Below are 144,179 nucleotides of genomic sequence, written 5' to 3'. Positions count from 1 at the left end.
AGTTCTTGAGCCTCTTCAGGTGTTTTCTTCAGGTGAATAGATCCACCTGCAGAGTGGTCCAATGACATTTTCGAAAATTCAGAGAGACCATAATAGAATATATCTAATATGGTCCATTCTGAAAACATGTCAGATGGACATCTTTTGGTCAGCTGCTTGTATTTCCCAGCTTCATAGAGGGATTCACCATCTTTTTGTTTGAAGGTTTGAACATCCACTCTCAGCTTGCTCAGCTTTTGAGGAGGAAAGAATTTATCCAAAAAGGCAGTAACAAGCTTATCCCATGAGTCCAGGCTATCCTTGGGTTGTGAATCCAACCATACTCTAGCTCTGTCTCTTATAGCAAAAGGGAAAAGCATGAGTCTGTAGACTTCAGGATCAACTCCATTCGTCTTTACAGTCTCACAGATCTGCAAGAACTCAGTTAAAAACTGATAAGGATCTTCAGATGGAAGTCCATAAAACTTGCAGTTTTGTTGCATTAAAGCAACTAGTTGAGGCTTAAGCTCAAAGTTATTGGCTCCAATGGCAGGAATGGAGATGCTTCTTCCATCAAACTTGGACGTTGGCTTTGTGAAGTCACCAAGCATTCTCCTTGCATTATTATTATTATTTTCATCTGCCATTTCTTTCTCTTGTTCGAAAATTTCTAGAAGGTTTCTTCTGGATTGTTGCCAATTTAGCTTCTCTTAATTTCTCTTCAGAGTCCTTTTCTTCATTCAACAAGAGCCTTTATCCCTGTTCTGCTCATATGAAAGAAAACAAGAAAAGAAGAGGAATCCTCTATGTCACAGTATAGAGATTCCTTTATGTTAGTAGAAAAGAAGGGAGTAGAAGAATGAAGAAAGAGGGTTCGGATTTTTGGATGAGGAGAGGTGAAGAGAAGTGTTAGTAATTAAATAATTAAATAGAGGAAGAAAAGAGAAGGGAGAATTCGAAAATAATTTTGAAAAAGAGGTTAGTAATTTTCGAAAATTAGAAATAAAATGTAATTAAAATTAAACATGAAATAATTAATTAATTAAGAAGAACTTTTGAAAAAGAGAGAGATATTTTCGAAAATAGAGAGAAAAAAGTAGTTAGGTGGTTTTGAAAAAGATAAGAAACAAACAAGAAGTTAGTTAGTTGATTGAAAAAGATTTGAAATCAAATTTGAAAAAGATAAAGTTTTTGAAAAATATCAAATAAAAGATAAAAAAGATTTAATTCAAAAATTTTGAAATTATTTACTTCACTAACAAGAAACTACAAGATAAGATTCTAGAACTTAAAGATTGAACCTTTCTTAACAAGAAAGTAACAAACTTCAAATTTTTGAACCAATCACATTAATTATTAGTGAATTTTTCGAAAATTAGATATAAAGGTTAAGAAAAAGATTTTGAAAATATTTTGAAAAAATTTTTGAAATTTTTTCGAAAATTATAAAAAAATAAAAAAGATATGATTTTTGAAAAAGATCTTGAAAAGATAAGATTTTTAAAATTGAAATTTTGACTTGACTTGTAAGAAACAACCAATTTTGAAAATTTTTGACCAAGTCAATCCCAAAATTTCGAAAATTTGGAGGGAAATAAGGAAAAGATATTTTTTGATTTTTTGAATTTTTAATTTATGAGAGAGAAAAACAACAAAAATGCTCTATGCATGAAATTTTTAGATCAAAACAATGAATGCATGCAAGAATGCTATGAATGTCAAGATGAACACCAAGAACACTTTGAAGATCATGATGAACATCAAGAACATAGTTTTGAAAAATTTTTGATGCAAAGAAAATATGCAAGACACCAAACATAGAAATTTTTAATGCATGAAAAATATGAATGCAAAAATGCACATGAAAAACAACAAACAACACAAAACAAGAAATCATCAAGATCAAACAAGAGGACTTATCAAGAACAACTTGAAGATCATGAAGAACACTATGAATGCATAAAATTTTCGAAAAAAATGCAAGAATATTTTAAAAGCATGCAATTGACACCAAACTTAAAAATTGACTCAAGACTCAAACAAGAAACACAAAATATTTTTGATTTTTATGATTTTCTAATTTTTTTGGATTTTTATTAATATTTTTCGAAAATATATTTTAGAAAAACTAAAAAGAAAAGAAAAATTTTGAAAAAGATTTTTGAAAAGAAAATTACCTAATCTGAGCAACAAGATGAACCGTCAGTTGTCCATACTCGAACAATCCCCGGCAACGGCGCCAAAAACTTGGTGGACGAAATTGTGATCAACAATATTGGCTCTTTGGTATGTACACAAAAACTATTGTGTCTCTTCTTCATTATTATGGCACTGGTTGAATTCACAACTCCGTTCAACTAACCAGCAAGTGTACTGGGTCGTCCAAGTAATAAACCTTACGTGAGTAAGGGTCGAATCCACAGAGATTGTTGGTATGAAGCAAGCTATGGTCACCTTATAGATCTCAGTCAAGCGGATTAAAGGATAATTGGATTATTAGTTTAAATTTGATTAATAGAATAAAATAGAAAATAAATAATAAAAAGGATAGAAATACTTATGCAGATTCATTGGTGAGAAATTCAGATAAGTGTATGGAGGTGCTGTATGACTCACGGACGTCTGCCTTCCCACTGCTTCAATTCAATCCTTCTTACTCCTTTCCATGGCAAGCTGTATAGGGGTTCACCATCAGCTGTGGCTACTTTCATTCCTCTCAGGAAAATATCCTATGCGGCTGTCACTCGCACAGCTAATCAATCTGGAGGCATCACCCATGGTTGATGGCTACATCCCATCCTCGCAGTGAAAGCTAATGCTCACGCACTCTGTCACAGTACGGCCAATCACCGGTTGGTTCCCGCTCCTACTGGAATAGAATCCCTTGATTCTTTTGCGTTTGTCACTAACGCCCAGCAGGTTACAAGTTTAAAGCACGTCACAGTCATTCATTACCGGAATCCTACTCGGAATACCACAGACAAGGTGAGACTTTCCGGATTCCCAGGATCCTACTCGGAACACCACAGACAAGGTTGGACTTTCCGGATCCTCATAAATGCCACCATCTATCTAGCTTATACCACGAAGATTCTGTTGGGGAATCTAAGAGATACACATTCAAGCTCGGTTGCATGTAGAACGTAAGTGGTTGTCAATCACGCGCGTTCATAAGTGAGAATGATAATGAGGGTTATCTAACTCATCACATTCATCATGTTCTTGGGTACGAATGAATATCTTGGAATAAGAATAAGAGAGATTTGAATAAAAGAAAATAGAACTTCATTAATCTTTGAGGTACAGCAGAGCTCCACACCCTTAATCTATGGTGTGCAGAAACTCCACCGTTGAAAATACATAAGTGAAAGAGGTTCAGGCATGGCCGAATGGCCAGCCCTCTCCATGATCAAGTGACCGAATGAATAAAGACTTAGAGTGGTCAAAAGATGTCCAATACAATAGATAAATGTCCTATATATACTAGACTAGCTACTACGGTTTACATGAGTAAGTAATTGATGCATAAATCCACTTCCGGGGCCCACTTGGTGTATGATTGGGCTGAGCTTGATGATTAATCCACGAGCTGAGGCTTCTCTTGGAGTTGAACTTTGAGTTATGACGTGTTTTGGGCGTTTAACTCCGGATCATGACGTTTTTCTGGCGTTTAACTCCAGACAGCAGCATGTACTTGGCGTTCAACGCCAAGTTACGTCGTCAATCTTCGAATAAAGTATGGACTATTATATATTGCTGGAAAGCCCTGGATGTCTACTTTCCAACGCCGTTGAGAGCGCGCCAATTGGAGTTTTGTAGCTCCAGAAAATCTATTTCGAGTGCAGGGAGGTCAGATTCCAACAGCATCAGCAGTCCTTTTGTCAGCCTTTTTCAGAGTTTTGCTCAAATCCCTCAATTTCAGTCAGAATTTACCTGAAATCACAGAAAAACACACAAACTCATAGTAAAGTCCAGAAATGTGAATTTAACATAAAAACTAATGAAAACATCCCTAAAAGTAGCTCAAACTTACTAAAAACTATATAAAAACAATGCCAAAAAACGTATAAATTATCCGCTCATCACCTTCCCGTCTTGATCTAAACTTTCTGGGTAATAACCTCAACCTTGAGTTGTAAAGGAGGACTAGTCACCGGGTCTAAATTCTCTTCTCCTAATGTTCTTATCATGGATAGCCTTCATCTTTTCCTTATAAAGCCTAGAATTGTCATAGGCCTCTAATCTCAAACATTTTAACTCCGCCAATTGAAGCTTTCTCTCAATTCCAACCCCACCCAAATTTAGAATGCATTCCTTGATGGCCTAGTATGCCTTGTATTAAATTTCTACCGGCAAGTGGCAAGCTTTACCATACACCAACCGAAAGGGGCTCATGCCAATCGGTGTTTTGTATGCCGTTCGGTATGCCCAAAGTGTGTCGCTAAGCTTGGCACTCCAATCCTTTCTATTAGGCTTCACAATTCTTTCCAATACATGCTTAATTTCCCGGTTAGAAACCTCGGCTTGGCCGTTCGTTTGGGGGTGATAGGCCGTGGCAACTTTATGTATGATGCCGTACTTCTTCATAAGTCCTTCCATTCTTTTGTTGCAAAAGTGTGAACCTTGGTCACTTATGATTTCTCTTGGTGACCCAAAGCGACAAATTATATTGTTCCTCACAAAATCAAGAACTACATTAGCATCATCTGTTCGGGTGGGGATCGCTTCCACCCATTTGGATACATAATCGATGGCTAGTAGAATGTAGAGAAAACCATTAGAATTTGGGAATGGCCCCATGAAGTCGATGCCCCACACATCAAAGATTTCACAAAAAAGCATGTTTTGTTGGGGGATTTCGTCTTTCTTAGAGATATTACCAAATCTAATGCATTGAGAACAAGATTTGCAATAAAGAGAAGAGTCTTTGAGAAGAGTTGGCCACCAAAATCCACAATCAAGGACCTTTATTACCGTCCTTTGAGGTCCACAATGTCCACCTCCCTCGGACGAATGGCAAGTGATGAGCGGATAATTTATACGCTTTTTGGCATTGTTTTTAGTGTGTTTTGAGTATATTTTAGTTAGTTTTTATTACATTTTTATTAGCTTTTAGTTAAAATTCACTTTTCTGGGCTTTACTATGAGTTTGTGTGTTTTTCTGTGATTTCAGGTATTTTCTGGCTGAAATTGAGGGACCTGAGCAAAAATCTGATTTAGAGGCTGAAAAGGACTGCAGATGCTGTTGGATTCTGACCTCCCTGCACTCGAAGTGTATTTTCTGGAGCTACAGAAGCCTAATTGGCGCGCTCTCAACGGCGTTGGAAAGTAGACATCCTGGGCTTTCCAGCAATGTATAATAGTCCATACTTTTCCCGAGATTTGATGGCCCAAACCGGCATTGTAAATCAGCTTCAGAATTCCCGGCGTTTAACGCCGGAACTGGCACAAAAATTGGAGTTAAACGCCCAAACTGGCATAAAAGTTGGCGTTTAACTCCAGAAAAAGTCTCTACACATGAAAGTTTCAATGCTCAGCCCAAGCACACACCAAGTGGACCCCGAAAGTGGATTTTTACGTCATTTACTCATTTCTGTATACCCTAGGTTACTAGTTCACTATTAATAGGACCTTTTGATATTGTATCTGTACCTCATGACACTTTACACATTTCTCATTGTATCTTCTACATCATGATTTTGTATCTTCTACAGCATGAGTCTCTAAACCCCATGGTTGGGGGTGAGGAGCTCTGCTGTGTCTTGATGGATTAATGCAATTACTATTGTTTTTCATTCAATCACGCTTGCTTCTATTCTAAGATATCACTTGTTCCTAAACCTGATGAATGTGATGATCCGTGACACTCATCATCATTCTTACCTACGAACGTGTGCCTGACAACCACTTTCGTTCTACCTTAGATTGAGTAGATATCTCTTAGATTCCTTAATCAGAATCTTCGTGGTATAAGCTAGAATTGATGGCGGCATTCAAGAGAATCCGGAAGGTCTAAACCTTGTCTGTGGTATTCTGAGTAGGATTCAAGGATTGAATGACTGTGACGAGCTTCAAACTCCTGAAGGCTGGGCGTTAGTGACAGACGCAAAGAAATCACTGGATTCTATTCCAACCTGATTGAGAACCAACAGATGATTAGCCGTGTTGTGACAGAGCACGTTGAACATTTTCACTGAGAGGATGGGAGGTAGCCATTGACAACAGTGAAACCCTACATACAGCTTGCCATGGAAGGAGTCTTGCGTGCATGAAGAAGAAGACAGTAGGAAAGCAGAGATTCAGAAGATAGAGCATCTCCAAAACCTCAACCTGTTCTCCATTACTGCAAAACAAGTATTTATTTCATGTTCTTTTACTTTTTACAATCAACCCTGATAATTATTGATATCCTGACTAAGAGTTACAAGATAACCATAGCTTGCTTCAAGCCGACAATCTCTGTGGGATCGACCCTTACTCACGTAAGGTATTACTTGGACGACCCAGTGCACTTGCTGGTTAGTTGTACGGAATTGCAAAAGTGTGATTGCAATTTCGTGCACCAAGTTTTTGGCACCGTTGCCGGGGATTGTTTCGAGTTTGGACAACTGACGGTCTATTTTAGTTTCATATTTTAAGTTTGGTGTCAATTGCATGCTTTTGTTTTCTTTTAATTTTTTGAATTTGCATGTTCTTAGTTCTTTCTTGTTCTTTAAAAATTCTAAGTTTGGTGTCTTCTTTGTGTTTTTCCTTTAAATATTTCGAAAATTTGTGTTTGATTTTTTAAAAATTTTAAGTTTGGTGTCATTTTGTTGTTTTTCTCTTTCCTCATTTAAAAAAATCAAATCTTTTTCAAAATAATTTTCAATCATATATTTTCAATTGCTAATTCCAAAATCTTTTTAATTAATTAATTGATTTAGTTTTCAATTTGCTTTGATCTTATTTTCTTTTAGTTTTTCAAAATTTGATTTTATTTTCCATTTGTTTTATTTTATTATTTTCGGTTAAATAAAAAAATACTTTACTTGTGAATCCATATCATATTCCTTTTCTCCATCATGGACCTAAGTGGAATTGAACAGTCCAAAAGGACTCTAGGGTCATATGCTAACCCCATTACAGCTGCATATGGGAGTAGCATCTGTATACCTCCCATTAAAGCAAGCAGCTTTGAGCTAAATCCTCAACTCATTATCATGGTGCAGCAAAATTGCCAGTATTCCGGTCTTCCACAGGAAGAACCTACTGAGTTTCTGGCACAATTCTTACAAATTGCTGACACAGTACGTGATAAAGAGGTGGATCAGGATGTCTACAGACTATTACTGTTTCCATTTGCTGTAAAAGATCAAGCTAAGAGGTGGTTGAATAACCAACCTACAGCAAGCATAAAGACATGGAAACAATTATCATACAAATTCCTGAATCCCTCCAAAAAGGATGACACAGCTAAGGCTGGACATCCAAGGCTTTAAACAAGAGGATAATGAATCCCTTTATAATGCCTGGAAGAGGTATAGAGGTATGCTAAGAAAATGCCCCTCTGAAATGTTTTCAGAGTGGGTACAGTTAGACATCTTCTACTATGGGCTTACAGAAAAAGCTCAGATGTCTCTAGACCACTCAGCTGGTGGATCTATACAAATGAGGAAGACGATTGAAGAGGCTCAAGAGCTTATAGATACTGTTGCTAGAAATCAACATTTGTACTCTGGTAATGAGTTCTCTACAAAAGAAGAAGTTATGGCAGTAGCCACTGATCCTAATCCTCAAGAACAGATGGTTGAGCTTAATCAGCAATTACACCTGATGACAAAACAGTTAGCAGAATTTAAAGAGATGCTCCAAGAAACTAAAATTGCTAACAAGAACATAGAATCACAGTTGAATCAGGCAAAACAGCAGTTATCTAAACAGATAACAGAAGAATGCCAAGCAGTTCAACTGAGGAGTGGGAAGACATTGAATAACACTGCTCAAAGTAGCAAAAAGCCAATAAAGGAAAAATTGACAGAGGATAACCAAACCACTGTCCAAAATTCTTCTGAGGACAGTAAGAGCCCAGAGAGGAATACTCTTGGCGTCCAAACGCCAGAAAGGGGGGAAAAGCTGGCGTTAAACGCCCATTCCCTACCCAGTTCTGGCGTTCAAACGCCAGAAAAGGGGAAAAAGTTGGCGTTAACGCCCATTCTTCACCCAATCCTGGCGTTCAAACGCCAATGGGGAATCAGACACCTAAGAGTGCTGATAGTAACCCCTCTAAAAAGGCTTCTCCAACCACTTCTGTAAGGAATAAACCTGCAGCAACTAAGGTTGAGGAATATAAAGCCAAGATGCCTTATCCTCAGAAACTCTGCCAAGCGGAACAGGATAAGCAATTTGCCCGCTTTGCAGACTATCTAAGGACTCTTGAAATAAAGATTCCGTTTGCAGAGGCACTTGAGCAAATACCTTCTTATGCTAAGTTCATGAAAGAGATCTTAAGTCATAAGAAGGATTGGAGAGAAACTGAAAAAGTGTTTCTCACTAAAGAATGCAGTGCAGTCATTCTGAAAAGCTTACCAGAAAAGCTTCAAGATCCAGGAAGCTTTATGATACCATGCACATTAGAAGGTGCTTGCACCAAGACAGTCCTGTGCGACCTTGGAGCAAGTATCAATCTAATACCTGCATCCACTATCAGAAAGTTTGGGTTGACTGAAGAAGTCAAACCAACCCGGATATGCCTCCAACTTGCTGATGGCTCCATTAAATATCCATCAGGCATAATTGAGGACATGATTGTCAAGATTGGGCCATTCGCCTTTCCAACTGACTTTGTAGTGCTGGAAATGGAGGAGCACAAGAGTGCAACTCTCATTCTAGGAAGACCTTTCCTAGCAACTGGACGAACTCTCATTGATGTACAAAAAGGGGAAGTAACCCTGAGAGTGAATGAGGATGAGTTCAAGTTGAATGCTGTAAATGCTATGCAGCATCCAGACACACCAAATGACTGCATGGGCGCTGACATTATTGACTCTTTGGTGGAAGAGATCAATATGACTGAAAGTCTAGAATCAGAGCTAGAGGACATCTTCAAGGATGTTCAGCCTGATCAGGAAGAACCAGAGGAAACAAAAGAATTTTTGAAAATTCCTCAGGAGGAGGATAAGCCTCCCAAACCTGAGCTCAAACCACTACCACCATCCCTGAAGTATGCATTTCTGGGAGAGGGTGACACTTTTCCAGTGATTATAAGCTCTGCTTTAAATCCACAGGAAGAGGAAGCACTGATTAAAGTGCTAAGGACACACAAGATAGCTCTTGGGTTGTCCATAAGTGATCTTAAGGGCATTAGCCCAGCAAGATGCATGCACAAGATCCTATTGGAGGATAATGCCAAACCAGTGGTTCAACCACAAAGGCGGCTAAATCCAGCCATGAAGGAGGTGGTGCAGAAAGATGTCACTAAATTACTAGAGGCTGGGATTATTTATCCTATTTCTGATAGCCCCTGGGTGAGCCCTGTCCAAGTTGTCCCCAAGAAGGGAGGCATGACAGTAGTTCATAATGAAAAAAATGAACTGGTTCCTACAAGAACAGTCACAGGGTGGCGTACGTGTATTGACTACAGAAGGCTCAATACAGCCACCAGAAAGGATCATTTTCCTTTACCATTCATAGACCAAATGCTAGAAAGACTAGCTGGTCATGATTATTACTACTTTTTGGATGGCTATTCAGGTTACAACCAAATTGCAGTAGATCCTCAAGACCAAGAGAAAACAGCATTCACTTGCCCTTCTGGCGTGTTTGCCTACTGGAGGATGCCTTTTGGTCTGTGTAATGCTCCTGCAACCTTTCAGAGATGCATGCTATCCATCTTCTCTGATATGATGGAGAAATTCCTAGAAGTCTTCATGGATGACTTCTCAGTATATGGAGACTCATTCAGCTCCTGTCTTAACCACCTAGCACTTGTCCTGAAAAGGTGCCAAGAGACTAACCTGGTTTTAAACTGGGAGAAATGTCACTTTATGGTGACTGAAGGAATTGTCCTTGGGCACAAAATTTCAAGCAAGGGAATAGAGGTGGATAAGACAAAGGTAGAGGTAATTGAAAAATTACCACCACCTGCCAATGTTAAGGCAATCAGAAGCTTTCTGGGGCATGCAGGATTCTACAGAAGGTTTATAAAGGATTTTTCGAAAATTGCAAAACCTCTGAGCAACCTGCTAGCTGCTGACACACCATTTGTGTTTGACACACAGTGTCTGTAGACATTTGAGACCCTGAAAGCCAAGCTGGTCACAGCACCAGTCATCTCTACACCAGACTGGACATTACCATTTGAACTAATGTGTGATGCCAGTGACCATGCCATTGGTGTAGTGTTGGGGCAGAGGCATAACAAGCTTCTGCATGTCATTTATTATGCCAGCCATGTTCTAAATGATGCACAGAAGAATTACACAACCACAGAAAAAGAGTTACTCGCAGTGGTCTATGCCATTGACAAGTTTAGATCCTATCTAGTAGGATCAAAGGTGATTGTGTACACTGACCATGCTGCTCTTAAGTACTTACTCACAAAGCAGGATTCAAAACCCAGGCTCATAAGATGGGTGTTGCTTCTGCAAGAGTTTGATATAGAAATAAGAGACAGAAAAGGGACAGAGAACCAAGTAGCAGATCATCTGTGCCGAATAGAACCAGTAGTTGGGGCGTCCCTCCCTTCTACTGAGATCTCTGAGACTTTCCCAGATGAGCAACTCTTTGCCATTCAGGAAGCTCCATGGTTTGCAGATATTGCAAATTATAAAGCTGTGAGGTTCATAGCCCAGGAGTACAGCAGGGTGCAAAGAAAGAAATTAATTTCAGATGCCAAGTACTACCTATGGGATGAGCCATATCTCTTTAAGAGATGTGCAGACGGAATGATCCGCAGATGTGTACCCAGAGAGGAAGCACAAAGGATCCTGTGGCATTGCCATGGATCACAGTATGGGGGACATTTCGGAAGTGAGCGAACAGCCACTAAGGTCCTCCAATGTGGCTTCTACTGGCCTACTCTCTATAGAGATGCCCGGGAGTTTGTGCGTAACTGTGACAGTTGCCAAAGAGCTGGTAACTTGCCTTATGGATACGCCATGCCTCAACAAGGGATCCTAGAGTTGAATTATTTGATGTATGGGGCATTGACTTTATGGGTCCATTCCCACCATCATACTCAAACACTTACATTCTGGTGGCAGTGGACTATGTATCTAAATGGGTAGAAGCAATTGCTACACCCACTAATGATACTAAGACCGTGCTGAAATTCCTCCAGAAATACATCTTCAGCAGGTTTGGTGTTCCCAGAGTACTAATCAGTGATGGGGGCACTCATTTCTGCAATAAACAGCTGTACTCTGCTATGGTCCAATATGGAATTAGCCACAAAGTGGCAACCCCATATCATCCACAGACAAATGGACAAGCTGAAGTCTCTAACAGAGAGCTAAAAAGAATCCTAGAACGGACTGTAATTGCCCGTAGAAAGGATTGGGCAAAGAGCTTTGATGATGCTCTGTGGGCATACAGAACAGCATTCAAGACTCCAATAGGAACCTCTCCATACCAACTTGTGTATGGCAAGGCCTGTCATCTGCCCGTGGAACTCGAACATAAAGCCTACTGGGCAACTAGATTCCTATACCTGGATGCTAAGTTAGTTGGTGAAAAAAGATTGCTCCAGCTAAATGAGCTAGATGAATTTAGACTCAGTGCCTTTGAAAATGCAAAAATTTATAAGGAAAAGGCAAAGAAATGGTATGACAAGAAGTTGTCATCCAGAGTCTTTGAGCCAGGACAAAAAGTTCTGCTCTTCAACTCTACGCTCAGACTGTTCCTAGGAAAACTTAAATTCCACTGGAGGGTCCGTATGTGATTATAGGAGTATAACCATATGGATATGTTGAGCTTCAGGATACTGATTCTGACAAAAAGTTCATTGTTAATGGACAGAGGGTCAAGCATTATCTTGAAAGCAATTTTGAGCAGGAATGCTCAAAACTGAGGCTTGAATGATTCTCAGTGAAGGTCCAACTAAAGACAATAAAGAAGCGCTTACTGGGAGGCAACCCAGTCATTAGTAGGTTATCTGTTTTGTTTAATCAAAGTTTGATACATATTCTCAAAGGGCAATTATCAAAATTGAAGGAATTCACAGAGTTACAGAAAGATTCAGTGCAAAAAGCAGAGAAAAAGAGCTTGCTGGCGAAAAAATGCCAGTAAGGGGTACTTTGGGCATTAAACGCCAGAATGGGCACCATTCTGGGCGTTTAACGCCAGTAAAGGTGCCATTTTGGGCGTTAAATGCCAGAATCGGCACCATTCTGGGAGTTTAACGCCAGGTGTGCAGCATCCTGGGTGTTTAGCAAAACGCCCAGTGATGAAGGGAATTCTGGCTTTTAACGCCAGCCAGGGTACCTGGCTGGGCGTTAAACGCCCACAATGGCCAACATTTGGGCGTTGTGAGCGTTTAACGCCCAAATGTTGGCCATTGTGGGCGTTTAACGCCAGAAAGGTGGGGGACAGAGATTTTGCTTTCTAATTAAAATTTTTTCAAACTTTCCTGTTTTGATCCATAATTTTCTACATAAACACATTTCAAACTTTCATCATTCACCTTCAAATTTTCAAAAATTAAAATCATTCTTCAAATCTCTCTCAAATCCTTCCCAAATCTTCTTCAAAAACTCAAATATTTCTCAAATTCTTTCCATATCTTCTCAAATGTCCTTCAAAATTTTTGAAATCTCTCCCCCTCCTTATAAAAACATGTTCGACCATCCCTTTCTCCCCACCATTCGAATTTGCTCTCCTCCTCTCTCCCCTCTTTCCTTTTTTTTGCTTGAGGGCAAGCAAACCTCTAAGTTTGGTGTGCTTTTCCGTGATCACTAAGCTAAGAATCATCAAGATCATGGCTCCTAAGGGAAAACAAACCAATTCAAGAGGCAAGAAAGAGAATAATCCAAAGAGTCTTTGGAATCAAGAGAAGTTCTTAACCAAAGAACATGAAGACCATTATCACAAAATAATGGGTCCGAGGTCAGTGATCCCGGAAGTCAAATTCGATCTAAAAGAAGATGAATATCCGGGGATCCAAGAGCAAATTCGAAATAGAGGATGGGAAGTTCTAACCAATCCTGAGATAAAGGTTGGAAGAAATATGGTTCAGGAATTCTACTCAAATCTGTGGCTGACAGATAAGCAGAGAATGACTGGAACCGCTTTTCATACTTACAGAACCGTTGTCAGAGGGAAAGTTATCTACTTCCATCTGGACAAAATAAGAGAGATCTTCAAATTGCCTCAACTGCAAGATGATCCTGAATCCTTTAATAGGAGAATGGTGAGAGCAGATAAGGGGTTGGATCAAGTTCTAGAGGACATATGCCTCCCTGGAACTAAGTGGACAACCAATTCAAAAGGTGTCCCAAACCAACTCAAGAGGGGAGATCTCAAACCAGTTGCAAGAGGCTGGTTGGACTTCATAGGGTATTCCATATTGCCCACTAGCAACCGTTCTGAGGTTACTATCAAGAGAGCAGTGATGATTCATTGTATTATGCTGGGAAGAGAAGTGGAGGTTCATCATCTGATTGCTTGTGAGATCTACACAATTGCAAACAAGAATTCCACTAAAGCCAAACTGGCTTACCCAAGCTTAATCTCTTTGCTATGTAAAGATGCTGGGGTGAGGATGGGAGTAGATGAATTCATCCCAATTGAGCACCCAATCACCAAGAGGTCAATGGAAGGACAAATGCAAGATAACTCTATCAAAAGGAGGGCGCAGGAGTTCCTCCCTGAACTTCCTGAAATTGAATACTGGACTGGTCTAGAAGCATCTGTTGCCAAGCTGCAAGAAGCTATGGAACAAATTAAGGAAGAACAGCAGAATCAAAACTGCATGCTCTGCAAACTGATGAAGGAACAAGAGAAGTAGGGGCGTGAGCTACAGGAGTTGAAGCGCCAAAAGCTCTCCCTTGAAGGGTCAGATACCCCACAAGTTGAGGGAGCATCCACTTCTCAAAATCAAGGTTGTTGAGTCCTAACTCTGTGATAACCTCTATCATTAGGAGTCCATTTAAATTTTTGTTTTCTATTACTATTAGTCTTATCTTATATCTATTTTTGAGTCTTGTTCTTAATTCATGATTAATAAAATTTAAGGTTCATGTCTTAAAGCTATGAATGTCCTATTAGTCCATCACCTCTCTTAAATGAAAAATGCTCTAATAACAAAAGAACAAGAAGTACAGGATTTCGAATTCATCTTTGAAACTAGTTGAATTAGTTTGATGTGGTGACAATACTTTTTGTTTTCTGAATTAATGCTTGAACAGTGCATATGTCTTTTGAATTTGTTGCTTTAAGAATGTTAAAATTGTTGGCTCTTGAAAGAATGATGGAAAAGGAGAAATGTTATTGAGGATCTGAAAAATCATCAAATTGATTCTTGAAACAAGAAAAAGCAGTGAATACAAAAAAAAACGAAAATAATAATAATAATAATAATAAAGTTGTGATCCAAGGCAAAAAGAGTGTGCTTAAGAACCCTGGACACCTCTAATTGGGGACTCTAGCAAAGCTGAGTCACAATCTGAAAAGGTTCACCCAAGTATGTGTTTGTGGCATGAATGTATCTGGTGGTAATACTGGAAAACAGAGTGCTTTGGGCCACAGCTAAGACTCATAAAGTAGCTATGTTCAAGAATCATCATACTTCACTAGGAGAATCAATAACACTATCTGAGTTCTGAGTTCCTATAGATGCCAATCATTCTAAACTTCAAAGGATAAAGTGAGATGCCAAAACTGTTCAGAAGCAAAAAGCTACTAGTCCCGCTCATCTAATTGGAGCTAAGTTTCTTTGATATTTTAGAGTCTATAGTATATTCTCTTCTTTTTATTCTATTTTGATTTTCAGTTGCTTGGGGACAAGCAACAATTTAAGTTTGGTGTTGTGATGAGCGGATAATTTATACGCTTTTTGGCATTGTTTTTAGTGTGTTTTGAGTATATTTTAGTTAGTTTTTATTACATTTTTATTAGTTTTTAGTTAAAATTCACTTTTCTGGGCTTTACTATGAGTTTGTGTGTTTTTCTGTGATTTCAGGTATTTTCTGGCTGAAATTGAGGGACCTGAGCAAAAATCTGATTTAGAGGCTGAAAAGGACTGTAGATGCTGTTGGATTCTGACCTCCCTGCACTCGAAGTGGATTTTCTGGTGCTACAGAAGCCCAATTGGCGCGCTCTCAACGGCGTTGGAAAGTAGACATCCTGGGCTTTCTAGCAATGTATAATAGTCCATACTTTGCCCGAGATTTGATAGCCCAAACCGGCGTTGCAAATAAGCTTCAGAATTCCCGGCGTTTAACGCCGGAATTGGCACAAAAATTGGAGTTAAACGCCCAAACTTTCATAAAAGCTGGCGTTTAACTCCAGAAAAAGTCTCTACACATGAAAGCTTCAATGCTCAACCCAAGCACACATCAAGTGGTCCCCGGAAGTGGATTCTTACGTCATTTACTCATTTCTGTATACCCTAGGTTACTAGTTCACTATTAATAGGACCTTTTGATATTGTATCTGTACCTCATGACACTTTACACGTTTCTCATTGTATCTTCTACAGCATGAGTCTCTAAACCCCATGGTTGGGGGTGAGGAGCTCTGCTGTGTCTTGATGGATTAATGCAATTACTATTGTTTTTCATTCAATCACGCTTGCTTCTATTCTAAGATATCACTTGTTCCTAAACCTGATGAATGTGATGATCCGTGACACTCATCATCATTCTCACCTATGAATGTGTGCCTGACAACCACCTCCGTTCTACCTTAGATTGAGTAGATATCTCTTGGATTCCTTAATCAGAATCTTCGTGGTATAAGCTAGAATTGATGGCGGCATTCAAGAGAATCCGGAAGGTCTAAACCTTGTCTGTGGTATTCTGGGTAGGATTCAAGGATTGAATGACTGTGACAAGCTTCAAACTCCTGAAGGCTGGGTGTTAGTGACAGACGCAAAAGAATCACTGGATTCTATTCCAACCTGATTGAGAACCGACAGATGATTAGCCGTGCTGTGACAAAGCACGTTGAACATTTTCACTAAAAGGATGGGAGGTAGCCATTGACAACGGTGAAACCCTACATACAGCTTGCCATGGAAGGAGTCTTGCGTGCATGAAGAAGAAGACAGTAGAAAAGCAGAGATTCAGAAGATAGAGCATCTCCAGAACCTCAACCTGTTCTCCATTACTGCAAAACAAGTATTTATTTCATGTTCTTTTACTTTTTACAATCAACCCTGATAATTATTGATATCTTGACAAAGAGTTACAAGATAACCATAGCTTGCTTCAAGCCGACAATCTCCGTGGGATCGACCCTTACTCACGTAAGGTATTACTTGGATGACCCAGTGCACTTGCTGGTTAGTTGTGTGGAATTGCAAAAGTGTGATTGTAATTTCGTGCACCAGCAAGCATCCAAGATTGCTTGGAATTCGGTTTGGGGAATGCACCTTCAAACTACTTGGTCCGCTCCACATCTCCAAAGATAGGGATCATCCCATACATAATATTTGGATTTGCTTTTCAGCTTATCCTTTTGATGTTTGGAGAGGTTAGGAGGAAAGATACGTGAAACCAAGTAGTTTGCCATTGGAGCATACCAAGGAATAACTTCCGAGATTGAGTGCAAGCCTTCTAGGGGAAAAGAATCATTGATAGGAGCGGTATCGCCGTTGGTGTGTTCAAGGTGACTTAAGTGATCCGCCACTAAGTTTTGCGAACCACTCCTATCTTTGATTTCCAAGCCAAATTCTTGCAACAATAAGACCCATCTAATCAATCTCGGTTTGGATTCCTTTTTAGCCAACAAGTATTTTAACGCCACATGATCCGAGTACACTACTACCTTAGAACCAAGAAGATAGGCTCGGAATTTATCCAAAGCAAAAACAATAGCCAAGAGTTCCTTTTCGGTAGCAGTGTAATTGGATTGGGCTCCATCTAGTGTTTTTGACGTATAGGCTATGACATATGGATTCTTACCCTCGCGTTGTGCTAACGCGGCTCCTACCGCATAGTTCGAAGCATCACACATTATTTCGAATGGCCGACTCCAATCCGGCCCTCTTACGATAGGAGCATGTGTCAATGCCACTTTAAGCTTGTCGTAAGCTTCCATGCATTCTTTGCTTAGATCAAACTCAATGTCCTTTTGCAATAGTCGAGAGAGAGGCAATGCTATCTTGCTAAAGTCCTTTATGAATCTTTGGTAGAATCCTGCATGTCCAAGGAACGAACGGACTTCCCTCTCGGAGGAGGGGTAAGGCAAGCTAGATATAACATTTATTTTTGTCGGATCTACAGAAATTCCTTCTTTGGAAACAATATGTCCCAAAACAATGCCTTGCCTAACCATGAAATGGCATTTTTCAAAATTTAAGACAAGGTTGGATTTAGTGCATCTTTCCAAAACTTTTTCAAGGTTGTCTAAGCAATGATCAAAAGAATCACCATACACGCTGAAATCATCCATGGAAACTTCCATGTATTGCTCTAGAAAGTCCGCAAATATGCTCATCATGCACTTTTGGAAAGTTGCCGGTGCGTTGCATAAGCCGAATGGCATACGCTCATAGGCGTAAGTTCCAAAGGGGCAAGTAAATGTTGTTTTTTCTTGGTCTTCTAGAGCAATGTGTATTTGGAGGTATCCCGAATAGCCATCTTGAAAACAATAATGAGATTTACCGGCTAGTCGATCAAGCATTTGGTCGATAAACGGTAGTGGGAAGTGGTCTTTTCTAGTGGCCGCATTTAACCTTCGGTAGTCTATGCACACCCTCCAAGAGTTTGCACCCTTGTTGCTATAAGTTCTTCGCTTTCATTCTTGATTGTGATCACCCCGGATTTCTTTGGCATCACTTGGACTGGACTCACCCATTCGCTATCTAGAATGGGATAGATAATGTCCGCTTCTAGTAGCCGGGTGACCTCTTTTTTCACAACCTCTAGAATAGTTGGATTGAGTCACCTTTGAGGTTGTCGAACGGGTCTAGCTCCTTCTTCAAGGAATATTCGGTGCTCGCATACTTGGGGACTTATTCCCACTAGATCCGCCAAACTCCACCCTATGGCCCTTTTGTTCTTCCTCAAGATGCATAGCAACTTTTCTTCTTGTTGAGGATTTAGTTCCTTTGCAATGATCACGGGGAACTTGTGGGCTTCATCAAGATACGAGTACTTTAGGTGGGGTGGTAGTGGCTTCAATTCTACCTTTTGGTTTTGATTGGAAGTTCTATTTCCGCTTTAATGGGAGCATTGCCCGAGAAGTGTGATGATCCGGGCCCATGCATGGTCACTTGCACCGTAAATAGAGTGCAATTTCTAGATTGTATGTGCGACCTCGGTGCATGTGTTAGCATTATGCCCCTCTCCGTCTATCGTGTATTGAGGCTACCACCATTGAAGAGGTCGACGGCAAGATTTGTTTTAGCGGACAAAAGCATAATAACCGTGACGGGTGTTGCAGAAGATGTATTGGTAAATATAAAATGGTTGGTGTTTCCGATTGATTTCTATGTTCTTGAGATGCCATCAAGCGAGTCCGAAAGGGCATCATCTATTCTACTTGGGAGACCATTTTTGAGGACCTCTAGATTCAAGTTAGATGCCTACTCGGGAACCTACTCGTTTAAAATAGATGGGAGAGTTGTGAGTTTTAGCCTAGAAGAAGCAATGAAACATCCACCGAAAAATCATTTTCTATTCCGGTGTGACCCAATTGACAACATTGTTACCGAAGTGCACCTTGCAAAGATAGATGAAAAGCACATGATTGAAGACACAAATGGAATGGCACTAGGATTTGGGGCGTGAGGAGTAGAATTGGATGGTGGGTCCATGCGTGCAAGTAGAGCTTGTAGTATGGATGTAAGACCGGTAAGGCCGGAGGCTAGTATCGTTTGGAGCTCTTTTTGGCCTTGGAGGATAGTCCGGAGTGTATTATCTTGGTTTGGAGGAGTGGAAGTGTATGTGATTTGAGGGGCTTGTGATTGGTTGGGTGGAGGTCGTTGATGTGGTGGTTAATATGTTTGGTAATTTCTTCCTTGATTTTGTTGGGTGTATGATTGGTTTTGGGGGTATGGGGGTCGGTTTTGTGAGTTGTTGTTGTTCCATCTTTGGTTACCTCCATCGTTGTTGTTGTCCCTACTTCCTTGTTGGTTGTTGTCCCTCCAATTTTGATTATAATTGCCACCCCCTTGATTGTAGCTTCCTCCTTGATAGGGGTACCCTTGATTGAAATTACCGCCTTGTTGGTAGTACCCTTGATTTGGGCGGTCATAGAAGTTGTGGGTAGCCGCCAAGGTGTTATCTTCTTGAAGGCTTGGGCACTCATCCGTGTAGTGGGAATAGCAAGAACAAATGCCACACACTTTTTGGGGTATCAATTGTTGACTATATTGTTGAGGGGATGGTGGAGGTTGTTGTTGGTAGGGTTGTTGTTGATAAGGTTGTTGGTGACCGAATTGGAGTTGCTTTAGGATGTTTGTCATTTTGCCCAAAGATTTGGCTAGAGCAGTGGTCTCGCTACTAGTTGATACCTCATTCACAGTTTTTGGGCGGTTGACTCTTCGTCTAGCATGTCGATTGGACTCGGCTAAGTCACTAATGAGTTGCCATGCTTCCTCCGCCGTCTTGTATTTAGACAAAGAACCATTGCTAGAGGAGTCCAAGAGAGTCCTATCTTTTTCTCGTATCCCTTGGCATATGTAGCCGAGCAACACTTGAGTGTCAATCATGTGATTAGGACATGCGTCAAGAAGTTTGCGAAACCGTTCCCAATACTCACATAGGGGTTCCGTTTCGCCTTGCACAATGCATGAGATCTCCTTCCTTAGCTTGTCTATCCTTTCTGGGGGCAAGAATTTTTCCAAAAACCCTCTTCTAAGCAAGTCCCAATCGGAAATAACCTCACTAGGTAGAGTGTAGAACCATTCTTTAGCCTTATCTTCAAGGGAGAAGGGGAAAGCAAACAACCATATAGCAACTTCATCGGATCCTTCCCGTCTAGTTGTTGAGCATATACGATGAAAGTCTTTGAGATGTCGAATAGGGTCTTGTGCGGGAAGTCCATGGAATCTATGTAGGAGGTGAATCAAAGCGGTCTTGAGTTCAAAGTTTGCATTCAAGTTAGGATGAAGCACATGAACAGGTTGAAGAACATAGTCTGGTGCACCCGCTTCCTTGAGAGTAACTCTCCTTGGAGTGGCCATGGTGTTGGTACCTAGATCAAAAGAAGAATTATTAGTAGTATTAACGGAGGGATAGTTAGTTCCTTCTTCAAATGACAGTTCAATATTCACTTCGAGTAAGGTTGGTGAATTGGTAGGAACCTTTTCACCTTCCCCAAAAGTTAACCGCCTCCGAGCTTGTCTAATGTGAAGCAAAGTTCGTTCAATTTCCAGATCAAATGGGACTAAGTTCGGGTTCGGTTGTGAACGCGTCATGCAATGAAGGAGAAGTAAAGCTCATGGTGATAAGTGTGATTGGTCAATCAAACAAAAAAATCAAGAGAAAATGCAACTATGTACATATACACATATTTACACTAAGCAATAACATGGCACACATAAGCAACTCCCCAGCAACGACACTATTTTGATAAACGAGATTTTGTATGTCGATATAGAATTCAATAGTGAATACAATCGTGAGTATAGTCTACTCGACACTCAAACCTTGCATCAAACAATTTTACAATCTACAACCGAGAGTATTAATCTCCCGAGTCGCCCTCCCTTGGAATTGCTAGAGAATGCTTGTTATTGATTAAGAAGCTTTTGCTGTAATTGTTGAAGGTCGGTGCACTAATTCAAACTAACAAAGGTTAGGTGACAAGCAATCAATATTAAAAGACTTGGCCTAGGGTTAGCACTAGAAATCCTATCACTATAGTTTCCTTCAATGATGATGACAATTAAGTCTTGCTCCACTTAGTTAACCTCTAAGTGTAGAGGAGAGTCAAGTGAAAGTGACTAGCTTGAGTCACAAGTCCTAGCTTCACCCTAAGGTAATCTAGCTTTAGTGCATTCCAAGCCAATTAGCAAACCTTAATTCTCAATCAACAATGGACATCCACTATTTAACTTTTCCTAATGGTCCAAACCCTAAGCCAAGTGAGAAATTTTTACTCCATAACTAGTATTGGCATTTTATTAAACATATGATGAGCATTCATAAGAGGCATTAAGAAATTAGAATGAAGAATTGAAATGAAGAGATCTAAATCACACAATTATCTAGAATTGAACAATTACAAGTAATGGATATGAAAGTACCTCAATTCACTAGTTCCAAATCCAAGTAACAAAGGCAAAAGGTAGATCTAAAGTGAGAGGATCAAAGAACACTAATTGAGAATACGAGAAGAGCAGATCTACTAATTGCATCAAAATAAAAGTGTATTACAATGGATCTCACCAAGAGAAATCAAAGGAGAATTGTAGTGGAGAATGTGGAGAATGAAACCTTAGAGAGAGGTTGGAGTCTCTCTCTCTACCCAAAATGTAATCAACTCTAAGAGAATATCTAAGAACATGTAAAATGAGCTAAAAGTCCTTTAACCCTTCAACCCTCTACCTCTTTAAGCTTTTCCTGCCAATGCACTTCCCTAAAATAGGGTCTCTAACTGTCTCCACGCTCTGGTCACGTGCTCTCTTAAAAAATCATGTGTGACCACCGGCGCGTACGTGCATAGCATGCTCGGGTGCCCCTGGGAAAACTGCAATCCACGCGTAGGCGCAATCTGTGCAGACGCGTCCATAAGGCTCATGACTTAGCCGTTACACGCGCCGGCTTGTAGCTTGGCTCCAAGCTTTGGATTTAATGGCGTAAACCTGCGCGGACGCGCTATGTGCGTGGACGCGCCATGTGCGCAGACGCGCCATGTGCGCGCACGCGTCGGTGCTGAAGTTTCCAAAGCTTAATTTCCCATGCTCCTTTCCTTTGTACATGCTTCCATTCTCTTCTCCAAGTCATCCTTGCCCTATAAAATCTTAAACCACTTAACACACGGGTCACGACATCGAATGGCATAGATGAGGATTAGAAATATATCTAATTTAGTGCAAAATAAGCATGTTTTCATCCATGAGGCAAAATTGGGAAAGGAACACAAAGTCATGTATTTTCATATGAAAATTGTGTACAATCATTGATAAAACCCTCGAAATCAATACCGGATAAACCTTAAAAATGGGGTTTATCAGACGCATGGACGACATGCACGCGTGGTACAAAAAACACTGAGTGACGCGAACGTGTGGACGACGCGGCCGCGTGGCGTGCGCGATCTGCAGAATTACAGAAGTCGTTGGCATAGATTCTAGGCCGCATTTCAACCCAGTTTTCGGCCCAGAAACACAGATTAAAGTCAGGAAACATTCAGAGACTCACAACATCAAGTCGTATTAGATCATAATTCACTTTCATAATTTAGATGTAGTTTAGAGAGAGAGGTTCTCTCCTCTCTCTTAGGTTTTAGGATTAGGATTTCTTTTAGTCATTAGGATTGTTTCTTCGTACCAGGTTCAATAATTTATGTTTCTCTTCTATTTTTGTTTACTCTGAAGCTTTTATTTGTATTTGATTTATGTTGCCCAATTGGCTTATGAACTTTTCCATGTTAGAATTGACATCTCCATTCAATATAATTTAAGGTATTCCAGATATTTATGATTTTAATTTAGTTTTCTATATTCTTGGTTCTGGTTGATTAATTGGTAACTCTTGAGTTATCAAACTCATCGTGATTGATAATTATTATTCTTGCTGATTAATTTAGATTCCTATAACTCTAGTCTTTCCTTAAAGAGTTGTTTAGGACTTTAGGTATTAAATTAATTTGTCCACTTAACTGACCTTCATAGTTAGAGGTTGACTTAGTGGGAGTAAAAGTATAATTCTCATCACCATTGATAAGGATAACTAGGATAGGACTTCCAGTTTTCATACCTTGCCAAGAGTTTTATTAGTTATTAATTTATTAATTCCCTGCAATCTATTTCTCTTATTCAAACCTTTTTCAAAACCCAAAAATATTGTTTTCCATAACCAATAATAAATCATACTTCCCTGTAATTCCTTGAGAAGACGACCCGAGGTTTGAATACTTCGGTTATTTATTTTTATTGGGTTTGTTACTTGTGACAACCAAAACATTTGTAAGAAAGGACTTTTGTTGGTTTAGAAGCTATACTTGCAACGGGAATTTATTCTGAATTCTAGACCACGCAAAAGTTCTCTCTTCACCTTCCTTGTCAGTTTCCATGCGATTCTTCTTTTCATCAATGAGCTGTGTTTCTGGAAATATACTTAGAGTGATGCTCTCATCATGCATTCTGAGGGTCAGCTCTCCTTGCTCCACATCTATAATGGCCCTAGCTGTGGCCAAGAATGGTCTTCCAAGTATAATGGAATCACCTTCATCCTCATCTGAGTCTAAGACCACAAAGTCTGTAGGGAATATGAATTTGTCCACCTTAACTAGAAGGTTTTCAATCACACCCCTGGGACAGATCACTGACTTGTCCACTAGTTCTAGAGACATTTATTTTGGCTTCACTTCCTCTATGCACAGCTTTCTCACCAGAGAAGAGGGCGTCAGATTGATGCTAGCCCCTAAGTCATACATTGCCTTATTAATGATCATACTGCTGATGGTACAACGTAGAAGGAAACCTCCAGGATCTTCAAGTTTGGGTGGAAGCCCTTTTTGAATTAATGCCCTGTATTCTTCAGTGAGCAGCACTGCTTCCTTCTCTTGCCAACTCCTCTTTTTGTTGATGAGCTCTTTCAAGAATTTCACATATAGAGGCATCTGCTCTAATACCTCAGCTAGTGGGATATTAATCTCCAATTTCTTAAAGATTTCAAGGAATTTAGGGAAGTGTTGGTCCTTCATCTCCTTGTTGAACCTTTGGGGATATGGCAATGGAGGTATGAAGTTCACTCCCTGCCTGTGATCCTTGGTTGGTTCTTTCATTGCTTCCTTTCCCTTTCTTGAGATTTGTGGTTGGTCTTCCTTTTCTTGAGCCTGCTTGCCTGCTGTCACTTCTTTGCTGACTTCCTCTTTCTCAACTTGCTTCTTGTCATTTTCCTTTAACTTCTTGGTTGCTCCTTCATCTTTCACCAAGATCTTTCCACTCCTCAGCTGTATGGCTTTGCACTCTTCTTTTGGATTAGGAATGGTGTCGCTTGGTAATGAGCTTGATGGTCTCTCAATAGCAATTTGCTTGGAAAGCTGTCCAATTTACCTTTCCATATTTTTCATGGAAGCTTCTTGATTTTTGGTTGTAAGCTCTTGGTTTTTCATCATTTTCTCCATCAAGAGCTCCAAGTTGGTGATCCTCTGAGAGTCTTGTGAGATTGGTTGGTTGTGAGATGTGAGGGTTGATGGTAAGTATTTTGAATAGAGGCTTGGTTATTGGATGAATGATGGTTGGAGGTGGGGTAATTGTTTTGGGGTTTTCTGTAGGAGTTTTGGTTAGTGTTCTGTGACGCATGAAAACTTGTCTCTCAACAAATTTCCCTTCGACAAGTATACCAAATTTGTCGTCAAGTAAAAACTCACAATAGAGTGAGGTCGAATCCCACAGGGATTGATTGGTCAAGCAACTTTAGTTGGAAGAGTATACTAGTTGAGCTAAACAGACTATAGTTTGAGAATTGTAGAAAATTAAATGACGAAAAAGTAAAAAGCAGAAATTAAAGTGCAGAATCTTAAATGGGGATTTGGGGTAATGAGCATGAAAATAAATGACAGAAAATAAAGAGAATGGGTAAGATCAGAAATGGGGAATTCATTGGGTTCAGGAGATGTTGTATTCTCCGGATCAAGTTCATTTTCATCTCTTCCTCAATCAATGCATCTATTGATCTCCTTGGCAATCTTAGGTGATTAGATTCCAATTCCTTGGTAATCCAATCTCTCTAAGCTTGAACAATTGCCCAATTCCTTGATTTAATTGCTCATGGGAAGAGATGAAGTATGGTCACTGATTATACCACATGTATTTCCAAATCAAAGTGTTGGGAGGATTACATGTCACTATATCCGCCCAGACCCCAATTTGGTCCAACATGAGAAAGCATTTCTAGCATGATCTCCTCATCCCTTTTCCAAGGCTCAAAGGAGATCCAATTATGGAGAGTTTCTTTTCCAAGACAACTAACCAATTGAATTAAGATCGAAAACTTTCTAGTAAATCAAAAGAGAAGAAAGAAGAAGAGAATGAAAACTATAATTGATCCATCAAATTACAACAGAGCTCCCTAACCCAATGAAAGGGGTTTAGTTGTTCATAACTCTAGAAATGGAAAATGGCAGAAAATAATACATCCCAGCTAAAAGTGCAGAAAAATAAATATACATAGAGTAGTTCTCCAAAGTGCCCAGCCTTCTCTATAGTTCAAAACTACTCCTATATATACTACTTCTCTTGATCTTCTAGTGAGTTTTTCAAGTCTTGGATGTGGGCTTTGGATCTTGAGTTGAAGCAGTTCAAATCTTTAGTGGGCCCATCTTGCAGAGAAGTATGAATTAGGCATGGGCGTTAGTGAAGTTAACGTTAAGTGACATTGTGGGTTCGAGAACGTTAGTGGCAATAACAATTTTCACTAACGTTCGAACCCCCATATAGCCTATGTTAACTCCAACGTTAGTGGCACTAACGTGACCACTAACGTTGCCTTGTAAATCTTCGCTAGCGTTATTGGGACTCACCTTTCCCAATAACGTTGGCTTATAACCCTTCGCAAACGTTATTGGGACTCACATTTCCCATTAACATTGCCTTATGCCCTTTGTCCCATCGTTAGACTTCACGTTAGTTACACTAACGTGGCTCTTAACGTGGCTATGCCTCACCTTCGAGAGCGTTAGTGACACTTACCTTTGTCACTAACGCTCAAAGTGTCCCTACTCTCTGGTAGGCAAAATTGTGATCATCAACAATGGCTCCAAAGACTTGGTGCTCTCAAACACGAATCACACTTTGTCACAACTCCGCACAACTAACCAGCAAGTGTACTGGGTCGTCCAAGTAATACCTTACGTGAGTAAGGGTCGATCCCACAGAGATTGTTAGTATGAAGCAAGCTATGGTCATCTTGTAAATCCCAATCAGGCGGATTCAACTATATTAAGAGATTATTGGATTTTCGAATAATAATAATAATAAATAAAAAAGAAAATAAAGATAGAGTTACTCATGTAATTCAATGGTGGGGATTTCAGATAGGTTTTGGAGGTGCTGTGTTCCTTCTGAATCTCTGGTTTCTTACTGCTTTTATCCCATTTTTATCACTCCTTTCTATGACAAACTGTATGTAGGGCATCACCGTTGTCAATGGCTGCATCCCATTCTCTCAGTGAAAATGGTCCAAATACTCTGTCAGAGCACGGCTAATCATCTGTCGGTTCTCGATCATGTTGGAATTGAATCCTTTGATTCTTTTGCGTTTGTCATCACGCCCAGCAATCGTGAGTTTGAAGCTCATCACAGTCATTCAATTCCGGAATCCTACTCGGAATACCACAGACAAGGTTAGACTTTCCGGATTCCCATGAATGCTGCCATCAATTCTAGTTTATACAACGAAAATTCTGATTAAGAAATCCAAGAGATATGTGCCCGGTCTAAGGTAGAATGAAAGTAGTTGTCAGTCACGTGTTCATAGGTGAGAATGATGATGAGTGTCACGGATCATCACATTCATCATGTTGAAGTGCAACGAATATCTTAGAATAAGAATAAGTCGAATTGAATAGAAAATAGTAGTACTTGCATTGAAACTTGAAAGGTATAGCAGAGCTCCACACCCTTAATCTATGGTGTGTAGAAATTCCACCGTTGAAAATACATAAGTGATGAAGGTCCAGGCATGGCCGAGAGGCCAGCCCCCAATGTCTAAGATCGCATAAACTGATCAAAGATGTCTGATGTGTGGAAAATGATCCAACACAAAACTCACCGGCAAGTGTACCGGGTCGCATCAAGTAATAATAACTCACATGAGATCGCATAAACTGATCAAAGATGTCTGATGTGTGGAAAATGATCCAACACAAAACTCACCGGCAAGTGTACCGGGTCGCATCAAGTAATAATAACTCACATGAGTGAGGTCGATCCCACAGGGATTGAAGGATTGAGCAATTTTAGTTTAGTGGTTGATTTAGTCAAGCGAATCAAGCTTTGGTTGAGTGATTTGTGTTTAGCAGGAAGTAAATGACAGTAAATGTAAAGGGGAAAGGGATAAATGCAGTAAATTAAAGAACAGGAAAGTAAATGTTGCAGAATCTTAAAGAACAAGAAAGTAAATGGCTGAAACTTAAAGTGCAAGAAATATAAATTGCAGTAACTTAAATGGCAAGAAATGTAAATTGCTTGAATGTAAAAGGGATTTGAGGACTGGGATTGCAAAATCTAAACAAGAGAAAGTAAATTGCAACAATTAATAGAGCAGAAATTGAATTGGAAGCAATGATAATTCAAACAGAAGTTGAAATGAAATGCAGCAAGGTTCACAGAAGAACCAAAAGTAAAATTGGGTCTCAGGTCTCAAGAGATTAGGTAGCAGAGCCTAGATCTCTATTTGCCTTCCTAGATCCAAGTTCACAAAGCAATGAAAGAAATTGAAGAAGAAGCAGTAAAGGAAATTGAAATTGTTGTAATTATGCAGAAAGGAATTAAAAGAGAATTTGAATGGGAATGAGACAGAATTTCCTCAATTTCTCACACCCAAAACTCAAAACAAGGAAATTAAAAATGCTCTAGCAAGAATGAGGAAGAAGAGAGATCAATTCCCCTCTCCAATTCTCTGAAATCTCGTGGAGTCACCAAGAGAAGTTGCAGAATTCAAAACTCAAAGAGAAGTGCCAATAAGTCAAAAGTTAAAAGTGAAAGTAAAGGTTCTAATTACATCAAAACTAATTATACCTTTCTATTCTTGGATTTTTGGATTTGGATGGGCTTTTGAATTGGTGAAGAAATGAATTAAAATGGGATTTAATTTGCATTTTCGGCCCATGAGAAGTTGCTCCCAGGAGGCTGCCCTGCCCTTGTGGAGGGCAGGGCAGGATTGGTGCATGTTGGTGCGGCTTGGTGCGGTTGGTGCGACTTTGGTGTGCAAAACACTGCCCTGCCCGCGCCAAGGGCAGGGCAGGAAAAGTTGGTGCGCCAGAAATGCCTTGGTGCGCTGTTGGTGTTGCCAGAATCAAGAGTTGGTGCGCCAGAATTAAGAATTGGTGCGCCAGATTTGTGTGTGGTGCATAGGATGCTGCCCTGCCCTCGCGGAGGGCAGGGCAGGAAATTTTGGTGCTGCCAGGATCGAGCTTGGTGCGTGCTTGGTGCTGCCAGGAGAGAATTGGTGCGCCAGATTTGTGCATCAGTCCAAATGCTGCCCTGCCCTCGCGGAGGGCAGGGCAGTGTTTCCAAAATGAAGGCCCGTGTTCGAATCTGGGCAGAGACACACGCTACTAAATTTTCCTTGGTTTCTTGGCACGGCACTCAACCTTAGTTCCTTGCTTCTTCCTTGTTCCGTGTTCGATTCTTGTGGCATGCATGGGTGACATTTTCCTTGAATTCCCCTTAGTGAGCCCGATTCTGCCCTTGTGGAGGGCAGGGCAAGGTTTTGTTCTTCTTGGTTCCAAGGCACAAAATTGTGCTCTGCCCTTGGAGTGGGCAGGGCAGAGTGCCTTCTCTTCTTGGTTTTCTTATGTTGCCCTCCTAGAGGGCAGTGTGCCTTGTGGAGGGCAATGTTTGCCTCCCCTTTGCATGCGCACACTTCCTTTCTTTTTGACCACACTTTCCTTTCCTTGGGCTACACTTCTTAGGCCACGCTTTTCCTTTTCTTTTTTTTCTTCACCTATAATAAACCAAACAACCACCAAGTATCACTAAATTCAAGAGGCTTATAAATCAATTAAAATTCAATTAAAATTAGCTTAAACCTCATGGATTAACATTAATTTCATGGTGGTTGCTTGATTTAGAGAAGTTATGCATTTTCACTCCAAATCACTTACTTAGGATGCAAGAAAGTGCATAAATGCTAACAAAACAAGTGAAATTAGCTTGAAAAATGGGTATATGATGACTTGTCATCACAACACCAAACTTAAATCTTGCTTGTCCCCAAGCAAGCATCAAAACTAAGAGTAAATGATGAATAAGAAAAGAACACATATCCTTATTAGGCAGATAGCAGAACTTAATTTCTGGGGTCTTTATGCAGACAATGAAACTCACTTATTGCTGCTGCTGCATAATACACATCTTTCCTCAAAGGCTTGCTACTTGCTGTTAGAAGACTCACTTTTTAATTACTCCCTTGTTAACTTCCTTGGCTTACAATGCTTAACAGCTTATTATTCTTTTGGAGGTTTGGTGTCAAATGTTGCAGTATAGCCTTTGGCTTTATTTTTCTTTCTTTTACTCAACATCTCTCCACCACAGACACTTGGCTCACTAATTCTTCCTAGGATCATTGATGCATCTCTTTGGATAACTAATGTTCTGTATCTAAGTTGCTCTTTATTGTGGATTTTCAATTGGCCATCCCAAATCAGTTGATCTAAGTGACGGGTTTTAAAATACCCCTTAGAATTTACTCATCCAAGCAGATCTTAGTACAAGAACACCACAGGCATACTTATGCAACATTGGATATTTCACTTTTCAATTCAGACCAAACTCCTTTATTAAGCATATGGAAACAAACAATTTTCAAGCTAAGTGATGGATAACAAGCATTATGCAGGTTTAGCATTTTTAACAAACAATTTCACTTGCAGCTAGATAACACTTTAGCAAGACATACAATGGTTTCCAGATTCGCACATTTCACAGCAGCAAGGATTAAGTTTTAGATACAACCTTTGAAGTTGCAGCCCTTTGATTTTTCCTTCTGTTGTGTCTCTTTGAGTAAAATGCATAATGTCTTCAATTGTTGACTCATGTCCTGCATAATCCTCAAAGTTGCTTGCGTCTCAAGCCCTTAATTGTATGGTTAGTATGCATAAACTGAGTGTGGTTCTAAGATTGAATTTTGGTGTAGGGACACCAAACTTAATTGTTTGCCACTGCCTCAGATACAACAAATTAACCATATTGAAACCATGTATCCTCGCTGAAGGTTAATGAAATTAAAGCTAGAAAATAATTCAACAGTTGAATAATGTGTTTGATTGCTTGGAGCTAGAATCATGCAAGAGGTGAGAATGTGTTTTTAAATGATATTTTTGGTGGAACACCAAACTTAGAAGCTTTCATTCTCCCTTAAACTGTTTTTGGTGTGCAACACCAAACTTAGCTCCTTGCAATCCACATTAATTACTCAACATTTTTATTGGAAAAGCTATGAAAGGAAAACTACCTCAGGTTGGGTTGCCTCCCAACAAGCGCTCTTTTATTGTCACTAGCTTGACATCTTCTATTTTTGCTTCAAGGGGGATTTAGGTTCTGGACCTCCTTTTCTTTGTTCCATTGCCCCCCTAGGTACAGTTTTGCTCTATGACCATTTGCTGTAAACCGACTCTTTGTTGCTTCATCTAACAATTCAATACTCCCATAAGGAAAAACCTTAGTCACCAAGTATGGACCAGTCCACTTAGACTTAAGCTTGCCAGGGAATATCTTAAGCCGTGAGTTATACAGGAGTACTTGTTGTCCAGGTTTGAATTCTTTCTTCAAAATCTTCCTGTCATGCCATCTTAGCTTTCTCCTTGTATATCTTGGTATTTTCATAGGCTTCTAGCCTAAATCATCTAGCTCATTCAGCTGCAACAATCTTTTCTCTCCTGCTGCTTTAGAATCCAAATTTAGAAGTTTAGTGGCCCAAAAGGCTTTGTGCTCAAGCTCTACAGGGAGATGACAGATTTGCCATATAACAGTTGAAATGGGGACTTCCCAATAGGAGTTTTAAAAGCTGTTCTGTATGCCCAAAGTGCATCTTCCAACTTCCTAGCCCAATCCTTTCTTGTGCTGCCAACTGTTTTTTCTAGGATCTTCTTCAGTTCCCTGTTTGCTAATTCTGCCTGCCCATTAGTTTGAGGATGATATGGTGTGGCTACCTTATGAATAACTCCATATTGTGGAGAAGTTTCTCCATTTGTCTATTACAAAAATGACCACCACCATCACTGATGAGACCCTTGGGTACTCCATATCTAGTAAAGATGTGCTTCTTTAGGAATTGAAGGACAATTTGTGCATCACAGGTAGTTGTGGCTATGGCTTCCACCCATTTTGAAACATACTCCACTGCTACCAAGATATATCTGAATGAATAAGAGGGGGGAAAGGGTCCCATGAAATCAATGCCCCATAGATCAAACAATTCTACTTCCAAAATGAAGTTCTGTGGCATCTCGTTCCTTCTTGTTAGTCCTCCTGCTCTTTGGCATTCATTACATTGGTGGACAAACTCCCTGGAATCTTTGAAGATGGTTGGCCAATAGAACCCACTTTGTAGTATCTTTGCTGCTGTTCTTTCTGGACCAAAGTGTCCACCATAAGCTGAGCCATGGCAATGCCATAATATATCTCTTATTTCACTTTCAGGAATACATCTCCTGATTATTCCATCAGAGCACCTTCTGAACAGATAGGGTTCATCCCACAAGAACTTCTTTGCTTCATTGATTAGTTTCCTCACTTGTTGCTTAGTGAATTCTTGCGGTATCTTTCTCCCTACTTTGTAGTTTGCTATATCAGCGAACCATGGTGTTTGTTGGATCTGCATAAGATGTTCATCTGGGAAGCTTTCATTCACAGGTAATGAAGCCTTTTGAATTGTTTCTGGTGGCAGCCTTGACAAATGATCAGCAACTAGATTTTCAGTGCCTTTCCTGTCCCTTACCTCAATGTCAAATTCTTGTAAGAGTAGAATCCACCTGATGAGTCTTGGTTTAGCATCCTACTTTGACATCAAATACTTGAGAGCAGCATGATTAGTATAAACCACAATTTTAGATCCTATCAAGTACGATCTAAACTTATCAAATGCATAGACTACAGCTAACAATTCCTTCTCTGTTGTAGTGTAATTTTTTTGAGCTTCATTCAATACTTTACTTGCATAATATATGACATGATGCAAGTTTCCCTTCTTCTGTCCAAGTACAGCACCAATTGCAATTTCACTTGCATCACACATGAGTTCAAATGGTAAGATCCAATCCGGGGGTGTGATAATTGGTGCTGTTGTGAGTTTCTGTTTTAAAGTTTCAAAAGCATGCTGGCAATTTTTATCAAAAACAAAAGGTTGATCAATCATCAAAAGGTTACTCAAAGGTTTGGCTATTTTAGAAAAATCTTTGATAAACCTTCTATAAAATCCTGCATGCCCCAAGAAACTTCTAACAGATTTCACATTAGTTGGTGGAGGGAGTTTTTCTATTATTTCCACTTTTGCCTTGTCAACCTCTATTCCTCTTCTTGAAACTTTATGACCAAGAACAATCCCTTCAGGTACCATGAAATGGCACTTCTCCCAGTTCAAAACTAAATTAGTTTCTTGGCACCGTTTCAAGACAAGAGTTAGATGGTTTAAGCAAGTATTGAAATTATCACCAAAAACAGAGAAGTCATCCATGAAAACCTCTAAAAATTTTTCAACCATATCTGAGAAAATGGAAAGCATACACCTCTGAAAAGTGGCTGGGGCATTGCATAATCCGAATGGTATTCTTCTATAGGCAAAAACTCCAACTGGGCATGTGAATGAAGTCTTTTCTTGGTCTTTTGGATCTACCACTATCTGATTATACCCAGAATAGCCATCCAAGAAACAATAATAAGCATGGCCAGCCAACCTTTCAAGCATTTGATCAATGAAAGGAAGTGGAAAGTGATCTTTGCGTGTGGCATCATTCAACCTTCTATAGTCAATACACATCCTCCACCCTGTCACAGTTCTGGTGGGAATGAGTTCACTCTTCTCATTAATAATGACTGTCATCCCACCTTTCTTTGGTACCACTTGGACTGGGCTTATCCATGAGCTATCGGAAATAGGATATATGATTCCTGTATTCCATAATTTCATTACTTCCTTCTGGACGACTTCCTTCATTGCAGGGTTGAGTCTTCTCTGAGGTTGAATTACTGCTTTGGAATTGTCCTCCAAAAGAATCTTATGCATGCATACTGTAGGGCTGATGCCTTTCAGGTCATCAATGGTCCATCCTAATGCATCCTTGTGAGCTCTGAGAACATCAAGAAGCTCTCCTTCTTCTTTCTTTGTCAAGGACGAATTGATGATCACTGGGAAGCTCTCTGAAGTGCCAAGAAATGCATATTTGAGATGAGAAGGTAATGGCTTCAGTTCTTGCTTTGGCACCTCTTCTTTCTTGCTTGGTTCCACCTCTTTGTCTATGGACACCTCAGCTACATGTTCCTCTATTGTTTCTTGATTATCTCTTTCTTGCTCGTGCTGATCAAGATCTAATATTTCTTCCACCAGGCTCTCTATCATATCCACTCTCACATGATCTTCTTGCTCAGAAGGATGTTGCATTGACTTAAAAACATTTATGATCATTTGCTCATTGTGTACTCTGAAAATCATTTCTCCTTTTTCCACATCTATAATGGCTCTTGCAGTTGCTAGAAATGGTCTTCCCAAGATGATTGAGTTGTTCCCTTCCTCATCAGTGTCTAGAATTACAAAGTCCGCAGGGAAGATAAACTCTCCAACCTTTACTAACAAATTTTCCACAATTCCATTGGGTATTTTGATTGATCTGTCGGCCATGACTAGTGACATCTTGGTGGGTTTGAGATCTTCTATAGCAAGCTTCTTCATCATGGACAGAGACATTAAGTTGATACTAGCTCCAAGATCACAGAGAGCCTTGTCCAAGGATAGTTTGCCTATAGTGCATGCTACTACAAAACTTCCTGGATCCTTAAGTTTTGGTGGGATTCCTTTTTGGAGCACGGCACTACATTCCTCACTAAGCATCACCGTTTCCTTCTCATTCCATCTCTTTTCTTGTTGATGAGCTCCTTCAAGAACTTGGCATACAGAGGCATTTGCTCCAAAGCCTCGGCCAAAGGTATGTTGATTTCCAACTTCTTGAAAGTCTCAAGAAATTTGTGGAAATGCTGATCCTTGGTTTCTTTGTGAAATCTTTGTGGATAAGGCAGTGGTGGTGTTGAGCTCTTCTCCACTTGATGTTTTGGAATTGGTTCTTCCAAGATTTGCTTTCCTTTCTTCAAATTCTGTGGCTTGTTGTCTTCCTCTGTGAATTTTTCTGGAACATTCTCGGTTATCATGTCCTTGTTGATGGCTTCATCATTCTTTGTTGGCTCAATGTCATTATGCTTGGTTGCCCCTTGGTTACCATCTGTTAACACTTTTCCACTTCTTAGTTGTACGACCTTGCATTCTTCCTTTGGGTTGGGAATGGTGTCACTCGGTAGTGAACTTGATGGTTTCTCAACAGAAATCTGTTTGGAGATTTGTCCAATCTGCCTCTCTAAGTTCTTCATGGAAGCTTCTTGGTTCTTTGTTGTTAATTCTTGGTTCTTCATCAGTTTCTCCATGAGCAACTCTAGATTAGTGATCCTCTGTGAGTCTTGCGAGATGGGTTGATTTTGGGGTGTTGATGGATGATGATAGGTGTTCTAGTTAGTTGGGTGGTTATTGGGTGGGTATTGGTTAGAATTGGGGTAGTTGTTTTGTGGTTTTCTGTATGTATTTTGACTAGTGTTTGGCTGGGGGTTGTGGTTTGTGTTTTTCCAATTGTTCTGACTTGTGTTTCTTTGCCATGGTTGTTGGTTTTGAGTATGGTTGTCTCCCCATCTGAGGTTGGGATGGTTCTTCCAAGATGGATTGTAAGTGTCCCCATAAACTTCATTTGCTCCAGGATTTTGGTTGTGCATGTATTAGACTTGCTCTTGCTGTTGCTCTTCTTGAGTTTCTTCATTTTGCACCCAAGTGGTTGGAGGTTGGCTTGTGGTGCTCACTGCTGCCACTTGCAAGCCATCAATCCTTTTGGCCATTTGCTCAAATTGTTGTTGAATTTGCTGCTGCATCATCTTGTTCTGAGCCAGAATAGAATCAACTCCTTCCAACTCCATTACTCCTCTTCTCTGTGATGGTTGGCGTTGTCTTTGATGAGCAAAGAAATATTGGTTGTTGGCCACCATATCAATGAGGTTTTGAGCTTCCTCTGTGGTCTTCATGAATTGTAAAGAGCCTCCAGCTGAATGATCAAGAGCTTCTTGAGCTTTAAGAGTGAGTCCCTCATAGAAGTTCTGCAACTTGTCCCACTCAGTGAACATCTCTGGTGGACATTTCCTCAATAGAGCCTTATATCTTTCCCATGCTTCATATAAGTTCTCAGCCTCCAATTGAGTGAACGTTTGAACCTCAGTCTTCAACCTTATGATTCTTTGAGGGGGATAAAATTTGGCAAGGAACTTGCTCACCAAGTCATCCCAAGTGTTGATGCTTTCCTTTGGGAACGTTTCTAGCCATTGAGTGGCTTTGTCTCTGAGAGAGAATGGAAAGAGCAACAACTTGTAGCTATCAGGAGGCACACCATTGGTTTTAATAGTGTCACAAATCCTCAAGAAGGTGGATAAGTGTTGGTTTGGGTCCTCCAATGGTCCTCCTCCAAAAGAACAGTTGTTTTGAACCAAAGTGATGAGTTGTGGCTTTAATTCAAAATTGTTTACATTGACATTAGGAGGGAGAATGCTGCTTCCACAGTGTCTAGCATTGGCAAATGTGTATGAAGCCAGGACTCTTCTTTGATGTTGATTACTATTGGCTCCTCCTTCTGGTTGATTGGGATCTCCTTCCATTTCTTGGAATTCCTCCTCAGATTCTTCCTCTCCAATAACGTTCTTCCCTCTTTCAGCTCTTCTTATTCTCCGAAGAGTTCTTTGATCAATTTCAGAGAGGATAGGGGAAGATCTTCCTGTACCTGACATACAAACACACAACAATAAACACACAGACCCAGAAAATCAATAAAACTTCAATCTATTGCTAGAATGAGGTTTTAGTTAGTTTAAGCAAAAATTCAAACAGTTAGTGTGTTAGTAGGAATTAGAGTAACAGAAAAGAAAAAATGCTTAATCTAGACCTCCACTTCACTTAATCATTGTCAGTCTATTTCAATCCCCGGCAACGGCGCCAAAAACTTGATGTGTGGAAAACGATCCAACACAAAACTCACCGGCAAGTGTACCGGGTCGCATCAAATAATAATAACTCACATGAGTGAGGTCGATCCCACAGGGATTGAAGGATTGAGCAATTTTAGTTTAGTGGTTGATTTAGTCAAGCGAATCACGCTTTGGTTGAGTGATTTGTGTTTAGCAGGAAGTAAATGACAGTAAATGTAAAGGGGAAAGGGATAAATGCAGTAAATTAAAGAACAGGAAAGTAAATGTTGCAGAATCTTAAAGAACAAGAAAGTAAATGGCTAAAACTTAAAGTGCAAGAAATATAAATTGCAGTAACTTAAATGGCAAGAAATGTAAATTGCTTGAATGTAAAAGGGATTTGAGGACTGGGATTGCAAAATCTAAACAAAGAGAAAGTAAATTGCAACAATTAATAGAGCAGAAATTGAATTGGAAGCAATGATAATTCAAACAGAAGTTAAAATTGAAATGCAGCAAGGTTCACAGAAGAACCAAAAGTAAAATTGGGTCTCAGGTCTCAAGAGACTAGGTAGCAGAGCCTAGATCTCTATTTGCCTTCCTAGATCCAAGTTCACAAAGCAATTGACAAGAAATTGAAGAAGAAGCAGTAAAGGAAATTGAAATTGATTGTAATTATGCAGAAAGGAATTAAAAGAGAATTTGAATGGGAATTGAGACAGAATTTCCTCAATTTCTCACACCCAAAACTCAAAACAAGGAAATTAAAAATGCTCTAGCAAGAATGAGGAAGAAGAGAGATCAATTCCCCTCCCCAATTCTCTGAAATCTCGGTAGAGTCACCAAGAGAAGTTGCAGAATTCAAAACTCAAAGAGAAGTGCCAAATAAGTCAAAAGTTTAAAAGTGAAAGTAAAGGTTCTAATTACATCAAACTAACTCCTATTTATACACTTTCTATTCTTGGATTTTTGGATTTGGATGGGCTTTTGAATTGGTGAAGAAATGAATTAAAATGGGGATTTAATTTGCATTTTCGGCCCATGAGAAGTTGCTCCCAGGAGGCTGCCCTGCCCTTGTGGAGGGCAGGGCAGGATTTGGTGCATGTTGGTGCGGCCTTGGTGCGGTCTGGTGCGACTTTGGTGCGCAAAACACTGCCCTGCCCGCGCCAAGGGCAGGGCAGGAAAAGTTGGTGCGCCAGAAATGCCTTGGTGCGCTGTTGGTGCTGCCAGAATCAAGAGTTGGTGCGCCAGAATTAAGAATTGGTGCGCCAGATTTGTGTGTGGTGCATAGGATGCTGCCCTGCCCTCGCGGAGGGCAGGGCAGGAAATTTTGGTGCTGCCAGGATCGAGCTTGGTGCGTGCTTGGTGCTGCCAGGAGAGAATTGGTGTGCCAGATTTGTGCATCAGGCCAAATGCTGCCCTGCCCTCGCGGAGGGCAGGGCAGTGTTTCCAAAATGAAGGCCCGTGTTCGAATCTGGGCAGAGACACACGCTACTAAATTTTCCTTGGTTTCTTGGCACGGCACTCAACCTTAGTTCCTTGCTTCTTCCTTGTTCCGTGTTCGATTCTTGTGGCATGCATGGGTGACATTTTTCCTTTGAATTTCCCCCTTGGTGAGCCCGATTCTGCCCTTGTGGAGGGCAGGGCAAGGTTTTGTTCTTCTTGGTTCCAAGGCACAAAATTGTGCTCTGCCCTTGGAGTGGGCAGGGCAGAGTTGCCTTCTCTTCTTGGTTTTCTTATGTTGCCCTCCTAGAGGGCAGTGTGCCCTTGTGGAGGGCAATGTTTGCCTCCCCCTTTGCATGCGGCACACTTCCTTTCTCTTTGACCATACTTTCCTTTCCTTGGGCTACACTTCTTAGGCCACACTTTTCCTTTTCTTTTCTTTTCTTCACCTATAATAAAACAAAACAACCACTCCAAGTATCACTAAATTCAAGAGGCTTATAAATCAATTAAAATTCAATTAAAATTAGCTTAAACCTCATGGATTAACATTAATTTCATGGTGGTTGCTTGATTTAGAGAAGTTATGCATTTTCACTCCAAATCACTTACTTAGGATGCAAGAAAGTGCATAAATGCTAACAAAACAAGTGAAATTAGCTTGAAAAATGGGTATATGATGATTTGTCATCAATGTCTAATACAATAGTAAACTATCCTATTTATACTAGACTAGCTACTAGGGTTTACAGAAGTAAGTAATTGATGCATAAATCCACTTTCGGGGCCCACTTGGTGTGTGTTTGGACTGAGCTTGATCTTTACACGAGCTGAGGCTTATCATGGAGTTGAACGCCAAGTTGTAACGTGTTTTTGGCGTTCAACTCTGGTTCGTGACGTGTTTCTGGCGTTTGACTCCAGAATGCAGCATGGAACTGGCGTTGAGCGCCAGTTTACGTCATCAAATCTCGAATAAAGTATGGACTATTATATATTGCTGGAAATATCTGGATGTCTACTTTACAATGCCGTTGAGAGAGCGCTATTTGGAGTTCTGTAGCTCCAGAAAATCCATTTCGAGTGCAAGGAGGTCAGAATCCAACAGCATCAGCAGTCCTTTGTCAGCCTTCTTATAAGAGTTTTGCTCAGGTCCCTCAATTTCAGCCAGAAAATACCTGAAATCACAAAAAACAACAAACTTAAAGTAAAGTCTAGAAATGTGAATTTAGCATAAAAACTAATGAAAACATCCCTAACACTAACTAGATCATACTAAAAACTACCTAAAAACAATGCCAAAAAGTGTAAAAATTATCCGCTAAACCCTAAACCCTAAACCCTTAACTAAGTTAACGTGGCCACTAACGTGGTAGTAATGCCATCTCCCAACATTAGTGACAAAGGTGAGTGTCACTAACGTTGGCTCATCAATCTCAGCTCTACGTTAACTTTCACGTTAGTGGTCTTAACGTGACTACTAACGTGGGCAATGCTAGTTGATCCAACGTTAGTGACAAAGGTGAGTGTCACTAATGTTGGCATTGTTCCTCTCTTGCACGTTAGAGTTCACGTTAAGTAAGTTAAGGTGACTCTTAACGTGGCTCACTGCCAAATCTTGGAACGTTAATGGTGTTCACGTTTACCACTAATGTTGGAGCTTTCTTTTGTCTCCATGTTAACTACCACGTTAACTTAGTTAACGTGGCAATTAATGTGGGCTTATGATGGCTTCACAGGTATTATTGGTGATCACTTTTCTCCTTAACGTTGCAAGCTATTTACCATTCCACGTTAGTGGTCACGTTAACTAGACTAACGTGAGTACTAACGTGGTTCTTCCTTGCTTCCTTTGTCATGAAATCAAGCAAATAAAGTGCATCAAAGCTCTAGCCAAAGTCATAAGATTATGCATCATCAATTTATCATTCAATTCTAGCAAAATCCTCATGAAATCATGTGAAATTCACAATAGTTGATTGAATCAAGGTGTAAGTGTATTTTCATCCAAAACATGCCTTATTCACTAAGAAAATTCATGGAACTACCTTAAAACGGTAAAGAAAAGGTCAGTGAAACTAGCCTAGATGCCCTGGCATCATGATGAGCGGATAATTTATACGCTTTTTGGCATTGTTTTTAGTATGTTTTTAGTATGTTTTAGTTAGTTTTTATTATATTTTTATTAGTTTTTAGTTAAAATTCACTTTTCTGGACTTTACTATGAGTTTGTGTGTTTTTCTATGATTTCAGGTATTTTCTGGCTGAAATTGAGGGACCTGAGCAAAAATCTGATTCAGAGGCTGAAAAGGACTGCAGATGCTGTTGGATTCTGACCTCCCTACACTCTAAGTAGATTTTCTGGAGCTACAGAAACCCAATTGGCGCGCTCTCAACTGCGTTGAAAAGTAGATATCCTGGGCTTTCCAGCAATGTATAATAGTCCACACTTTGTCCGAGATTTGATGGCCCAAACCGGCGTTCCAAATCAGCTCAAAACTGCCCGGCGTTAAACGCCGGAACTGGCACAAGAATGGGAGTTAAACGCCCAAACTGGCACAAAAGCTGGCGTTTAACTCCAAGAAAAGTCTCTACACATGAAAGCTTCAATGCTCAGTCCAAGCACACACCAAGTGGGCTTGAAAGTGGATTTTTATGTCATTTACTCTTTTCTGTAAACCCTAGGCTACTAGTTCTCTACAAATAGGACCTTTTGCTATTGTATTTTCATCTTCGGATCTTTGAATCTTTTGATCACGTTTTGGGGGCTGGCCTCACGGCCATGCCTAGACCTTGTTCTTATGTATCTTCAATGGTGGAGTTTCTACACACCATAAATTAAGGTGTGGAGCTCTGCTGTACCTCGAGTATCAATGCAATTACTATTGTTCTTCTATTCAATTCGGCTTATTCTTGTTCTAAGATATCACTTGTTCCTCAACTCGATGAATGTGATGATCCATGACACTCATCATCATTCTCATCTATGAATGTGTGCCTGACAACCACCTCCGTTCTACCTTAGATTGAGTGGATATCTCTTGGATCCCTTAATCGGAATCTTCGTGGTATAAGCTAGAATTGATGGCGGCATTCAAGAGAATCCGGAAGGTCTAAACCTTGTCTATGGTATTCTGAGTAGGATTCAAGGATTGAATGACTGTGACGAGCTTCAAACTCCTGAAGGCTGGGCGTTAGTGACAGACGCAAAAGAATCAATGGATTCTATTCCAACCTGATTGAGAACCGACAGATGATTAGCCATGCTGTGACAGAGCGCGTTGAACATTTTCACTGAGAGGACGGGACTGTAGCCGCTGACAACGGTGATGCCCAACATATAGCTTGCCATGGAAAGGAGTAAGAAGGATTGGATGAAGACAGTAGGAAAGCAGAGAGACGGAAGGGACAGAGCATCTTCATACGCTTATCTGAAATTCTCACCAATGAATTACATAGGTATATCTATCTTTATTTTATGCTTTATTCATAAATCACCCATAACCATTTGAATCTGCCTGACTGAGATTTACAAGATGACCATAGCTTGCTTCATACCAACAATCTCCGTGGGATCGACCCTTACTCGCGTAAGGTTTATTACTTGGACGACCCAGTGCACTTGCTGGTTAGTTATGGGAAGTTGTGATAAAGAGTTGAGATTGCAATTGAGCGTACCATGTTGATGGCGCCATTGATGATCACAATTTCATGCACCATGTTTTTGGCGCCGTTGCCGGGGATTGTTTGAGTTTGGACAACGGACGGTTCATCTTGTTGCTTAGCTTAGGTATTTTTCTTCAGAGTTCTTAAGAATGAATTCTAGTGTTTCAAGGTGATGTTCTTATCATCACCAAAGCTGATTGATTCTCATTAATTTAGCTCTTGAATGTAATGTCCTGCTGAAGCTTGGCTAGCCATGTCTAATTTCTTTAGACTGAAGCTTTAGACTAACATTGCATGATTCCTGGAATTCTCATTAAGAATTTTGATATCCATATTTTCTTTCAATTTTTGAAAAAAAAATTCCAAAAAAATTATAAAATCTTAAAACCAAAAATATGTTTTGTTTCTTGTTTGAGTCTAGTGTCTAATTTTAAGTTTGGTTTCAACTGCATGTTTCTATTCTTCTTGCATTTTTTTTGAATTCATTCATGTGCCTTAATTGATCTTCAAGTTATTCTTGATGATTTTCTTATTCTGATCTTTAAATTCTCTTGTCCTGAGTGTTTTGTTGTTTCTCATATGCATTCTCATTTTGTTAGTGTCAATAGTATACAAACTTCTAGGTTTGGTGTCTTGCATGCATTGTTTATTTGATCTTAGTTTCATTTTGATTATTCCTCATTATCAAAAATCCAAAAAAAAATTTTAATTTGTGTCTTTTCAAGTCAATAATACAGAGAATTGAAGATTCAGAACATACAACAGAGGAATTACATAGAAAAAGGCTGGGCGTTCAAAACGCCCAGTGAGGAAGGAAAACTGGCATTTAAACGCCAGCCAGGGTACCTGGCTGGGCGTTTAACGGCTAAAAGGGTAGCATTTTGGGTGTTAAACGCCAGAATGTATACCATTCTGGGCGTTTAACGCCAGGATGGCACAAGAGGGAAGATTTTGTTTTTAATTCAAATTTTTTTCAAGTTTTCAAAATTTTTCAAAATCAAATCTTTTTCAAATCATATCTTTTCAATCATATATTTTCAAAATCAATTTCTTTCCATTTTAAAAAATACCTGCTAACAATTAATGATTTGATTCAACATTTCAAGTATGTTGCCTTTTCTGTTGAGAAAGGTTTAATGTTTGAATCATATCTTTTCTTGTTAGCCAAGTCATTAATTTTAAAAATCAACTCTTTTTAAATTGTTTCTCAATCATATCTTTTCAATCACATCTTTTTAAAACCATAACTTTTCAATCATATCTTCTTAATCACATCTTTTTCAAAATAGTTTTCAATCATATCTTTTTGATTTATAATTTCAAAATCTTTTTCAAAAATCACTTTATTTTTTTCCCAATCTTATTTTTCGAAAATCATTCTTCAATTTTTCAAAATGTTTTTAAAATCCTTTTAATTTATTTTCGAAAATTTCTTCCCCTCTTCTCACATCCTTCTATTTATGGACTAACACTCCTCCTCAATCCACAATTCGAACTCCATCTTTCTTGATAAGTTCAAATTCTTCTACCTCTTCCTTCTATTTTTCTTTTCCTCTGACACCTCAAGGAATCTCTATACTGTGACATAGAGGATTCCATATTTTCTTGTTGTCTTCTCTTTCATTTGAGCAGGAGCAAAGACAAAAGCATTCTTGTTGAGGCTGACCCTGAACCTGAAAGGACCTTGAAGCAAAAGCTAAGAGAAGCTAAGGCATAACTCTTTGTAGAGGACCTAACAGAAATCTTCAAACAAGAAGAAGACATGGCAGCCGAAAACAACAACAATGCCAACAATGCAAGGAAGGTGCTGGGTGACTTTACTGCACCTACTCCCGACTTCTATGGGAGAAGCATCTCTATCCCTGCCATTGGAGCAAACAACTTTAAGCTTAAGCCTCAATTGGTTTCTCTAATGCAACAGAATTGCAAGTTCCATGGACTTCCATTGGAAGATCCTCATCAGTTTTTAGCTGAGTTCTTGTAAATCTGTGACACTGTCAAGACTATTGGGGTTGACCCTGAGGTCTACAAACTTATGCTATTCCCTTTTGCTGTAAGAGACAGAGCTAGAATATGGTTGGACTCACAACCTAAAGAAAGCCTGAACTCTTGGGAAAAGCTAGTCAATGCCTTCTTGGGAAAGTTCTTTCCACCTCAAAAATTGAGTAAGCTTAGAGTGGAAGTCCAAACCTTCAGATAGAAGGAAGGTGAATCCCTCTATGAAGCTTGGGAAAGATACAAACAATTGATCAGAAAGTGTCCTTCTGACATGCTTTCTGAATGGAGCAACATAGGTATCTTCTATGATGGTCTGTCTGAACTGTCCAAGATGCCGTTGGATAGCTCAGCTGGAGGATCTCTTCATCTGAAGAAGACGCCTGCAGAAGCTCAAGAACTCATTGAAATGGTTGCAAATAACCAATTCATGTACACTTCTGAAAGGAATCCTGTGAATAATGGGACGAATCAGAAGAAAGGAGTTCTTAAGATTGATACTCTGAATGCCATATTGGCTCAGAACAAAATATTGACTCAGCAAGTCAATATGATCTCTCAAAGTCTGTCTGGAATGCAAGCTGCACCAGGCAGTACTAAGGATGCTTCATCTGAAGAAGAAGCTTATGATCCTGAGAACCCATCAATGGAAGAGGTGAACTACATGGGAGAACCCTATGGAAACACCTATAATCCTTCATGGAGAAATCATCCAAATCTCTCATGGAAGGATCAACAGAGACCTCAACAAGGTTTCAACAACAATAATGGTGGAAGAAACAGGTTTAGCAATGGCAAGCCTTTTCCATCATCTTCTCAGCAACAGACAGAGAATTCTAAGCAGAGCCACTCTGACTTAGCAACCATGGTCTCTGATCTAATCAAAACCACTCAAAGTTTCATGACTAAAACAAGGTCCTCCATTAGGAATTTGGAGGCACAAGTGGGACAGCTGAGCAAGAAAATTACTGAACTCCCTCCTAGTACTCTTCCAAGCAATACATAAGAGAATCCAAAAGGAGAATGCAAGGCCATTAACATGACCCACATGGCCGAACTTAGAGAGGAGGAAGAGGCAGTGATCACCACTGAGGAAGACCTCAATGGATGTCCACTGGCCTCCAATGAGTTCCCTAATGAGGAACCATGGGAATCTGAGGCTCATAATGAGACCATAGAGATTCCATTGGATTTACTTCTGCCATTCATGAGCTCTGATGAGTATTCTTCCTCTGAAGAGGATGAAGATGTCACTGAAGAGCAAGTTGCCAAGTACCTTGGAGCAATCATGAAGCTAAATGACAAGTTATTTGGTAATGAGACTTGGGAGGATGAACCCCATTTGCTCACCAAAGAACTGGATGACTTGACTAGACAGAGATTACCTCAAAAGAGACAGGATCCTGGGAAGTTTTCAACCCCTTGTACCATAGGTACCATGACCTTTAAGAAGGCTCTGTGTGACTTAGGGTCAAGTATAAACCTCATGCCTCTCTCTGTAAGGGAGAAGCTAGGGATCTTTGAGGTACAAGCTGCAAGAATCTCACTAGAGATGGCAGATAATTCAAGAAAACAAGCTTATGTACTTGTAGAGGATATTTTGGTAAAAGTTGAAGACCATTACATCCCTGCTGATTTTATAGTCCTAGAGACTGGGAAGTGCATGGATGAATCCATCATCCTTGGCAGACCCTTCCTAGCCACAGCAAAGGCTGTGATTAATGTTGACAGAGGAGAATTGATCATTCAAGCGAATGAAGAATCCCTTGTGTTTAAGGCTCAAGGATATCCCTCTGTTACCATGGAGAGGAAGCATGAAGAGCTTCTCTCAAAACAGAGCCAAACAGAGCCCCCACAGTCAAACTCTAAGTTTGGTGTTGGGAGGCCACAACCAACTTCTAAGTTTGGTGTTGAACCCTCACATTCAAACTCTAAGTTTGGTGTTGGGAGGTTCTAACATTGCTCTGTGTATCTGTGAGGTTCCATGAGAGCCCATTGTCAAGCTACTGACATTAAATAAGCGCTTGTTGGGAGGCAACCCAATATTATATTTATCTATTTCCCTTTGTTATTTTATGTTTTCTATAGGTTGATGATCATGGGAAGTCACAAAATCAATTGAAAAAGCAAAAATAGAATGAAAAACAGAAAGAAAAATAGCACACCCTGGAGGAAAACCTTGCTGGCGTTTCAATGCCAGTAAGGGCAGCAAATGGGCGTTTAACGCCCAGTCTGGCACCATTCTGGGCGTTTAACGCCAGAAAGGGGCACCAGACTGGCGTTTAACGCCAGGAATAGGCACCAAGCTGGTGTTAAATGCCAGAAATGGGCACCAGCCCGGCGTTTAACGCCAAGATTGGCAGAAAGAGCAATTTTGCTCGCCACTTGGTGCAGGGATGAATTATCCTTCACACATCAGGATCTGTGGACCCCACAGGATCCCCACCTACCCTACCACTCTCTCTCTCTTCTTCACCCATTCACCAATCACCTCAACACCTCTTCCTCAAAAACCCTCACCTATCAAATCCTACCATTCTCTTCACCACTCACATCCATCCTTCATAAAACCCCACATACCTTACCATTCAAATTCAAACCACTTTCCCTCCCAAACCCACCCATACATGACCGAACCCTACCCCTTTCTCCACCCCTATATAAACCCATCTTCACCACCTCATTTTCCCACAACCTAAACACTACTTCTCCCACTTGGCCGAACCACAAAGCCCCCTCCATCTCCTCTATTTCTTCTTCTTATACTCTCTTCTTTCTTCTTTTGCTCGAGGATGAGCAAACCTTCTAAGTTTGGTGTGGTAAAAGCATTGCTTTTTGTTTTTCCATAACCATTTATGGCACCTAAGGCCAGAAAAACCTCTAGAAAGAGGAAAGGGAAGGCAAAAGCTTCCACCTCTGAGTCATGGGAGATGGAGAGATTCATCTCAAGGGTGCATCAAGACCACTTCTATGAAGTTGTGGCCATGAAGAAGGTGATCCCCGAGGTCCCTTTCAAACTCAAAAAGAGTGAATATCCGGAGATCCGACATGAGATTCAAAGAAGAGGTTGGGAAGTTCTTACCAACCCCATTCAACAAGTCGGAATCTTAATGGTTCAAGAGTTCTATGCCAATGCATGGATCACCAAGAACCATGATCAAAGTGTGAACCCGGACCCAAAGAATTGGCTTACAATGGTTTGGGGGAAATGCTTAGATTTTAGTCCAGAAAATGTAAGGTTGGCATTCAACTTGCCCATGATGCAAGGAGATAAACACCCTTACACTAGAAGGGTCAACTTTGATCAAAGGGTGGACCAAGTCCTCAGAGACATTTGTGAAGAGGGCGCTCAATAAAAGAGAGATTCAAGAAGGAAGCCGGTTCAACTGAGAAGGCATGACCTCAAGCCCATGGCTAGGGGATGGTTGGAGTTTATCCAACGCTCAATCATTCCCACTAGCAACTGGACTGAAGTTACTATAGACCGGGCCATCATGATTCATAGCCTCATGATTGGAGAGGAAGTAGAAGTTCATGAGGTTATAGCCCAAGAACTTTATAAGGTGGCAGACAAGTCCTCTACCTTGGCAAGGTTAGCCTTTCCTCATCTCATTTGTCACCTCTGTTATTCAGTTTGAATTAACATAGAGGGAGACATCCTCATTGATGAGGACAAGCCCATCACTAAGAAAAAGATGGAGCAAACAAGAGATCCCACTCATCATGAAATCCCTGAGATACCTCAAGGGATGCACTTTCCTCCATAAAACTATTGGGAGCAAATCAACACCTCCCTAGGAGAATTGAGTTCCAACATGGGACAACTAAGGGTGGAGCACCAAGAACATTCCATCCTCCTCCATGAAATTAGAGAAGATCAAAGAATCATGAGAGAGGAGCAACAAAGGCAAGGAAGATACATTGAGGAGCTCAAGCACTCCATAAGATCTTCAAGAGGAAGAACAAGCCGCCATCACTAAGGTGGACCCGTTCTTTAATTTCCTTGTTCTTTATTTTCCTCTTTTTCGAATTTTCATGCTTATGTTTATCTATGTTTGTGTCTTATGATCATTAGTGTCTTAGTGTCTATGCCTTAAAGTTATGAATGTCCTATGAATCTATCACCTTTCTTAAATGAAAAATGTTCTTAATTGAAAAAGAGAAGAATTGCATGAATTTTGAATCTTATAACAGATTAATTATTTTGATGTGGTGGCAATATTTTGGTTTCTGAATGTATGCTTGAACAGTGCATATGTCTTTTGAATTTGCTGTTCATGAATGATTGGCTCTTGAAAGAATGATGAAAAAGGAGACATGTTATTGAGGATCTGAAAAATCATAAAAATGATTCTTGAAGCAAGAAAAAGCAGTGAATATTCAAAAAAAAAAATAAAAAGAAAAAAAGGGAAAAGAAAGAAATAAAGTTGTGATCTAAGGCAAAAAGAGTGTGCTTAAGACCCCTGGACACCTCTAATTGGGGACTCTAGCAAAGCTGAGTCACAATCTGAAAAGATTCACCCAATTATGTGTCTGTGGCATGTATGTATCCGGTGGTAATACTGAAAGACAGAGTGCTTTGGGCCACGGCCAAGACTCATAAAGTAGCTGTGTTCAAGAATCATCATACTTAACTAGGAGAATCAATAACACTATCTGGATTCTGAGTTCCTATAGAAGCCAATCATTCTGAATTTCAAAGGATAGAGTGAGATGCCAAAACTATTCAGAGGCAAAACGCTAAAAGCTCCGCTCATCTAATTAATACTGATCTTCATAGATGTTTTTGGAATTCATTGCATATTTTCTTCTTTTTATCTTATTTGATTTTCAGTTGCTTGGGGACAAACAATAATTTAAGTTTGGTGTTGTGATGAGCGGATAATTTATACGCTTTTTGGCATTGTTTTTAGTATGTTTTTAGTATGTTTTAGTTAGTTTTTATTATATTTTTATTAGTTTTTAGTTAAAATTCACTTTTTTGGACTTTACTATGAGTTTGTGTGTATTTTCGTGATTACAGGTATTTTCTGGCTGAAATTGAGGGACCTGAGCAAAAATCTGATTCAGAGGCTGAAAAGGACTGCAGATGCTGTTGGATTCTGACCTCCCTGCACTCGAAGTAGATTTTCTGAAGCTACAGATTCCCAATTCGCGCGATCTTAACTGCGGTAGAAAGTAGACATCCTGGACTTTTCGGCAATGTATAATAGTCCATACTTTGTCCGAGATTTAATGGCCCAAACCGGCGTTCCAAATCAGCTCAAAACTGCCCGGCGTTAAACGCCGGAACTGGCACAAGAATGGGAGTTAAACGCCCAAACTGGCCCAAAAGCTGCCGTTTAACTCCAAGAAAAGTCTCTACACATAAAAGCTTCAATGCTTAGCCCAAGCACACACCAAGTGGGCCCAGAAGTGGATTTTTATGTCATTTACTCATTTTTGTAAACCCTAGGCTACTAGTTCTCTACAAATAGGATCTTTTGCTATTGTATTTTCATCTTTAGATCTTTGAATCTTTTGATCACATTTTGGGGGATGGCCTCACGACCATGCCTAGACCTTGTTCTTATGTATCTTCAACGGTGGAGTTTCTACACACCATAGATTAAGGTGTGGAGCTCTGCTGTACCTCGAGTATCAATGCAATTACTATTGTTCTTCTATTCAATTCGGCTTATTCTTGTTCTAAGATATCACTTGTTCCTCAACTCGATGAATGTGGTGATCCGTGACACTCATCATCATTTTCACCTATGAACGTGTGCCTGACAACCACCTCTGTTCTACCTTAGATTGAGTGGATATCTCTTGGATCCCTTAATCGGAATCTTCGTGGTATAAGCTAGAATTGATGGCGGCATTCAAGAGAATCCGGAAGGTCTAAACCTTGTCTGTGGTATTCTGAGTAGGATTCAAGGATTGAATGACTGTGACGAGCTTCAAAATCCTAAAGGTTGGGCGTTAGTGACAGACGCAAAAGAATCAATGGATTCTATTCCAACCTGATTGAGAATCGACAGATGATTAGCCGTGCTGTGACAGAGCGCGTTGAACATTTTCACTGAGAGGACGGGACTGTAGCCACTGACAACGGTGATGCCCAACATACAGCTTGCCATGGAAAGGAGTAAGAAGGATTGGATGAAGACAGTAAGAAAGCAGAGAGACGGTAGGGATAGAGCATCTCCATACGCTTATCTGAAATTCTCACCAATGAATTAAATAAGTATCTCTCTCTTTATTTTATGCTTTATTCATAAATCACCCATAACCATTTGAATCTATCTGACTGAGATTTACAAGATGACCATAGCTTGCTTCATACCAACAATCTCCGTGGGATCGACCCTTACTCGCGTAAGGTTTATTACTTGGACGACCCAATGCACTTGCTGGTTAGTTGTGCAAAGTTGTGATAAAGAGTTGAGATTGCAATTGAGCGTACCATGTTGATGGCGCCATTGATGATCACAATTTCGTGCACCACATCACAACACCAAACTTAAAGCTTGCTTGTCCCTAAGTAAGTACTGAAACATAGGAAGAATGAATGAAAGAGCAAGAAGATAGTATAGAAGTAGAATTCCTGGTTTATGGGGTTTCATGCATAGCAACTTAGGTTTTTTCCTTTACTAGGTTCTAGGCCTTTATCAAATCCTTAGTCACTCTCTTGATTACATCCTTTGAGAATTCTTAATTGTTGATCCTTCCTTCTTGTCTAAGGTTTATTACATACTTCTGCTGGTTAAGTGCTCTGTAAGAGGGCGACTCTTTATGATAAGCTTTCAGTCAACACTCCCGAACCAGTTGGCTCAAGGTGCTAGATGTTAAGACACCCTTACGGACTTACTCTCCCAAGTCTCTTTCCCTCATACATACACACCACAGGCACATGGTTTGTTATTTTTCTTTCTTGAGACCTTGGTGTCCAGCACCTCTTTGGGTTACTAAGTGTTCTGTAGCAAAGGTCACTCTTGATAGTGGACATTCAACTGATAATCCTGGATTAGATAATCCAAGTTACCAAGTGATGAGGCACCCCTAAGAGCTTATTCATCCAAGCATATCCCTTGCACATGAACACTACAGACACATGCCTCAATCTTAAAACCCTTGGTGCCTAGCTTTTCTTATTGTGTTTATTTCTTTTTTACTTTTGTTGCTCTTTCTCTTTTCTTATTGGGATCTTATTATTTAGTTAGTCTCATAAGATGTGTTTCAAGCATAGGATTCAGGATAGATAGTCGCCTTCTTTCCTTGTTTGGTGAACACAACTTAGCTTACTAATTGTTCCGAGGGTTACCTGAAACGTGTAGCTCGGTCGTCTGGCAAGACCCGAAGTGGGGGTTCCGTGACCCGAGCTTGGTGTGCTGAGCGGCTGGGGGTTGTACCTGCAATGACACTCCGATGCTTAAGTTAGCATGGGTCCAAGCAGATATGTGTAAAATATAGAATGTGTGTTATACCTGGGTGCTCCAGTGTATTTATAGTAGTTGGCCGTGATCTTCCCTGGATAAGATTTCTTATCTTATCTTATCTTTTGGGGGTTTTATCCCTATCTTTGTGGAACCGCCTTTCCTAGGCCGTTTCGGCCTTTAGGTTTTTGGGCTTCGTTCCTTTTGATGGGCCTTCTTAGCTTATTTGTCCGAGGTCCGACCTCAGGCGTGGGCCTTGGGTCGAGGTCGGACCTTTCTATGAACTTACCGAGTTTGGGGAGCTCGGTCAGGGTATGAACAGTGCCCCTGCCCGAGTTCGTCCTTCTTGAGAGGTCGAGCTCGGGCATAGTAGTTTTTTCAAAATTCGAAAATGGCCGTTTCAGCATTTATTGCTTTTTACCGTTTCTCCTCGATTTCCGTTCGGGCTCTGTGAAGGCATTTATTTATTTGCCCCTTTCCTCATTTTCTTCGTTTATTCTGTTCCCTTTTCCGTTTTCTGAGTTTTCGCCATCTCTCCTTCGAGCACCGCTCCTTCTTTCTCTTTGTTCTTCTTCTCCGATTTTTTCTGTGCGTTTTTCGGGGGTTTCTTCTGCGCCGCCTGTTTCTCCTTGCTGTCGGAACTCGTCGTTCTCTTTCTTTCCAGGTTCGTTCTCGTCTCTTTTTCTTTTGTGTACGTATGCTTTCTGTTCTTTTGTGTGGCTCTTTGTCTGTTTCTTTTTCTCTATGCCTGGGTTGCCCCGAAAAGAGGCGCCGCCATTGCTTTGTTGTTTGTTCATGGGGGGGCTCTTTTTTGTTCTCTGGTATTTTGCTCCGGGTTTGCTGTATTTCTTCTAAAAGATCTTTGTTTCTTGCTTTTGCTGAATGGGTTTTTGCTGTCTGCCTTTATGTGATTTTTGTTTTGCTGTTTGTACTCTTCTTTGTAGGCAAGATTTTTATGTCTCGAAAGGTTCTTCAAGCAATGTCGACCAAGATTCCGAGTGGTCTTGGTTGGGTAGATCCTGTTCCTCTAAAAGTCCCTTCTGTGGTAGATTCTGAGTATTTAGCTAGGTTTCGTAGGCAATGTAGTATATGTGAAGATAGAGAGTCTGAGAGGGATTATGAGCTAGTAGCCCCGGATTCCGAGGAGAGAGTGTGCTTCCCGCCTTTAGATAGTTCCGAGAAGCTCTTCTTTTACGCTTATGATTGTTTTTTCTCTAAACTGAGCGTCCGACTTCCTTTTACCGACCTGGAGTCCGAGGTGTTGTGGTCTTGTAACCTTGCCCCTACGCAGCTCTATCCAATTCTTGGGCATTTTTAAAGCTGTTCCAACTTTTGTGTCAGTTTTTGGGTGTCTCTCCCTCTATTTCTCTTTTTTCCTATTTGTTTGTGTTGACGAAGCCGGGGTCGGGTGGAGGGAAGGTGTCCTGGGTCTCTTTTAGGGCTAACCAGGGAAGAAAGTTTTGTACCCTGTATGATGAGTCCTTTCACGATTTTAAGAACTTTTATTTCAAGGTCCGGGCTATTGGAGACGTCCGACCTTTCTTTCTAGATGAGAGTGGGGAGCCTTCTTTTCCTCTTTGTTGGCAGGAGAATGTAGTGTCTGTTAAGTATACCTTTGAGAGTCTAGATGAGGTGGAGCAGGCATTTGTGGGTGTGGTGAGCAGTTTATGGGGTCGGGCACCTCACTTGGACACGAAGAAAATGTTGGGAGATCCAAGCCTTCTCCGTTCCGAGTTAGGTAGTTCCCGACCTCTTCCGAAATTCATCTTTTTTTTTTAGTATTTTTGTATTGCCTGTTTTTGGTGGAATTTTTGTTGTTGTAATCCTTTTCTTTATTTCTTTGCAGAGATGTCTTCTCAGGCGGATTCCATGAAATTCCTTCGTCGGACGAAGAAGTCGGTTGCTGCTCGGAATATCGAGGCCGGGCAGGATTCTGCCCGATCTTCTCCACAGAAGGCTACTGTGGGTGTTCAGACTCGGTCGAAGACTATTCCGACTCCTCAGTTCCGAGCTATAAGTCAGGATCCTCCGACCTCTGGGCCTGTTACTTCTTCTCCTCCTCCGTTCTCGGGTCCTCCTCCCAAGAAGCAGAAGACCTCTCAAGGGCTTGCCGGTTTTAATGATAAGGACTTTGATGCTCTTGGTTGGATTGAGCAGCATATCCTCCCTCAGACTTTTATTTCTACTGATGATGTGTCTATGGAGCATCATTTTCAGTATATGGCGCGGAGCTGTGTCCGGATGGCTAGTCTTCATGCCGCTATTGGTTCAAGAAATCTCCTCTTGGGGCGACTAGCTCCCGACTTGAGAAGGCTCAGTCCGAGCTTGATAAGATTAGTCAACTGAAGGCTGCCAGGATTACTGAGCTGGAGGCTTCTTTGGAGAAAGAGAAAGCTAGGGCTACTGCGGCTGTGGCGTCAGCGAAGACATCTGAGGAGATGGCGAAGGCGGCCACAGAGAATTATACTCGGCTATATGCCGAGCTTGTGGAGACGAAGGAGGAGTTGCAATCTGCGCAGGACAAGTTTTATGAGCTGGAAGGTCATGTGGCCAAGGGTATGGATGCTATGTTTGAAAATCTGAAGGCTCAGGTTCGGGTTCTTGCTCCCGACCTAGATCTGAGCTTGTTTAGTACGGATAACGTCGTTGTGGAGGGAAAGATTGTTCCTGCTCCAAACGAGGATGAGGTTCCGGCGTCCGACCCCGAAGTTCCTGTTGAGAACCCGACTTCCTCTTTGGCCGGGGATGGATCTGGTGTGGGGGTTTCAAACCCGGGTGACGTTGCCGTCGATGCAGTCCCGATTTCTATGTTTGCTCCGCAGCCTTCTGTTGATGCGGAGTCTGGAAAGGACCTTGATCCTCTGTAATCTTTGGTGTTTTGCCCGACCTGTGGGCTTTTTTTTTTGTTTTTGGATGGTTACTGTGAACGCTTTTGGACACCTTTTTGCTTATTAGCTACTTTGTAGTAACTTTTTAGCTTTATTTATGCGGTGTTCGCGTTTTGACTTTTTGTTTCCGCTTTTGTGCTTTTTAGTTGTTTTCGGATAACAACTTTTTAGCTAGCGTCTTGAAACTTCCTTTGCTTTCGTTCTTTCGCTTGTACTTTTTAGTTGTTTTCGGATAACAACTTTTTAGCTAGCGTTTTGACTTCTTGTTTTCGCTTTTGTGCTTTTTAGTTGTTTTCGGATAACAACTTTTTAGCTAGCGTTTTGACTTCTTGTTTTCGCTTTTGTGCTTTTTAGTTGTTTTCGGATAACAACTTTTTAGCTAGCATTTTGAAACTTCCTTCGATTTCGTTCTTTCGCTTGTACTTTTTAGTTGTTTTTTGTAAAGCAACTTTTTAGTAAGCGTTTTCGAAATCTTGGTTTTCCGCCGTTTTAAGGCTTCCTTCTCTGGTCCGGGCCTTTCCTCGGACCTCGGACGTTTCGAGTACCTCCTTTGTTGGGTCCGACCTTGTTGCTGGTCGGCCCTTTAAGTTATTTTTGTAATCTCTTTTTATTTGGCTTTTTGAGCCTTTTCAGAGTTACTTTATAACTTCTCACATTAATTTGAACCTCGTCGCTTTATCTTTGCCGACCTTGTGTGGTCTCTTGGCAAATGATTTTTTGCATTTTGCCGAGCATAAATTAATGCGCCTTGGCGGGGTACTTTTTCAGGATTTGTTTCGTCTCGAGGAAGAACAGAAGAAAATAGAAAAATTTGATTAGTATTAAAAAGAAAGAATATTTACAGAGTGTTTACCCTTGACTAGGTCGGGTGCCTTACTTGACCGGGTGTCTCATTAAAAAACCCTTTGTAGGGAAAAAGAGTACACCTCGGGTCAAATCTTTCTAGCTGTAGTACCGTCTTAGATTACAGGCGTGCCAGGCCCTGGGCAGCTCATTGCCTTCTAGGTCGGATATCTTGTAATAGCCAGTTCCTAAGACTTCTGTTACTTTGTAGGGTCCTTTCCAATTTGCAGCTAGCTTTCCTTCTCCTGACTTTTGTGTTCCGATGTCATTTCGGATTAGAATCAGGTCGTGAATGGAGAAGCTTCGCTTTATCACCTTCTGATTGTATCTGAGGGCCGTTCGTCGCTTTAGGGCTTCTTCTCGGATTCGGGCTCTTTCTCGGACCTCGGGGAGGAGGTCGAGTTCGTCCCTTTGTGCCTGTGGGTTGCCTCCTTCGTTGTAGAAGATGATTCTGGGCGACCCTTCATCTATTTCGACAGGAATCATTGCCTCCATCCCGTAAGCTAGTCGGAATGGCGATTCTCCCGTTGTAGAGTGTGGGGTTGTCCGATATGCCCATAGCACCTGGGGGAGCTCCTCGGCCCATGCCCCTTTGGCCTCTTGGAGTCTTCGCTTTAACCCGGCCAAGATGACTTTATTTGCAGCCTCTGCTTGTCCATTGGCTTGTGGGTGCTCGACTGATGTGAATTGCTGTTTGATTTTTAGTTCGGCCACTAAGTTCTGGAAACTTGTGTCCGTGAACTGTGTCCCGTTGTCTGTTATGATGGAGTAGGGGACTCCGAATCTTGTGACAATGTTTTTGTATAGGAATTTGCGGCTTTTCTGAGCCGTAATGGTGGCTAAGGGTTCAGCTTTGATCCACTTTGTGAAGTAGTCGACCCCTACTATGAGGTATCGGACTTGCCCCGGTCCTTGTGGGAATGGGCCGAGTAGGTCAAGTCCCCATTTTGCGAAGGGCCATGGTGCGGTGATGCTGATGAGGTCTTCTGGTGGTGCCTTGTGAAAATTGGCGTGTTTTTGGCAGGGAGGGCATATTTTCACAAATTCCGTTGCGTCTCTTTGCAAGGTCGGCCAGTAGAACCCGGCTCGGACTATTTTCTTGGATAGTGCCCGAGCTCCGAGATGGTTCCCACACATGCCTCCGTGGACTTCTTCAAGGACGCTCTTTGTTTCTGAGGTCGGGACGCACCTAAGGAGGGGGTTTGAGAATCCTCTTCTGTATAACATGTCGTGCATTAGTGTATAATTCTGGGCGTCTTTCGTGAGTCTTTTAGCTTCCTTTCTTTCGGCGGGGAGAGTTCCCGACTTCAGGTAATTGAGTATGGGGGTCATCCATCCTTGCTGTTGGTTGGATATACTCAGCGTTTCTTCCTCTCTTATCACAGAGGGAGATTGTAAGGTCTCTTGGAGGAGACTTCTATGGTTGCCTCCGGGTTTGGTGCTCGCGAGCTTTGAGAGGGCGTCTGCCCGGGCGTTTTGTTCCCGAGGTATGTGCTGGATTTGTATTTCTGAAAAGTGGCGCAATTGTGCCTGTGTTTGGTCCAGGTATTTCTTCATAGTTGGGTCTTTGGCCTGGTAGCTTCCATTTACTTGTGATGTGACGACCTGGGAGTCGCTGAAGATTGTGATTTTCTGGGCTCCGACCTCTTCGGCTAGTTTTAGCCCCGCTAGTAGGGCCTCGTATTCGGCTTGGTTGTTCGAAGCCTGGAACTCGAATTTTAGGGATAGTTCTATCCGCGTTCCTTGGTCGCTTTCGAGTATAACCCCTGCTCCACTTCCTGTTTTGTTTGAGGACCCGTCGACATACAGGTTCCATGAGAGTGGGGTTCCAGGGGTCTCAGTGTATTCTGCGACGAAGTCGGCTAGATACTGAGATTTTATGGCAGTCCGGGCTTCGTAGTGGAGGTCGAACTCGGACAGTTCCACCGCCCATTGTAGGATTCGTCCCGCCAGGTCTGTTTTTTGTAGGATGTGTCTCATGGGTTGGTTTGTCCGGACTTTGATGGTGTGGGCCTGAAAGTAGGGACGGAGCCTCCGAGCTGTGAATACTAGGGCGTAGGCGAATTTTTCTATTTTCTGATAGTTTAATTCGGCCCCTTGTAGTGCCTTGCTTACAAAGTATATGGGGTGTTGTCCTCGGTCATTTTCTCGTATTAATGCTGAAGCGACTGCTCGATGTCCGACCGAGAGGTGTAGTACGAGCTCTTCCCCTTTTACAGGTCGGGTTAGGATTGGTGGCTGCCCGAGGATATCCTTGAATTCTTGAAAGGCTTTTTCGCACTCCGGGGTCCATGAGAAGGGTTTCCCTTTCTTTAGGAGTGAGTAGAGAGGCAGTGACTTTATTGCTGATCCTGCCAAGAATCTTGATAGGGCGGCTAGCCTTCCATTCAGTTGTTGTACTTCTTTGACACTCGTCGGGCTTTTCATATTGAGTATCGCCTGGCACTTGTCCGGGTTTGCTTCGATGCCTCTTTGAGTCAACATGAAGCCTAAGAATTTTCCGGCCTCTGCGGCGAAGGTGCACTTTGTCGGGTTAAGTCTCATATTGTGTTTTCTGAGAGTACCGAAGATACTGGTGAGGTCGGTCAGCAAGGTCTTGTCTTCTTGTGTCTTTACTAACATGTCGTCGACGTACACCTCCAGGTGTAATCCGATGTGCTCCGAGAACACTTTGTTCATTAGCCTCTGGTAGGTTGCCCCTGCGTTTTTCAGCCCGAAGGGCATTACTACGTAGCAGTAATTTGCCCTTGGGGTTATGAACGAGGTCTTTTCTTGGTCGGGTCCATACATCGGGATTTGATTGTATCCCGAGTATGCGTCCATGAAGGAGAGATATCTGTAGCCGGAGGCTGCGTCTACTAAGGCGTCGATGTTTGGTAGTGGATATGGGTCTTTGGGGCAGGCTTTGTTGAGATCTGTGTAATCGACGCACATTCTCCATTTTCCGTTGGGCTTTTTTACTAGGACCACGTTCGCGAGCCATAGGGGGTATTTTACCTCCTTAATGAACCCTGCATCTAGTAGTGCTTGTACTTGTTCTTCTATTGCCTGCATGCGCTCGGGTCCGAGCTTCCGGCGTCTTTGTTGGACAGGTCGGGATCCCGGGTACACTGATAGCTTATGGCACATCAGGTCGGGACTTATGCCTGGCATGTCGGAGGCTTTCCAGGCGAAGAGGTCGGAATTCTCTCTTAAGAGGGTTATGAGTTCCTCTTTTAGGCCCGCTTCGAGGTTTGCTCCTACGTTTGTTATTTTTTCAGGTGTGTTCCCAATCTGGACTTTTTCGGTCTCTCCCTCTGGTTGTGGCCGAAGATCTTCTCGGGCTTGAACTCGTCCGAGTTCTATCGTGTTGATCTCTTTCCCTTTTAGGCTTAGGCTTTCGTTGTAGCATCGCCGTGCTAGTTTTTGGTCGCCCTTTAGGGTAGCGATTCCTTTTGTGGTAGGGAACTTCATACAGAGGTGTGGGGTCGAGACTATAGCTGCCAGTCTGTTTAAGGTTGGTCGCCCAATGAGGGCATTGTATGCTGAAGTGACGTCGACTACGATGTAGTCGATGCTTAATGTTTTAGATTGCTCGCCTCTTCCAAAGGTAGTGTGTAGCGAGATGTATCCTAAGGGATGGATCGGGGTGTCCCCTAGCCCAAATAGGTCGGTGGGATAGGCTTTTAGCTCTTTTTCTTCAAGTCCGAGCTTGTCGAAGGCCGCTTTGAACAGGATATCAGCTGAGCTTCCCTGGTCAATCAGGGTTCGATGTAAGTTGGCGTTTGCTAGAGTAACGGTGATCACCATTGGATCGTCGTGCCCGGGTATTATCCCTTGAGCATCTTCTCGGGTAAATGAGATAGTGGGAAGCTCGGGCAGGGGACTGTCTTCTCGGACATGATAGACTTCTTTGAGGTGTCTTTTTCGCGAGGATCTGGATGTCCCTCCGCCTGCAAAACCTCCATTTATCATGTGAACGTGTCTTTCAGGGGTTCGCGGGACTTGTTCGGCCCGACCTTCATTGTCTCCTCGTCTTCTCTTCCTGGTCTCTTCTCCTTTCTCTGCTATGTATTTGTCGAGCTTTCCTTCTCTGGCTAGCTTTTCTATAACATTCTTTAGGTCGTGGCAGTCGTTGGTAGAATGACCATAGAGCTTGTGATATTCACAGTATTCGGAGCGATCTCTCCCCGCTCTCTTGTGTTTTAGAGGTCGGGGCGGTGGAATTTTTTCGGTGTGGCATACTTCTCTGTAGACGTCTACCAGGGAGACTCGGAGGGGGTATAGTTGTGGTACTTCCGTGGCTTGTCCGAGCTGGGTTCCTCTTTCTTCTTCTGTTCCCGATCTCGATCTCGGAGTGGGTAGGTTGATTCCTTCCTAGAAGAGTCTCTTAGCTGGGAGGTTTCCTCCATGTTGATATATTTTTCTGCCCGCTCCTGCACCTCGTATAGGGAGGTCGGGTATCGTTTGGATAGGGATTGGCTAAACGGTCCCTCTTTTAGGCCGTTTGCTAGTCCCATGATGGCCGCTTCAGTGGGCAAGTGTTGTATGTCCAGGCAGGCTTTGTTGAATCGCTCCATGTATTCTCGGAGGGTTTCTTGGTTACCTTGTTTGATCCCGAGTAGACTGGGGGCATGTTTTGCCTTGTCCTTTTGAATGGAGAACCTTGTTAGGAATTTTTTGGTTAGGTCTTCGAAGCTAGTGATTGATCTGGGTGGCAGTTTATCGAACCACTTCATAGCTGACTTGGTGAGAGTGGTGGGGAAGGCTTTGCACCGAATCGCGTCGGAGGCGTCGACTAGGTACATTCTGCTTCTGAAGTTGCTGAGGTGGTGACTTGGATCGGTGGTGCCGTCGTAGAGATCCATATCGGGTGGTTTGAAGTTTCGCGGTACCTTCTCCTTCATGATCTCTTTTGTGAAGGGATCATGATTGCCTTCGGGGGTGGTGTCGCGTTCTGTCCGATCTTTTAGGTTGGCCTCTATTTTCCGTAGTTTTTCTTCTAATTCTCTGCGCTTGCGAGCCTCCCTTCTCAGATCTTGTTCAGTTTCCTTTTGCTTCTTTATGTCCTCTTCGAGTTATTTCAGTCGGTTTTGTTGTGCCCGGACTGCTTCTAGAATTTCCGAGCTCTTTTCTCTTTCGGGATTTTGTGGATCTTTGTTTGGGAGTGATGTCTTTGGGCGATTCTGTTTGTTTCCTCCTGGAGTGCGTGGTGATAGAGGGCTGTCCGGTCGTTCTCCGGTGTCAACTTCCTCCTCTTGTTTTGAAGCAGCGTGGTCTTTGTTGAGAGGATCGTCCGCCATGGTAAAGGGATGACTTCCAGGTCCCCGGCAACGGCGCCAATGTTCCGAGGGTTACCTGAAACGTGTAGCTCGGTCGTCTGGCAAGACCCGAGGTGGGGGTTCCGTGACCCGAGCTTGGTGTGCTGAGCGGCTGGGGGTTGTACCTGCAATGACACTCCGATGCTTAAGTTAGCATGGGTCCAAGCAGATATGTGTAGAATATAGAATGTGTGTTATACCTGGGTGCTCCAGTGTATTTATAGTAGTTGGCCGTGATCTTCCCTGGATAAGATTTCTTATCTTATCTTATCTTTTGGGGGTTTTATCCCTATCTTTGTGGAACCGCCTTTCCTAGGCCGTTTCGGCCTTTAGGTTTTTGGGCTTCGTTCCTTTTGATGGGCCTTCTTAGCTTATTTGTCCGAGGTCCGACCTCAGGCGTGGGCCTTGGGTCGAGGTCGGACCTTTCTATGAACTTACCGAGTTTGGGGAGCTCGGTCAGGGTATGAACACTAATCATTGACGTTAGGTTTTTTGCTAGTAAAGAATTTGTAAAAATATAGTGGCGTTGTGAGTATAGATTCTAAACCAACAGAAAATCCCTTCGTACAAACGTTTTGGTTGTCACAAGTAACAAACCCCTTTAAAATTGATAACCGAGTATTTAAACCTCGGGTCATCTTCTCAAGGAATTGCAGGGAGGTATGCTCTTATTATTGGTTATGAGTCTTATAAATTGGGGGGTTTTTAAAGACGAAGAACAAGTCATTTAAATTGCAATTAAAATAAATAAAAGACTGTAAAATAAATAAATAACTGTAAAATAAGCTTTTGGTAAAGTATGAGAAATTGGAAGTCCTATCCTAGTTATCCTTATCAATGATGATGAAAATTGGGTTTTAATCCCACTTAGTTATCCTTTACTAAAGCAAAGGAAAGTCAAGTGGACTAATTAGTTTGATCCTCAAGTCCTAGTCAATCCCTGTGGGAAAACTAGCTTTTGAGTGATCTAGATCAATTAGAATATGCCAATTTCAACCACTGCTGAGTTTGACAACTCAAGAGTTACCAATTAATCAACCAAAGGCAAAAGGGAATAAAATCTACTTGAATGAAAATAATTTGGATAGAGCCAAAGTATCAATAACATATAAGTCTGAAATACCTCAATTTATATTAAATAAAGATGTCAATTCTAACATGGACAATATTCATAAGCCAATTGGGCAACATAAATCAAACACAAATAAAAGTATCGGAGTAAATAAAAGTAGAAGAGAAACATAAATTATTGAACCTGATACGATGAAGTAATCCTAATGACTAAAGAAATCCTAATCCTAAAACCTAAGAGAGAGGAGAGAACCTCTCTCACTAAAATCTACATCTAAACTATGAAAAGTGCTTAATGAGTTCTTCCAATTGTCCCCTTCATTCCTTCACTTTGCAGCTTTTGGTCTGTATTCTCAGGGCTTGGATTTGGGCCAAAAAGAGCCCAAAAATCGCTAAAAATGAGATCTGCAAATTCTGCAGATCGCGCACGTCACGCGTCCGCGTGGGTCACGCGGTCGCGTCGTCTGGAGTGTTACTCTTCCACGTGGTCACGTCAGTCACGCGCCCGCGTCAGTTGTATTTTGCAAGTAACGCGTTCGCCTCATCCATGCGCTCGCGTTGATTCCTTTTTGTGCGAACCACGCGTTTGCGTCGTCCATACAGACGCGTCACTGCCAGTTTCTTCAAAAACTCCATTTTATGCTTTCTTTCCATTTTTGTATGTCTCCTTTCCATCCTTTAAATCATTTCTGCCTTAGAAGATCTGAAAATACTAAACACACAAATCACGGCATCGAATGGCAATACAAGGTAATTAAAATTAATATTTTTAAAGCCTAGGAAACATGTTTTTTTCACATACATCACATAATAAGGAAGGGAAAGTAAAACCATGCAATTTCACATGCATAAGTGGGTGAAGGATTGAATAAATCACTTAAATTCAGCACAAAATATATCATAAAATATGGGTTTATCAATCATCCTACCACAAACATTCAGAACTTACTTCACAATATAACTCCACTCTTGTTCTTTTCATAACATTTTCTTTTTGATTAACTTAAAAGACAAGCATACAAGTAAGAAGGGTGGAAGTGAATACTAGAGACATTAAGCTCAATAAACATAAACCTAAGCAATGAAAAACTTAAATGCAGAATTAAAAATCCTAAGCTACCATGGAAGCATGTTCTATTTCATACATGATTTTCCTTATTTAAAGCTAAAAAAAAGATAGAACTAAGAAGGAACTTCACCACCTTTCACTTATTGGCATGCTCATGTTCTTCTGCTTCCTTGCCCTCTTTAAGTTCACTTTGTTCGCTTGTGCTTCCTCTCATCCGATTCATTCTAGCAATTTTCCAATCTTCCAGTGCCTTCTTTACTAACTCATGACTCTGTTCGGCCCTTTCGCGCTCCACTCGTGCTAATTCATCCTTTACATCTTCATATTTTGTGATCCCAGGATGCAATACAGGTAGTTGTTCGACTAGGTACCCAAGCCTGGCTTAGGTATTCACATGATATCCAGTCTCACTCATGTAGACTCCTTCCGAGAATGCTTTGTATTCATCGAAAAGATCTGCTTGTTCTCTTTGTTTCCTATGCATCTCATGAATGTGTGCACCTTGATGTGCTTGGATATTGATTAGCCTTTGGATGGCTTCTTGTTGTTGATCTTGCTTCTGGTTCAGGTTATGAAAGGATTCACTCCAATGTCTCCCTTGTTCCAATTGCTGGTCCATTAATTATTTTTGCCATTCCCCTTGCTGATTCATCCATCTAGAGAGTGATTCTTCTTGGCGGTCCATTAATTGCATTTGAAACTCCTTCTGTGCCCCCTGATTTTCCATGCATTGCCTAGATAAGGTATCAATAGCCTCTTATAATTGGTGCATGCTTAAGGTGGCTGGGGCTTGCTCCTGTGGATGTTGTCCTTCTTCAGCTTGATGGGCTGGCCTCTTTCTTACCTTTCACTGAGGTAGTGGAGTTGCAGCAGCATGCATCCGACGATAAGTAATTGGAAGGCCAACCTTTATCCACCCGAGGTTTTCATCCTCGAATATCACCCTAGCATGATTGCAAAGACGAAGAATAGTACTGGGATAACCCAACCTTCCTCCAGAATCGCTCTTCTCAGCAAGCTTCCAAATGCCTTGGGCTATGAGTACATGAACCTTGATTTCTCCTCCCTTCATTAGGCATTGCACCATTGTTGCTCTCTTAAAGTTTACCTCTGAGTTGATTCCTGCTGGGAGGATGGATCTCCTCACGATTTCAAACCAACCTTTAGCCTCAGGGAGGAGATCTCCTCTTTTTATAAATTTGGGTTTCCTATTGGGGTCTCTGTCCCAATCTGCTCCTTGCACACACATATCCTATATAATCTGGTCGTGGTTGGGTTTGTTGTCTATTCTTGAGTGGTAGCTCTCCTCTACAAAGGGTATGCTTTACAACTTCAGCACTCTCATGATGCTCATGGGACTAAAATCTACCATGACCCCTCTCACGAAACTTATATAGGATTCATCCGCTTTATCCTATCTGACTGCATTTGCATAGAACTCTCTCACCAAAGTTGCGTTCACCCTTGTAATCGGATTAGTAAGGAGTTCCCATCGATGTTTTTCCACCTTTTCTGTGATTTCTGGGCACTTGGTTCGCGTGACTTGAAACCCTAAATCATATATGATTTCTTTTTCAGCCATCCATCCAAATTATAGTGCATAGTAAAAGGTTCTAAATCACTTTTCATCAAAAGGAGGCTGCTCTATGGGTTCCTTTCCTTTTTGCCTCTTGGAGCTTGATGATGCCATACAAGATGGTTAATGAGTGGTTGCGGTTCACTAGATGTGGCTAGGAGAGTGTGTGAAATTTTTTGGAGGAGGATGAAGTGTGTGTATCCGGAAGAAGAAAGGGAGAGGAATGAGAGTAAGAAGTGTGTACGGAGAGGTTATGTGAAGGGGTTTTTATAGGAAGATGGCAAATGATTGAATGGTGTGGATTGATGGTGTTGTTTGATAGTGGACGGTTGGGGTTTGGTATTGAATGAGCACAATGATCACCTCTTTTATGAGGGTCTTGGTTTGGTCTCCAAAGCTATCCAACTCCCAATGTTGCATGGCAACACTTCCAAAGATATTCTCCTTTAAGACAAGTGTGAGATTTCCTTGGTATAGTGGCCAAATCTCCCTTCCTTAATTGTCCTATCAAGTACCATCAATGTCCCTTTTGGTTCCCTATACACAAAAAAAGAGTGCAAATAGTTAATTTGAAATTTTCGGTGGGAACATTTAAGGTGTGAACTAGCTAAAAAAAATATCATTTTCTTTTGTTTTTAAATGACTAAATGCTTTCCACAAATGCAAATCAATCAACCACTAAATTTCCCATGCATGCAACATTGGTACACTAAACTTGTTTGTGATCATATGGTGCAACAAGTTTGGGGAATAATTTTACCTCATAAAGTGTGTTCAAGCTCACTTGGTGTGCCTTGAACACCAAACTTATCATGTACTATACGCTGCATGTAAAGGGGTCTTATATTGGTCATCAAAATTGATTTAAAAATCCATGAAATTTGCCTTATTACTACTATTAGAAATTAAAGGAAGAGGGCATAGAACATAGGTTGCCTCCCATGAAGCGCTTCTTTAGCGTCATTAGGTTGACGTTTGGTCCTTGTCAAGGTGGCTGATAGTGCTTGAAATCTTCCCCCCTTGTAGTGAACCTATGTCCATTGGCCTTGTTGATAAGCTCCATAGCTCTAGGGACAAGATTTTGTTGATGGTGTATACTGGAGGCAGCTGGGATGGGATAGTGGGGAGGTGAGGTGGATAGATGGGAAGTATGTAGAGACCACTTCATCTCCGGGCGAGAAATCTAATGTAGGGATTTTCTTCTTTCTCCATCCCCTTGGGACCTTTTTTCTTGTGTCTGTTGATGCCAACTTGTTCCTTGTGGTTTCCTTTTTGAGAATGGTTTTGTTGTCTAATTCATGTGATTCTGGTGGGTCTAGTTCCTTTTGGATTACACTTGGTTGTTGCTCCTTTAGATCGCATTGGCTGTTAACCATATGAGTCCTTATGTGTGGTGCTTGTGCTTCCTTGTTTGGCTCCTCCATCAGCTTTTTGTTATCATGATCTGCTTCTTGTGAGAGGTTGAAAACATTGAAAGTGAGCTGATCGTCATGTATTCTCAATACTAGCTCTCCCCGTTCCACATCTATGAGTGCTCTGGCTGTGGCTAAGAATGGCCTTCCCAGAATGATGGGGTAAATAGGGTTCTCATCCATTTCCAGGACAACAAAGTCTGTGGGGAGGAAGTAGTTCCCAACCTTCACTAGCACATTCTCAACCACTGATAAACCACTATTTTATGGTTTATATTGTATTTAATTGAGTGGTTTTATCAAGCTTTTCACCCACTTATTCATATGATTTGCATGATTTACAAATCCTTCCTAGTTAGTTCTATGATTGAAAACATGCTTCTTTGGTCTTAATTTAGCTAATCTTAATCCTCTCCTATTACCATTCGATGCCTTGATCTGTGTGTTAAGTGTTTCAGGCTTCATAGGGCAGGAATGGCTTAGAGAATAAAGAGGAAGCGTGCAAAAATAGAAGGAACACAAGGAATTGAGGAGATGACCAGCGAGAAGTCACGCGGCCACATGGCTCACGCGACCGCTCAAAATGGAAGAAATCAGAGTGACACAATCATGTGCCTGACGCGACCGCACGGATTGGAAGCTGCACGAACAACGCGAATGCGTGGACGACGCGCACGCGTGATACGAAAAACACTGAGTGACGCGATCGCGTGGACGATGTTGACGCGTGACGTGCGCGATCTGCAGAATTACAAAAGTCACTGGCAGAGATTTTGGGCGGCATTTCAACCCAGTTTTCGGCCCAGAAACACAGATTAAAGTCAGGGAACATGCAGAGACTCAAGAGACAATCATTACTCAAATTTTAGGTTTTAGATGTAGTTTTAGTGAGAGAGGTTCTCTCCTCTCTCTTAGGATTTAGAAATTAGGATTTTTTTAAAAATTAAGGATTTAATTCAACTCTTCATATCAGGTTCAATATTCCTTTATTTTGACCTCTCTTCTACTTTGAGATACTTTAATGCTTTTATTTATGTTTGATTTATGTTGCCCAATTGGCTTATGAATATTTTCCATGTTAGATTTGACTGCTTTGAATGAATGTTATTTGAGGTATTCCAGATATTTATGATTCCAATTTAGCTTTCAACATTCCTGGCTTTGGTTAAGAAATCAATAACTCTTGAGTTATCAAACTCAACGTGATCGATAATTGCTATCTTTGCTAATTAGCTTGAACTTCTATAATCCCAATCTTTTTATAGGAATTAACTAGGATTTGAAGATCAAACTAATTAGCCACTTGACCTTCATTCGCACCAGCAGAGGTTAACTAAGTGGAATTAAGATTCAATTTTCATCATCATTGATAAGGATAACTAGGATAGGACTTCCAATTTCTCATACCTTGCCAAGAGTTTATTTTACAGTCATTTATTTATTTTATTTGTCATTTATCATACTTGTTCCTCATTCTCAAAACCCCCAATTTACAAAACTCATAACCAATAATAAGAATACACCTCCCTGCAATTCCTGGAGAAGACGACCCGAGGTTTAAATACTTCGGTTATCAATTTTTAAGGGGTTTTATTACTTGTGACATCCAAAACATTTGTAAGAAAGGTTGATTGTTTGGTTTAGTAACTATTGTAAAACCCGGTTAATTAATGGCTAATTAACCCATAAATGAGAATTTATTCTAGAAAGCCCAAAATGTGATTTTTATGGCTAAATGTGATAGAGGAGATTGAGACGAGAATTTTGGTACCAATTTTATAGAATTCGGACCAAGATTGGACCGAACGGGCCAAACCGGGCCAATAGGACCCAAAGTGGGCCCTTGGCCAAACATAACTAAACCCTAAAACCCTAGTTTTCAGCACTCTCTCTCCTCATTTGTTACACACACACGCTAAAAATTAGAAGGAGGGGGGGAGAACACTCTCTCAAGTTCTATCTTTCCCTTGATCTTCAAACCACCATAACTTTTGATCTAGAGCTCCGATTGCCGCATCATTTGTGGCCACGCGTTCACCGCAGAGAGCTCTACAAAACCCATACAATCAATCTTGAGGTAAGTCACGTTTTGCTCTTCGAATTTCCAGCCTTGTTTTCGAGTTTCATGAGCAAAAATGTTGAGATTTTGGGCTCTTTGATGTTATAGGACCCAACTCTCTTGAAGAAGAAGGTTAATCTTGTCTCATTGGACTTTTTTGTTCTATGATGTTTGGGTATTGAGATGTTGTGTATGGGTATGACGATAATGGCTTAGGTTGTGTATGTGTGAATATTGGAGCTTGATTAGTGATTTTGAAAAGTTTGAAAAAGGATTTGGTGGTGAAAAATATGTTCTTGGAAATGTTGAGACCTTAAGAGCTTGAGGAAAAAGTGGTTTGGAAGTGCTCTGGTTGAGCTTGGGAAATCGGCTAAGGTATGGTCTCGGTTTCCCGTATCTAATATGTAATGTGGTAGGAAATACTTAGGCTAGAGGCCCTAAGATAGGCATTGAATTGTTGATGTTGTTGAATGGTTGAAATATATGATGTGGTCATATATGTGATGATGATTATTGATGCCTTGATGGTATGATGTATGAGAAATATGCATGTTGTGGTATATGCTTGATGATTGATTATGGTTGAATTGTGGGTGGAACCATGTTGATGGTACGTATGATATTGATTGTGTACAATGATGATTTATTGGAATTGATGTTGTTGAAAGTTGGCATGAGGAAGAGTATATGATATGTCAATGTGTTTGAGTTTGAGCCACTTGGGTGAAGTGGGTTAAAATGATGGGATAGTGATTTTGGTGAATTGTGGTAAAGTGTCAATGTGTGAGTTGAGGAGGCTTGATGTTGAATTTGATATATTTTGATTGATTTCAAAGAAAAGTGATGAAATTGGCATGTTTTGATTGATTTTGAAAAGAGTTGAAAATGGCTTGTTTTGCAAATGGCACTTTGTGGTTTTGTATAAAAAACATGGTTTTTGGGCATACTTTGATGGGACATAACTTGGACTATGGATCTCTGTTTTGTGCCAAATCTGTTTAGAAATGAAATTGGATCCAGGATGTCCATGCCATTTGAAGAACGGGTAAAAAATGATTTAAAATAAGAAAGTTATGTCTGTTGGAAGATTGGGGGTTGAATTTGTGAATTCTGCAGCTTTTAACTTAGAAAATTTTTAGCAAAATTACCCCCCGCGCGTAGGCGCACTTGGCGCGTATGCGCCGTTCTTCTAGAAAGCGCCATCCACGCGTGCGCGTGGTGTGCGCGGGCACGCCGATGTGCTGCACCCAATGCCCAGCCATTTTCCAGAGAGTTGTGCCAGAACTGTGCCAGCTTTGTGCCTGGGGCACGAGAGCACCCACGCGTATGCGTGGCTGGCGCGAGCGCGTTGCTTGGGAATTTTTCAATCCACGCGTTAGTGTTCATGATGTATACGCGTCGATGAGTTTTGTGGCCATCCACGCGTGCGCGTGGAGTGTGCGTACGCGTGGCCCTGTTTTCATCCCAAAGTTGATTTTTGAGTTTTAAAAGCCAAATTTCATACTTCTAAGCCTTTGATCTCACCACTTATATCTTAAATCATTATGATATACCTAGCAATGAGAAAAGGAGCTAGAGAATGTGGTAACTTGCGAGTGAAGCAAGGGAAAAATTAATGATCAATGAGGATCAAAGATGATTATGTGAGATGCGGAGGATGGCGGTGGAAGTGCTTGTTATGCCATGGGCCGAAGGGCCGTAATTATTGATGAATTGGCTGGTTATGGATTTAACCGTGAGCCAGATGGCTAGATTATTGCCGTGTTACGGCGGAGCCACGATTATGGCTATGTATAAATGCATATATGCTGTTGAATGAATTGTGACTGTTGCACTTCCACTCTTGGAGATGAGAGTTTTCCTGGGAGGAAGCAGTGGCTAGCCACCACGTGCTCCAGGTTGAGACTCGAAGCTCTTTTGACCCAATGTCGTAAGTGTGGCCGGGCACTGTGAAAGACCCGGATGAGCTCGCCCCCGTAAATATTCACCAGTGAGGGTGATGGATATGGATCATGATTATGATCAAGTTTATGATGAGTATAACTCGAGTTGGGGATGTGCGACTGATGCATGGAAACTTGTCTCTCAACAAATTTCCCATCGGCAAGTGTACCGAATTGTCGTCAAGTAAAAACTCACTATAGAGTGAGGTCGAATCCCACAGAGATTGATTGATCAAGCAACTTTAATTAGAGGAATGTTCTAGTTGAACGAACCATGATTTGATTTGAGATTTGCAGAGAATTTAAATTGCGGAAAAGTAAATAGCAGAAAAAGTAAATGCTAGAAATAAAGAGCTGAATGTAAATGGCGGGAGGTGAATAGCAAAATCTTAAATGGAAATGGGGGAAATGCTCATAAAGTAAATGGCAAAAATTAAAGAGAATGGGTAAGATCAGAAATGGGGAGTTCATTGGGCTTAGGAGATGTTGCATTCTCCGGATCAAATTCATTTTCATCTCTTCCTCAATCAATGCATTCATTGATCTCCTTGGCAATCTTAAGTGATCGAATTCCAATTCCTTGGTAATCCAATCTCTCAAATCTTGATCAATAGCCAATTCCTTGGTCAATTGCTCAAGAGAAGAGATGAAGTATGGTCACTGATTATACCACATGCATTCCCAAATCAAGTATTGGTAGGATTATAGTCACATATCCATCCAAACCTAATTTGGTCCAGCATGAGAAAGCATTTCTAGCATGATCTCTTCATTCCTCTTCCAAGGTTCCGAAGAGATCCAAGTATGAATAGTTTCTTTTCCAAGATAACTACCCAATTAGATGAAGATTGAAAGCTTTCTAGTAAAATCAAGAGAAAAGATAGAAGAAGAAGAATGAAAACTATTATTGATCCATCAAATTGCAGCAGAGCACCCTAACCCAATGAAATGGGTTTAGTTGTTCATAGCTCTGGAAAATGAAAACAAAGATGGAGAATACATCATGAAAGTAAAACTAGAAGTTGCAAAGAAAGTAAAATACAGAGAGTAGTTCTATACCCAAGGCTCTCTAAAGTTTCCAACCCCCAATCAATTCAAAGCTACTCCTATATATATTACTCTTCTGATCTTCTAGTTGGCTCTTCAAATCTTGGGTGTGGGCCTCTGAATCTTGAGTTTGAAGCAGTTATCCTCTTTATTGGGCTTAGCTTTGCTTGCAGAGAGAAAATGTGAAGTAGGCAGGGACTTTGGCTTAGGACGTTAGTGGTGTCAACGTTAAGTGAAAGTGTGGGTTCGAGAACGTTAGTGACAATCACCTTTTTCACTAACATTCCTAACCCAAATATGATTACGTTGACTTCAACGTTAGTGGCACTAATGTGACCACTAACGTTGCCTCTTGGTCCTTCGCATACGTTATTGGGACTTACCTTTCCCAATAACGTGGTGAGTCACCCCTTCTCCTTACGTTAGAGTCCACGTTAACTAGGTTAACGTGGCTTCTAATGTAGCAATGCCAATTCTTCGAGAACGTTAGTGACAATTACCTTTGTCAATATCGTTCCAATGTGCCCCTACTTCCCACGTTAGAGTCCACGTTAACTAAGTTAACATGGCTTCTAATGTAGTCATGCTAGCCATCTCCAACGTTAGTGACAAAGGTGAGTGTCACTAACGTTGGCTCATCATCTCTTTATCCACGTTAGCTTCCACGTTAACAAAGTTAACTTGGGAGTTAACGTTGCTCATGGTGGCTCTTGGTGTTTCACCCCAACGTTAGTGACAAAGGTAGGTGTCACTAACGTTGGCGATCAATTGCTCTCTCCATGTTAGCTTCCACGTTAACCAAGTTAACGTGGGAGTAAACGTGGCTCATGGGGGCTTGGCCAACATTAGTGACAAAGGTTAGTGTCACTAACGTTGGCTTTTGTTTTCCAACGTTAGAGTCTACGTTAACTAAGTTAACGTGGCAACTAACGTGGCCACTCATGAGCTTGGTCCAACGTTAGTGACAAAGGAGAGTGTCACTAACGTTGGCCTTGTTTTTTCCTCCACGTTAGAGTTCACGTTAACTTAGTTAACGTGACTCTCAACGTGGGCTATGATGGCTTCGAGGGCGTTATTGGCGATTACCTTTTTCATTAACGTTGCAAGCTAGCTCCCATTCCACGTTAGAGGTCACGTTAGTCAGACTAACGTGGCTGCTAACGTGGTTCTTCTTTGCTTCCTTTGTCCTGAAATCAAGCAACAAAGTGCATCAAAGTTCTAGTCCAAGTCATGAGTCATGCATCATCCAATTTGTCATATAATTCATGCAAAATTCTCATGAAAACATGTAAAGTTCACAATGTATGCTTGAATCAAGATGTAAGTGAATATCCACCCAAAACTAGCTTATTTCTTAAGAAAATGTATGAAACTACCCTAAACACAGTAAAGAAAGGTCAGTGAAACTGGCCAAAATGCCCTGGCATCAGCGACAGAGGGACAGTCCAATGGTTAGCTACCAGGACTTGTCGGGTTTGCTCTATAACCGACAGATGATATCATCAGCCACTAGGGACAAGCATTCATCATATGCATACTATATCAATTGTTTGAGATTGCCTATTTGACTGCATATTACTTGCTAATTGTCTAAATGCCTTAATTGTTCCTATTTGTATATTTCTTGTTTGATATAACTGTGTTTGCTACATTATACTCCTGCTGGTGGTTGGGAGGTGTGAAGGAATTGGAAAGGGAAGTATTAGTTAGACTGAAGAATCTTTAGTCAGTCGCCACATATGGTTTAGCTTGTTTATAAGCTTTGATATTATCTGGAGGAAGTTCTAGGATTGCCTTTGACTTTCCTCTATTATTATGTATTATATATGTGGAAGTTGTTACCATGCTGGGGACCTCTGGTTCTCACCCATGCGGATTTTGTGGTTTTCAGATGCAGGATGTGAGGTTTCTCGCTGAGGCCTGCTGGAGACTTCTGGATTAGCGAAGATCCTTTGTTTTTGGGGACTCTGTTTTAGTTTATATGTTTTGCTTAGATACTTTTATCTCCATTAAATAATACAAACTGCAATGGCTCCTCTTATAGGAGATTTTGGAGAATAGGTTTTATGTATTTGTGTCCCTTTGGGTTTCCTTTGGGGTTTTCCTTATTTTATCATATGTATATATTGCTATATGCTCGGACCGGTTATCTTCGCAGCTGGATTTTGAGTCTTGATATTCCTGTTTTTGACACTCCTTTGTATATATATAATCTCGCGTTGGTTTATTCTTGTTCGTTACGTTATCGATCGGAGTGTTGCGCTTTCAAGTTGCGATTTTTTTGTTAACCCTTTTTTTCTACAAAGGCTCCTAGTTATAATCAATCATTCATACTACTATACGTACTAAATTTTTATTTTAGAGGTCGTAATACCTTGCCATCTCTAAATTGTGACTTAAGCATAAGACTCTGTATGGTAGGGTGTTACATTATGGTATCAGAGCAGTTCGTTCCTGTAGAGCCTGAGGGACGGACTGACTATGCTTCTGTGCATTCTCTGTATGTGTGTTATGTGCTATTAGTATATCTGCTTGATATAATTGGCATAAACATTCATGAGCATGCATTTGGGACTTTGAAGCACTAGACTTCCGATATTGAGACTGATCAACTTAATATCGATTGTTTGGTGTGTATAGGAACCAGATGGCGCCTTGTGGACACGGTAGAGGTCGTACTAATGCTTGTGCGCCGGATATTAACCCTAATGACCCGGTGAACTTTATGACGGCGTTGGTGAATATGGCTGCTGCTATGCAAGCCACTGCTGAGGCTCTTGGTCAACAGATGAACAACCATGGTAATGATGGAGGTGGAGTTCAGGGCCCGATAACATTGGCAAACTTTTTGAAGGTTAATCCACCTAAGTTCAAGGGAACTGCTAGCCCGACTGAGGCTGATACATGGTTTCAGGCTATAGAGCGAGCACTGTAAGCACAAGTGGTACCTGAAAGACAGCGTGTCAAGTTTGCTACCTATATGCTCACTGGTGAAGCGTCGCATTGGTGGCAAGGTATCCGACGTCTTCTGCAACAGGGTGATGACTATATCACCTGGAATGTCTTTCAAGAGGAGTTCTATAAGAAGTACTTTCCGACTTCTGCCAGGACGGCTAAGGAACTTGAGTTACTACAGCTGAAGCAGGGTACCATGTCCGTATCTGTGTATACTGACAAGTTTAAAGAGCTGTTCAGGTTCTCTCATATGTGTCAAGGGACTCCGGTGGAATATGAGGAATGGAAGTGTGTTAAGTATGAAGGAGGACTCCGGAGCGATATCTTCAGCTCAGTGGGACCAATGGAGATCAGAACTTTCTTCGAGTTGGTAAACAAGTGTAGGGTTGCTGAAGAGTGTGTAAAAAGGGCAACCGCTGAGAAAGGGAGTCACAAAGGATCATTCCCACAGAACCGAGGAAAGAGCTTTGCAGTTAGGGGTCCACCTTTCAAGAGGGGAGGTTCCTTTAGGAGGCCCAACAACAACAACTCCCAAGGAAGAAGTTTGGGAAGCAGCCTCAGAATGATCAAGCTTGTACTAGATGTGGGAGTCACCATCCGGGGGCACCATGCAAGGCCGGATGGGGCTTGTGCTACAATTATGGAAAAGCGGGGCACAAAGCCGCTAGTTGTCCGGAGAAGCAGAAGCAAGGTACTGGGAAGGCACAACAGACTGGTCGGGTGTTCACCACTTCAGCTATAGGTGCTAAGGGATATGAGGCACTTATTCAAGGTAACTGTGAAATGGCTGGTCAAAATTTAAATGCTTTATTCGATTCGGGAGCATCACATTCATTCATTGCATTTGAGAAAGCCCATGAGTTAGGATTGAAGATTGTAACTTTAGGTTATGACCTAAAAGTGTATAATGTTACCCATGAAGCCATGGTAACTAAGCTAGGATGCCCGAAAGTTTCCTTTAGGTTCAAGCAGCGTGATTTTATTCATAATTTAATCTGCTTACCGATGATCGGTCTTGATCTTATCTTGGGATTGGACTGGTTATCTAAGAACCATGTCCTGCTTGATTGTTCTACAAAGTTGGTGTACTTTATGCCGGAAGATACAGAAGGGCCGGTCATAGTGAATAATTATTACTTGAATTCGATGATGGTGAACTGTTCTGGAATTGAATGTCAGGGTATCCTGTTGTTAACCGCGGGCATTTCGGGTGATGATCAAAGGATGGAGCAGATTCCAGTTGTGTGTGAGTTTTCGGAAGTGTTTCCCGATTTTATTAATGAGTTTTCACCTAACCGAGAGGTTGAGTTTGCTATTAAATTGGTGCCTAGGGTGGGACCAATCTCAAGTGCTCCTTATAGGATGTCACCGTTAGAGATGGACGAGCTAAAGTCTCAGTTAGAGGATTTGTTGGGAAAGAATTTTATACGACCAAGTGTCTCTCCGTGGGGTGCGCCAGTGCTACTGGTAAAGAAGAAAGATGGGAGTATGTGGCTCTGTGTGGATTACAGGCAGCTAAACAAGGTCACAATAAAGAATAAATACCCATTTCCGAGAATTGATGATCTCATGGATCAGTTAGAAGGAGTTGGGGTTTTCTCCAAGATCAATTTGCGATCCAGTTATCACCAGATAAGGGTGAGGGGTGAGGATATCCCTAAGACCGCTGTCAGGACTCGTTATGGTCATTACGAGTACACTATGATGTCTTTTGGATTGACGAACGCTCCTGCGGTATTCATGGATTACATGAATAGAGTTTTCCGTCCGTTTTTGGATAAATTCGTTGTTGTCTTCATTGATGACATACTGATTTATTCCAAGACTGAGGAAGAGCATGCAGAACACTTGAGGACCGTGTTACAGATTCTTAAGGAGAAGAAACTCTATGCGAAACTGTCTAAGTGTGAGTTTTGGAAGAGTGAGGTAAAGTTTTTGGGCCACGTGGTGAGTAAAAAGGGAATAGCCGTAGATCCAACTAAGGTGGAGGCTGTGATGGATTGGAAGCAACCAACCACCGTAACGGAGATAAGGAGTTTTCTGGGCTTAGCTGGCTATTACCGAAGGTTTATCAAGGGCTTTTCACAGATAGCCTTGCCAATGACAAAGTTAACCCGCAAAGACACTCCATTTGTTTGGACTCCTGAGTGCGAGGAGAGCTTTCAGGCATTGAAGAAAAAGTTGACCACTGCACCTGTGTTAGTGTTACCTGAGCCGAACGAGCCTTTTGAGGTGTACTGTGATGCCTCATTAAAGGGTCTAGGGTGCGTGCTGATGCAGCATCATAATGTGGTGGCGTATTGATAAACCACTATTTTAAGGTTTATATTGTGTTTAATTGTGTGGTTTTATCATGATCCTTACCCACTTATTCATTAATTTAGCATGCAATTATGTTTCCTTCCTGAAATTATTACATGATTGAAAACTGCTTCCTAGAGACTTTTAATTATGCATTTTAATTCTCCTTAATTCCATTCGATGCCGTAATCTGTGTGTTAAGTGTTTCAGGCTTTATAGGGCATGAATGAGTTAGAGATTGGAAAGGAAGCTAGCAAAAATGGAAGGAACACGAGAAATTGAGGAGATAACCAGCGAAAAGTGATGCGGCCGCATGGCTCACGCGTTCGCGCGATAGAGGAGAAATCGCAGTGACACGGCCGCATAGCTCACGCGACCGCGCGGATTGAAAAAGCACAAATTGATGCTGAAGCGTGGACGACGCGAACGCGTGGCAAGGGAAAACGCGGATGACGCGTCCGCATGGATGACGCGGTCGCATGACGTGCGCGATCTCCATAATCTGCAGAATTCGCTGCGGGCCATTTTGGACCCTATTTCGACCCAGTTTTCGGCCCAGAATAGCAGACTAGAGCCAGAGAACATGCAAAAACCAGAACAACAATTCATTCTAGACAGTTTTAGTTTTAGATCTAGTTTTTACTCCTCCTCTAGGTTTTTCTCTCTAGACATTCATAGTTCTTAGGATTTTATTTTTCTACCACTTTTTGCATTGGGATACTGAGAAGAGTTATTACCTCATCAAGACTTCGTCATTCTAGTTCGTTTTCTTTACTTGGCTTTACTCTTCCATGTTCTTTGCTTTGTTTAATTTTACCATTGGAATATTTTTAGGATTATTTAATACAAGGATTACTTTTATTTTTAATTGATTATTTTGATTTTTATTTACAATATCTTTCTTCAATTCCCTTTCATATGTTATGAATTTTTCATTCACAATGAGCGAGTAGTTCCCTAACTTGATGGGGAGTTGATGGAAAGGAACCCTTGAGTTGAAAGGCTTAAAAGAAAGATTGTAATTGGGTTTATTGTTGGATTACCCTCTAGTCACTAACACCAATCCCTTTTAATTAAGTGGGTTGCAACTTGTGAACGGACGTAGCATTCCGACTTGTTTGACTTTCCCATACCTAGTAAGAGATAACTAAACAGGATAACCTTTAATTATCAATTAATCTAGAGAGTAATTCAACAATACTGGGACTTCCAACTAATCAACTCCCAGTCAAGGCTTTTATATACATTATTCAAATTCTCCAATTTTATTTCCTGTTCACTCAACTCAAACCTTTTTGAAAACATATGATTAATAAAATAGCACACTTTTCTGCAACTCGTTGGGAGACGACCTGGGATTCATACTCTCAGTATTTTAATTTCAAATTTCTGTGACACCTTTCTAAATTGATAAGTAGATTTCTGGCAAGTTAAGAACTATACTTGCAACGTATATATTTTAATAATTTTTAATTCTCCAATTTCTGCCCGCATCACGTATGCCTCACGACAGTTGAGACCTCATGAAGTTAGTTACCCTACGCACGATTTGGAACTCGCTGCAGTTGTGTTTGCCTTGAAGGTGTGGAGGCATTATCTCTTTGGGGTTAAGTTCCAAGTCTTCTCCGATCACAAGAGTTTGAAATATCTCTTTGATCATAAAGAGCTTAATATGAGGCAAAGAAGGTGGATGAAATTATTGAAGGACTATGACTTTAAGTTGAATTACCATCCGGGAAAGGCGAATGTAGTGGCAGATGCGTTAAGTCGGAAGTCATTATATGCGGCATGGATGATGCTTCAAGAGGAGAAGTTGCTCAAGGCATTCGAGAGTCTGGAAAGTGGTGCTCGAGAAGTATCCGGAACTTTGTGTTTGAGCCGATTTGAAATCTCAAGTGACTTTAAGTCCGAACTCCTAAAGGCTCATCAAAATGATGAAGCATTATCGAAGGTGTTACCGGCTATTGAGCAAGGGAAACAGTGGAGAGTGTCGGAAGAAAAAGATGGGTTATGGAGGTTCAAGGGTAGGATCATTGTGCCGGATGTTGGCACTTTGAGGCAAGATATTTTAAAGGAGGCACACAAAAGCGGATTCTCCATTCACCTGGGAAGTACTGATGAGCGGATAATTTGTACGCTTTTTGGCATTGTTTTTAGTATGTTTTTAGTATGTTTTAGTTAGTTTTAGTATATTTTTATTAGTTTTTAGTTAAAATTCACTTTTCTGGACTTTACTATGAGTTTGTGTGTTTTTCTGTGATTTCAGGTATTTTCTGGCTGAAATTGAGGGACCTGAGCAAAAATCTGATTCAGAGACTGAAAAGGACTATAGATGCTGTTGGATTCTGACCTCCCTGCACTCGAAGTGGATTTTCTGGAGCTACAGAAGCCTAATTGGCGCGCTCTCAACGGCGTTGGAAAGTAGACATCCTGAGCTTTCCAGCAATGTATAATAGTCCATACTTTGCCCGAGATTTGATGGCCCAAACCGGCGTTCCAAATCAGCTCAAGAATGCCCGGCGTTAAACGCCGGAACTGGCACAAGAATGGGAGTTAAACGCCCAAACTGGCACAAAAGCTGGCGTTTAACTCCAAGAAGAGTCTCTACACAAAAATGCTTCAATGCTCAGCCCAAGCACACACCAAGTGGGCCCGAAAGTGGATTTTTCTATCATTTACTCATTTCTGTAAACCTTAGGCTACTAGTTCTTTATAAATAAGACCTTTTGCTATTGTATTTTCATCGGAGGATCTTAGATCATCTTTAGATCTTTGAATCTTTTGATCATGTATTGGGAGGCTGGCCATTCGGCCATGCCTAGACCTTGTTCTTATGTATTTTCAACGGTGGAGTTTCTACACACCATAGATTAAGGTGTGGGGCTCTGCTGTACCTCGAGTATTAATGCAATTACTATTGTTCTTCTATTCAATTCAGCTTATTCTTATTCCAAGATATTCATTCGCACTCAAGAACTTGATGAATGTGATGATTATGTGACGCTCATCATCATTCTCACTTATGAACGCGTGCCTGACAACCACTCCCGTTCTACAAGCAAACAAGGCTTGAATGTTTATCTCTTGGATCCCTTAATCGGAATCTTCGTGGTATAAGCTAGAATTGATGGCGGCATTCAAGAGAATCCGTAAGGTCTAAACCTTGTCTGTGGTATTCTGAGTAGGATTCAATGATTGAATGACTGTGACCAGGTTCAAACTCCTGAAGGCTGGGCGTTAGTGACAGACGCAAAAGAATCAATGGATTCTATTCCAACCTGATTGAGAACCGACAGATGAATAGCCGTGCCGTGACAGGGTGTGTTGAACATTTTCACTGAGAGGACGGGACTGTAGCCACTGACAACGGTGATGCCCATCATACAGCTTGCCATGGAAAGGAGTAAGAAGGATTGGATGAAGACAGTAGGAAAGCAGAGAGACGGAAGGGACAAAGCATCTCCATTCGCTTATCTGAAGTTCTCACCAATGAATTACATAAGTATCTCTATCTTTACTTTATGCTTTATTCATATATCATCCATAACCATTTGAATCTGCCTGACTAAGATTTACAAGGTGACCATAGCTTGCTTCATACCAACAATCTCCGTGGGATCGACCCTTACTCGCGTAAGGTTTATTACTTGGACGACCCAGTGCACTTGCTGGTTAGTTGTGCGAAGTTGTGTTTATACCATGGTATTGAGCACCAAGTTTTTGGATTCATTACCGGGGATTATTTGAGTTGTGAAAAGTAGTGATCACAATTTCGTGCACCAAGTACTAAGATGTACCATGATTTAAAGGTGATGTTCTGGTGGCCGGGTATGAAGAATGATGTGGCAGAATATGTTTCAAAGTGCTTAGCTTGTCAAAAGGTAAAGATTGAACATCAAAGACCTTCCGGGATGTTGCAACCATTAGAGATTCCACATTGGAAGTGGGAAAGTATTGCAATGGACTTTGTGTCAGGGTTGCCAAGGACTAGGGCTGGTTTTGATACTATCTGGGTGATTGTGGACCGACCGACGAAGTCAGCTCACTTTTTACCCATTCGTATGACTTACACCCTTGAGGAGCTAGCACGGTTATACATAAAGGAGATTGTGAGACTTCATGGTGTACCTGCTACTATAATCTCTGATAGAGATCCTCGTTTCACTTCAAGGTTCTGAGGTGCATTTCAAAAAGCTTTTGGAACCTGACTAAGCTTGAGCACGACTTACCATCCTCAAACAGATGGTCAATCTGAGAGGACGATCCAAACACTAGACGATATGTTGAGAGCTTGTGTTTTGGACCAACCGGCGAGTTGGGATCGGTATATGCCATTAGTGGAGTTTGCATACAATAATAGTTATCATGCGATCATCAAAATGGCTCCGTATGAGGCCTTGTATGGGAGGAAATGTAAATCTCTGCTATGTTGGTATGAAGCTGGAGAGAAATGCTTTTTGGGACCGGAAATGATAGCTGAGACTACTGAACAAGTCAAGAAAATCCGAGATAGGATGCTTACGGCGCAGAGTTGTCAAAAGAGTTACGCCGATCAGAGGCGAAAGCCCTTAGAATTTGAGGAAGGAGACCATGTTTTCCTTAAGGTTACTCCGACCATGAGAGTAGGTAGGGCGATTAAAACAAAGAAGTTGAATCCTCGATACATTGGTCCATTTCAGATCCTGGAGAGGATTGGACCGGTGGCGTATCGGATGGCTCTACCACCACACCTTTCGAACCTGCACGACGTATTTCACGTGTCGCAGCTGAGGAAGTACACTCCTGATGCTAGCCACGTGTTTTGGAACCTGAGTCGGTTCAGTTAAGGGAAGATTTGACGCTTCCAGTGGCTCCAGTCAGAATTGATGATACTAGTATCAAACGGTTGCGTGGAAAGGAGATTTCATTAGTCAAAGTGGCTTGGAGTCGAGGCGGTGTTGAGGAACACACTTGGGAACTTGAGTCGGAGATGCGAACGGATTATCTGCACTTATTCTCAGGTATTTGCATTTGAATTTTGTGGGTAAAATTCCCAATTAGGTGGGTAGAATGTAAAATCCAGTTAATTAATGGCTAATTAACCCATAAATGAGAATTTATTCTAGAAAGCCCAAAATGTGATTTTTATGGCTAAATGTGATAGAGGAGATTGAGACGAGAATTTTGGTACCAATTTTATAGAATTCGGACCAAGATTGGACCGAACGGGCCAAACCAGGCCAACCGGACCCAAAGTGGGCCCTTGGCCCAATATAACTAAACCCTAAAACCCTATTTTTCAGTACTCTCTCTCCTCATTTGTTACACACACACGCTGAAAATTAAAAGGAAGGGGGGGGGGGGGAAGAACACTCTCTCAAGTTCTATCTCTCCCTTGATCTTCAAGCCACCATAACTTTTGATCTAGAGCTCCGATTGCCGCACCTTTTGTGGCCATGCGTTCACCGTGGAGAGCTCTACAAAATCCATACAATCAATCCTGAGGTAAGCCACGTTTTTCTCTTCGAATTTCCAGCCTTGTTTTCGAGTTTCATGAGCAAAAATGTTGAGATTTTGGGCACTTTGATGTTATAGGACCCAACTCTCTTGAAGGAGAAGGTTAATCTTGTCTCCTTGGACCTTGGGTGTGGTAAGATTCTCAAACCTAGTGTAATTTATTGTTCTATGATGTTTGGGTATTGAGATGTTGTGTATGGGTATGATGATTGTGTCATAGGTTGTGTGTGTGTGAATATTGGAGCTTGATTGGTGATTTTGAAAAGCTTGAAAATGGATTTGGTGGTGAAAAATCTGTTCTTGGAAGTGTTGGGGCCTTGAGAGCTTGAGAAAAAAGTGGTTTGGAAGTGCTCCGGTTGAGCTTGGGAAATCAGCTAAGGTATAGTCTCGATTTCCCGTATCTAATATGTAATGTGGTAGGAAATACTTAGGCTAGAGGCCCTAAGATAGGCATTGAATTGTTGATGTTGTTGAATGGTTGAAATATATGATGTGGTCATATATGTGATGATGATTATTGATGCCTTGATGGTATGATGTATGAGAAATATGCATGTTGTGGTATATGCTTGATGATTGATTATGGTTGAATTGTGGGTGGAACCATGTTGATGGTACGTATGATATTGATTGTGTACAATGATGATTTATTGGAATTGGTGTTGTTGAAAGTTGGCATGAGGAAGAGTATATGATATGTCAATGTGTTTGAGTTTGAGCCACTTGGGTGAAGTGGGTTAAAATGATGGGATAATGATTTTCGTGAATTGTGGTAAAGTGTCAATGTGTGAGTTGAGGAGGCTTGATGTGGAATTTGATATATTTTGATTGATTTCAAAGAAAAGGGATGAAATTGGTAGGTTTTGATTGATTTTGAAAAGAGTTGAAAATGGCTTGCTTTGTAAATGCCACTTTGTGGTTTTGTATGAAAAATATGGTTTTTGGGCATACTTTGACGGGACATAACTTGGACTACGAATATCTATTTTGTGCCAAATCTGTTTAGAAATGAAATTGGATTCGGGATGTCCATGCCGTTCGAAGAACGGGTAAAAAACGATTTAAAATAAGAAAGTTACGTCCGTTGGAAGATTGGGGGTTGAATTTGTGAATTCTGCAGCTTTTAACTTAGAAAATTTTTAGCAGAATGACCCCTGCGCGTAAGCGCACTTAGCGCGTACGCGCCATTTTTCTAGAAAGCGCCATCCACGCGTGCGCGTGGTTTGCGCGGGCGCGCCGATGTGCTGCACCCAATGCCCAGCTATTTTCCAGAGAGTTGCGCAAGAACTGTGCCAACTTTGTGCCTGGGGCACGAGAGCACCCACGCGTGCGCGTGGCTGACGCGTGCGCGTCGCTTGGCAATTTTTCAATCCACGCGTTAGCGTGCATGACGCATACGTGTCGATGAGTTTTGTGGCCATCCACGTGTGCGCGTGGAGTGCGGATTTAACCGTGAGCCGGATGGCTAGATTATGGATTTAACTGTGAGCCGGATGGCTAGATTATTGCCGTGTTATAGCGGAGCCATGATTATGGCTATGTATAAATGCATATATGCTGTTGAATGAATTGTGAATGTTGCACTTCTACTGTTGGAGATGAGTGTTTCCCTGGGAGGAAGTAGTGGCTACCCACCACGTGCTCCAGGTTGAGACTCGAAGCTCTTTTGACCCTATGTCATAACTGGGCACTGTGAAAGACCCGGATGAGCTCGCCCCCCCGTTAATATTCACCAGTGAGGGTGATGGATACGGATCATGATTATGATCAAGTTTATGATGAGTATAACTCAAGTTGGGGATGCGCGACAGAGGGACAGTCCAATGGTTAGCTACCAGGACTTGTCGGGTTGGCTCTATAACCGACAGATAATATCATTAGCCACTACGGACAGGCATTCATCATATGCATACTATATAAATTGTTTGAGATTGCCTATTTGACTGCATATTACTTGCTAATTGTCTAAATGCCTTAATTGTTCCTATTTTTATATTTCTTGTTTGATATAACTGTGTTTGCTACATTATACTCCTGCTGGTGGTTGGGAGGTGTGAAAGAATTGGAAAGGGAAGTATTAGTTAGACTGAAGAATCTTTAGTCAGTCACCACATATGGTTTAGCTTGTTTATAAGCTTTGATATTATCTGGAGGAAGTTCTAGGATTGCCTTTGGCTTTCCTCTATTATTATGTATTATATATGTGGAAGCTGTTACCATGCTGGGGACCTTTAGTTCTCACCCATGCGGATTTTGTGGTTTTCAGATGTAGGACGTGAGGTTTCTCGCTGAGGCCTGCTGGAGACTTCTGGATTAGCGAAGATCTTTTGTTCTTGGGGATTCTGTTTTAGTTTATATGTTTTGCTTAGATACTTTTATCTCCATTAAATAATACAAACTGCGATGGCTCCTCTTATAGGAGATTTTAGAGAATAGGTTTTATGTATTTGTGTCCCTTTGGGTTTTCTTTGGGGTTTTCCTTATTTTATCATATGTATATATTGCTATATGCTCGGACCGGGATAGAGGTATTAAGTTGATGCTCGCTCCCAGGTCATAGAGTCCTTTATCAATCATTGTTTCTCCTATGGCACAGGGAATATGAAAACTCCCTGGATCCTTCCTCTTTGTGGGTAGCCCTGGTTGAATGAGAGCACTGCAATCCCTATTCATCTTTATTGTTTGTCCACCTTTCAATGAACTCTTTCTGGCTAACAGCTCCTTTATATACTTTATGTAGGAAGGCATTTGCTGGAGGGCTTTAATGAATGGTATATTTACATCAAGAGATGCAAACATGTCGAGGAATCTTGAATACATCCTCCCTGCTACACCACCTTTAAGCCTTTGAGGAAAGGGTGCATATGGGTTAAGTGTCTCCTTCTTCTTCAGCTCTTCCTTGAGTGTGGGTTGAGGTGCATGGCTCCTTTCTTCCTGATTTCCATTTTGATTGTCTTGGAGGTGTTCTACTTCATTCATACTCCTCTCATCACTTGTGGTGATCATCTTACATTCTTCCCACCTTACTTTCTTTGTTTCTCCTCTTGGATTCTTCTCTGTGTCACTAGGAAATCCATCAGTGGGTTTGGGAATTTTTTGAGATAGATACCCTACTTGGCACTCCATTTTCTTGATGTTTTCCCCTTGGTTTTTGATATTAGCTCGCACTTCTTCCTTAAACACCTTGTTATCTTGGACTTCTCAGCATAAATCTTCAAGTAGAGTCTCAATCTTTGAAAGTCTATGCTCTGTTAGTGATGATGGGTTGAGATTAGGTGGTTGAGAAGGGTGGTTAGGTGGTTGTTGATAGGATCTCTGTGAGGTATGTTGGTGAGTTGCATTGTTGTTGGAGTTGAGGTTGTGGCGTCTCTAGTCTTGACCTTGGTCTTGTTGATTCCCCCAACCAAAGTTGGGGTGATTTCTCCATCTAGAGTTGTAGGTTTTGGAGTATGGGTCATGAATTTATCTAGGTGAGTTTCCAACATAGTTGGTTTGTTCCCAGTCACCTTCTTCTCCTATATTCACTCCTTCTTGAGTTGGCGATGAAGTAATGACTGCTGCAACTTGGTTTTCCTCCACCTTCTTGGTGAGATCTGCTAGCTGCTTGGTGATCACCTTATTTTGGACTAGCAATGCATCCATGTGGTTCAGCTCCATTACTCCTCGAGTGTTACTTTATTCAAAGGCATACAAGTAGTCATTTTCGACTACTGTTTCAATGACATCTATGGCTTCTTTGGATTTCTTCTTGTTTAGAGAGCCCCCTGATGAATGATCTACAACCTTCTTTGACTCATAGGAAAGACCTTCATAGAAAATGTGAAGTTGAACCCATTCATTGAACATATCTGGTCGGCATCTTCTTGTTAAGTCCTTGAACCTCTCCCATGCCTCATAGAGAGTCTCACCATCTTGTTGCCTGAAAGTCTGCACCTCAGCTCTCAGCCTGTTAATTCTTTGAGGAGGATAGAATCTTGCCAAAAATTTGTTCACCACATCTTCCCAATTTGTCAGTCTCTCCTTTGGAAAGGATTTGAGCCACTTGGATGCCTTGTCTTTGAATGAAAAAGGGAACAACAGCAGCCTATAGACATCCGGGTGGACTCCATTAGACTTCATAGTGTCACAAATTCTCAGGAAGGTGGTTAGATGTTGATTGGGGTCTTCTTGAGCACTTCCTCCAAATGAGCAGTTGTTCTAAACAAGGGTGATGAGCTGGGGTTTTAGTTCAAAGTTGTTGGCATGTATGGTGGGCTTCTGGATGCTACTTCCACAGTTTCCTGGATTTGGATTAATGTAGGAGCCTAGAACTCTCCTTTCTTGCTCAGCATGATTTGCAAGGCCTTCTCTAGCATGGTTATGAGCTTCTTCTTCATGATTGTTTTCCAAGTTCTCTTCCATGTTGGGTTTAAAGTACTCTTCCTCTTCCTCAACACCAACAACTCCTTTCCCTCTTGCTTCCTGGTGCACGAAATTGTGATCATCAATGGCGCCATCAACATGGTACGCTCATTGCAATCTCAACTCTTTATCACAACTCCGCAGAACTAACCAGCAAGTGCACTGGGTCGTCCAAGTAATAAACCTTAGGCGAGTAAGGGTCGATCCCACGGAGATTGTTGGTATGAAGCAAGCTATGGTCACCTTGTAAATCTTAGTCAGGCAGGCTCAAATGGGTATAGATGATGAATGAAACATAAAGATAAAGATAGAGATACTTATGCAATTCATTGGTGAGAACTTCAGATAAGCGAATGGAGATGCTTTGTCCCTTCCGTCTCTCTGCTTTCCTACTGTCTTCATCCAATCCTTCTTACTCCTTTCCATGGCAAGCTGTATGCAAGGGTTTCACCGTTGTCAGTGGCTACCTCCCATCCTCTCAGTGGAAATGTTCAACGCACCCTGTCACGGCACGGCTATCCAGCTGTCGGTTCTCGATCATGTCGGAATAGAATCCAGTGATTCTTTTGCGTCTGTCACTAACGCCCCACAATCGCGAGTTTGAAGCACGTCACAGTCATTCAATCATTGAATCCTACTCAGAATACCACAGACAAGGTTTAGACCTTCCGGATTCTCTTGAATGCCGCCATCAATTCTAGCTTATACCACGAAGATTCTGGTTAAAGAATCCAAGAGATAAACATTAGAGCCTTGATCGCTTGTAGAACAGAAGTGGTTGTCAGTCACTCGTTCATAAGTGAGAATGATGATGAGCGTCACATAATCATCACATTCATCAATTTCTTGAGTGCGAATGAATATCTTGGAATAAGAACAAGCTGAGTTGAATAGAAGAACAATAGTAATTGCATTAATACTCGAGGTACAGCAGAGCTCCACACCTTAATCTATGGTGTGTAGAAACTCCACCGTTGAAAATACATAAGAACAAGGTCTAGGCATGGCCGTGAGGCCAGCCCCCCAGTTCCGGCGTTTAACGCTGGGAATTCTGAAGGTGACTTTGAACGCCAGTTTAGGCTATCAAATCTTGAGCAAAGTATAGACTATCATATATTGCTGGAAAGCCCAGGATGTCTACTTTCCAAAGCCATTGAGAGCGCGCCAATTGCGCTTCTGTAGCTCTAGAAAATCCACTTCGAGTGCAGGGAGGTCAGAATCCAACAGCATCTGCAGTCCTTTTCAGTCTCTGAATCAGATTTTTGCTCAGGTCCCTCAATTTCAGCCAGAAAATACCTGAAATCACAGAAAAACACACAAACTCATAGTAAAGTCCAGAAAAGTGAATTTTAACTAAAAACTAATAAAAATATACTAAAAACTAACTAAATCCTACTAAAAACATACTAAAAACAATGCCAAAAAGCGTATAAATTATCCGCTCATCACAACACCAAACTTAAATTGTTGCTTGTCCTCAAGCAACTGAAAATCAAATAAGATAAAAAGAAGAGAATATACTATAGACTCCAAATTATCAATGAAACTTAGCTCCAAATTAAATGAGCGGGACTAGTAGCTTTTTGCCTCCGAACAGTTTTGGCATCTCACTTTATCCTTTGAAATTCAGAATGATTGGCTTCTTTAGGAACTCAGAATCCAAATAGTGTTATTGATTCTCCTAGTTAAGTATGATGATTCTTGAACACAGCAACTTATTGAGTCTTGGCCGTGGCCCAAAGCACTCTGTCTTCCAGTATTACCACCGGATACATACATGCCACAGACACATAATTGGGTGAACCTTTTCAGATTGTTACTCAGCTTTGCTAGAGTCCCCAATTAGAGGTGTCCAGGGTTCTTAAGCACACTCTTTTTGCCTTGGATCACAACTTTATTTCTTTCTTTTTCTTTCTTTTTCTCTTTCTCCTTTTTTCGTTTTTTTTTTCCTCTTTTTTTTTTTGTATTCACTGCTTTTTCTTGCTTCAAGAATCATTTTTATGATTTTTCAGATCCTCAGTAACATGTCTCCTTTTTCATCATTCTTTCAAGAGCCAACAATTTTAACATTCATGAACAACAAATTCAAAAGACATATGCACTGTTCAAGCATACATTCAGAAAACAAAAAGTATTGTCACCACATCAAACTAATTAAGCTAGTTTTAAAGATGAATTCGAAATCCTGTACTTCTTGTTCTTTTGTAATAAAAACAGTTTTCATTTAAGAAAGGTGATGGATTTATAGGACATTCATAACTTTAAGGCATAGACACTAAGACACTAATGATCATAAGACACAAACATGGACAAACATAAGCATAAATTTTCAAAAAACAGAAAAATGAAGAACAAGGAAATTAAAGAACGGGTCCACCTTAGTGATGGCGGCTTGTTCTTCCTCTTGAAGGTCTTATGGAGTGCTTGAGCTCCTCAATGTCTCTTCCTTGCCTTTGTTGCTCCTCTCTCATGATTCTTTGATCTTCTCTAATTTCATGAAGGAGGATGGAATGTTCTTGGTGCTCCACCCTTAGTTGTCCCATGTTGGAACTCAATTCTCCTAGGGAGGTGTTGATTTGCTCCTAGTAGTTTTGTGGAGGAAAGTGCATCCCTTGAGGCATTTCAGGGATTTCATGATGAGTGGGGTCTCTTGTTTGCTCCATCCTTTTCTTAGTGATGGGCTTGTCCTCATCAATGAGGATGTCTCCTTCTATGTCCACTCCAACTGAATAACAGAGGTAACAAATGAGATGAGGAAAGGCTAACCTTGCCAAGGTAGAGGACTTGTCCGCCACCTTATAGAGTTCTTGGGCTATAACCTCATGAACTTCCACTTCCTCTCCAATCATGATACTATGAATCATGATGGCCCGGTCTATAGTAACTTCGGACCGGTTGCTAGTGGGAATGATTGAGCGTTGGATAAACTCCAACCATCCTCTAGCCACGGGCTTGAGGTCATGCCTTCTCAATTGAACCGGCTTCCCTCTTGAATCTCTCTTCCATTGGGCGCCCTCTTCACAAATGTCAGTGAGGACTTGGTCCAACCTTTGATCAAAGTTGACCCTTCTAGTGTAAGGATGTTCATCTCCTTGCATCATGGACAAGTTGAATGCCAACCTTACATTTTTCGGACTAAAATCTAAGTATTTCCCCCGAACCATTGTAAGCCAATTCTTTGGGTTCGGGTTCACACTTTGATCATGGCTCTTGGTGATCCATGCATTGGCATAGAACTCTTGAACCATCAAGATTCTGACTTGTTGAATGGGGTTGGTAAGAACTTCCCAACCTCTTCTTCGAATCTCATGTCGGATCTCCGGATATTCACTATTTTTGAGTTTGAAAGGGACCTCAGGGATCACTTTCTTCAAGGCCACAACTTCATAGAAGTGGTCTTGATGCACCCTTGAGATGAATCTCTCCATCTCCCATGACTCGGAGGTGGAAGCTTTTGCCTTTCCTTTCCTCTTTCTAGAGGTTTCTCCGGCCTTGGATGCCATAAATGGTTATGGAAAAACAAAAAGCAACGCTTTTACCACACCAAACTTAAAAGGTTTGCTCGTCCTCGAGCAAAAGAAGAAAGAAGAGAGTAGAAAAAGAAGAAATAGAGGAGATGGAGGTGGCTTTGTGGTTCGGCCAAAGGGGGAAGAAGTAGTGTTTAGGGTGTGGGAAAATGAAGGAGTGAAGAAGGGTTTATATAGGGGTAGAGGTATTGAGGTGATTGGTGAATGGGTGAAGAAGAAAGAGGGTGGTGGGGTTGGTGGGGATCCTGTGGGGTCTACAGATCCTGAGGTGTTAAGGAAAAGTCATCCCTGCACCAAATGGCATGCAAAAATGCGTTTTGAGCCAATTCTGGCATTAAACGCCGGGCTGGTGCCCATTTCTGGCGTTTAACGCCAAGTGCTTGCCCTTTTCTGGAATTTAACGCCAGTCTGGTGCCCCTTTCTGGCGTTAAACGCCCAGAATGGTGCCAGACTGGGCGTTAAACGCCCATTGGTGCGCGAAATTGTGAACAATACTTTTTCACAACTCAAATAATCCCCGGTAATGGCTCCAAGAACTTGGTGCGCCTAATACCATGGCATTACACAACTTCGCACAACTAACCAGCAAGTGTACTGGGTCGTCCAAGTAATAAAACCTTACGTGAGTAAGGGTCGATCCCACGGAGATTGTTAGTATTGAAGCAAGCTATGGTCATCTTGTAAATCTTAGTCAGGCAGACTCAAATGTATATGATGATGATAAACGAAAATAACAGAAAAGGTAAAGATAGAGATACTTATGTATATCATTGGTGTATGAGCTTCAGACAAGTGTATGAAGATGCCTTCCCTTCCGTCTCTCTGCTTTCCTACAGTCTTCATCCAATCCTTCTTACTCCTTTCCATGGCAAACTTGTGTAGGGTCTCACTGTTGTCAGCAGCTACCTCCCATCCGCGCAGTGAAAGCTAATGCAGAGCACTCTGTCACAGTGCCGCCAATCACCGGTTTGGTTCCCTCCCCTACCGGAATAGAATCACTCTTTTGCGTCTGTCACTAACGCCCAGTAGGTTACAGGTTTGAAGCACGTCACAGTCATTCAGTCATTGAATCCTACTCAGAACACCACAGACAAGGTTAGACCTTCCGGATTCTCTTGAATGCCGCCATCAGTTCTTGCCTATACCACGAAGACTCTGATCTCATGGAATGGCTGGCTCGTTTGTCAGACGAGCACTCGGTTGTCAGGCGATCAACCATGCATCATGCAATCAGAAATCCAAGAGATATTCACTAAAGCCTTGAATGCTTGTAGAACAAGAATGGTTGTCAGTCATCTTGTTCATAGGTTGAAGAACAAGTGATATCTTAGATAAAGAACAAGCGGAGTTGAATGGAAGAACAATAGTAATTGCATTAATACTCGAGGTACAGCAGAGCTCCACACCCTTAATCTATGGTGTGTAGAAACTCCACCGTTGAAAATACATAAGAACAAAGGTTAGGCATGGCCGAATGGCCAGCCTCCCAAAGGTCTAAGATAGCATAAAACAAAGATAGCTACTCAGATGTCGTCTCTTCGACTCTCTGACTCACAATAGTAGAAGGTCCTACTTATAGAAAACTATTACATAGATGAGTAAATGACATAAAAATCCACTTCCGGGCCCACTTGGTGTGTGCTTGGGCTGAGCAATCAAGGAAATTCGTGTAGAGACCCTTTCTGGAGTTAAACGCCAGCTCCCATGCCAGTTTGGGCGTTTAACTCCAACTTTTATTCCTGTTCCGGCGTTTAACGCTGGAATTTCTGAGGCCGGATTGCTTCGCGGGTTTGGGCCATCAAATCTTGGATAAAGTATGGACTATTATATATTGCTGGAAAGCCCTGGATGTCTACTTTCCAACGCCGTTGAGAGCGCGCCAATTGGGCTTCTGTAGCTCCAGAAAATCCACTTCGAGTGCAGGGAGGTCAGAATCCAACAGCATCTGCAGTCCTTTTTGGTCTCTGAATCAGATTTTTGCTCAAGTCCCTCAATTTCAGCCAGAAAATACCTGAAATCACAGAAAAACACACAAACTCATAGTAAAGTCCAGAAAAGTGAATTTTAAATAAAACTAATAAAAATATACTAAAATCTAACTAAAAGATATCAAAAACATACTAAAAACAATGCCAAAAAGTATACAAATTATCCGCTCATCACAACACCAAACTTAAATTGTTGCTTGTCCTCAAGCAACTGAAAATCAAATAAGATAAAAAGAAGAGAATATGCAATGAATTCCAAAAACATCTGTGAAGATCAGTATTAATTAGATGAGCGGGGCTTTTAACTTTTTGCTTCTGAACAGTTTTGGCATCTCAATCTCTCCTTTGAAATCCAGAATGGTTGGCTTCTTTAGGAACTCAGAGTCCAGATAGTGTTAATGATTCTCCTAGTGAAGTATGATGATTCTTGAACATAGCTATTTATTGAGTCTTGGCTGTGGCCCAAAGCACTCTGTCTTCCAGTATTACCACCGGATACATACATGCCACAGACACATAATTGGGTGAACCTTTTCAGATTGTGACTCAGCTTTGCTAAAGTCCCCAATTAGAGGTGTCCAGGGTTCTTAAGCACACTCTTATTTACCTTGGATCACAACTCTTATTCTTTCTTTTTCTTTCTTTTTCTTTCTTTTTTCGATTTTTTTTTTTTTTTTTTTTTTTTGAATAGCTTTTTCTTGCTTCAAGAATCATTTTATTGATTTTTCAGATCCTCAGTAACATGTCTCCTTTTTCATCATTCTTTCAAGAGCCAATATTCATGAACCACAAATTCAAGATACATATGCACTGTTTAAGCATACATTCAGAGAACAAAAATATTGCCACCACATCAAAATAATTAAACTATTATAAAATTCAAAATTCATGCAATTCTTCCTTTTTCAATTAAGCACATTTTTATTCAAGAAAGGTGATGGATTCATAGGACATTCATAACTTTAAGGCATAGACACTAAGACACTAATGATCATAAGACACAAACATGGATAACATAAAGCATAGAATTCGAAAAACAGAGAGATAAAGAACAAGGAAATCAAGGAATGGGTCCACCTTAGTGATGGCGGCTCTTCCTTGCTTTTGAAGGTCCTATGGAGTGCTTGAGCTCCTCAATGTCTCTTCCTTGTCTTTGTTGTTCCTCCCTCATGATTCTTTGATCTTCTCTAATCTCATGAAGGATGATGGAGTGTTCTTGGTGCTCCACCCTTAGTTGTCCCATGTTGGAACTCAATTCTCCTAGGGAGGTGTTCAGTTGCTCCCAATAGTTGTATGGAGGAAAATGCATCCCTTGAGGTGTCTCAGGGATCTCATGATGAGAGGGCTCCCTTGTGTACTCCATCCTTTGTTTAGTGATGGGCTTGTCCTCATCAATGGGGGTGTCTCCCTCTATGTCAACTCCAACTGAATAACAGAGGTGACAAATGAGGTGAGGAAAGGCTAATCTTGCCAAAGTGGAGGTCTTGTCCGCCACTTTATAGAGTTCTTGAGCTATAACCTCATGAACTTCTATTTCTTCTCTGATCATGATACTATGGATCATGATGGCCCGGTCTATGGTCACTTCGGACCGGTTGCTAGTGGGAATGATTGAGCGTTGTATGAACTCTAACCATCCTCTAGCTACGGGCTTGAGGTCATGCCTTCTTAATTGAACCGGCTTTCCTCTTGAGTCTTGCCTCCATTGTGCGCCCTCTTCACATATGACTGTGAGGACTTGGTCCAACCTTTGATCAAAGTTGACCCTTCTAGTGTAAGGATGCTCATCTCCTTGCATCATGGGCAAGTTGAACGCCATCCTCACACTCTCCGGACTGAAATCCAAGTATTTCCCCCGAACCATAGTAAGATAATTCTTTGGATTCGGGTTCACACTTTGGTCATGGTTCTTGGTGATCCATGCATTGGCATAGAACTCTTGAACCATCAAGATTCCGACTTGTTGAATGGGGTTGGTAAGTACTTCCCAACCTCTTCTTCGGATCTCATGGCGGATCTCCGGATATTCACCCTTTTTGAGTGAAAAAGGGACTTCGGGGATCACCTTCTTCAAGGCCACAACTTCATAGAAGTGGTCTTGATGCACCTTTGAGAGGAATCTATCCATCTCCCATGACTCGGAGGTGGAAGCCTTTGCCTTCCCTTTCCTCTTTTTAGAGGTTTCTCCGGCCTTTGGTGCCATAATGGTTATGGAAAAACGAAAAAGCAACGCTTTTACCACACCAAACTTAAAATGTTTGCTCGTCCTCGAGCAAAAGAAGAGAGAAGGGAGTAGAAGAAGAAGAAATGAGGAAGAGGGAGATGGAGGTGTATTCGGCCAAAGGGGGAAGAAGTGGTGTTTAGGTGATTGGTGAATGGGGGAAGAAGAGAGAGTGATTGTAGGGTCCTGTGGGGTCCACAGATCCTGTAGTAGGGTCCTGTGGGGTCCACAGATCCTGTAGTGTCAAGGAAAAGGCATCCCTGCACCAATTGGCACCAAAATCCACGTTTTGGGCCAATTCTGGCGTTAAACGCCGGGCTGGTGCCCATTCCTGGCGTTTAACGCCAGGTTTTATACCTTTACTGGCGTTTAACGCCAGTTTGGTGCCCCTTTCTGGCGTTAAACGCCCAGAAAGGTGCCAGACTGGGCGTTAAACGCCCATCTGCTAGGCTGACTGGCGTTTGAACGCCAGCAGCATCTTCCTCCAGGGTGTGCTGTTTTTCTTCCTGTTTTTCATTCTGTTTTTGCTTTTTTCATTATTTTTATGACTTCTTATGATCATCAACCTACAAAAAAGATAAAATAACAAAAGAAAATAATTAATTATAAATCATTGGGTTGCCTCCCAACAAGCGCTTCTTTACTGTCACTAGCTTGACAGAGGTCTCTCATGGAGCCTCAGAAATGCTCAGAACCGTGTTGGACCTTCCCAACACCAAACTTAGAGTTTGAATGTGGGGGTTCAACACCAAACTTAGAGTTTGGTTGTGGCCTCCCAACACCAAACTTAGAGTTTGACTGTGGGGGCTCTGCTTGGCTCTGTTTTGAGAGAAGCTCTTCATGCTTCTTCTCCATGATGATAGAGGGATATCCTTGGGCCTTAAACACCATGGATTCTTCATTCACTTGAATGATCAACTCTCCTCCATCAATCACAGCCTTTGCTGTGGCTAGGAATGGTCTGCCAAGGATGATGGATTCATCCATGCACTTCCCAGTCTCTAGGACTATGAAATCAGTAGGGATGTAATGGTCTTCAACCTTAACCAGAACATCCTCTACAAGTCCATAGGCTTGTTTTCTTGAGTTGTCTGCCATCTCTAGTGAGATTTTTGCAGCTTGCACCTCAAAGATCCCTAACTTCTCCATTACAGAGAGGGGCATGAGGTTCACACTTGACCCTAAGTCACACAAGGCCTTCTTGAAGGTCATGGTGCCTATGGTACAAGGTATAGAAAACTTCCCAGGATCCTGCCTCTTTTGAGGCAGTTTCTGCCTAGACAAGTTATCCAGTTCTTTGGTGAGCAAGGGAGGTTCATCTTCCCAAGTCTCATTTCCAAATAACTTGTCATTTAGCTCCATGATTGCTCCAAGGTATTTAGCAACTTGCTCTTCAGTGACATACTCATCCTCTTCAGAGGAAGAATACTCATCAGAGCTCATGAAAGGCAGTAGTAAGTCCAAGGGAATCTCTATGGTCTCAGTTTGAGCCTCAGATTCCCAAGGTTCCTCATTGGGGAACTCACTGGAGGCCAGTGCACGCCCATTGAGGTCTTCCTTAGTGGCGTTCACTGCCTCTTCTTCCTCCCAGAATTCGGCCATATTGATGGCTTTGCACTCTCCTTTTGGATTTTCTTCAGTGTTACTTGGGAGAGTGCTTGGAGGAAGTTCAGTAATTTTCTTGCTCAGCTGACCCACTTGTCCTTCCAAGTTTCTAATGGAGGATCTTGTTTCATTCATGAAACTTTGAGTGGTCTTTATTAGATCAGAGACCATGGTTGCTAAGTCAGAATTATTCTGCTTAGAACTCTCTGTCTGTTGCTGAGAAGATGATGGAAAAGGCTTGCCATTGCTAAGCCTGTTTCTTCCACCATTATTATTGAAACCTTGTTGAGGTCTCTCTTGATTCTTCCATGAGAGGTTTGGGTGATTTCTCCATGAAGAATTATAGGTATTACCATAGGGTTCTCCTAGGTAATTCACCTCTTCCATGGAAGGGTTCTCAGGATCATAGGCTTCTTCCTCAGATGAAGCATCCTTAGTACTGTTTGGTGCATTTTGCATTCCAGACAGACTTTGAGAAATCAAATTGACTTGTTGAGTCAATATTTTGTTCTGAGCCAATATGGCATTCAGAGCATCAATCTCAAGAACTCCTTTCTTCTGACCAGTCCCATTGTTCACAGGATTCCTCTCAGAAGTGTACATGAATTGGTTATTTGCAACCATTTCAATCAGTTCTTGAGCTTCTGCAGGCGTCTTCTTCAAATGAAGAGATCCTCCTGCAGAGCTATCCAAAGACATCTTGGATAGTTCAGAGAGACCATCATAGAAAATACCTATGATGCTCCATTCAGAAAGCATGTCAGATGGACATCTTCTGATTAATTGTTTGTATCTTTCCCAAGCTTCATAGAGGGATTCTCCATCCTTCTATCTGAAGGTTTGGACTTCCACTCTAAGCTTACTCCATCTTTGTGGAGGAAAGAACTTTGCCAAGAAGGCATTGACTAGCTTTTCCCAAGAGTCCAGGCTTTCTTTAGGTTGAGAGTCCAACCATATTCTAGCTCTGTCTCTCACAGCAAAAGGGAATAGCATCAGTCTATAGACCTCAGGGTTAACCCCATTAGTCTTGACTGTGTCACAGATTTGCAAGAACTCAGCTAAAAACTGATGAGGATCTTCCATTGGAAGTCCATGAAACTTGCAATTCTGTTGCATTAGAGAAACTAATTGAGGCTTAAGCTCAAAGTTGTTTGCTCCAATGGCAGGGATTGAGATGCTTCTCCCATAGAAATCAGGAGTAGGTGCAGTAAAGTCACCAAGCACCTTCCTTGCATTGTTGGCATTGTTGTTGTTTTCGGCTGCCATGTCTTCTCCCTTGAAGAATTCGGTCAAGCCCTCTAAAGAGAGTTGTGCTTTGGCTTCTCTTAGCTTTCTCTTCAAGGTCCTTTCAGGTTCAGGATCAGCTTCAACAAGAATGCCTTTGTCTCTGCTTCTGCTCATAAGAAATAGAAAAAGAAGAAGAGAATGTGGAATCCTCTATGTCACAGTATAGGGATTCCTTGAAATGTCAGAGGAAAAGAGAAATAGTAAGAAGAAGGAGAAGGAGAATTCGAATTTTAATAGATAAATTCGAATTGTGCATTTAGAAGGAGTAGTACTCCATAATAGAAGGATGTGGGAAGGAGGGAAGAGAATTTTCGAAAATTCAATTAAAAAAATTTGAAAACATTTTGAAAAATGTTAATTGATTTTCGAAAATCAAAGTGGAAAAGAGATAAAGTGATTTTTGAAAAAGATTTTGAAATTAGAAATTAAAAAGATTTGATTGAGAACTATTTTGAAAAAGATGTGGTTAAAAAGATTTAATTAAAAAAGTTATGGGTTTAAAAAAAGATGTGATTGAGAAGATATGATTTGAAAACATTTTTAAAAGATATGATTTGAAAACAATTTGAAAAGATATGATTTTGAAAATTGATGACTTGCCTAACAAGAAAAGATATGATTGAAACATTTAAACCTCTCTCAACAGAAAAGGCAACAATCTTGTGATGTTCAATCAAATCATTAATTGTTGGTAAGTATCTTTTTAAAAGGAAAGAAATTGAATTTGAAAACATTTGATTGAAAAGATTTGATTTGAAAAAGATTTGATTTGAAAAACTAAGAAAAATTGATTTTGAAAACAAAATCTTCCCCCTGGCACCATCCTGGCGTTAAACGCCCAGAATGGTATACATTCTGGCGTTTAACGCCCAAAATGCACCCCTTTTGGGCGTTAAACGCCCAACCAGGTGCCCTGGCTGGCGTTTAAACGCCAGTCTGCCTTCTTCACTGGGCATTTTTGAATGCTCAGCTTTTTCTGTATAATTCCTCTGCAGTTGGTTCTGAATCTTCAATTCCTTGTATCATTGACTTGAAAAGACTCAAATTAAAAATATTTTTTGGATTTTTCTATTAATCAAAATGCAACAAGAATCAAATAACAATGCATGCAAGACACTAAACTTAGCAGTTTGTGCACTACTGACACTAACAATATGAGAATGCATATGAGACACACAAAATACTTCAAGTCAATAGAATTCAAAGATCAAAACAAGAAATATATGCATGAATTCGAAAATTATAACAAAAACATGCATTTGACACTAAACTTAAGATGAGACTCTAGACTCAAACAAGAAACATAAAATCTTTTTGGTCTTTTTATGGTTTTATAAATTTTTTTTTGTGTTTTTCGAAAATTAAGTGGAAAAAGGCATCAAAATTCTTAATGAGAATTCCAGGAATCAGTGCAATGCTAGTCTAAGACTCGGTCCAGGAATTAGACATGGCTTCACAGCCAGCCAAGCTTCCAAGGAAAGCTTCGGTCCAAAACACTAGACATGACCAAAGGTCAGCCAAATCTTAGCAAATCACTGCTCCAAGAGCAAGATTGATACGAAATCAACAAGCTCTTGTGGTGATAAGTTGAAACCTCGGTCCAATCAGATTAGACATGGCTTCTCAGCCAGCCAGATTTCAACAAATCATCATGAAACTCTAGAATTCACCTTCAAGAATTTCGAAAAAAAAAATACCTAATCTAAGCAACAAGATGAACCGTCAGTTGTCCAGCCTAAACAATCCCGGGCAATAACACCAAGAACTTGATGTTGTTGCCGGATCTTGGCATCTGATGTTACCACAAGCTTGCTCAAAACATGAACAATCCCCGGCAACGGCGCCAAAAACTTGGTGCGCGAAATTGTGAACAATACTTTTTCACAACTCAAATAATCCCCGGTAATGGCTCCAAGAACTTGGTGCGCCTAATACCATGGCATTACACAACTTCGCACAACTAACCAGCAAGTGTACTGGGTCGTCCAAGTAATAAAACCTTACGTGAGTAAGGGTCGATCCCACGGAGATTGTTAGTATTGAAGCAAGCTATGGTCATCTTGTAAATCTTAGTCAGGCAGACTCAAATGTATATGATGATGATAAACGAAAATAACAGAAAAGGTAAAGATAGAGATACTTATGTATATCATTGGTGTATGAGCTTCAGACAAGTGTATGAAGATGCCTTCCCTTCCGTCTCTCTGCTTTCCTACAGTCTTCATCCAATCCTTCTTACTCCTTTCCATGGCAAACTTGTGTAGGGTCTCACTGTTGTCAGCAGCTACCTCCCATCCGCGCAGTGAAAGCTAATGCAGAGCACTCTGTCACAGTGCCGCCAATCACCGGTTTGGTTCCCTCCCCTACCGGAATAGAATCACTCTTTTGCGTCTGTCACTAACGCCCAGTAGGTTACAGGTTTGAAGCACGTCACAGTCATTCAGTCATTGAATCCTACTCAGAACACCACAGACAAGGTTAGACCTTCCGGATTCTCTTGAATGCCGCCATCAGTTCTTGCCTATACCACGAAGACTCTGATCTCATGGAATGGCTGGCTCGTTTGTCAGACGAGCACTCGGTTGTCAGGCGATCAACCATGCATCATGCAATCAGAAATCCAAGAGATATTCACTAAAGCCTTGAATGCTTGTAGAACAAGAATGGTTGTCAGTCATCTTGTTCATAGGTTGAAGAACAAGTGATATCTTAGATAAAGAACAAGCGGAGTTGAATGGAAGAACAATAGTAATTGCATTAATACTCGAGGTACAGCAGAGCTCCACACCCTTAATCTATGGTGTGTAGAAACTCCACCGTTGAAAATACATAAGAACAAAGGTTAGGCATGGCCGAATGGCCAGCCTCCCAAAGGTCTAAGATAGCATAAAACAAAGATAGCTACTCAGATGTCGTCTCTTCGACTCTCTGACTCACAATAGTAGAAGGTCCTACTTATAGAAAACTATTACATAGATGAGTAAATGACATAAAAATCCACTTCCGGGCCCACTTGGTGTGTGCTTGGGCTGAGCAATCAAGGAAATTCGTGTAGAGACCCTTTCTGGAGTTAAACGCCAGCTCCCATGCCAGTTGGGCGTTTAACTCCAACTTTATTCCTGTTCCGGCGTTTAACGCTGGAATTTCTGAGGCCGGATTGCTTCGCGGGTTTGGGCCATCAAATCTTGGATAAAGTATGGACTATTATATATTGCTGGAAAGCCCTGGATGTCTACTTTCCAACGCCGTTGAGAGCGCGCCAATTGGGCTTCTGTAGCTCCAGAAAATCCACTTCGAGTGCAGGGAGGTCAGAATCCAACAGCATCTGCAGTCCTTTTTGGTCTCTGAATCAGATTTTTGCTCAAGTCCCTCAATTTTAGCCAGAAAATACCTGAAATCACAGAAAAACACACAAACTCATAGTAAAGTCCAGAAAAGTGAATTTTAAATAAAAACTAATAAAAATATACTAAAATCTAACTAAAAGATATCAAAAACATACTAAAAACAATGCCAAAAAGTATACAAATTATCCGCTCATCACCCATCTGCTAGCCTTACTGGCGTTTAAACGCCAGTAGGTTCTTCCTCCAGGGTGTGCTGTTTTTCTTCCTGTTTTTCATTCTATTTTTGCTTTTTCAATTGATTTTGTGACTTCTCATGATCATCAACCTACAGAAAACATAAAATAACAAAGGAAAATAGGTAAAATATAACATTGGGTTACCTCCCAACAAGCGCTTCTTTAATGTCAGTAGCTTGACATAGGGCTCTCATGGAGCCTCACAGATACTCAGAGCAATGTTGGAACCTCCCAACACCAAACTTAGAGTTTGGTTGTGGGGGTTCAACACCAAACTTTGAGTTTGGTTGTGGCCTCCCAACACCAAACTTAGAGTTTGACTGTGGGGGCTCTGTTTGACTCTGCTTTGAGAGAAGCTCTTCATGCTTCCTCTCCATGATGACAGAGGGATATCCTTGAGCCTTAAACACAAAGGGTTCTTCATTCACTTGAATGATCAATTCACCCCTATCAACATCAATCACAGCCTTAGCTGTGGCTAGGAAGGGTCTGCCAAGGATGATGGATTCATCCATGCACTTCCCAGTCTCTAGGACTATGAAATAAGCAGGGATGTAATGGTCTTCAACCTTTACCAGAACATCCTCTACAAGTCCATAAGCTTGTTTCTTTGAATTGTCTGCCATCTCTAGTGAGATTCTTGCAGCTTGTACCTCAAAGATCCCTAGCTTCTCCATTACAGAGAGAGGCATGAGGTTTACACTTGACCCTAAGTCACACAGAGCCTTCTTGAAGGTCATGGTGCCTATGGTACAAGGTATTGAAAACTTCCCAGGATCCTCTCTCTTTTGAGGTAATCTCTGCCTAGACAAGTCTTCCAGTTCTTTGGTGAGCAAAGGAGGTTTGTTCTCCCAAGTCTCATTTCCAAATAACTTGTCATTTAGCTTCATGATTGCTCCAAGGTATTTAGCAACTTGCTATTCAGTGACATACTCATCCTCTTCAGAGGAAGAATACTCATCAGAGCTCATGAATGGCAGAAGTAAATCCAATGGAATCTCTATGGTCTCATTTTGAGCCTTAGATTCCCATGGTTCCTCATTGAGCAACTCATTGGAGGCCAGTGGACGTCCACTGAGGTCTTCCTCAGTGGTGTTCACTTCTTCTTCCTCCTCTCCAAATTCGGCCATGTTGATGGCCTTGCACTCTCCTTTTGGATTTTCTTCTGTATTGCTTGGAAGAGTACTAGGAGGGAGTTCAGTAACTTTCTTGCTCAGCTGTCCCACTTGTGCCTCCAAGTTTCTAATGGAGGACCTTGTTTCAGTCATGAAACTTTGAGTGGTTTTGATCAGATCAGAGACCATGGTTGATAAGTCAGAGTGGTTCTGCTTAGAATTATCTGTCTGTTGCTGAGAAGATGATGGAAAAGGCTTGCCATTGCTAAACCTGTTTCTTCCACCATTATTATTGTTGAAACCTTGTTAAGGTCTCTGTTGATCCTTCCATGAGAAAATTGGATGATTTCTCCATGAAGAATTATAGGTGTTTCCATAGGGTTCTCCTAGGTAATTCACCTCTTCCATCGAAGGATTCTCAGGATCATAAGCTTCTTCTTCAGATGAAGCATCCATAGTACTGCTTGGTGCATTTTGCATTCCAGACAGACTTTGAGAAATCAAATTGACTTGTTGAGTCAATATTTTGTTCTGAGCCAGTATGGTATTCAGAGTATCAATCTCAAGAACTCCTTTCTTCTGATTTGTCCCATTGTTCACAGGATTCCTTTCAGAAGTGTACATGAATTGGTTATTTGCAACCATTTCAATTAGTTCTTGAGCTTCTGTAGGCGTCTTCTTCAGATGAAGAGATCCTCCAGCAGAGCTATCCAAAGACATCTTGGATAGTTCAGAGAGACCATCATAGAAAATACCTATGATGCTCCATTCAGAAAGCATGTCAGAGGGACACTTTCTGATCAGTTGTTTGTATCTTTCCCAAGCTTCATAGAGGGATTCTCCTTCCTTCTGTCTGAAGGTTTGGACTTCCACTCTAAGCTTACTCAATTTTTGAGGTGGAAAGAACTTTGCCAAGAAGGCATTGACTTGCTTTTCCCAAGAGTTCAGGCTTTCTTTAGGTTGTGAGTCCAACCATGTCCTAGCTCTGTCTCTTACAGCAAAAGGGAATAGCATAAGTCTATAGACCTCAGGGTCAACCCCATTAGTCTTGACAGTGTCACAGATTTGCAAGAATTCAGCTAAAAACTGATGAGGATCTTCCAATGGAAGTCCATGGAACTTGCAATTCTGTTGCATTAGAGAAACTAATTGAGGCTTAAGCTCAAAGTTGTTTGCTCCAATGGCAGGGGTAGAGATGCTTCTCCCATAGAAGTCGGGAGTAGGTGCAGTAAAGTCACCCAGCACCTTCCTTGCATTGTTGGCATTGTTGTTGTTTTCGGCTGCCATGGGTTCTTCTTCTTTGAAGATTTCTGTTAGGTCTTCTACAGAGAGTTGTGCCTTAGCTTCTCTTAGCTTTCGCTTCAAAGTCCTTTCAGGTTCAGGGTCAGCTTCAACAAGAATGCCTTTGTCTTTGTTCCTTTTCATATGAAAGAGAAGAGAACAAGAAACTATGGAATCCTCTATGTCACAGTATAGAGATTCCTTGAGGTGTCAGAGAAAAAGAAAATTAGAAGGAAGAGGTAGAAGAATTCGAACTTGGTCAAATAGAGTTCGAATTGTGCATTGAGGAGGAGTGGTACTCCATAAATAGAAGGATGCAAGAAGAGGGGAAGAAATTTCGAAAATTAAATTAAAAAGATTTTAAAAACATTTTGAAAAACTTTAATTGATTTTCGAAAACCAAGAGTGGGAAAAAAATCAAGTAATTTTTGAAAAAGATTTTGAAATTAGAATTTAAAAAGATATGATTGAAAACTATTTTGAAAAAGATGTGATGAAAAAGATATGATTGAAAAGTTATGGTTTAAAAAAAGATATGATTGAAAAGATATGATTTGAAAACAATTTTAAAAAGATTTGATTTTAAAAATTAATGACTTGCCTAACAAGAAAAGATATGATTCAAACATTAAACCTTCCTCAACAGAAAAGGCAACATGCTTGAAATGTTGAATCTACTCATTAATTGTTAGCAAGTATCTTTGAAAAGGGAAAGAAATTGATTTTGAAAAAGATTTGATTGAAAAGATTTGATTTGAAAAAGATTTGATTTTGAAAAACTTTGAAAACCTAGAAAAAAAATTGATTTGAAAACAAAATCTTCCCTCTTGTGCCATCCTGGCGTTAAACGCCCAGAATGGTGCACATTCTGGCGTTTAACGCCCAATGCACTACCTTTTTGGGCGTTAAACGCCCAGCCAGGATACCTAGCTGGCGTTTAAACGCCAGTTTTTCCTTCTTCACTGGGCGTTTTGAACGCCCAGCTTTTTCTGTATAATTCCTCTGCTGCATATACTGAATCTTCAGTTCCCTGTATTATTGACTTGAAAATAGAACCAAGATCAAATAAACAATGCATGCAAGACACCAAACTTAAAATAAGACACTGGACTCAACAAGAAACATAAAATATTTTTGGTTTTTATGATTTTGTAATTTTTTTTTTGGATTTTTCGAAAATTAAGTGGAAGAAGAAAATAAAGGTATCAAAATTCTTAATGAGAATTCCAGGAATCATGCAATGTTAGTCTAAAGCTTCAGTCTAAAGGAATTAGACATGGATAGGCAAGCTTCAGCAGGACATTGCATTCAAGAGCTAAATTGATGAGAATCAATCAGCTTTGGTGATGATAAGATCATCACCTTGAAACACTAGAATTCATTCTTAAGAACTCTGAAAAATACCTAATCTAAGTAACAAGATGAACCGTCAGTTGTCCATACTCGAAACAATCCCCGGCAACGGCGCCAAAAACTTGGTGCACGAAATTGTGATCATCAATGGCGCCATCAACATGGTACGCTCATTGCAATCTCAACTCTTTATCACAACTGCGCACAACTAACCAGCAAGTGCACTGGGTCGTCCAAGTAATAAACCTTACGCGAGTAAGGGTCGATCCCACGGAGATTGTTGGTATGAAGCAAGCTATGGTCACCTTGTAAATCTTAGTCAGGCATACTCAAATGGGTATAGATGATGAATGAAACATAAAGATAAAGATAGAGATACTTATGCAATTCATTGGTGAGAACTTCAGATAAGCGAATGGAGATGCTTTGTCCCTTCCGTCTCTCTGCTTTCATACTGTCTTCATCCAATCCTTCTTACTCCTTTCCATGGCAAGCTGTATGCAAGGGTTTCAACGTTGTCAGTGGCTACCTCCCATCCTCTCAGTGGAAATGTTCAACGCACCCTGTCACGGCACGGCTATCCAGCTGTCGGTTCTCGATCATGTCGGAATAGAATCCAGTGATTCTTTTGCGTTTGTCACTAACGCCCCACAATCGCGAGTTTGAAGCACGTCACAGTCATTCAATCATTGAATCCTACTCAGAATACCATAGACAAGGTTTAGACCTTCCGGATTCTCTTGAATGCCGCCATCAATTCTAGCTTATACCACAAAGATTCCGGTTAACGAACCCAAGAGATAAACATTAGAGCCTTGTTCGCTTGTAGAACAGAAGTGGTTGTCAGTCACTCGTTCATAAGTGAGAATGATGATGAGCGTCACATAATCATTACATTCATCAAGTTCTTGAGTGCGAATGAATATCTTGGAATAAGAACAAGCTGAGTTGAATAGAAGAACAATAGTAATTGCATTAATACTCGAGGTACAGCAGAGCTCCACACCTTAATCTATGGTGTGTAGAAACTCCACCGTTGAAAATACATAAGAACAAGGTCTAGGCATGGCCGTGAGGCCAGCCCCCAGTGATCTAAGAACTAGATGTCCGAAGATGATCTAGAGATCTAAAGTGATCAAAAGATGAAAAATACAATAGCAAAAGGTCCTATTTATAGGGAACTAGTAGCTTAAGAATTACAAAGATGAATAAATGACATAAAAATCCACTTCCGGGCCCACTTGGTGTGTGCTTGGGCTGAGCATTGAAGTATTTTCGTGTAGAGACTCTTTTTGGAGTTAAACGCCAGCTTTTGTGCCAGTTTGGGCGTTTAACTCTCACTTTGGTGCCAGTTCCGGCGTTTAACGCTGGGAATTCTGAAGGTGACTTTGAACGCCGGTTTGGGCCATCAAATCTTGGGCAAAGTATGGACTATCATATATTGCTGGAAAGCCCAGGATGTCTACTTTCCAACTCCGTTGAGAGCGCGGAAATTGGGTTTCTGTAGCTCCAGAAAATCCACTTCGAGTGCAGGGAGGTCAGAATCCAACAGCATCTGCAGTCCTTTTCAGTCTCTGAATCAGATTTTTGCTCAGGTCCCTCAATTTCAGCCAGAAAATACCTGAAATCACAGAAAAACACACAAACTCATAGTAAAGTCCAGAAAAGTGAATTTTAACTAAAAACTAATAAAAATATACTAAAAACTAACTAAATTCTACTAAAAACATACTAAAAATAATGCCAAAAAGCGTATAAATTATCCGCTCATCACTTCCCTCCTTAATCTCTAGAGGGTTCTCTCAGGTTCTGAATCGAAGAAAGTTGAGGTTCCCCCTCTTCTCCCTGTCATACAACTAACAAAACACGCATCAAGAGATAAAATGAAGAGGTTTTTTTTGTTAGAGTGTTTGTTAGTGTGAGTGATGCAAATTATCAAACAGTTAGTGGTTAGTGAGCAAAATTGTAGATAATAACAATGAAGAAAGAAAAACAGAGAGAGTATAGAGTATGAGGAAGAAGTTAATCAAAGTGAAAATAAATGACTGAATAAAGTAAACAAACAAAAGAAAAGTGCTCAATCTAGTGAGCTTCCAACTTAATCATTGTTGATACAAAATCAATCCCCGGCAACGACGCCATAAACTTGATGCTTGAAAACTTGTCTATCAACAAGTTTCCCTTCGGCAAGTATACTGAATTTGTCGTCAAGTAAAAACTCACAATAGAGTGAGGTCGAATCCCACAGGGATTGATTGTTCAAGCAACTTTAGTTGGAAGAGTATACTAGTTGAGCTAAACAGAGTATAGTTTGAGAATTGCAGAAAATTAAATGACGGAAAAGTAAATAGCAGAAATTAAAGTGCAGAATCTTAAATGGGGATTTGGGGTAATGAGCATGAAAATAAATGACAGAAAATAAAGAGAATGGGTAAGATCAGAAATGGGGAATTCTTTGGGTTCAGGAGATGTTGTATTCTCCGGATCAAGTTCATTTTCATCTCTTCCTCAATCAATGCATCTATTGATCTCCTTGGCAATCTTAGGTGATTAGATTCCAATTCCTTGGTAATCCAATCTTTCTAAGCTTGAACAATTTCCCAATTCCTTGATTTAATTGCTCATGGGAAGAGATGAAGTATGGCCACTGATTATACCACATGTATTTCCAAATCAAAGTGTTGGGAGGATTACATGTCACTATATCCGCCCAGATCCAAATTTGGTCCAACATGAGAAAACATTTCTAGCATGATCTCCTCATCCCTTTTCCAAGGCTCAAAGGAGATCCAATTATGGAGAGTTTCTTTTCCAAGACAACTAACCAATTGAATTAAGATCGAAAGCTTTCTAGTAAATCAAAAGAGAAGAAAAAAAAAGAGAATGAAAACTATAATTGATCCATCAAATTACAACAGAGCTCCCTAGCCCAATGAAAGGGGTTTAATTGTTCATAGCTCTAGAAATGGAAAATGGCAGAAAATAATACATCCCAGCTAAAAGTGCAGAAAAGTAAATATACAGAGAGTAGTTCTCCAAAGTTTCCAGCCTTCTCTATAGTTCAAAACTACTCCTATATATACTACTCCTCTTGATCTTCTAGTGAGTTCTTCAAGTCTTGGATGTGGGCTTTGGATCTTGAGTTGAAGTAGTTCCAATCTTTAATGGGCCCAGCTTGCAAAGAAGTATGAATTAGGCATGGGCGTTAGTGAAGTTAACGTTAAGTGACATTGTGGGTTCGAGAACGTTAGTGGCAATCACAATTTTCACTAACGTTCCAACCCCCATATAGCCTACGTTAACTCCAACGTTAGTGGCACTAACGTGACCACTAACGTTGGCTTGTAAATCTTCGCTAGCATTATTGGGACTCGCCTTTCCCAATAACGTTGGCTTATAACCCTTCACAAACGTTATTGGGACTCACCTTTCCCATTAACGTTGCCTTATGCCCTTTGTCCCATCGTTAGAGTTCACGTTAGTGTAACTAACGTGGCTCTTAACGTGGCTATGCCTCACCTTCGAGAGCGTTAGTGACACTTACCTTTGTCACTAACGCTCAAAGTGCCCCTACTCTCCACGTTAGGGCTCACGTTAACTAAATTAACATGGCCACTAACGTGGTAGTAATGCCATCTCCCAAAGTTAATGACAAAGGTGAGTGTCACTAACGTTGGCTCATCAATCTCAGCTCTACGTTAACTTTCACGTTAGTGGTCTTAACGTGACCACTAACGTGGGCAATGCTAGTTGATCCAACATTAGTGACAAAGGTGAGTGTCACTAACGTTGGCATTGTTCCTCTCTTCCACGTTAGACTTCACGTTAACTAAGTTAACGTGACTCTTAACGTGGCTCATTGCCAAATCTTGGAACGTAAGTGGTGTTCACGTTTACCACTAACGTTGGAGCTTTCTTTTGTCTCCACGTTAACTACCACGTTAACTAAGTTAACGTGGTAATTAACGTGAGCTTATGATGGCTTCGCGGGCGTTTTTGGTGATCACTTTTCTCCTTAACGTTGCAAGCTATTTACCATTCCACGTTAGTGGTCATGTTAACTAGATTAACGTGAGTACTAACGTGGTTCTTCCTTGCTTCCTTTGTCCTGAAATCAAGCAAATAAAGTGCATCAAAGCTCTAGCCAAAGTCATGAGATTATGCATCATCAATTTATCATTCAATTCTATCAAAATCCTCATAAAATCATATGAAATTCACAATAGTTTCTTGAATCAAGGTGTAAGTGTATTTTCATCCAAAACTTGCCTTATTCACTAAAAAATGCATGGAACTACCTTAAAACAGTAAAGAAAAGGTCAGCGAAACTGGCCTAGATGCCCGGGCATCACAACACAAAATTTAAAGCTTGTTTGTCCCTAAGCAAGTACTGAAACATAGGAAGAATGAATGAAAGAGCAAGAAGATAGTATAAAAGTAGAATTCCTGGTTTATCGGGTTTCATGCATAGCAACTTAGGTTATTTCCTTTACTAGGTTCCAGGTCTTTATCAAATCCTTAGTCACTCTCTTGATTACATCCTTTGAGACTTCTTAATTGTTGATCCTTCCTTCTTGTCTAAGGTCTATTACATACTTCTTTTGGTTAAGTGCTCTGTAAGAGGGCGACTCTTTATGATAAGCTTTCAGTCAACACTCCCAAACCAGTTGGCTCAAGGTGCTAGGTGTTAAGACACCCCTACAAACTTACTCCCCCAAGTCTCTTTCCCTCATACATACATACCACAGGCACATGGTTTGTTATTTTTCTTTCTTGAGACCTTGGTGTCCAGCACCTCTTTGGGTTACTAAGTGTTCTGTAGCAAAGGTCACTCTTGATAGTGGACTTTCAGCTTATAATCCCAGATTAGTTAATCCAAGTTACCAAGTGATGAGGCACCCCTAAGAGCTTATTCATCCAAGCATATCCCTTGCACATGAACACCACAGACACATGCCTCAATCTTAAAACCCTTGGTGCCTAGCTTTTCTTATTGTGTTTCTTTCTTTTTTACTTTTATTGCTCTTTCTCTTTTCTTATTTGGATCTTATTATTTAGTTAGTCTCATAGGATGTGTTTCAAGCATAGGATTCAGGATAGATAGTCGCCTTCTTTCCTTGTTTGGTGAACCAACTTAGCTTACTAATCATTGACGTTAGGTTTTTTGCTAGTAAAGAATTTGTAAAAATATAGTGGCGTTGTGAGTATAGATTCTAAACCAACAGAAAATCCTTTCGTACAAACGTTTTGGTTGTCACAAGTAACAAACCCCTTTAAAATTGATACCGAGTATTTAAACCTCGAGTCATCTTCTCAAAGAATTGCAGGGAGGTATGCTCTTATTATTGGTTATGAGTCTTGTAAATTGGGGGTTTTTAAAGATGAGGAACAAGTCATTTATATTGCAATTAAAATAAATAAAAGACTGTAAAATAAATAAATAATTGTAAAATAAGCTTTTGGCAAGGTATGAGAAATTGGAAGTCCTATCCTAGTTATCCTTATCAATGATGATGAAAATTGGGTTTTAATCCCACTTAGTTATCCTTTACTAAAGCAAAGGAAAGTCAAGTGGACTAATTAGTTTGATCCTCAAGTCCTAGTCAATCCCTGTGGGAAGACTAGCTTTAGAGCGATCTAAATCAATTAGAATCTGCCAATTTCAACCACTGCTGAGTTTGACAACTCAAGATTTACCAATTAATCAACCAATGCCAAAAGGGAATAAAATCTACTTGAATGAAAAATAATTTGGATAGAGCCCAAGCATCAAAAACATATAAGTCTGAAATACCTCAATTTATATTAAATAAAGATGTCAATTCTAACATGGACAATATTCATAAGCCAATTGTGCACATATTGAATTTGTTCTTGCTATTGATTCTCTTGACCCTCTTCATTCTGCCCCCAAGGGGTTGATGGTTAGCTTGTGACATTCACCGATGTAATTTGTAAGCTATCAATCCTCTTAACCATTTATTCAAATTGTTGCTGAATTTGCTACTGCATCACTTTGTGTTAAGCCAAGATTGTGTCCACTCCTTCCAACTCTAGCACTCCCTTTCTTTGTGATGGTTGGAGTTGCCTTTGGTGAGCAAAGAAATATTGATTGTTCGCCACCATATCAATGAGATTTTGGGCCTCTTCTGCAATCTTCATGAGTTACAAAGAGCCTCAAGCTGAGTGATCCAGTGCTTCTTGAGCCTTCAAAGTGAGTCCTTCATAGAAGTTTTGAAGCTTGTCCCATTCACTGAACATGTCTGGTGGACATTTCCTTAGCAAAGCCTTGTATCTCTCCCATGCCTCATATAGAGATTTAGCATCCAATGTGTGAATGTTTGTACTTCAGTCTTCAATCTAATAATCCTCTGAGGTGGGTAAAATTTGGCAAGAAACTTGCTCACTAGATCCTCCCAAGTGTTGATGCTCTCTCTTGGAAATGTCTCTAGCCATTAAATAGCTTTGTCTCTGAGGGAGAATGGAAATAGCAATAGCTTGTAGATGTCAGGATGCACACCATTAGATTTGACAGTGTCACAAATCCTCAGGAAAGTGGATAAGTGTTGGTTTGGATCTTCAAGTGGCCCTCCTCCAAAAGAGCACTTGTTTTGGACCAATGTGATGAGTTGTGGCTTCAATTCAAAGTTATTTGCATTGACATTTGGGGTAAGGATGCTACTCCCACAATGTCTAGGATTTGTAAATGTATAAGAGGCCAATACTGTCCTTGGTGGTTGACCATTGCTGTTGTCCACTCCTACTAGTGGATTTGTTAGATTTGTTGAGTGTTCCTCCATCTCTTGGAATTCTTCTTCTGAATCCTCTTCTCCAACAATGCCTTTCCCTCTTTCTTCTCTTCTTAACCTCCGAAGGGTTCTTTCGTCAGTTTCAGAGAAAGTAGGGATAGCTCTCCTTGTCCCTGACATACAAACAAAACATAAGAAACACACAAAACCAGAAAACCAGTAGTACTTCAATCTATTGCTAGAGTGAATTTTTGGTTAGCTTAGGCAAAAATTCAAACAGTTAATGTGTTAGTCAAAAGAAAATAAAAAAATGCTTAATCTAGATCACCACCTCACTTAATCATTGTCAATCTATTTCAATCCCCGGCAACAGCGCCAAAAACTTGATGTGTGGAAAACGATCCAACACTAACTCACCGGCAAGTGTACCGGGTCGCATCAAGTAATAATAACTCACATGAGTGAGGTTGATCCCACATGGATTGAAGGATTGAGCAATTTTAGTTAGGTGGTTGATTTGAGTGATTTGTATCCTAACAGAAGCCAAATTGCATGAAATTAAAAGGCGAGGAAAGAATTGCAGTAAATTAAAGAGAACAAAAAGTAAAAGTGCTGAATCTTAAAGAACAAGTAAAGTAAATGACAGAAATTTAGAGTGCAAGAAATGTAAATTGCAGAAACTTAAAGTGCAAGAAATGTACATTGCTTGAATGATAAAGCGCTCAGGGAGCTAGGATTGCAGAATTTAAACAAGGAAGAGTAAATTGCAACAAGTAGAAGAGTAGAAGATGAATTGAACTAAAGTAGATCTCAAACAAAAAAGTAAATTAGCTTGAAGAAGCATTCAACAGATGAACTAAAAGGAATATGCAAGATCTCAGGGGTCAAGAGACTAGAAAACCAAGTCTAGATCTCACTGCCTTCCTTGATCCAACTCAAAGAACAATTGCAAACAAATTAAAGATCAAAACAGTAAAGAAACTTGAATTCAAATCACCAAATCTTGAATTATGCAAAAAAAGAAACAAATAGATCTCAAGGTGAGATTGAGACAGAATTTCCTCAATTCTCAACACCCAAGACTCAAGCTGAGTGTGCAAAAAAGGAAAATAAGAAAACCCAGAGGAAGAGAACTCAATTCTCCTTCCCAATTCAAAGCTCAAGTTCAAAGAAAATGAAATTTCAAAACAAAAGTAAACTCCAAATTCAAAAAGTCTAAAAATGATCAAAAGAAAAGTAAAAAAAAAGGGTCCTTTCTAAATCTAACTAACATCTATTTATACACTTCTCATTTTGGATTTCAGAATTTGGGTGGGCTTCTAAATTTGGTGAAGAAAATGGATTTAATTTGAATATTTTGTGAATTTTCTAACCCATGGGTGTTGCTCCCAGGCCTAGGCTCAGGTGCTTCTGAGAGCCGAGCTTTGGTTCTCTTTTTCCTTGCCAAATTGTGCGCACCCCATGAATCATGTGACAAGGGAGTAAAACTCTTTGCAAGAGCTCTAGGCTCTTGGCAAGAGATTTGCTTGCTTCTTGTCCTTAGTGATGATCCAAGGTTCGAGCCTTTGGTAGAGCAAATGCTGGTCGTGCTTCTTGGCAACAAAGTGGCGCCTAATGCCTAGCTTCCTTGATGCCCTTGGTTCGATCCTTGGTGAGTGAAAACAAGCCAATTTTGGCTTATTTTTCTAGCAAAGTAGCGCTACCCCCTCCCCCTTGGTCTTAAGTTTGAAACTTGTGGAGTGCATTGGCAAGCTTTTCTTCCTTGAATTTCTTTGAGACATGCCCGATAAAGCTCTTGGTAAAGCTCTTGGGAAGAGCTGAGCTTTGAAGTTTGCCTTGCTTCCTCCCTTAATGTAGCGCTCAGTTCTCTTGGAGAGCCTAGCTCTCCCCTTGCTCGGCCTTTGGTCTTTGAAGTAAAGCTCTTGGCAAGAGCTCTAGGCTCTTGGCAAGAGCTTTGTGCTCTTGCTCATTGTGTTAAGCCACGCTTTTCTTCCTTTGGGCTACGCTTTCTTTCTTCATTTTCTTCACCTACAAGTAATCAAAACAACCAATCAAAGTATCACCAAATTCACAAGGTTCAAAATTCATTTAAAAACCAATTAATTCAATCTTAAACTTCATGATTTTGTGCCAATTAAAGGGTGGTTGATTGATTCAAAGAAACCATGCAATTCCACTCTAAATTACTAACTTACAATGCAAGAATGTGCAAAAACACTAATGAAACAAGTGAAATTTGCTTGAAAAGCTAGCATATGATGACTTGTCAACAGTGAACCTTTCAGATTGTGACTCAGCTTTGCTAGAGTCCGCAGTTAGAGGTGCCCAGAGTTCTTAGGCACACTCTTTTGCTTTGGATCACGACTTTAACCACTCAGTCTCAAGCGTTTCACTTGGACCTTCATGACACAAGCACATGGTTAGGGACAGCTTGATTTATCCGCTTAGGCTAGGATTTTATTCCCTTGGGTTCTCCTATCTATTAATGCTCAAAGCCTTGGATCCTTTTTACCCTTGCCTTTTGGTTTAAAGGGCTATTAGCTTTTTCTGCTTGCTTTTCATTATTGTTCATTTTTTTTTGCAAGCTTTGTATTTTTCACTACTTTTTCTTGCTTCAAGAATCAATTTTATGATTTTTCAGATTATTAATAACATTTCTCTTTCTTTTCATCATTCTTTCAACAGCCAACAAATTTAACATTCATAAACTTCACTATCAAAAAATATGTACTGTTCAAGCATTCATTCAGAAGACAAAATGTGTTGCCACCACATAAAAATAATGGTATCCATTCTGGCGTTTAACGCCTATTTGTTGGCCAATTGGGGCATTTAACGCCCAGCCAGGTACCCTGGCATGCGTTAAACGCCAGGAATCCTTTGTCACTGGGCATTTTTCTAAACTCCCAGGATGCTGCAACTCTAGAGTTAAACGCCCAGAATGGTACCCATCTGGCGTTTAACGCCCAAAATGCCTCTTACTGGCGTTTTCGAGCCAGTGAGCTCCTTTTCTCTGCTTTGTGTTTTGAATCTTTCTATAACTCTGTAAACTTCTGCATTTGACAATTAACCTTAAAGATAATTTATATCAAACTCCTATAATTATTATTTAAATAACAAGAACACTTGCTAATGACTGGGTTGCCTCCCAGCAACCGCTTCTTTATTGTCTTTAGCTGGACTTTTACTGAGCTTTAGTCTAGTATCAGTTTTGAGCATTCTTACTCAACATTACTTTCAAGATAATGTTTGACTCTCTGTCCATTAACAATGAACTTTTTTTCAGAGTCAATATCCTGAAGCTCTACTTATCCATATGGTGACACACTTGTGATCACATATGGTCCCCTCCACTGGGATTTTAATTTCCCAGGGAATAATCTGAGCCTAGAGTTAAATAGCAGAACCTTCTGTCCTGGCTCAAAGACTCTGGATGACAGTTTCTTGTCATGCCACCTTTTTGCTTTCTCTTTATAAATTTTTGCATTTTCGAAAGCATTGAGTCTGAATTCCTCTAGCTCATTCAACTGGAGCAATCTTGTCTCTTCAGCTAACTTGGCATCAAGGTTTAGGAATTTGGTTGCCCAGTAGGCCTTGTGTTCCAGTTCCAATGGCAGGTGACAGGCTTTCCATACACAAGCTGGTATGGAGATGTCCCTATAGGAGTTTTGAATGCAGTTCTGTATGCCCATAGAGCATCATCCGGATTCCTTGCCCAATCCTTCCTACGGGTACTTACAGTCCGTTCCAGGATTCATTTTAGTTCTCTATTTGAGACTTTACCTATCCATTTGTCTGTGAATGATATAGAGTTACCACTTTATGGTTAATTCCATATCAGATCAGAGCAGAGTCAATCTGTTTATTGCAGAAATGAGTTCCTCCATCACTGATTAGTATTCTAGGGACACGAAATCTGCTGAAGATATGCTTCTTGAGGAACTTTAGCACTGTCTTAGTATTATTAGTGGGTGTGGCAATTGCCTCTACCTATTTAGATACATAATCTACTGCCACCAGAATGTAAGTGTTTGAGTATGATGGTGGGAAAGGCCCCATGAAATCAATACCCCATACATCAAATAACTCAATTTCTAAGATCCCTTGTTGAGGCATGGCATAACCGTGAGGCAGATTACCAGCTCTCTAGCAACTGTCACAGATACGTACAAACTCTCGGTAGTCTCTATAGAGGGTAGGCCAGTAGAAGTCACATTGGAGGACTTTTGTGGCTGTTCGCTCACCTCCGAAATGTCCTCCATATTGTGATCCATGGCAATGACACAGGATCTTCTGTGCTTCTTCTCTAGGCACGCATCTGTGGATCATTCTATCTTCACATCTCTTAAAGAGATACAGTTCATCCCACAAGTAGTACTTTGTATCAGAAATTAATTTTTTCGTTTGCTATCTACTGTACTCCTTGGGTATGAACCTTACAGCCTTATAGCTTGCAATGTCTGCAAACCATGGTATTTCCTAAATGGCAAAGAGTTGCTCATCTGAAAAGGTTTCAGAGATCTCAGTCAGGGGAAGAGATGCCCCTGTTGCTGGTTCTATCCGAGACAGGTGATCAGCTACTTGGTTCTCTGTCCCTTTTCTGTCTCTTATTTCTATATCAAACTCTTGCAGAAGTAACACCCATCTTATGAGCATGGGTTTTGAATCGTGCTTTGTGAGTAGATATTTGAGAGCAGCATGGTCAGTGTACACAATCACTTTTGATCCTACTAAATAGGATCTAAACTTGTCAATGGCATAAACCACTGCAAGCAGCTCTTTTTTTGTGGTTGTGTAATTCTTCTGTGCGTCATTTAGAACACGGCTAGCATAGTAAATGACGTGCAGAAGCTTGTTATGCCATTGTCCTAATACTGCACCAATAGCATGGTCACTGGCATCACACATTAATTTGAATGGTAATGTCTAGTCTGGTGCAGAAATGACAAGTGCTGTGACCAACTTAGCCTTCAGAGTCTCAAAGGCCTGTAAATACTATGTTTCAAAGACAAATGGTGTATCAGTAGCTAGCAGATTACTCAAAGGTTTTGCGATTTTTGAAAAATCCTTTATAAACCTCCTGTAAAATCCTGCATGTCCCAGAAAGCTTCTGATTGCCTTAACATTGGTGGGTGGTGGTAATTTTTCAATTACCTCTACCTTAGCTTGATCCACCTCTATTCCTTTGTTCAAAATTTTATGTCCAAGGACAATTCCTTCAGTCACCATAAAGTGACATTTTTCCCAGTTTAAAACCATATTAGTTTCTTGGCACATTTTCAGAACAAGTGCTATATGATCAAGACAGGTGCTGAATGAGTCTCCAAATACTGAGAAGTCATCCATGAAGACTTCCAAAAATTTTTCTACCATATCAGAGAAAATAGAGAGCATGCATCTTTGAAAGGTTGCAGGTGCATTGCACAGACCAAATGGCATTCTTTTGTAGGCAAGTACTCCAGATGGACATGTGAATGCTGTTTTCTCTTGATCCTGAGGATCTACTGCAATTTGGTTATAGCCTGAATAGCCATCCAAAAAGCAGTAATAGTCATGACCTACTAGTCTTTCTATCATCTAGTCTATGAATGGTAAAGGAAAACGATCCTTTCTGGTGGTTGTATTGAGCCTTCTGTAGTCAATACACATATGCCACCCTGTAACTGTTCTTGTAGGAACCAGTTCATTTTTTTCATTATGAATCACTATCATACCTCCCTTCTTTGGGATGACATGGACAGGGCTCACCCAGGGGCTATCAGAAATAGGATAAATAATCCCAGCCTCTAGTAATTTAATGACCTCTTTCTGTACCACTTCCTTCATGGCTGGATTTAGCCGCCTCTGTGGTTGAACCACTAGCTTAGCATCATCCTCCAATAGGATTTTGTACATGCATCTGGCTGGGCTAATGCCCTTAAGATCACTTATGGACCTCCCAAGAGCTGTCTTATGTGTCTTTAGCACCTGAAGTAGTGCTTTCTCTTCCTGTGGTTCTAAGGCAGAGCTTACGATTACAGGAAAAGTTGCATCCTCTCCCAGAAACGCATATTTCAGGGATGGTGGTAGTGGTTTGAGCTTGGGTTTAGGAGGTTTATCCTCTTCCTGAGGAGTTTTTATGGGTTCTTCTGTTTTCTCTGCTTCCTCCAAATCAGGCTAAACATCTTTAGAGATGTCCTCTAGCTCTGATTTGAGACTCTCAATCATATTGACTTCTTCCACCAGGGAGTCAATAATATCAACTCTCATGCAGTATTTTGATGTGTCTGGATGTTGCATAGCTTTGACAGCATTCAACTTAAACTCATCCTCATTGACTCTCAAGGTCACCTCCTTTTTTTGGACATCAATGAGGGTTCGTCCAGTTGCTAGGAAAGGTCTTCCTAGAATGAGAGTTGCACTCTTGTGCTCCTCCATTTCCAGCACTACAAAGTCAGTGGGAAAGGCAAATGGCCCAACCTTGACAATCATGTCCTCAATTATGCCTGGTGGATATTTAATGGAGCCATCAGCAAGTTGGAGGCATATTCGTGTTGGTTTGACTTCTTCAGTCAAGCCAAGCTTTCTGGTAGTGGATCCAGGTATTAGGTTGATATTTGCCCCAAGATCACATAGAGCTGTCTTGGTACAAGTACCCTCTAATGTGCATGGTATCATAAAGCTTCCGGGATCTTTAAGCTTCTCTGGTAAGCTTTTCAGAATGAATGCACTATATTCTTCAGTGAGGAAAACTTTTTCAGTTTCTCTCCAATCCTTCTTATTACTTAAGATCTCTTTCATGAACTTAGCATAAGAGAGTATTTGGTCAAGTGCCTCTGCAAACGGAATCTTTATTTCAAGAGTCCTAAGATAGTCCGCAAAGCGGGCAAATTATTTATCCTATTTCGCTTGGCAGAGTTTTTGAGGATAGGGCATCTTGGCTTTATATTCCTCAACCTTAGTTGTTGTAGGTTTATTTCCTATAGAGGAGGTTGGAGAAGCCTTCTTAGGAGGGTTACTATCAGCACTTGCAGGTGTTTGATCCCTAATTGGCGTTTGAACGCCAAGGTTAGGGGTTGGATGGGTGTTCAACCCCAATTTTCCATAATTTTCTGGCATTTGAATGCCAGAAATGGACATGGACTAGGCGTTTAACGCCAGCTTTTCACCCTTTTCTGGCATTTGAACGCCAGAAGTGGGCATCCACTGGGCGTTTAACGTCAATTTTCACCCTTTTCTGGTGTTTGAATGCCAAAATTATTCCTCTCTGGGCTCTTACTGTCCTCAGAGGGATTTTGGGTTGTGGTTTGCTCATCCTCTATCAGTTGTTCCTTCCTTGACTTTTTGTTGCCTTGAGTTAAGACATTTAATGTCTTTCCACTCCTTAATTGAACAGCTTGGCATTCTTTTGTTATTTGTCTGGATAACTGCTATTTTGTTTGATTCAATTATTTTTCCATACTTTGGTTAGCATCCTTGGTTTCTTGTAGCATTTCCTTAAATTCTGCTAGCTATTCTGTTAGATAACATAATTGCTTATTGAATTCAGTAACTTGTTCTGGAGGACTAAGTTCAGTGGATACTGCCTTAGCCTCTTCTTTTATGGAGGACTCACTACTTAAGTTCAGATGCTGATTTCTAGCAACTGTATCTATGAGTTCTTGAGCTTCTTCAATTGTTTTTCTCATGTATATAGATCCACCAGCTGAGTGGTCTAGAGATATCTGGGCTTTTTCTGTAAGTCCGTAGTAGAAGATGTCTAACTGCACCCACTCTGAAAATATTTCAGAGGGGCATTTCCTTAGCATCTCTCTGTACCTCTCCCAAGCATCATAAAGGGATTGATGATCCTCTTGTTTAAAGCCTTTGATGTCCAGCCTTAGTTGTGTCATCCTTTTTGGAGGAAAATATTGATTCAGGAATTTGTCTGATAACTGTTTCCATGTTCTTATGCTTGCTGTGGGTTAGTTATTTAGCCACCTCTTAGCTTGATCTTTTACAGCAAATGAAAACAGTAATAGTCTGTAGACATCTTGATCTATGTCCTTATCACGTACTGTGTCAGTAATTTGTAAGAACTGTGCCAAAAACTCAGTAGGTTCTTCTTGTGGAAGACCGAAATACTAGCAATTTTGCTGCACCATGATAATGAGCTGGGGGATTAGCTGCAAATTGCTAGCTTTGATGGGGGTATACAGATACTACACCCATATGAAGCAGCAGTGGGGTTAGCATATGACCCCAGAGTCCTTCTAGACTGTTCATTCCCGCTTAGGTCCACGATGGAGAAACGGAGATGATGTGAGACAAAATTAAAATAAAATAAAATAGAAAAAAATCAAACAAAAATTTCATAAATTAGAAAATTAAATAAAAGAAAATATGAAAAGTAAAATAATTAATTAATTAAAAAAATATTTTAAAAGATTTTTGAAAAATTAAAAATAAAAAAAATAAAAAAACAATTTTATTTTGAAAATGATTTAAGAAGATAGAATTTTTAAAATTGAAATTTTGACTAAATCAATCCTAATGTATTCGAAAATTATGACCAATTAAAGAAAATGATTTTTTTATTTTTATTTTTTTGAATTTACTGAGGAAAGAGAAAAACAACAAAGTGAACCCAAACTTAGAATTTTTTTTAGATTAAAACAAGGGAAGCAAACAAGAAAACTTTGAATGTAAAGATGAACACCAAGAACACTTTGAAGAACAAGATGAACACCAAGAACAAATTTTGAAAATTCTTTAGAAAAATAAAAACAACAAAGGACACCAAACTTAAAAGTTTTTATACCTTGGACACTAATAATTCGAAAATATATAAGATACAAACGCAAAAGACACCAAACTTAAAACATGAAACTAAACTCAAAGAAAAAAAAAATTAATAAAGAAAAGTAAGATTTTTGAAAAATTTTTTAAAAGAAAATAGAAGACTCAAATTTAGTGACTAAAAACCAAAAAAAAAAATTTTCCTAATCAAAGAAACAGGATGAACCTTCAGTTGTCCAAACTCGAACAATCCCCGGCAACGACGCCAAAAACTTGGTGCACAAAATCACAATCACACTTTTGCAATTCCACACAACTAACCAGCAAGTGCACTGGGTCGTCCAAGTAATACCTTTAGTGAGTAAGGGTCGATCCCACAGAGATTGTCAGCCTGAAGCAAGCTATGGTTATCTTGTAACTCTTAGTCAGAATATCAATAATGATTCTTAGTTTTAATTGTAGAAAGTAAAAGAACATGAAATAAAGAGTAATTGTTATGCAGTAATGGAGATCAGATTGGGGTTTTAGAGATGCTCTGACTTCTGAATCTCTGCTTTCCTACTATCTTCTTCTTCATGCACGCAAGGCTCCTTCCATGGCGAGCTGTATACTGGTGGATCACCATTGTCAATGGCTACCCGCCATCCTCTTAGTGAAAATGGTCCATATACATGGCTAATCATCTGTCGGTTCTCATTTGTATTGGAATAGAATCCGTTGATCCTTTTGCACACTGTCACTGCACCCAACATTTATGAGTTTAAAGCTCAGCACAGTCATCCCTTCCCAGATCCTACTCGGAATACCACAGACAAGGTTTAGACTTTTCGGATCTCAGGAATGCTGCTAATTGATTCTAGCTTATACCACGAAAACTCTGATCTCACAGATTTGAATGCTCTGTTGTCAGGAGAGGCATTCAAACTCATGAACCAGGAGCCCAAGAAATACCCACTCAATCTAAGGTAGAACGGAAGTGGTTGTCAAGCACACGTTCATAGGTTGAGAATGGTGATGAGTGTCATGGATCATCACATTTATCATGTTGAAATGCGAATGAATATCTTAGAATAGAAACAAGCGTGATTGAATGAAAAACAGTAGTAATTGCATTAATCCATTGAGACACAGCAGAGCTCCTCACCCCCAATCATGGAGTTTAGAGACTCATGCCGTAGAAGATACAAAATTCAGATTTAAAATGTCATAAGGTACAAAATGCATCTCTAAAAGTAGTTTTTATACTAAACTAGTAACCTAGGTTTACAGAAAATGGGTAAACTAAGATAGATAATGCAGAAATCTACTTCCGAGGCCCACTTGGTGTGTGTTTGGCATGAGCATTGATGCTTTCACGTGCATAGGCTATTCCTGGCATTAAACACCAGCTTTGGTGCCAGTTTGGGCGTTTAACTCCAACTTTTATGCCAGTTCTGGCGTTTAACGCCAGAAAAGGGTAAAAAGCTGGCGTTTAAACACCATTTTGCGCTATCAAATCTCGGACAAAGTATAGACTATTATATATTGCTGGAAAGCACAAGATGTCTACTTTCCAACGCAATCGGGAGCGCGTCTATTGGACGTCTGTAGCTCCAAAAAATCTATTCCGAGTGCAGGAAGGTCAGAATCCAATAGCATCTGCAGTCCTTTCTCAGCCTTTGAATCAGATTTTTGCTTAGGTCCCTCAATTTCAGCCAAAAAATATCTGAAATCACAGAAAAACTCATAGTAAATTCCAGAAATATAATTTTTTCATAAAAACTAATAAAAATATACTAAAAAGTGACTAAAGCATACTAAAAACTACATGAAAATACCACCAAAAAGCGTATAAAATATCCGCCCATCATGTACCCTCCTCAACATCAATGTCAAACTACTTAGAAGGAGGCTCTATGACTTGAGGTTCCCATGGAGGTTCTGCATCTCCTAAGTCTTTAGCTACTTTTTCTTCTACAACTATCGCGGCTTCCTCCATGCTATTAGATTCTCTACAAGTAGCTTTGGGAATTCCTTGAGTCTCTACCCGTTGGGAGGCTAATCGATTTGTTAACTCACCCAAGGTGGCCACAAAATTTAGCACAGTTCCTTGGAACTCTTGTGTCGGCCTTTGCATCCCTCTTTTCTCTGGAAGAAGAACACTTAGAGCGTTATCCATTGGAGATCAGAGTGGATATGAAGGTTCATTATTTGGGATGAAAAGTTCATGATATGAGCGTGGTTTATCATAATAAGGATGTGGCGATTTAACACTCTCCATCTTGTCCACTTGTTGCGTAACACACTTCAATTGCTTGTTCTCAAGTTGATATTCTTTTAGCTACGGAAGCGTCGTGTGCTTTTCGGCTTACCACTTGCTCCAATTGATGAACGTCTGCTTGAAATTGATGCAGTATCTCCTTGAGACGATTCCTTGACTCTTGTTCTGCTTGGGTATTATAATATGGAGGTGGTGGTTCTGGGGAGTAGTTGGGTTAGAATTGGGGTGGCTCCATATATGGTTCATATGGCTCATAAGGTGGTTGGTATAGTGGGTAAGGATTAGGATCAAAGAAGAGTGTTTGGTAGTGGGTAGCTTGTGAGAATGGTGGTTCAAAGTTATGTTGAGGAGGGAACTCATAGGTATAGTGTGGTAGGGGTTGATTGTTGATGCACGAAAACTTGTCTCTCCACAAATTTTCCTTTGTCAAGTATACCGAATTGTCATCAAGTAAAAACTAACAATAGAGTGAGGTCGAATCCCATAGGGATTGATTGGTCGAGCAACTTTAACTAGAGGAGTGTTCTAATCAAGCTAAGCCAAATTGAGTGAGAATTAAAGAAACTTAAATGCGGGAAGGATAATTGACATGAAATGTAAATTTGGAGAATCTTAAATGGGGAATTGGGGAGATGAGCATGAAAGTAAATAACAGAAAGTAAACAGAATGGGTAAGATCAGAGATGGGAAATTCATTGGGCTTAGGAGATGTTGCGTTCTCCGGATCAAGTTCATCTTCATCTCTTTCTCAATCAATGCACTCATTGATCTCCTTGGCAATCTTAGGTGATTGGATCCCAATTCCTTGGCAATCCAATCTCTCTAAGCTTGAATAATTTCCCAATTCCTTGATTTAATTGCTCATGAGAAGAGATGAGATTTGGTCACTGATTATACCACACACTTTCATAGATCAAAGTATTGGTAGGATTACATGTCACGATATCCAGATATCCATCCAACCCCCAACCTAATCCAATGTGAGAAAGCAATTCTAGCATGATCTTCTCATTCCTCTTCCAAGCCTCAAAGGAGATCCAATTATGGAGAGTTTCTTTTCCAAGATAACTAACCAATTGGTTGAAGACCGAAAGCTTTCTAGCAAAATCAAGAGAAAAGAAAGAGGAAGAAGAATGAAAACTATAATTGATCCATCAAATTACAACAGAGCTCCCTAACCCAATGAAAGGGATTTAGTTGTTCATAGCTCTGGGAATGGAATGGGTAAGAGAAAAGTGCATTGTAAAGTAACTAGAAATTGCAGAAAAAATAAATATAAAAAGTGTAGCTCCCAATCATGCCAAGCTCCTTTCTAAATCAAAACTACTCCTATATATACTACTCTTCTGATCTTTTAGTTAGCTCTCTATGTCTTGGATATGCGCCTTTGATCTTTAGTTGAAGCAGTTACAGTCATCAGTGGGCTCAGCTTCACTTGCAGAAAGAGAGTGAGTCAGGCATGGTATGCAGTTAGTCAGGATGTTAGTGGTGTTAACGTTAAGTGTGAATTCTGATTCGAAGACGTTAGTAACACTAACTTTGTCACTAACGTCCCAACCTACTTGACCCACGTTAACTCCAATGTTAGTGGCACTAACGTGACTTCTAATGTAGCCTTTCCATCCTTCGCTAGCGTTATTGGCGTAAACTTTGACAATAACGCTGCTCCTTGTCCCTTTCTCCCACGTTAATGGTCCACGTTAGTGTAACTAACGTGGCTCTTAACGCAGGCATGCCAAGACTCGAGGGCTGATGATTGAATTTTTGATGGTTTAGAATTTCAAAAATAAATTCTCATTGCAAGTATAGTTCCTAAACCAAACAATAATCTTTTTATACAAAAAGTTGTTTGTCACTAAAACAAACCCCTAAATTAATAAACCGAAGTATTGGAACCTCAGGTCGTTCTCCCTAGGAATTACAATAAAGTGTCTTGTTATTGGTTGTGAGTTATTTTGGGATTTTTGAGATTTTAGACAAGAAATATAAATGGCAAAGAAAATAAACTAACAACTAACAAAGCTCTTGGCAAGATATGAGAACTAGAAGTCCTATCATAGTTATCCTCCTCAATTGTGATAACAAATTGTCCATTACTCCCACTTAGTTAACCTCTAACCATGGAGGAAAGTCAAGTGGATGAATCAATTTGATTCCTCAAGTCCTAATCAACTCCTAAAGGAAAGACTAGCTTTAGAGGAATTCAAATCAATTAGCAACTTCTAGTTATCAATCACAAAGGAATTAGATAACTCAAGAGTCACTAATTACTCAACCAAGGCCAAGAGGAACAAAACCTACACTAAAATCCAACCAAACATTTCATCAAACACTTGGAAGGTACAAAAGAAAAGCATAGTAAATTGATAACAAGAATAGAATCTAACAACAATTATTGAAAAGAATTAACAACAACAATCAAAAGAAACACATTTATTATGAATTACCTTGATTGAATTGAAAGAGAGTAGAAGAAACAAAAGTAGATCTACAACAAAACACAAGAACAACATAAAAGAGATTACAATAAAAGAATGGAAGAAGAATGAATGTAACAACAAAGAATTGAAGAGTAGAAGTAGAAGAAAGAGTGAATGAAAACCTAGATCTAAGAACTAAACCTAATCCTAATCCTAATCCTAGAGAGAAGTGAGAGATTCTCTCTCTAGAAACTAACTCTAACTAATCCTAATGAGTGTGAATGATCAAAAGTCCCTTTGCTCTTCAATCCTTGGCTTTAAATAACATCTTTGGTGCCAAAGTTGGTTGGGATTGGGCCCCACAACCCTTCTGAATTTGCTGGCCATGTTTTCATTAAAAAATCATAAACCAGCACCGACGCGTACGCGCACAGCAGACGTACGCGTCTATGGGGTGATTCGCAAGGTGCGCGTAAGCGCTAGGTGCGCATGCACGTCCATGGGCGAGTTCAACTTCTTTGACTTTTCATGATTTCTCCACTTTACATGCTTTCTTTTTCACTCTTTTGATCCATTCCTAGCCTTTTCAATCTAAAATCACTAACAAACACATCAAGGTATCTTGTGGAATCAAAGGGAGATTAAAATCATCAAGTTAAAGTTCTAAAAAGCATGTTTTCACATCTAAGCATAGATAATAAGACAATCACAAAATCATGCTAATTCATTGAATAAATGTGGGTAAAAGGTGTTAAAATCTCCTAAAATCGATACAAGATAAACCCTACAAATGGGGTTTATCAACCTCCCCACACTTAAGCCAAGCATGTCCTCATGCTTAAACCAAGAATGAAGTAAAGGTATGACATTTATTCAATGGAACTAAACTATGTGTAACCTATCTAAATGCAACTATCTAAATGAATGCAATTGCTTGGTCAAAATAAATCAATTCCCAAGAAGCACATATGCACAAGGGCTAAGGACTAGCAAGTCTAATCCACAATTGGGTTGAGTTATTAAATAATTTTACAAACTTGCATGAAAGTTGATGAGTGTAGGTGGAAACATGTAATTGAGCAATCGAACCCTCACCGGTAGTGTTTGCACTCTATTCGCTCAAGTGTTTAGGGTTGATTCACTCAATTCTCCCCTAATCATGCTTTCCAAGATTTGTTTTTCTTCTTACAATCAACATACATTTCATGCATGCATACTGATGACAAGTCATCATATACCCATTTTTCAAGCTAATTTCACTTGTTTTGTTAGCATTTATGCACTTTCTTGCATCCTAAGTAAGTGATTTGGAGTGAAAATGCATAACTTCTCTAAATCAAGCAACCACCATGAATTTAATGTTAAATCATGAGGTTTAAGCTAATTTTAATTGAATTTTAATTGATTTATAAGCCTCTTGAATTTAGTGATACTTTGAGTGGTTGTTTGGTTTATTGTAGGTGAAGAAAAGAAAAGAAAATGAAAAGCGTGGCCTAAGAAGTGTGACACAAGAAAAGGAAAGCGTGGCCAAAGAGGAGAGAAGCGTGCCGCATTACAATGGAGAAGCAACATTGCCCTCCACAAGGGCAGAATGCCCTCTAGGAGGGCAGCATTAGGTGACCAAGCAAGCATAGGCAACTCTGCCCTGCCCACTCCAAGGGCAGAGCACAAAATGTGCCTTGGAACCAAGAGAAAGCAAATTCTGCCCTGCCCTTGTGGAGAGCAGAATCGGGCACCTCAAAGAAAGAAATCAAGAAAAAAAAGTCACCCATGCATGCCACAAGGTTCGAACCAAGAACCATGAGGAAGCCAAAGACTAAAGGTGATTGTCGTGCCAAGAAGCCAAGAAAATATTAGCGTGTTTGCACCCTCCCAGGTTCGAACCCGAGACGTGAAGGAAGCAACTCTGCCCTGCCCTTGGCGCGGGCAGGGCAGCATTTGAATTGGCACGATCTTGGCGCACCATTTCTCAATCTGGCGCACCAATGTCCTCGACCTGGCAGCATCTGGCGCGCGCGTTCCTTCCCTGGCGCACCAAACCGTTCCTGCCCTGCCCTTGGCGCGGGCAGGGCAGCGTTTAGCGTCCCGCGCACCAAACACTCTTCCTGGCGCACCAAATTTCCTTCTGGCAGCACCATCCGCACGCACGCCTCACATCCTGGCGCATCAGCTTTCCCGCCCTGCCCTTGGCGCGGGCAGGGCAGCCTCTGGCGCACCAACCGCGCACCAACTCGCACCAACACGCAACATGGCCGCACCAATTGCTAGCACCAAGCCTCATTTTTCTGCCCTGCCCTCCACAAGGGCAGGGCAGCCTCCTGGGAGTGAATCTAATGGGCCGAAAAATCAAATTAAATTCCCATCTTAATTCATTTCTTCACCAAATCAAAAGCCCATCCAAATCCCAAAATCCAAGAATAGAAAGTGTATAAATAGTAGTTAGTTTGATGTAATTAGAACCTTTTGCCAATTTCACTTTGACCTTTACTTTTGAATTTTCACTTTGAGTTTTCCTTTGGAGATTTCTGAGAATTGGGGAGGAATTGATCTCTCTTCTCCCTCATTCTTGCCTTAGCAGTTTTACTCTTCTGTTTCTGAGTATTGGGTGTGTGAAATTGGGGAAATTCTGTCCCAATTCCCATTCAAGCTCTTTGCACTTTATTTTCTGCATAATTCAATCTAAATTCTGTTCTTCAATTGTTTCATCTTTAATTTTTTGTCAATTGCTTAGTACATTCAGATCTGGGAAGGAAATTGGGTTTTAGGCTCTGCTACCTAAGCCCTTGGGATCCTGAGATCATAATTCACACTTGGTTCCTCTTGGAACCTCTGCTGCATTTAATTTCTTTGCTGTTTAAATTCCCATTGCTCCTAATTCAAATTCTGCTACCTTAATTGTTGCACTTTACTTCCTCTTTGTTTAGATCTTGCAATCCCATCCCTTAGTTCCCTTTTATATTCAAGCCATTTATCTTTCTTGCCATTTAAGTTACTGCAATTTAAGTTTCTTGCATTTTAAGTTTCAGTCATTTACTTTCTTGCTCTTTAAGATTCTGCAAATCTACAATTCTGTTCTTCAATTTACTGCACTTTTCCCTTCCCCATTTACATTTAATGTCATTTACTTCCTGTTAAACACAAATCACTCAATCAAAACTTGATTCGCTTGACTAAACCACCCACTAAACTAAAATTGCTCAATCCTTCAATCCCTGTGGGATCGACCTCACTCATGTGAGTTATTATTACTTGATGCGACCCGGTACACTTGCCGGTGAGTTTTGTGTTGGATCGTTTTCCACACATCAAGTTTTTGGCGCCGTTGCCGGGGATTGAAATAGATTGACAATGATTAAGTGAAGTGGAGGTCTAGATTAAGCACTTTTTCTTTTCTGTTATTCTAATTCTTACTAACACACTAACTGTTTGAATTTTTGCTTAAACTAACTAAAACTTCATTCTAAGTTACAGATTGAAGTTCCATTGTATTTCTGGGTTTGTGTGTTTATTGTTGTGTGTTTGTATGTCAGGTATAGGAAGATCTTCCTCTATCCTCTCTGAAATTGATCAAAGGACTCTTCGGAGAATAAGAAGAGCTGAAAGAGGGAAGAATATTGTTGGAGAAGAAGAAGAATCTGAGGAGGAATTCCAAGACATGGAAAGAGATACCAATCAACCAGGAGAAGGAGCCAATAATAATCAACATCAGAGAAGAGTCTTGGCCTCATACACATTTGCAAATGCCAAGCATTGTGGGAGTAGCATTCTTCCTCCCAATGTCAATGCAAACAACTTTGAACTCAAGCCACAACTCATCACTCTGGTGCAAAACAATTGTTCTTTTGGAGGTGGGCCTTTGGAGGATCCAAACCAACATTTGTCTACTTTCTTGAGAATCTGTGACACAGTGAAAACAAATGGTGTGCCCCCTGATAGCTACAAGTTGCTACTCTTCCCATTCTCTCTCAGGGATAAAGCAACTCAATGGCTAGAGACCTTTCCAAAAGAAAGCATCAACACTTGGGATGACTTGGTGAGCAAGTTCCTTGCCAAATTCTACCCCCCTCAAAGAGTCCTAAGGTTGAAGACAGAAGTTCAGACATTCACTCAATTGGAAGCCGAGAACTTATATGAAGCATGGGAAAGATATAAGGCTCTATTGAGGAAATGTCCCCCAGAAATGTTTACTGAATGGGATAAGTTGCAAAACTTCTATGAAGGACTCACTCTTAAAGCTCAAGAAGCTCTTGATCACTCTGCCGAGGATCTTTGCAACTCATGAAGACCACGGAGGAAGCTCAAAACCTCATTGAGATGGTGGCCACCAACCAATATTTCTTTGCTCATCAAAGACAACGCCAACCATCACAAAGAAGAGGAGTAATGGAGTTGGAAGGAGTTGATTCAATCTTAGCTCAAAACAAGATGATGCAGCAACAGATTCAACAACAATTTGAGCAAATGGCTAAGAGAATTGATGGCTTGCAAGTGGCAGCAGTGAGCACCACAAGCCAACCTCCAACCACTTGGGTGCAAAGTGAAGAAACTCAAGAAGAGCAACAACAAGAGCAGGTCCAATACATGCACAACCAAAATCCTGGAACAAATGAAGTCTATGGTGATACCTACAATCCATCTTGGAAGAATCATCCCAACCTCAGATGGGGAGACAATCATAATCAAAACCAACAACCATGGCAAAGAAACACAAGCCAAAACAATTGGAAAAACACAAACCACAACCCCCAGCCAAACACTAACCAAAACTCATACAGAAAACCACAAAACAACTACCCAAATTCTAACCAATGCTCACCCAATAGCCACCCAACTAACCAAAACACTTATCTTCATCCATCAACACCCCAAAATCAAACCATCTCTCAAGACTCACAAAGAATCACCAATTTAGAGGTACTCATGGAGAAACTAATGAAGAGCCAAGAATTGACAACCAAGAATCAAGAAGCCTCCATGAAGAACCTAGAAAGGCAGATTGGACAAATCTCTAAGAAGATCTCTGTTGAGAAGCCATCAAGTTCACTACCTAGTGACACCATTCCCAACCCAAAGGAAGAATGCAAGGTTGTGCAATTAAGAAGTGGAAGGGTGTTAACAGATGGTAGCCAAGGAACAACAAAGAAGCTTCTGGGGAATGACACTGAGCCAACAAAGAATGATGAACCCATCAACCAAGACAAGATAAGCAAGAATGCTCCAGAAAAGCTCACTGAGGAAGACAACAAGCCACAGAATTTGAAGAAAGGAAAGAAGATCTTGGAGGAACCAACTCCAAAACAGCATCAAGTGGAGAAGAGGTCAACACCACCACTCCCTTATCCACAAAGATTTCAAAAGGAAACAAAGGACCAGCACTTCCACAAATTTCTTGAGACTTTCAAGAAGTTGGAGATCAACATACCTTTGGCAGAGGCTTTGGAGCAAATGCCCCTGTATGCTAAGTTCTTAAAAGAGCTCATCAACAAGAAAAGGGATTGGAATGAGAAGGAAATAGTGATGCTTAGTGAGGAATGCAGTGCACTCATTAAAAAGGGACTCCCTCCCAAGCTTGAGGACCCTGGAGGTTTCTTCTTACCATGCACTATTGGAAACCTGTTCTTAACAAAGGGATGTGCGATCTAGGAGCAAGCATAAACCTAATCCCATATTCTCTAGTGAAAAAGCTTGGCATAGAGGAGGTGAAACCAACAGAGATGACTTTGGAATTGGTGGATCAATCAATAGTCTATCCTAAGGGGCTGATTGAGAACCTTTTAGTTAAGGTTGGCAAGTTCATCTATCTGGCAGATTTTGTGATCCTGGATTCTTCAGAAAATGGAAATGATTCCATAATACTTGGTCGACCATTTTTGGCCACTGCTAGAGCCATTGTGGACATTGCAAGGAGAGTTAAGTCTCCCATGAGGAAGCATCACAAAGGATACAAGAAAAAAGGGGATTCACAAGGAAGCAGGGGTGATCAGCAAGAAGGAAACATCACAACTCAAGTAACTGTCAAAAAAAGATCAACAAGCAAGAAAAAGGTGAAGAGCAAGAAAAGGCTCACAAAGGGTGGAAAATAAGAAAATCCCAACTGAAGGATTTTCTAAGGGTGATAAGGTGCAATTAATATACCAACAGCAGGGAGCAGAAGATTATTACACTGTCAACCAAATTCTTTCTCTTGAGCATATGGAATTGAACATCAAAGCACACAGAGAAGCTGACAGTGAGAGGTGACAAGAGACATCACCAATATCAACCACCTTAAAGGGAGGTCAATGTCAAGCTAATGACAATAAAAGAGCGCTTCATGGGAGGCAACCCATGGTTTAAGATTTCTGTCTTTTCTTTCATTTAATAAGCTATGATTCCTCTAATATGATTTTGAATTTTCATGCCTGGTAAATGCATATGTCATTTTGAAGCATATGGCAAGCTTCTAAGTTTGGTGTACCTTAAGGCACACCCAGGCTCATTGTTCAAAGAAGAATATTGTCTTTTAGAGCATATGCATAAGTCTTTTGATAAAGTATGTAACCAAACACTAAGTTTGGTGTCTGCATATATCAGAGGAACATTTTCACTCATGAACTCAAACCATACAGACAAGGGATCATACATCAATATTTCTTTTAAAATACATCAATTGTGAGATTGGTTTGCAATTGCTAAGCCATCCCCTAAATAAAGAATTTTGGTGTTCACCAACTTTTAACATCTTTAATTAAGGGGCATAATTGACCAAAAAAAATTTATTTTAAATAATAATAACAAAACAAAATAATTCTTTTCCTATTAAATACGAATTAAATGTCAACGGCTATATTAATGACCTAAGGCTAGCTATCTTGATTCTTGCAGGAGAAAAAGATTAAGACAAACTCAAGGAAGGGCCACGGCTAGGAGGAGCTATGTGAGGGAGGTCACATGTGCCTAGGAGAACGTGCTCATGGGGAACAAAATTTGCATGCATGCAACATTGGACACCGAAGTGCATGCAACCAATGGGAGGAGGATCCTCGTCAAGCCTCAACCATGCATGCAAGCCGTCCATCTCATGCATTCTTTGAATGAGCAAACCAATCTCAGCCCTTCAAGAACACTCAAGGTCCCCCCTCATTCATTCATTATGGTTTTGTTGAAAGGCTTGGAGACATGGCCTATAAATAGCCGTTGCCCCAACACGGCACTCACATTCCCACTCAAGCCACTTTCATATGAACCACACTCACTCCACTTCCAAAACCAACATAATTCCCTTACCTCACACATCAAACCGAACCAAAATTCACCCCAAACACAACATATATTCCTTCTACTCTACTTCCTCTTTCTTTCCACTTTAATTTTCAATGGCATCCTCAAGCTCACAAAGAAGGCCAGGAAAAGAACCTATGGTAACCGAACCTCCATCATTTGATGCAAGAAAGTTTAGATCCCATTCCATGAAGGAGATCATAGGTTCATGGTGGCAAAGAATGTTATCTATGAGAAAGGCCTTGATTTGAGGGAAGGAGAATACCCCATTATGAGGCAAATCACTAACGAAAGAAGGTGGGAACTCTTGTGTGCTCCTCTGACTGACATCAGTGCAGTAATGATTAGGGAGTTCTATGCAAATGCTGCAAAGAAAACAAAAATAGTGCTCCTTACACAAGCTATGTCAGAGGGGTGAAGTGAGTTTTAGCCCTGCTATCACAAGAGCTCTCAAGTTGAGAACCATAACCTATCCAGAGCTTAGTTATGAGGCTAGATTGCAACGGGAAAATAATCCTGATGAGATCCTGCAAGGGATGCATGGAATACAGATTGGGAAGAGATTCAAAGGGGATTCCAAGTCACATAAGGAGGATAAATCTTACTCCTGTTGCTAAAGGATGGTTTGAAATAGTGAGGAGATCTATTCTTCCTACTGGAAATGCCTCTTGGGTCACAATCAAACGAGCATTATTGACACACTGCATCTTGCATGGAGGTGAGATCAATGTTGCACAACTCATAGCCGACAGCATTCAAGAAATGGCCGATAGCACAAGCAAGTCAAAAGGCCTTGGACATCCAAGCACCATCCAAAGGCTATGTAACAGAGCTAATGTCATTTTTGAAGATGAGGACACAACAAAAGTGAAAGTAGGAAAATGGATTACCAAAAAGAGCATGGAGGGAATTAATGAAGAAGAAAATCAAGAAGGGGTGGTAGCTCCTAGACAGAGGAGATCACAAAGAGGAAGGACGAAATCAGGCTTATAATGCCATAGATATGAGCCAATTGCAAAGATCAATTGAAGAATTATCTCATCAACTTATGCAGGCTCAACAAGGTCAAAATCAACTTATGCAGATTCAACAAGGCCAAAATCAAGGGGGCCCAGCGCAATATCTAGAGCCCCATCCTGAATTCATGGAACAATTCTTGAAAGAAAAGGAAGAACGAGAAGCTTGGCAGCATCAAATGGAGGAGAAACAAGAGAGATGGCAACAACAAATGATGACTCAGCAGCAAGAGTTTCAAGCACAGATCCTTGAAGGGCAGAAAGAGCAATACAAAGAATTCAAGGAATCATATGATAAGCTGTATTTCAGTCAAGCTAAAGCATCGGAATATAGTCACAACCTGTATCAATGGAAGAATGTTCATCATACTTTGGGAGAAGTTAGACATGCACAAAGAATGGAGTATGATGAAAACATGCAAGCAAGGTTGGAGTACTTGACCCACAATTTGCCAACACTCAATCCTGAGATCAAACCATTTGAGCAATGCCCTGAATTCTTAGCCAAGCAACAAGCAAAATCTCGTCAATACACTGAGTCAACCTTTAACACATTGGAGACTTTTGGGCTCAAAGGACTCATAGATTCTGTTTGGGCTAGAAGATGTACCATTAGAAGGTGGCAAAGTTCTTTCATACTTTCCTCTTTCATGTCTCTAATAAGGGATGCACGTCTGAACATGATATGCCTCCATCATTTATTTCTTTTACTATTTGCATTTTTCTGTTCTTTGCTTTTCATTTTAGTTAGTTAATAATTAGCTAGAAAAATGATAAGTCTGCATAATGCTTGTATCCATCACTTAGTTTAAATATTGCTTTGTTTCCCATATGCTTGAATAAAAGAGTTTGGTTTGAATTGAAAAGTAAAATATCCAATGTTGCATGTATGAATGGAAGTTGGTGGTGGCATATGTGTTTGATTAAATGCATAACTCATGAAATAAGTGTTGCATAATATCATTTTCATTTAATTGTGAGTTAGCTTGCTGTTATAAAAACTCCTATCAAGAATGAAACAACCCTTGGTAACAAAAACAGAAAGAAAAGGGAAAGAAAAGCCAAATGGCAAGAAAAACAAAGAATAAAGGTTGGACACCAATAGCTTGAATCTTAAGACATATGCCTGTGGTGTTCTTGTACTAAGATCTGCTTGGATGAGTAAATTCTAAGGGGTATTTTGAAACCTGGTCACTTAGATCAACTGATTTGGGATGGCCAATTGAAAATCCACAATAAAGAGCAACTTAGATACAAAGCACTTAGTGATCCAAAGAGATGCTGGGCATCAATGATCCTAGGAAGAATTAGCAAGCCAAGTGTCTGTGGTGGAGAGATGTTGAGCAAAAAGAACGAAAAAATAAAGCCAAAGGCTATGCTGCAGCATTTGACACCCAACCTATGATAGAATAATAAGCTTGTTAAGCTTAGTAAGCCAGAGAAAGTTAGCAAGGGAGAAAGTAACAAAGTGAGTCTTATAACAGCAAGTCTAGCAAACCTTTGATGCAAAATGTATATTATGTAGCAGCAGCAACAATAAATGAGTTGTCATTGTCTGCATAATGCCCCATAGATCAAGTTCTGCTATCTGCATAATAAGGATATGCATTCTTTTCTTATTCATCTCATTTACTCTTAATTTTGATGCTTGCTTGGGGACAAGCAAGGTTTAAGTTTGGTGTTGTGATGACAAGTCATCATATACCCATTTTTCAAGCTAATTTCACTTGTTTTGTTAGCATTTATGCACTTTCTTGCATCCTAAGTAAGTGATTTGGGTGAGTGAAAATGCATAACTTCTCTAAATCAAGCAACCACCATGAATTTAATGTTAAATCATGAGGTTTAAGCTATTTTAATTGAATTTTAATTGATTTATAAGCCTCTGAATTTAGTGATACTTTGAGTGGTTGTTTGGTTTATTGTAGGTGAAGAAAAGAAAAGAAAATGAAAAGCGTGGCCTAAGAAGCGTGACACAAGAAAGAAAGCGTGGCAAAGAGGAGAGAAGCGTGCCGCATTACAATGGAGAAGCAACATTGCCCTCCACAAGGGCGAATGCCCTCTAGGAGGGCAGCATTAGGTGACCAAGCAAGCATAGGCAACTCTGCCCTGCCCACTCCAAGGGCAGCACAAAATGTGCCTTGGAAACCAAGAGAAAGCAAATTCTGCCCTGCCCTTGTGGAGAGCAGAATCGGGCACCTCAAGAAAGAATCAAGAAAAAAAAGTCACCCATGCATGCCACAAGGTTCGAACCAAGAACCATGAGGAAGCCAAAGACTAAAGGTGATTGTCGTGCCAAGAAGCCAAGAAAATATTAGCGTGTTTGCACCCTCCCAGGTTCGAACCCGAGACGTGAAGGAAGCAACTCTGCCCTGCCCTTGGCGCGGGCAGGGCAGCATTTGAATTGGCACGATCTTGGCGCACCATTTCTCAATCTGGCGCACCAATGTCCTCGACCTGGCAGCATCTGGCGCGCGCGTTCCTTCCCTGGCGCACCAAACCGTTCCTGCCCTGCCTTGGCGCGGGCAGGGCAGCGTTTAGCGTCCGCGCACCAAACACTCTTCCTGGCGCACCAAATTTCCTTCTGGCAGCACCATCCGCACGCACGCCTCACATCCTGGCGCATTAGCTTTCCCGCCCTGCCCTTGGCGCGGGCAGGGCAGCCTCTGGTGCACCAACCGCGCACTAACTCGCACCAACACGCAACATGGCCGCACCAATTGCTAGCACCAAGCCTCATTTTCTGCCCTGCCCTCCACAGGGCAGGGCAGCTCCTGGAGTGAATCTAATGGGCCAAAAAATCAAATTAAATTCCCATCTTAATTCATTTCTTCACCAAATCAAAAGCCCATCCAAATCCCAAAATCCAAGAATAGAAAGTGTATAAATAGTAGTTAGTTTGATGTAATTAGAACCTTTTGCCAATTTCACTTTGACCTTTACTTTTGAATTCTCACTTTGAGTTTTCCTTTGGAGATTTCTGAGAATTGGGGAGGGAATTGATCTCTCTTCTCCCTCATTCTTGCCTTAGCAGTTTTACTCTTCTGTTTCTGAGTATTGGGTGTGTGAAATTGGGGAAATTCGTCCCAATTCCCATTCAAGCTCTTTGCACTTTATTTTCTGCATAATTCAATCTAAATTCTGTTCTTCAATTGTTTCATCTTTAATTTTCTGTCAATTGCTTAGTACATTCAGATCTGGGAAGGAAATTGGGTTTTAGGCTCTGCTACCTAATCCCTTGGGATCCTGAGATCATAATTCACACTTGGTTCCTCTTGGAACCTCTGCTGCATTTAATTTCTTTGCTGTTTAAATTCCCATTGCTCCTAATTCAAATTCTGCTACCTTAATTGTTGCACTTTACTTCCTCTTTGTTTAGATCTTGCAATCCCATCCCTTAGTTCCCTTTATATTCAAGCCATTTATCTTTTGCCATTTAAGTTACTGCAATTTAAGTTTCTTGCTTTAAGTTTCAGTCATTTACTTTCTTGCTCTTTAAGATTCTGCAATCTACAATCTGTTCTTCAATTTACTGCACTTTCCTTCCCCCTTTACATTTAATGTCATTTACTTCCTGTTAAACACAAATCACTCAATCAAAACTTGATTCGCTTGACTAAACCACCCACTAAACTAAAATTGCTCAATCCTTCAATCCCTGTGGGATCGACCTCACTCATGTGAGTTATTATTACTTGATGCGACCCGGTACACTTGCCGGTGAGTTTTGTGTTGGATCGTTTTCCACACATCACATACACATATCATGAGGTCTTTTCATTGGTTGTAATGGGGCTAGGATTAAGGTAGGATGCATATTTGGTCAAGGGAGCTTGAAATTTGAATCTTTGATAAGCTTAAACTTCCCACCTAACCTATGACATTCTATACAATTAAGTTCTAACCTAACTACCCATTTTCCTCACTTTTTCACATACTCGTGCATTTCCTTTTCATTTCACAACACTTATGCATTGATCTTATTGAGCTTCGCTTTGGGGCATTTTGTCCCCTTTTTTATTTCTTTCTTTTTCTATTATTTTTTTCTTTTCTTTTCCATATTATTTTTTTTTCTTTTCTTTTTCTTTTGTTTTTCTTTTCTCATTTTTTTCTTTCAAATTATATACAAGAACATCAATGCATAAGGTCTATACATTTTATCAATACATGAGCATGTACCCAATTCCCAATAATTTCAATAAAAATACAAAACTACCCTTTTATTCCCCCAATGTCCCAAGATTCCCACACTTGAATGATACTCACACACACTAGCCTAAGATAATCAAAGATCCAAATTAAGGACATTTATTTGTTTTCACCTTTAAGGCTTGTAATTTGCTAAATTAAAGAACAAAGTGGGTTAATCGTAGGCTCAAAGTTGGCTAACAAAGGTTGATAAAAGGTAAGGCTTTTTGGGTAAGTGAGCTAATGAAATGATGGCCTCAATCATATAAATGCATGAATACACAAAATAATGGACATAAATAATCAAACAAATCAAGGATTACAATCATAGAAAGAGAATAATGCACACAAGAAGGGAACATAAGTGGTTATAAGATGTAACCACACCATTAGGCTCAAATATCACTTGCTTGTGTTCTTAGCTTAAAAACATGATCCAAAATATATATAATTCAAGCAAGTTCTATGAAAAGTTTTCATTCAAATCAATTGGTGCCCTATAGAAGTGAGAGCTTCTCTCTCTAGAAACTAACTCTAACTAATCCTAATGAGTGTGAATGATCAAAAGTCCCTTTGCTCTTCAATCCTTGGCTTTAAATAGCATATTTGGTGCCAAAGTTGGTTGGGATTGGGCCCCACAACCCTTCAGAATTTGCTGGCCACGTTTTCATTAAAAAATCATAAACCAGCACCGTCGTATATGTGCACAGCATGCGTACGCGTCCATGGGGTGATTCGCAAGGTGCGTGGTGCACGAAATTACAATCACACTTTTGCAATCCCGCACAACTAACCAGCAAGTGCACTGGGTCGTCCAAGTAATACCTTACGTGAGTAAGGGTCGATCCCACGGAGATTGTCGGCTTGAAGCAAGCTATGGTTATCCTGTAAATCTTAGTCAGGATATCAGAAATTATCAGGATTGATTGTGAAAAGCAAAAGAACATGAAATAAGTACTTGTTATGCAGTAATGGAGAATAGGTTGAGGTTTTGGAGATGCTCCATCTTCTGAATCTCTGCTTTCCTACAGTCTTCTTCTTCAAACACGCAAGGCTCCTTCCATGGCAAGCTGTATGTAGGGTTTCACCGTTGTCAATGGCTACCTCCCATCCTCTCAGTGGAAATGTTCAACGCACCCTGTCACGGCACGGCTATCCATCTGTCGGTTCTCAATTAGGCCGGAATAGAATCCAATGATTCTTTTGCGTCTGTCACTAACGCCCCGCCCTCAGGAGTTTGAAGTTCGTCACAGTCATTCAATCATTGAATCCTACTCAGAATACCACAGACAAGGTTTAGACCTTCGGATTCTCTGAATGCCGCCATCAATTCTAGCTTATACCACGAAGATTCTGATTAAAGAATCCAATAGATATCTACTCAATCTAAAGTAGAACGGAGGTGGTTGTCAGGCGCGTCATAGTTGAGAATATGATGAGTGTCACGGGTCATCACATTATCCGGGTTAAGAACAAGTGATATCTTAGAACGGAAGCAAGCATGATTGAATAAGAAACAGTAGTAATTGCATTAATCCATCAAGACACAGCAGAGCTCCTCACCCCCAACCATGGGGTTTAGAGACTCATGCTGTAAGAAGTACACAAAGAAACGTGTAAATGTGTCATGAGGTACAGATACAATGTCAAAAGATCCCTATTAATAGTGAACTAGTAATCTAAGGTTTACAGAAATGAGTAAATGACAGAAAAATCCACTTTCGGGCCCACTTGGTGTGTGCTTGGGCTGAGCATTGAAGCTTTCATGTGTAGAGACCTTTTCTGGAGTTAAACGCTAGCTTTCATGCCAGTTTGGGCGTTTAACTCCACTTTTTATGCCAGTTCCAGCGTTAAACGCTAGAAATTCTGAGGTTGATTTGCAACGCCGGTTTGGGCCATCAAATCTCGGGAAAAGTATGGACTATTATACATTTCTGGAAAGCCCAGGATGTCTACTTTCCAATGCAGTTGAGAGCGCGCCAATTGGGCTTCTGTAGCTCCAGAAAATCCACTTCGAGTGCAGGGAGGTCAGAATCCAACAGCATCTGCAGTCCTTTTCAGTCTCTGAATCAGATTTTTGCTCAGATCCCTTAATTTCAGCCAGAAAATACCTGAAATCACAGAAAAACACACAAACCCATAGTAAAGTCCAGAAAAGTGAATTTTAACTAAAAACTAATAAAAATATACTAAAAACTAACTAAATCATACTAAAAACATACTAAAAACAATGCCAAAAAGCGTATAAATTATCCGCTCATCACAACACCAAACTTAAATTGTTGCTTGTCCCCAAGCAACTGAAAATCAAATAGGATAAAAAGAAGAGAATATACTATAAATTCTAAACTATCAATGAAACTTAGCTCCAATTAGATGAGCGGGACTAGTAGCTTTTTGCTTCCGAACAGTTTTGGCATCTCACTCTATCCTTTGAAGTTCAGAATGATTGGCATCTATAGGAACTCAGAACTCAGATAGTGTTATTGATTCTCCTAGTTGAGTATAATGATTCTTGAACATAGCTAGTGTATGAGTCTTGGCTGTGGCCCAAAGCACTCTGTCTTCCAGTATACCACCGGACATACATGCCACAGACACATAATTGGGTGAACCTTTTCAGATTGTGACTCAAACTTTGCTAGAGTCCCCAAGAGAGGTGTCCAGGGTTCTTAAGCACACTCTTTTTGCCTTGGTTCACAACTTTATTTCTTTCTTTTTCTTTTTCTTCTTCTTTTTTTTTTTTGAAATTTTCTTTTTGTATTCACTACTTTTTCTTGCTTCAAGAATCAATCTTATGATTTTTCAGATCCTCAATAACAGTTCTCCTTTTCCCTCATTCTTTCAAGAGCCAACAATTTTAGCATTCTCAAAACAACAAATTAAAAAGACATATGCACTGTTCAAGCATTCATTCAGAAAACAAAAAATATTGTCACCATATCAAACTAATTCAAACTAGTTTCAAGGATAAATTCGAAATCCTGTACTTCTTGTTCTTTTGTGATTAAAGCATTTTCATTTAAGAGAGGTGATGGATTCATAGGACATAGCTTTAAGGCATGAATTTTAAATTTTATTAATTATGAATTAAGAACAAGACTCAAAAATAAATATAAGATGAGAAAAATAGAAACAAAAATTTAAATATGCTCATAATGATAGAGGTTTTTCACAGAGTTAGGACTCAACAACCTTGATTTTGAGAAGGGATGCTCCCTCAAATTGAGGGGAGAGCTTTTGGCGTTTCAATTCTTGAAGCTCACGCCCCTTCTTCTTGTTCCTTCAGCAATTTGCAGAGCATGCAGTTCTGATTCTGCTGTTCTTCCCTAAGTTGCATAGTCTCTTGCAACTTGGTGATAGATGCTTCTAGGCTGGCCCAGTAGCCAATTTCAGGAATTCAGGGGGAGGAACTCCTGCGCCCTCCTTTTGATAGAGTTGTCTTGCATTTGTCCTTCCATTGACTTCTTGGTGATTGGATGTTCAATGGGTATGAATTCATCTACTCCCATCTTTACCCCAGCCTCTTTACAGAGCAAGGAGATCAAGCTTGGGTAAGCTAATTTGGCTTCAGTGGAATTCTTATTTGCAATTGTGTAGATCTCACAAGCAATCACATGATGAACCTCCACTTCTTTTCCAAGCATAATGCAATGAATCATCACTGCTCTCTTGATAGTGACCTCAGAACGGTTGCTAGTGGGCAGTATGGAACGTCCAATGAAGTCTAGCCAACCTCTTGCAATTGGTTTGAGGTCTCCCCTCTTGAGTTGGTTTGGGACGCCCTTTGAATTGGTTATCCACTTAGTTCCAGGGAGGCATATGTCCTCTAGAACTTGATCCAACCCTTTATCTGCTTTCACCATTCTCCTATTAAAGGATTCAGGATCATCTTGCAGTTGAGGCAATTTGAAGATTTCTCTTATTTTGTCCAGATAGAAGTACATAACTTTCCCTCTGACCATGGTTCTGTAAGTATGGTAAGCAGTTCCAGTCATTCTCTGCTTATCTGTTAGCCATAGATTTGAGTAGAATTCCTGAACCATATTCCTTCCAACCTTTATCTCAGGATTGGTTAGAACTTCCCATCCTCTGTTTCGAATTTGCTCTTGGATCCCCGGATTCATCTTCTTTCAGATCAAATTTACTTCCGGGATCACTGACCTCAGACCCATTATTTTGTGATAATGGTCATGTTCTTTGGTTAAGAAACTTCTCTTGATTTCAAAGATTCTTTGGATATTCTCTTCTTCCTCTTAAATTGGTTTGTTTTCCCTTAGGAGCCATGATCTTGATGAATCTTGGCTTTAGTGATCACGGAAAAGCACACCAAACTTAGAGGTTTGCTTGTCCTCAAGCAAAAGAAAGGAAGGAGGAGAGAGAGGAGAAGAGCAAATTCGAATGGTGTGGGGGGATGGTGAGGCCGAACGTGTTTTTATAAGGGGGGGAGGAGATTTCGAAAAAAATTGAAAGGAGATTTGAGAAGATATGGAGAGAATTTGAGAGAAGGGTGAGTTTTTGAATAAGATTTAGGATTGATTTGAGAGAGATTTGAAGAATGATTTTTGATTTTTGAAGATTTGAAAGTGAATGATGAAAGGTTGAGATGTGTTTATGTAGAAAGTATGGGTAAGAAAAGGAAAGTTTGAAAAAAAATTTGATTGGAAAACAAAATCTTGGTCCCCCACCTTTTTGGCGTTAAACGCCCAGAATGGCATCCATTCTGGCGTTTAACGCCCATTTGATGCCCATTGTGGGCGTTTAACGCCCAGCCAGGTGCCCTGGCTGGCGTTAAACGCCAGAATCCCCTTTGTCACGGGGCGTTTTGCTAAACGCCCAGGATGCTGCACACCTAGCGTTAAACGCCCAGAATGGTGCCCATTCTGGCATTTAACGCCCAAAATGGCACCTTTACTGGCGTTAAACGCCCAGAATGGTACCCATTCTGGCGTTTAACGCCCAAAATGCCCCCTATTGGCGTTTTTTCGCCAGTAAGCTCTTTTTCTCTGCTTTTTGCGCTGAATCTTTCTGTAACTCTGTGAATTCCTTCATTTTTGATACTTGCCTTTGTAAGAACAAAACATATAACCTGATAATGACTGGGTTGCCTCCCAGCAAGCGCTTCTTTACTGTCTTTAGCTGGACCTTTTACTGAGAGTCACTCAAGTCTCAGTTTTGAGCATTCCTGCTCAAAATTGCTTTCAAGATAATGCTTGATTCTCTGTCCATTAACAATGAACTTTTTGTCAGAATCAATATCCTGAAGCTCAACATATCCATATGGTGACACTCCTGTAATCACATACGGACCCCTCCACCGGGATTTGAGTTTTCCTGGAAACAATCTGAGCCTAGAGTTGAAAAGCAGAACTTTTTGTCCTAGCTCAAAGACTCTGGATGACAACTTCTTGTCATGCCACTTCTTTGCCTTTTCCTTATAAATTTTTGCATTTTCAAAGGCATTGAGTCTGAACTCCTCTAGATCATTTAGCTGGAGCAATCTTTTCTCACCAGCTAACTGAGCATCCATGTTTAGGAATCTGGTTGCCCAGTAGGCTTTATGTTCCAGTTCCACGGGCAGATGACAGGCCTTCCCATATACCAATTGGTATGGAGAGGTTCCTATAGGAGTCTTGAATGCTGTTCTGTATGCCCACAGAGCATCATCCAAACTCTTTGCGCAATCCTTTCTTAGGGCTATCACAGTCCGTTCCAGGATTCTTTTTAGCTCTCTGTTAGAGACTTCAGCTTGCCCATTTGTCTGTGGATGATACGGAGTTGCCACTTTGTGGCTAATTTCATATCTGACAATAGCAGAGTATAGCTGTCTATTGCAGAAATGAGTGCCCCCATCACTGATTAGTACTCTGGGAACACCAAACCTGCTGAAGATGTGTTTCTGGAGGAATTTCAGCACGGTCTTGGTATCATTGGTGGGTGTAGCAATTGCTTCTACCCACTTAGATACATAGTCCACTGCCACCAGAATGTAAGTGTTTGAGTATGATGGTGGGAATGGACCCATGAAGTCAATTCCCCATACATCAAACAATTCTATCTCTAATATCCCTTGTTGAGGCATGGCATATCCATGAGGCAAGTTACCAGCTCTTTGGCAACTGTCACAGTTACGCACAAACTCTCGGGCATCTTTATAGAGAGTAGGCCAGTAGAAGCCACATTGGAGGACTTTAGTGGCTGTTCGCTCACTTCCAAAATGTCCTCCATACTGTGATCCATGGCAGTGCCATAGGATCCTTTGTGCTTCTTCTCTGGGTACACATCTGCGGATCATTCCGTCTGCACATCTCTTAAAGAGATACGGCTCATCCCACAGGTAGTACTTGGCATCTGAAATTAATTTCTTTCTTTGCACTCTGCTGTACTCCTGTGGTATGAACCTCACAGCTTTATAATTTGTAATATCTGCAAACCATGGAGCTTCCTGGATGGCAAAGAGTTGCTCATCTGGGAAAGTCTCAGAAATCTCAGTAGAAGGGAGGGACGCCCCAGCTACTGGTTCTATTCGGGACAGATGATCAGCTACCTGGTTCTCTGTCCCTTTTCTGTCTCTTATTTCTATATCAAACTCTTGCAGAAGCAACACCTATCTTATAAGCCTGGGTTTTGAATCCTACTTTGTGAGTAAGTATTTAAGAGTAGCATGGTCAGTGTACACAACCACTTTGGATCCCACTAGATTGGATCTAAACTTGTCAATTGCATAGACCACTGCAAGTAACTCCTTTTCTGTGGTTGTGTAATTCTTCTGTGCATCATTTAGAACACGGCTAGCATAATAAATGACGTGCAGAAGCTTGTTATGCCTCTGTCCCAACACTGCACCAATGGCATGGTCACTGGCATCACACATTAGTTCAAATGGAAATGTCCAATCTGGTGCAGAGATGACTGGTGTTGTGACCAGCTTAGCTTTCAGGGTCTCAAATGCCTGCAGACACTGTGTGTCAAACACAAATGGTGCGTCAGCAGCTAGCAGGTTACTCAAAGGTTTTGCAATTTTCGAAAAATCCTTTATAAACCTTCTGTAGAATCCTGCATGCCCCAGAAAGCTTCTGATTGCCTTAACATTGGCAGGTGGTGGTAATTTTTCAATTACCTCTACCTTTGCCTTATCCACCTCTATTCTCCTGCTTGAAATTTTATGCCCAAGGACAATTCCTTCAGTCACCATAAAGTGACATTTCTCCCAGTTTAAAACCAGGTTAATCTCTTGGCACCTTTTTAGGACAAGTGCCAGGTGGTCAAGACAGGAGCTGAATGAGTCTCCATATACTGAGAAGTCATCCATGAAGACTTCCAGGAATTTCTCCACCATATCAGAGAAGATGGATAACATGCATCTCTGAAAGGTTGCAGGAGCATTACACAGACCAAAAGGCATCCTCCTGTAGGCAAACACGCCAGAAGGGCAAGTAAAGGCTGTTTTCTCTTGGTCCTGAGGATCTACTACAATTTGGTTGTAACCTGAATAGCCATCCAAAAAGCAGTAATAATCATGACCAGCTAGTCTTTCTAGCATTTGGTCAATGAATGGTAAAGGAAAATAATCCTTTCTGGTGGCTGTATTGAGCCTTCTGTAGTCAATACACATACGCCACCCTGTGACTGTTCTTGTAGGAACCAGTTCATTTTTTTCATTATGAACCACTGTCATGCCTCCTTTCTTGGGGACAACTTGGACAGGACTCACCCAGGGGCTATCAGAAATAGGATAAATAATCCCAGCCTCTAGTAATTTAGTGACATCTTTCTGCACCACCTCCTTCATGGCTGGATTTAGCCTCCTCTGTGGTTGGACCACTGGTTTGGCATTATCCTCCAACAGGATCTTGTGCATGCATCTAGCTGGGCTAATGCCCTTAAGATCACTTATGGACCACCCAAGAGCTGTCTTGTGTGTCCTTAACACTTGAATCAGTGCTTCCTCTTCCTGTGGATTTAAAGCAGAGCTTATAATCACTGGAAAAGTGTCACCCTCTCCCAGAAATGCATACTTCAGGGATGGTGGTAGTGGTTTGAGTTCAGGTTTGGGAGGTTTATCCTCCTCCTGAGGAATTTTCAAAAATTCCTTTGTTTCCTGTGGTTCTTCTTGATCAGGTTGAGCATCCTTGAAGATGTCTTCAAGCTCTGATTCTAGGCTTTCAGTCATATTGATCTCTTCCACCAAAGAGTCAATAATGTCAGCGCCCATGCAGTCATTTGGTGTGTCTGGATGCTGCATAGCTTTTACAGCATTCAACTTGAACTCATCCTCATTGACTCTCAGGGTTACTTCCCCTTTTTGTACATCAATGAGAGTTCGTCCAGTTGCTAGGAAAGGTCTTCCTAGAATGAGAGTTACACTTTTGTGCTCCTCCATTTCCAGCACCACAAAGTCAGTTGGAAAGGCAAATGGCCCAACCTTGACAATCATATCTTCTATTACACCTGATGGATGTTTAATGGAGC

The sequence above is a fragment of the Arachis stenosperma genome, chromosome 9 (genome assembly GCF_014773155.1).
Source record: "Arachis stenosperma cultivar V10309 chromosome 9, arast.V10309.gnm1.PFL2, whole genome shotgun sequence".
In the NCBI taxonomy this organism is placed as follows: domain Eukaryota; kingdom Viridiplantae; phylum Streptophyta; class Magnoliopsida; order Fabales; family Fabaceae; genus Arachis; species Arachis stenosperma.
Note: the sequence above shows the minus strand (reverse complement) of the source record.